Source organism: Rhinolophus ferrumequinum, chromosome 2, assembly GCF_004115265.2.
Source record: "Rhinolophus ferrumequinum isolate MPI-CBG mRhiFer1 chromosome 2, mRhiFer1_v1.p, whole genome shotgun sequence".
Lineage (NCBI taxonomy): Eukaryota > Metazoa > Chordata > Mammalia > Chiroptera > Rhinolophidae > Rhinolophus > Rhinolophus ferrumequinum.
Window position 1 is genome coordinate 98,000,924 of NC_046285.1, and position 124,961 is coordinate 98,125,884.

The 124,961-nt window shown below is 40.4% G+C and overlaps 2 protein-coding genes and 1 pseudogene across 4 annotated transcripts; 2 read left to right on the top strand and 1 right to left on the bottom strand.

Annotated features, from left to right (window-relative positions):
• Window positions 1-37,510: 37,510 nt before the first annotated feature.
• On the top strand, window positions 37,511-46,241 carry LOC117033092 (homeodomain-interacting protein kinase 2-like; annotated as a pseudogene).
• A 4,260-nt stretch (window positions 46,242-50,501) lies between these two features.
• On the top strand, window positions 50,502-58,063 carry SOD1 (superoxide dismutase 1). Its single transcript, XM_033122449.1, has 5 exons — window positions 50,502-50,654; window positions 54,105-54,198; window positions 55,634-55,703; window positions 56,480-56,597; window positions 57,851-58,063. The coding sequence occupies exons 1-5, from the start codon at window positions 50,583-50,585 to the stop codon at window positions 57,956-57,958; spliced, it is 462 nt and encodes a 153-aa protein (XP_032978340.1). The 5' UTR covers window positions 50,502-50,582; the 3' UTR covers window positions 57,959-58,063.
• SCAF4 (SR-related CTD associated factor 4) lies at window positions 57,895-120,962 on the bottom strand. Of its 3 annotated transcripts, none has more exons than XM_033122426.1 (20): window positions 120,512-120,962; window positions 97,466-97,549; window positions 96,525-96,569; window positions 94,868-95,029; window positions 93,692-93,827; window positions 93,203-93,345; window positions 92,404-92,553; window positions 88,157-88,308; window positions 87,696-87,804; window positions 86,191-86,355; window positions 85,603-85,676; window positions 84,493-84,683; window positions 83,568-83,668; window positions 82,753-82,866; window positions 81,813-81,969; window positions 80,465-80,622; window positions 78,466-78,631; window positions 78,292-78,378; window positions 77,941-78,132; window positions 57,895-61,771 (listed from the first exon to the last, which is right to left on the bottom strand). In XM_033122426.1, the coding sequence occupies exons 1-20, from the start codon at window positions 120,539-120,541 to the stop codon at window positions 60,855-60,857; spliced, it is 3,333 nt and encodes a 1,110-aa protein (XP_032978317.1). In that variant the 5' UTR covers window positions 120,542-120,962; the 3' UTR covers window positions 57,895-60,854. The 3 variants fall into 3 exon arrangements, with proteins under 3 accessions (XP_032978317.1, XP_032978309.1, XP_032978326.1); XM_033122418.1 differs by having other exon boundaries at window positions 85,591-85,676; window positions 120,512-120,961; XM_033122435.1 differs by having other exon boundaries at window positions 60,495-61,771; window positions 77,941-78,066; window positions 85,591-85,676.
• Between the last annotated feature and the right edge of the window lie 3,999 nt (window positions 120,963-124,961).

Sequence of the window (124,961 nt, forward strand, 5' to 3'; positions counted from 1 at the left end):
AAGTGGGAAGCTAGAAGAAGTGCTCCAACACCTTAACAGAAAGCAGGTGGCATCATGACAAGGGATGGCTACGGCTGCGGCAGCAAGCTGGATGGTTGCTTCCTGGAGCCTCAATTTGTTAACAGCTGCTAAAAATATCCTCTCTGTGTGATACTTGCAAGTCATGGCAAATACCCAGAGAAATGAGAACGAATGTCTGAAACTCTAGACCTGTGCTACCCAATATGGATAAGCCCTCGCAGGATATTTGGTCCTGTCCACAAGGTCCATAGAGACATTTGGTTCCCACTGGCCCACCTACCTCACCCCATGTGCCATCAATAGCTAGGCTCCCAAGGCAAGAAGGGTTATTATTGGCAATACAGCCACAACACAATGATTGGACCAATAAAACATGATAGTATTTTTTTTAAAAGATTTTATTGGGGAAAGGGAACAGGACTTTATTGGTGAACAGTGTGTACTTCCAGGACTTTTTTCCAAGTCAAGCTGTTGTCCTTTCAATCTTAGTTGTGGAGGGTGCCGTTTAGCTTCAAGTTGTTGTTCTTTCAGTCTTCGTTGTGGAGGGCACAGCTCAGCTCCAGGTCCAGTTGCCGTTTTCTAGTTGCAGGAGGCACAGCCCACCATCCCTTGCAGGAGTCGAACCGGTAACCTTGTGGTTGAGAGGCGCTCCAACCAACTGAGCCTTCCGGGAGCTCAGCGGCAGCTCAGCTCAAGGTGCCGTGTTCAATCTTAGTTGCAGGGGGCGGAGCCCACCATCCCTTGCGGGACTCCAGGAATCGAACTGGCAACCTTGTGGTTGAGAGCCCACTGGCCCATATGGGAATTGAACCGGCAGCCTTCGGAATTAGGAGCACGGAGCTCTAACCACCTGAGCCACCGGGCCGGCCCCATGATAGTATTTTTTATGTATCAATCCTGTAAAACAAAAGTGTAATGATAGGTTATTTGAATTCAGGGATGTTTCCTAAATGTGGGCCTTTTTGACAGGATCAAATATCAAGGACCATTTGGTGGGGACCAAATGTGCGTATGGTTGTTTTCGATAGGACCAAATTTCAACGACCTTTTGGCGTGGACCACATGTCTCTATGGATATTCTGGACAGGAATGTCCGATGACCTGGTCGCCACTGGCCTCATGTGGTCATTGAGCACTTGAAATGTAGCTAGTCTGAATGAAAATGTGCTGTAAAGAAAATGGGGAATAAACTAGATACCTCACCTCATATATCAAAATAAATTCCTGTAAGAAATATAGAAAAACTAAGTAACCTTTGGAACGTCTCAGGATTGCCTCAGAATATGAACAATAGAAGAAAACACAAAAAAATGACAGATCTGACTTTTAAAAACAGGCTTAGCATTTTTCTGGCGGGGGGGAAGGGAGACAAATATTAACATAAAAAGGGAAAGAAATTTTCATGCCAGGTACTCTGCTAGGTACTATTACAAACATTCTCTTTCTTTAAAAAGTTATTATTATTTTTTTAAATTAAAGTTTATTGGGGGTGAAGATTGTTAAAAAAGTTATTTTTATTGAGATATAATTGACATATAACATTGTGTAAATTTAAGGTCTACAACCCATTGATTTGATACATTTATATTATTGCAATATGATTTAACATAAACTAACACCTCCATCACAGCACATAATTTTCTTTTGTTGTGGTGGGAACAATTAAGATTTAGTATCTTAGCAACTGTGAAGTTTATAATACAGCATTGTCTAGAATCACTGTGCTGTGGATTAAATCTCTATGATTTATGTATCTATGAGTTGCAAGTTTGTAAAAAGCTTTTGCTTTTATAAAATTATGGGTGTAAAAAAATTTAAGTCACATAAAAATGGGAAATTATTTTCCATAAAGATTACATATAAAGTATACAAAAAGATAATATTCTAACACCCCAATAATAGAATAAACAATTCCCAGAGGAAATACAAAAGACTGACATGGCTAATAAATATTAAAGAGTTCATTCTTACTAGTAATCAAAGGAAAGCTAATGAAAATCACCATTAAAAGTTAAATTAAAATAAATTTAGGCAAATTTTAAAAACTGTGTATGACAATTCAAGTAAGCGAAGTTTTGTTTTTTGATTAAAGTCATATACAGCTGATGGGAACGTAAAGAGGGGAAAACTTTCTGGAAAGCAACTTGCAAAATACATTACGAGTCTAAAAATGTTCTACTCTTTGACCTAGGAATTCCCCTTCTAAGGAAATTAACAGACCGATTTATGTGCAAGTCTGTCCGTATGTTCACTATTCATAATGACAAAATAACTGAAGCAGCATAAATATGCAAATAAACTAGAATACAATCATGGGGGCTGGTGTGCTGTATGCATAAACCTACCCACTGGATTTCAACGACTTAGTATGAATACAGAATGTACAAAATACAATCATAATTAAATTGATTTTATAAAGTAGTCAATATCTAGGGTTAGATAAATTGGGTTAAATAAAATATATGGAAATGAATTTCCCCTGTCTCTTTTCACCTTTTTAATGTGGCTACTGGAAAAGTTAAAATTACACGTGTAGCTAACACATTTGGATTGGGTTGTACTTCTATTGTATAGCACTGCTTTAGAATGGTGGGAAACCCTTCCAGAGACTTGTCCTAACCCCTCCTCCACCCCACCTCTTCCACCATACCCCAATTTTCCCTCTCACTTCAATCTTTTCCTTTCTCTTTACTTTTTTACCTTCCTCTTTCCTTCTCTACATTTTATACTCTTTCAATAGGAAACTAGCTCACTTCTATCATTAGATGGGAAGAATAATAGCTAACATTTTTTAAAAGGCACACTCAGGGCCAAGTGCTTACTTTCTTTGGTCATATGATCTTCCCAACTATCCTATAAGGTAGATATGACTATTGACACAGAGAGGTTAAGCTATGTGCCCAAGGTCACACAGCTAGTAAGTAGAGAAACTAGGATTCAAACCCCAGGCAGGCTGTCTCCCAAGCCCTTGTACTCTACACTGCATAAGAGAAATGGGAAGCTGGGAAATCTTGACAGAAAGCTCTCTGGAACAATTGTTTGTATTTTCCCCATTTGCACTGCCAGCTAGTCCTGGGGAAATGCTGAAGCTTTAAAACTCATGGCAGGTTCCTAAAATGTATCCATCAGCGTTATGGACTGCACTGTGTCCCCCCCAACATTTATTCATTGAAGTCCTACCCCCCAATGTGACTGTATTTGGAGGTGGGGCCTTTGGGAGGTAATTAGATTTATATGAGCTTATGAGGGTGGAGCCCCCCTGATGGGATCAGTGTTGTTAGAAGAGACACAAGCGAGCTCTCTCTCCACCGTGTGAGGACACAGCAAGAAAGGGGCTGTCTGCACACCAGGAAGAGAGCTCTCACCAAGAACCCAAACAGACGTTCAGCCTCCAGAACTGCGAGAAAATAAACGTCCATTGTTGAAGCCACCCCGTCTATGGCAATTTGTTATGGCAGCCAGAGGAGACTGAGACAACTGGACTCCTGAGTTGGGTACGGCAGCTGTAACAGCCGATCTCGGAGAACTTCTTACACATTAGGAGCTTGTTGAAGAGGCTTTTAGTCTTGGAAGGTGTGAACAAGCAGGGAAGAATCAATAAAAGAGAATGCAGAGATTTCAATGAGCCAAGGGACAAAGGAATGACCCCGCTGGGAAGGAACAGAAATCCTGGGCTGAAAATTGGTGAATAGATGGAGGTTAGAGGCACACTGTACATGATAAAAGATCCTCAGGTTTTAAGGAGGGAAATATGTAAGACGAGTTAACAATAAAACAACCAATATAGGGATGGTTGCAAGTTGGATTCAGAGAAAGAAAATTTTCCTCTTGCCATGGTAGGTTTACCACATCCAAATGTCTTAAGGTGTGGACTCAAACCAGTGTGCTTTCACCAGTGGAAAAGATGATGGTTGATTACCAGGAAAAATATTTACGTACCTACTAACGGGGTAAAGGATTCACTTTTCATATGTTTTATGATGGATTGCAAAGGTATCCCAATAATGAGTCCCCTCAGCCAACTTGTGTACTCATGTGCTTTCCAGAGTGGAGAGACAAAGGTGGGATCAAGGTTAGCCCCATGGCGCGTCCCCGGAGCTCCCTCAGCTATGCCTCAGCCTGTGGCCTGGGACCCCGAAGGGGGCGTGCATGGGAACACCTCTGTCCTTTGTTTCTTGGCAGAAATAAAGTTTGAGAATAAATGGTTTAAAGGATGATAAAAGAGAATCAAGGAGCATCAAAGGAATCATGGCAGATCAGATCATGGTTAGACGGCAACTAGAGGGGAAAAGAGGATAAGCAAAGGGAAGTCAGAGCTTTGGGGATTTGGGTAGCACAGGGCGACAATGTGGACAGAGTGCCTGGAACCCAGGTGGATTGAGTATAGAATAGATATCAGACCTGGCACTTCCAAGCTTATGGTCCATGGAGTCTGTATGGAGTTTTCTCCACATCAACAACCAAACAACAACTGGTTGTCCAATAATTTGTCTCAATGCTGACACTGTCTACCTACAGTTAAAGGGCTGACCTGATTCACCCACAAGTTAAAAGGCCCCTACTTCACCCACAAGGCGTGACCTGATTCACCCACAAGGCGGCCCCTACTTCAGATACCAGCTGCCCACACTTCTGCCTGATCAACTACAAATTTGGGGAGTCCCAGAACCCCTCTCAGGTTTGGTAATTGGCTAGATCGACTCACAGAACTACTTTACTTATGTTTACTGGTTTATTACAAAGGACACAAACGAAAAGCCAGATGAAGAGGTAGGCAGGGCGAGGTCTGGAAGGGCTGAACGCAGGAGCCCCAGCCCTGCGGAGCCGGCTGTACCACCGTCCTGGCACGTGGATGCATTCAGTAACCCAGAAGCTCTTCAGATCTTGTTCAAGATTTTTTAACGAAGCACTTACAACCCTGGAGATCAGGTGACCAAAAGTTATAGCCCCTCTAATTACACACCCTCTGAATTGTCTTTCTGGTGAGGAGCCCCCCTTTCAAAGCTATCTAGACGCCACAACAAGTTACATGCTTAGCATAACAAGGACACTCCTAGCGCTCAGGAAATTCCAAGGGTTTTTGAATGTCTGGAATGGGGACAAAGACCATCTATAGTATTTATTATTTTACCACAGCTGGGAAGACTCAATTTGGGGGGAGGCGCCGCTAGGTGGGCGGAATCATGAGATCCATGACTCCTGCGCGTGCCTGGTGGTTGACGCCGGCTGCGGGGGAACCTCAGCTGCGCTGTCAGCAGGACACTCCACGAGCCTCCGTGTCACCTGGGCTTCCTCACAGCATGGCACGTTCGGAGAGCAAATGTCCCAGGAGAGGAAGTTAGATGGAAACCATCGCCTTTTATAGACACAGAAGTCACATAGTGTCCCTTCTGCCCTTGCTGAAATTCAAGTTCACGTCTTGATGAGAAGAGGGCTAAAGTCTCATTGTAAGAATAACATGTGGAATAGGAAATATTGTTGAGGTCATTTTTGAAAATCCTTCTGCCACAACACCGATTCAAATAGAAGGTAACTCAGACTCAAAGAGGTTCGACAACTCCGTAGTGCACTAAGAAATATATTTGGTCTTGGGCCCCACTTTCAGGCACAGAGACCCTAAATCCCCGGAATGTCCGAAGCAACTGGAGTTTCTTTTGTTATTCATAACAAGCCCCTTTTCGATCATACCAGAGTTTATGGTAATGAGATGACTGAGGTTGTGGATTCCTTGGAATACAGCACTCACCAGAAAGACTAAGTGATCGAGGGTTGGAACTTGCATCCCACCCACTGACCTCCGGGGAGCGGGGAGGGGCTAGAGATTGAGTTCAGTCCCGGGGCCAGTGCACGTACATATGAAACCTGGATTAAAAATTCTGGACACCGAGGCTTGGAAAAGCTTCCAGGTTGAGAACAGGCCTGTCTAATGCGAGGGTGATACACACTGACTCCCAGGGGACAGAGGTTCCTGTGCTCGGGACCCTCCAGGCCGCACCCTGTGTCCCCTCTTCGGGATACCTGAAACTCGTGTGCTGTCTGCAGTCGGGGCAGTCTTGTGAAGGACCTTCCTCTTAACGTGTGGGGTCCGTGCTAACTCTGGGTCATGAGTGTCCGACGTGAACTGCATTGTGGGACACCAGTGGGTGTCAGAGAATTGGTGTTGGATCAGACCAGCTAAGGGCCCAGAAACCGTGCACAGCGACAAGCAGTCCCCAGGTGCTCTTTCCAAATCCTGACCAAGGGAATCTGTGAGCATAATAAAGTGAACACGGTTCTGTGTCACTGATTTTGGGTTGGTTTACTATGCAGTCATAGATAAATGTGGTCCACCTTGAGAGTTGTAAGGACCAGGGGTAACATATAGAAATCACCTAGTTGGGGGCCTGACATACAGAAAATCTCAGAACTGGTAGTGCTTATCTTCACTATTGAAATGTGACAGGAACATAACCAACTCGCTGTACTTTGCTCCCTCCATCTTCTCTGCCCCACGCCCCACTGTCCCCAACACTTCCAGGAAATCTGAGTCACTCTGGTATAGCAAAGACCCTCCCCCACGAACCCTAACCATTTTCTTCTATCTGGAAGCGACGAAGATCTTTCTAGGTGCCAGCACTGGGTCTGAGGCCAGCTCTACATTACATAAGCCCTTTAGCCCACCTGTGCTTATTCTTTTGTATTCTGGAGCCAAGATCCATTGTGGTCCAGGGCTGACCCTTAAAGTGTTCTGCAGGCTCTCTGCCAACCCTGGCCGAGCGGAGTCCTGCACAGTGGGGAAGGCCAGAGGAGGAGTCACCTCAGCCTGTGTGAGGAATGGAAACAGCTTAGCCTCTTTACTTCCTCTCCCCCGAGTTTGCCGCTGGCAGCGGAATCCTGCCACAGAACCATGTCATTCCTGTGTTCTGACATGCCAGGGAGGCAGGGAACAAAGGTGCTCCACCCTCTCTGTGGTGTTATTAGGTAGAGAAAGCCCTACCCACTCCCCCGACCATGTGTCTAGCTAGGTGTGTCTCCTGCCAAGCAACACTCCCACCCCTTTGATGTCTTTTTCTCTCCGGAGTTTTGACACAAATGCAGTAACAAAGGTCCAGAATCCAAGATCAAACAAATGAAAGCAGAGTTCCTAACCACGGAAATGGACTATTGTACTTAGATGCTTTGAGAAGAAGAAAGCCCAGGACTTTCCTCTGTCAATCCTGCTGACGGCCATCGTGGGAAAGTTACCTGCTGCGTGCGATGGCTCGGCAGGTATGTTAGGGCTGGGCTTAGCAAGGAAAACCCAGGCACTGCCCCACATTCTATGATCCACACTGAAATACTGAAAGGTAAACACATTTCTGGACTGGGAACATTGTGTTGCTACACAGTTCAGTCAATTTGCTTTCATGCGCGCCCAAAAGTAGTCAGCACTTGTCACGAGCCAGACACTGAGCTGAACACTCTATCTACACGGAATCCTTTGATCCTCATAACAAGCATATGGGGTAGATACTCTTATGTTTCCCATTCTATGGATGAGTGGATAGAGGCTTAGAGGGCTAATCCAGTGCCATAGAGGCAAAACAAGACAAAGCTGGGATTTCAACCCAGTCTGTCCAATAAAAATGTCTAGCCTCCCAATGACCAGCCTGTAACACACCCTCTTCTATAAATGCCAGGCACCGGCCCTGCTGCTGGGGGTACAGAGAAAAGAAAACCCATTAAACTCCACGGACCCTTATTGAGACCCTATTTTATACTGTGTAAGGTGCTATGGAGATTAAAAACGACTAAGACACAAGAAGGTAGCTCCTTATGTTGTAGAGAAAGGAACAAGAAGTCTTTCTTCTTTTAAGACCACTGTATAAAGTGTCATGAAAAATCTCCACACCCACCATCACAGAGATCTAAGGAAGTCAACTAAAAACCCCTCAGGACTGTCCCTTAGCATGAAAACACTCGGAAGGAACTGGGGAAGGTTGAAGTGTGTCCCACCAAGGGATATGCTGACTCCTAACACACATGGAGGGAAGATGGTGTGAAGAGACGCTGGGAGAAGATGGCCACCTACAAGCCCAGGAAAGATGCATGGAATACATTTTCCCTCGCAGCCCTCAGAGGGAACCAACCCTGCTGACATCTTGATTTTGGACTTACAGCCTCCAGAATTGTGAGACAATACATTTCTGTTCTTTAAACCACACAATTTATGGTACTTTGCTGCAGTGACCTTAGGAAACCAAAACAGATTTCGGCACTGATGCCTGTGAATGTGACCTTATTTGGAAATATGGGCTTTGCTCGTATAATTAAGGTTAAGACGAGCTCATACTGGAGTAGGATTGCTCCTTAATCCAGTATGGCTGATGTCTTTATAAGAAGAGAAGAGACACCGAAAGAGACACACAGAGGGAAGACAGCATGTGACAGTGGAGGAAGAAATTGGAATTACGTAGCTACAATCAAGAAGTGCCAAAGATTTCTGGCACCCACCAGAAGCTATGACAGAGGCATGGGACAAAGTGTCCCTTGAGCCCCCAGAAAAAACCAACTCTGCCAACTGACATCTTGACTTTGTACTTCTGGCCTCCAGAACTGCAGGAGAATAAATTTTTGTCGTGTTAAGCCACACCGTTTGATGTACTCTGTCATGGCAGCCCCAGGAAACAAATACAACTTTCCATTTCAGTGTGGTTCCTGGTTTTGTGGGAGGAAAGTAACCTTTACTTAACCTTGAAATCTGTCAATCTTCCTAGTCTGTTCAAGGACCTCCTAATCTCTCAACTCAGTTTCGGTCCCTCCAGCCCAACTGGGAAAATCTCATCCTTGTCTGCTAGGAGAGTCCCCTCCCTCTCTAGGGTTGTGTCTCCTCCATGCCATTCACACGTATCTCTGTGTCCCCAAGTCCCCAAAATGCACGTTCGGCTTTTGGCTCTCATTTGTTCTCTGCATCCCTCTTGATTAATTAACCTCAGCAAAAGGATTGACTCTGCCCAAGGGAGGGATGGGGAAGGAGTGAAGCTGGAGACATAGGATGAGACCAGACAGTGAGCAGAAAGCAAGTCCTCTGTGCTCTGCTAAGGAGTTTCAGTTTCACGACAGAGGGTAGGCAGCTACTGAAGGCTTTGGAGCAGGAGAGTTCGTTCATTCACACATGCTTACCGAGTGCCTGCTGACTGGATGCTGGATGCTAGGGAAGGGCACTGAGTAGGAACGCTTTCAGGTGGAAGTGACAGGACGCTTGACTGACGGTGACTTAAATCCTAAATACATTTATTATTCATTGAACCTGTAGTCTGGCGCGAGATAGGACACTGATGTCTTCAAGGACCCAGGTGTTTAAAACTCTTCCACTCCACAGTCCTCAACATGGTTGATTTTGAGTCTCATGTGTGTTGCCTCATGATTTTAAAAAGAGACTATGTTGACCAAGATGGGTGTTATATCCCCCAAAATTCATATGTTGAAGTTCTAACTCCTAGTACTTCAGACTGTGAGGGTCTTTGGAGATCGGACCTTTAAAGAGGTAATTAAGGTAAAATGAGGTCATATGGGTGGGTCCTAATCCAATCTTACTGATGTCCTTATAAAAGAAGAGAACACAGACATGCACAGAAATCACGTGAAGGGAAGACCACGTGAGGACACAAGAAGGTGGCCGTCCGCAAGCCAAGGAGTGAGGCCTCAGAAGAGACCAAATCTGCTGACACCGGGATCTTGAATTTCTAACCTCCAAACTGTGAGAAAATACATTTCTGTTGTTTAAGCTGCCCAGCCTGTGGCATTTCGTTATAGTGGCCCTAGCACAGTGACACACCGGGAAGTATGGGGGAAGAACAGTCTTGGAGTGCATGGGAGGGAGTAGCGGGGGCAGGCCTGTGTACATTGGTTCTGGCTCTCCACTCACAGAGTGCTCTCCCCTCCCCATGCAGGCAGGCTCCGCCAGGTCCTCCACATGTCCCCAAATAATGCTGTACCTCTCTTAGAGACCTCAATCTCCCTGGCACCCATATTTCCGGGCAGGTGGATTGCCCACCTCCACTAGACTATGAACTGCTTTTTCTGTTTTGAACATTTCTCATGGTTGTTGTGAAGGGAGAAAGATTTGTTGTCCCTTCTCTCACTGCATGATGCATTACTTTCTTGTGTGGTTGTCATTTTTCATCCTCCACAGCACCTGCACATAGCACCTTATACATGGCAGGACTTTACTAAAGGTCTGTGGTGTTTATCAGAAAAGGAAGTGACTGTGATTTGGGGAACCTAGTCAAGTACAGGCGATGTAGGTTCTCTGCCTGCTTTGCCAGAAAACAGAGGTTCAATCTGTGGGGATCCTGAGTGGCCTGGACTCCTCATGTCCCTGTGCAGTGTATTTATCAGGAGAATGGGATGGGTGAGGAGTGTGTGTGTGTGTGTGTGTGTGTGTGTGTGTGTGTGCGCGCGCGCGTGCCCATGTGTGTTTAATGAGGCTGCGAGCAGGGGATGTGGACAGATGGCTGGCCTGGGGTGGGAGCTGATTTCTCTCCCCTCCTTCTGGGCCCTTGCAGGTTTCCAGGTATGAGACTGGTTAAAATAAGCTGAGAAACATTAAGATGAGGGAAAAAAAAGACATCAAATTTAAACAGTGGGCCTTGAGGCGCCTGAAGAAGAAAAATTGGGAATTCAATGCTCGGCAATATAAAATGAAGAGAACCAGAGATCAGCAAACACTAGGTATAATAAGTGGATTTAAGAGGCTGTTGAAAATCAATTATTCTGATGCTTGTTAAAATGGTAAGGAAGACTTTATTCAAGACTACCACAATAGGAGTCAAGACAATGGAATTAGGGCAGAGAGGTCAGGCTCAACTCTGAAAACACGGACAAGTGGGGTTTAGGGCTTGTGGGGGGAAAGTAACTAAGAGGAGTCTTCATGGGCAGGGGGATTCTTGCCAAACTGGCCTAATGGGATTCTGCTGATGGCAGATCAAGATCTTAAGCATTAAAGGCTGAGAATGACAACTTGACCAGATATCAAAGAGGGATCAGATATCAAGGGTGGGGGCTTCTCTTTCAGATGACCTAGCAGGATTCTTGCTAAAACTAGGGGGTGGGGTTGATGCTTAGTTGAGAAGAGACCTCAGAGGAACCTCACTAAGGTTTGGTCAAGGAGAGACTCTTGTCAAGGCAGCCCCACTCAGAAGCACATAAAACACAGGGTGGGAACTGGAGGGCTAAATATGACCTCAAATGTGAATCTAATCTATGGTATATAATAACTGTAATTATGTCTAACATATTATACATTATTTATGTTTATACATATTACAGGATTTGCAACTATTACTTTTTCTTTTCTCAAAGTAGATTTGATAGATGATTAAGAAACCCTAGACCCAGCTCAGCAAAAACCATATTTAAATATTGAATCTCCTATTTCCTGAAAAGTTAACATTTTTATGACTACTGATGAAATCTCATGACAGTACATCAAAGATTTAGGAGGTTTGGGCCTAAAATTGTCTGCAAGATTTTATAACTGTGATAGTGAAATCAGTCTCATTCACCTTCGAGAAATGATGGAGAAAGAAAGAAGCACTAAAAGATCAGAGTTGGGCAAATTCTGTTCCAATTATACATACAGTTCAGTTCCATTCATAGAATGTTCAACAGTTCAACTATGACTTAGGAACACACAGAAAATTGCTGTAACTACGAAGAAAAGCAGTGGAGTGAATGCCACAAAAGTCAGGGAATTGGCTCCTAGGGGAAAGGAAGGGATTTCTCTTGGGAGAGATGGATAACGGGTTTCTGGGATTCTCCCAACATTCAACTTAGTGATTGTGCTAGTTCCTGGAATGTCTGATTTGTAGTTATTTATCAATTAGAACATATTTATATTTAATGCTATTTTCTGTATGCATGTTATATTACACAATTAAAGGTTTTAAAAATAGTTTGTCTTGATTTTCAAGAAAAAAAAATTTGCAGGAGGCTCTCAGAATTTACACAACAAAATAATCCTTGAAAAAAAAATTCTAGAATAAGTTACTGAGCACTTGGAAAGAAAGTGGTGATACTAGGAGCTAGTACAGGTTCATTTAGAACAAGCTGAGCCGAAAGCATTTGGATTTTGTTTTTGCATAGAGATACCAGATGAGTGGATAGTGGTTTGCAGAAAGCATTCGACACAATCTCTCATGGTTTCTTTGTGCACCAAACAGAAATGTGGGCTGGACCAAAGAAAGTGCGTCTGGAGAACACTGAAGTGGTGGTAGAGTTAAAACATGGCTGTAAATGTTTTGATAACTCTTCCTAGAGAGAAGTGAGGTCTATGCAGAGTTGTGGACTAAATGTTTAACAAATGTCTTTCTGAGGGGAAAAGCCCTTTTTTGTATTTGCCAATTGCTGCAGTGTAAATATTTCCATGATGGCCGATTTCAAAGATGGCTGTGTTTAACAACTGACTTGCAAAATTTTTGAAAATTTTGCTGGCCAATACTGAGCTGGTTTCACTACACTACTGAATCTATGTCTCTTCTTTTGGGTCTAGGCAGGTTTGTGACAGCTTTGATCAAGAGCCCAGTGCAAGTGACCCTCTGTGATTCCAAAAACCAGTCATAAAGGCTGTGCAACTTCCACTCTGATGTTGGAACATTCACGCTGGGCATACCTTCTGGGAACCCCAAGCTGCCATGTAAGAAGTATGACAACCTGAGGGTGCCATGCTGGAAAGGCCATATGTAGACTCTCCCAGCTGAACTCAGCCTTCTAGCTGTCCCCACCAATATGCTGGATATGTAAAGGAAGCTATTTGGGATGCACTGGACAGACCCAGCTACCAAGTGACCCCCATCAATACCACAAGGAACAAAAATACCACACAGCTGAGCCCTGCCCAACTGGCTGCTTCCAAAGTCATGAGACATAATCAAATGTTTGTTTGAAGTCACTAAGTTTTGGGGCAGTTGGTTCTGCAGCACGAGATATCGAAATACTTGCCACGGCCATTTCAACCCCTTTCTCATTTGTCTTTCTCGATGCCAGAGGCCGGAAAGTGGGACACTCTAATTCTAAGCCTTCCTTGCAGCTAGGTGTAGCTATCTAACGCAGTTTTGGTCAGTGAGATCCAGGCAGAAATCTCTGAGGAAGTTTGCTCTTACTGAATTAAAATAGTAAATTCTTAGGAGGATCAAATTCTTTCTGATCTTTGTACTTTGTCATGCTTCATTCTTCTTGTCTGGAATATGGATATGATGGTGTGAGAGTCTGCAGCTATCTTGTCAGGAGGAGAAAGCTAAAGAAGTGGGAAAGGAAGGGAAAAAGGCAGAAGTCCTGGGTTATCTGCCTCTCTGGATCTCTCATTTCATGGAAAATGTAAAATCTTAACTTGCTTAAGCCATTATTTGTTGGGATCGCTGTCACTTACAGCTGGAAGCAGTTCCAATGGACGAATGACTGAGGTCGAATAGCCGAGACCACAGAGGTGTAATCAGGGCAGGTTTCACAGCTGTGTGCAGTCACATAGGGCCCCACACTCAGAAAAGCCCATAAAGATACTTGGTTTAAAGCTCTCTTACCTCTTAAAAGTCTGGATGATTTTTGAACAAGAGGCCCTTTCATTTTGCACTGGACTCCACAATTATGTAGCCAGTCTTGAGTTCAATGAAATCAGTATGATCCCAAATGAAAGGTGTAAATGATCAATAAGCTCCAACCTCAAACTTGGCCACTTAGAAAAGGACATAGAAGACAACGCCAAATTTGTAAACAGCACAAAATTTGATAAACTGTCAATTAGTCAGGTGATAGATTTAATATTTTAAAAGAAATCTAAATTGTCATGAAGCCCAAATCAAGACGATAACATTTAACAAGAGATAAATGAGAAGCCCTGTATTCAGAATTTTCTTTTTAAACATAGAAGGTCAGAGCTACACATCAGGAAGGAACTCTGCTGTAGGGTCAGGGGATCAGGGTTTTGCCATTGTTACTTCTATGCGTCTTAAGGAAACCAGCACCTCTTTGGATCACAATATCTTCATCTGCATGGTAAGGGGTTTAGCTGGGTAATACCAGACCAGTCTAATGATTGGGCTTGGAGATCTTATGCCGTATAGTGATATTTGGTAATAGCATTTCATCTGAGAATGAGCCACGTATATACCTCCTTAGCCTGGAGCTCGTGTGGCACCAGGGGAGCAGGTGAGGATTGGTACCCACTGGCCTTGCCCAGATTTCTTTACCCCTGCCACACACACACACACACACACACACACACATATTTATATAATAAATATTATAGGATGGGTGAGAAAGATAAAGGGAGTACAAAGTACAAATTGGTAATTTCAAAACAGTCACAGGGATGTGAAATTCAGTATGGGGAATATAGTCAATAATACTGTAATAACTGTGTATGGTGTCAGATGAGTACTAGACTTATTGGGGGGATCACTTCATAAAATATATAAATGTCTAACCACTATGCTGTACACCTGAAAGTAATATAAAATAATATTGAATATCAACTATAAATTTAAAACTATAAATATACATAGACACGGGATATAAAGTACAGCATAGGGAATATAGTCAATGGTACTGTAATAGCTATGTATGGTGTCAGATGGGTAGTAGATTTGGGGGGTTATCGCTTTGGGAGGTGTATAAATGTCTAATCACTATGTTGTTTGTACATCTGAAACTAATAATAAAAAAAGTACAGGATTAAAATATATATACGTGAAGATAATGCTTATAAATAAAAATATATACAATGTTTATGAATCATTTGATTTTCATCACATTTTATTATAGTCACCCAGAATATACCACATTATCCAATAATGGTTTCTAAATAATAAACTTCCAATGAGAAAAATTGGTGGAACATTTCCCAAAACATGTTGGTTAGTTATTGAAGAGTAAAACGATAAAACAGAATCTAGGTGCCCCAGGCCTGAACTACTGTTATCAAAATAGGACTTCTCTAATTTCAAGGGTTAAATGAGGTGATCCAAGCAAAGTGCTCAGCACACAGTAAGCACTCAGTAAGTGAGTCCATACAATAACGTATTTATCTTCACCCACTCCTGGCCAAAACCACAAACTAAAATCCTCTTTGGCATCCAAGAGGTGAAATTCAAGGAAACCAAATCAATTAGATGTTGAGGCTGCCCATCTTTGAGGGGAAAGATCATGAACGAGGCCAGAGTGGGAGAGAAGGAAAGGGCTGCAAACTTTGTTTCCATTTCACCTTAATCTATAGCTGACTAGAAAATGGAATTTTCGCAAAATCAACCAACCACGTCACCAAGACAACCATGAGGTGGTGATGCCACCTGCTGGTCACAAAGCAACAATTCTGGGACAACTGAAGCAGGATGGATTCCTTAGTGGGTGAGATAAGGAGAAAACTAATGATGGGTATTTTCCTTGTATTCTTGTACAACCAATCTTTTCCAGCATTTGTGTACTCAGCAGGTAGGTCACCAGTATTAGAAACTGTAATACACAAGGCAATTTCTGATGCCCACAAATGCATAATTTTGCACTTACCTTTATGATAACCAGGGGAAACACAGAAATCTTGTTTTCGCAGCACATTGTGAAAGAAAATGGATTTGAAAGCAAATGGATTTAAGAGTTAGTCACCTGAGTTCTAATCCCAGTTCAGTGGCTTGCTGGATGGTGGTGGGTGAACAACTAACTGCTCTTAGCTTCCTTTCATCTGGTGTAAAAGGGCTATTGATAAGGCCTTCGAATGGGTCTGGCTTCACCCGGGGGTGACGGAGAATGCCTTGATAACTTCCCAAAGGGGGAAACAGTTTCCAGATCCACAGTTTCATTTGTTCTCTTTTCCAAAATTGACCTGCCCAACAACTAGTGTAGATGAAGTGTGAAGCAGGTTCTCAGTCTCCCTGCCCGCTTCAGAATCACTATTCTCCCACTTTACAGAAGGAAAGCATCCCTGTCACCTACCTGAAGTCTTAGCCAAAGTGCACCGTCCCCCAGGAAAGGAATCCCCTGGGACAGCAAAGGAACAGATGACAACATCTGTGCCTGCAATGCGAACGTAAATGACAAATGACTGGGTAACAAGTTCTGATAAATCAGGTTATTTCCCAGGCATTGTTTTAAACAACATTAGAGGAGGAGCTATTGTATTGTCCATCAATAGATCGGTAAAATTAATTTTGATGAAAGATCACGAAATGATTTCTAACATATTATGCTAAAGGAATTCAAAGAAATGAACGACATCGCTGTAACAAGACTGCTTCCAGTCCATGTTCTTTCTGATTTATGTGAAACTTGTTTCTCAGTATATCTTTTTTTTAAAATTTTTAAATTTAACTATAGATTCAAAGATAATTATAGATGCAAAGATAATCCAGAAAGGTCCAATATAGCCTTCATTCACTTTCACCCAATGATTAATCTGTGACCATAGTAAAATATTAACACCAGGAAATTGACATTGATGCAAAGTATGTGGGTACTTCTGTGCCATTTTGTCACGTGTAGATTCACAGAACCACCACTGCAATCAAGGCACAGAATTATTCCATCACCACGAAGATCTTCCTTCTCCGGCTCCTTTGTTGTCGTATCCAACCCTCCCCCCACCATTGCTAACCTCTGGCGACCACTAATTTGTTCTCCGTCTCTATAATTTTGTCATTTTGAGAATGTTATATAAATGGAATTACATAGTATCTGACTTTTGAGATTGGGTTTTTTTGTTGTTTTTTTTTTAGGCATCATAATGCTCTTGAGAGCTGTCCAAACTGTTGCATGAATCATTTTTTTAAAATTGATGAGTAGTTTCTCACAGGGTATATACATCTTTCAAAATGAAAAATGGGGATAGAATTAATGCCAAAGACTGATTTATTCTGGCAGTAAGAAATTTTTATTACCAACAAGATAAACTCATTGTCACCAAAAAATCATCTATCTCATTAAAATAAGTATTTCTAATAAAATTACTTTTTATGTTTAAGGACTGTCAATATTTTTGTTGTTTTAATCAACTGTATACTACTGATGCTGTAATTGTAAATTAATCCAAATTAAAGAAAATTTATACCTATAATCTTATGAGCATAGAAAATTGAAAATATTTAAATTTATATAATTTTGTTGGAAAGAAATGATGGGTGACCAACAAGATCTTCAAGCATATTAGGATAGAATCCTCTAGGGGATGTGGAACAGAAATAGGAGTTGGGGGAGGAAAGGAATTATGCAAAATTTCTGACGGTTAATGAGTTTGTTCACTATTTTGTAAATGTATAATGATGGGTATTGACATCACTGGGGTATTTTGGTTCCACCAGACACATTTAAAAGGGACCTGACAGTCCTGGTGTTGGCGGCGAGGATGTGGCTCAGTGTCTGCGGCGTGAGAGCCACGCAAGAGGCCGGTGGGGCCTTGGGAAAAAGAGAGCAGACTGAAGAGGGGCGGTACTTTCCAGCGCCGACTAGAGAACAACTGGCGCCTTGAAGAAACACCATGAAGACAAGATCACTCATCATAGAAAGGAGACTGAGCATCTGGGAAAAGAAACTGAGTGGCACCAGCAGGCCATCAATGAAGTAAAACAGAATGTTGCTAAAGTGCACACCGTTCCCCATAGAAGGGCTGCATATCATTGCCCACTTCTACCGAGACGTAGTTCTGCTCTCATTAATAGCTACCTGTGCTGCCAACAGATTATAATAAATTGTTATCATTGAAAAAAAAAAAAAGTGACCTGAGAAGTCTGTTTGTTTTTTGTGATAAGAACATGTAACATGAGATCTATCCCCTTCACAAATTTTTGTGTGTACAACATAGAACTGTTAACTATCAGTAAAATGTTGTACGGCAGATTTCTAGAACTTAGTTTTCTTGGAGTGCTGGAACTTTATACCTGAAAAAGTGAGCTGAGAGTTTTATTTGAAAATGTCAATACGAGAGAAATTTCATCCACTGAAAGCACTTAAATGTAGCATGAAAAATGATTTCCAAAAATGGGAAAACTTCAAAAAGCATATGGGGAAACACAGTTTTTCAAAATTCCTCGAGGACATGTACGAACAAAAACATTCGGCCACCACCAGTATCACGTGGTTTGGGCAAAGTGGTTTTGACAATCTATGAGGCAGTGAACGAAACTTGAACAGTGGACTGTTACATAATAGTGTTCCCATACCTGCTCCTTGGCGTCCTGTTAGGAAATTGATCTGTATTAGCCAAGATAATTTCAGTGTGAGCAATCAAAATCTGACTCACACTGGATTAAGCAGAAAAGAGAATTTATTGGCCTAAAAACTAAAAGGCTTGCGTGACTAGATCCATATGCTCAGTGGGTAACTTCAAGAATCCATTTCTCTCCAGATGTTCTGGCTCTATTTCCTCCCCGATGGTTTCACTTAAGGGCAGGCTTTCCCGTGTGTGGTAAGACAGCTGCCAGTGGCCCTGGACTCCCATCCTCCCAACTTAGCAACCCTGGCAGGAAGGAAACTTTTCTTTCCCAATAGGTTCAGTGAAATTACAGGAATCAGGTTTCATTGGCCCGGCTTGGATCATGTGCTCATCCCTGAGCCAATGACAGTGGCCATAAAAATGTAATGCCCTGATTGACTAGATCTGAGTCATGTGCCCACCCCTGAACCTAGGGAAAGAGTCAGCCTCACTCAAACCACAGGAAATGAAAGTGAAGGAGTAGGCGAAGATCAAGAATTCTACCGGAAGACAGAATGGATAATGGATGAGCCAAAGTGACAGAAGGCGTCTATATCATCTGTCTGCAAGAATTCATTGAGTTGTAGGGGTTAGAAAGATATATGTCATGCATCTTGTTCATTAATGTATGTGTTTTGAATGAATTACTATAAAGTGCTTAGAATGGTGTCTAGTACAAAGCAAGTATGTGTTAGTGTCTTAGGGCAGGGCCTGAGAGGGAGGCGTTCTTGTTCTAGGGATTTATGGAGGGGTGGCTCTCAGCGGAAGGGGCATGAGGGAAGCAGGATGGGGCAGGGAGATGGTTAGCTAAGCAAAGGTGCGTTTTCACTGGAGACTAATTTCAGGCTGATCCCACAGGGAGCTCTGGCCAAGGCATGCCACGCCAGAACTGGAATAAATGGCCATTTTAACTACATATAGGGTGATTTGTTTGCAGCAATAAATAATTCATATAGAAACACTATTGATCATGGTTTTATATTAAAAATCAGTTGTACGGTGGCAAAATGACAACACTAATCATGCATGATATCCATTCTTGTTTTTTGTAATTGACATACTTCTTTCACTTTTATTCTTTAGTTGTCTTAGTGCTGAGATACATTTCCAGATATTGAAAACTGGGTACAATTATAAAGACATTTTTCAGTCCAAGATTTTAATTTGAAAATTATAAATATTAGTAGTCTTGCAGTGTTCAGTCTGTGATCAAGAGTGAAGACATTTTTAAGTCTACAGGAATGAAAATTGATTCCACACCTGCTATGAGTAAGGTACTGTGCTATCAAAGGTGAATAAGACGTGTCGTTCTTTTCAGGGAATAGAGTCTAGCAGAAAAGTTAAGACACAGACCCACATTCTGGTGTCTAAAAACCATTTCCAACGAAGAGGAGCCCAGGTTTCTTTGAGAAAGACCAAACTCCAGGTTTTTTGGCAGGGAATGTATGAAATAAGTGACATTTCTGCCACAGAAAACAAGATCAAAGACGAGTGGCGTCCTGTCATAAAAACTCAGGACCAACTTCAAGGGGTTCCCACCGGTCCAAGCTGAGAAAATGAGCATTAAAAACAATGAACAACCTAAATGTCCACTGATGAATGAAGGGAGAAACAAAATGTGGTCTGTAGAAACAATGGATTATTATTATTCAGCCTTAAAAAGGAAGGAAATTCTAACACTTGCGGCAACATGCCTTATGTTAAAGAAATAAGCCAGTCACAAAAAGACAAATACTAGATGATTCTACTTATATGAGATACCCAGAGTAGTCAAATTTATAGAGACAGAAAGAATGGTAGTTGTCAGGGGCTGCAGGAGGGAGAAATGGGGAGTTGTTTAGTGGGTATAGAGTTCGGGATGATGAGAACTCATCATGAGAAAGTTCTGGAGCTAGATGGTGGTGATGGTTACACAACAATATAAACGTGGTATTCCACTGTGTGGACATACTGTAATTCAGTCAAACAATTTCTTACATATGGACGTTTAGGTTGTTTTTATTACAAATTATGCTGTAATAAATAACCATACATATAATTTTTTTGTATTGTTAGATGTAATTCAGGATAGTATGTAAAAGTGATATTTCTAGGTTAAAAGTTAAATGCTATAAAATTTCGTCACCTATCACTCAATGCCCCTCAACCAGGGATGTGTCATTTTGTCTTCCCTCCAGTACGTATGTGAGTTACTTCCTCATAGCCCTGCAAAGACCACATCTTTCTTTAGGTAAGGTTAAATTCTTTTACGACACAATGCCTTTTCCTTGTAATACCTTAAGACAAGCGGGGGTACCTGCTCACCGTCATGGAGGAAGAGCTCAGCCTCTGTACCTAGATAACTGTAATCACGAGTTAGCCCAGCTGGCTAAATAGAGGGACTTGGAAATGGAAGCTGAGCATCACAGAAGGGAGAAGAATGGCGCAGAGGAGGGCATAAGTGACTCTAATGACAGCCAATCTGCGAGAAAAAGTATAATAGATTCTGGTTATGGAGAATTTGCATCAAATGTTTTTCTCTACTCATCAAATGTGGAAGAAAGTGTTAGGTTGAGTCTACTTGTCTCTTGAGTCAGGCCCTGCTGGACTCAGTATCATTCTCTTATTGCATCCAGGGCCCCTAGGTGGTGCCCATTTTCAATGTGGGCAGCAAATAAAAAAAAAAAAAAGGAAGGAAGGAAGAAAGAAAGAAAGAAAAGGGATCTGAAAGATTAACAAACCTCATTCTTCTATCCAATTATTCTTCAGGTAAGGTAATGTTACAATGAAAATTGACCTGCAATTTGTGCAAAAGGTGTAAATTCACCTCTTTGTTTGCTTTTTAATCTTAGCTGTGGGAATGTTGTTGACGTTGGGGAAATATTCCACCCTCAAAAAGGACAATGTTCAATAGGCCCAGCATCCGACTTGGGGGACGGGAGGGGAGGAAGAGAGATTTGGGGCTGAGGGAGCACGGGAAGGAGTGGTGGGGGAGGGGACGCAAGGGGAGCTGGGGTGAGAAGCAGCTTTCTCACAGTGTTTTCTCTACACACACTGTCCTGTCCTAAAGGAGGGCAAGAGACGCTCCTCTTCTCTCTAGTTCCCCAAGCCCATCCCAGCTGTCCTTTTCAAGATTTCCAATCTCTACCATCCTTCCTTGGATAGGAACCTGGGGTCACAGGCAGCTGTTTCATTTCTTCATAATACGGACAAAAGCTAAACAAGCCCCAAACCCAACACTTGAGTTATCAAAGCGCCCTGGGTGGGCACTTATTTTAGACACGAGAGGGAAACAACGAGAAGCCTTATCACTGGTGATTCTGCTCCTTCTTCCCAGCCTCCACCATTTCCCCTGGCCCACCTCACCCCCCTGCCCAAAATACGAGTAGGTTCCTCCCAGGGATATTTTAATTATTCATTAACAAAAATTAATCGAGCATCTATCAAGCACTCGTGGGAGGGATGATAGGGAGACACGGACAATATAAATAAACGAGGAAATTACCAGATGGTAACCACTACCAGGGGGAGTAAAACAGTGTTTGATAGACAATGACAGGGTGGGTGGTTCTCCTGTGGTCAGGAATGGTGTCTTTAAGAAGGTGGCATTGAAATAAAGGCTTGGAAGGCAAGAAAGTGTCAGCAATGTTAATAACTTCTGCGGGGGAAAAAACCTTGACTTGACAAGGAAGCCCTGACTCTCACTAGAAAATGTGGAGTCAACTAAGATGAACTGAAACTGGCTGAGAGGTAGTTTCTATCGCTGTGGAATGAGTGCCAGAAATTAAGAAGTAGAAATTAAGTTCAGTCCAGGAAATTAAGACAGTGACAAGAAAAAAAATTGAGATGGTCTAAAGTAAACGACAGTGGGCCAGAGAGTGAGACAAAGAGACAGGGCAGTTAGCTGGTTAATAGCCGGGGCCAGCTGACAAGAGACTGCTCCCGTTCCGGAATGTATGCTCTTTGAATCAACATCCAGGTGTCAACACCACATCCCGCCTATGCATGAACCTTCAGGACTTTGCCTGTAGCCAATCAAAAGTAGTAAGTATTTCTTCCTTACAGAATCTGCACCTATCACAGAACTACCCTGCTTCATCTTCGCCCACCTCCCTTATCTGCAGCTGAAGTAAATTCCTTCAAAACACTGTACCCTTTTCCTCCCCAAACATCATACATCCTGTCAGCTCCAGGAGGTGGATATGCTTGTCTTCTCCACCCAGCCCTGCTGCTGGGGACTTAGACTCCATGCTCTAGGACCTGGTCCTTTATTATTATTATTATTATTTTGGTCAGCATTTTGCTCAATAAAACCTTTCAGAAAAACTCTAGGCTGTGCAAGTTTTCTGTTTAACAAAAGCTACAGTCCTCACCGTCTGAGGGGACGGCTGGGGAGGGGCGTGGCTGCTCCCCTGAAGCCCACCAGAGCACTTTCAGGGTCTTCCTCCAAGACTTGCTCCTATGCTGACCTACGTCATTTTCAGCATAGTAGAGAGATGACAAGCAGGGACTCTAGCATCAGAGGGACAAAGCTTTGAACTCCAGGGGTGTGACCTTAGGCAAATACTTCAGGAGTTTGAGCCTCGGTTTTATCATCTTAAAAAGGGGTACGATGAACCCTCCCACCCAGGGAGGTCAAGAGGGTTAGATGCAATAGCCATCAAAGGGTCATGCAGCCACCCACGAAGGTTCTTGGGTTGGCCCAGGAGACCTTTCAGTAGGGTAAGCAGGTGGCCCCACCTCTCAGAAAGGAGGAAGGAATGCCTTTACTACCTGGAGGGCTCTTTTCCAGCAAACTCCTTACCGGCAAAGGACAAAAGGCATGATCTCACACTGCTGTTGCAGTACTGGTTACATATGAGCAGCTGGAGCAGCTGCAGAAGGGGAAGTGTAAGGCTACTGAAGGCTGAGATTTAAAAGAATCATCTATAATTGTTTTAAAATAAACCACTTCCCACATTCAACGGGGAAATAGCCAGCATAACAGGCAATGCTGTTACAACAGGTAGCTTGCTACCATCTATGAGCTTCTGGTTTCCTGTGGGTCAACATAAACTCAAAGAAAAGGCGAGACCAGCCATCTTGTTTTGGGAGGCAGGAGACCAGAATTCCCCTCTGGCCAGGGGTTGGGAAGCCTCGGCCAAGTCACTTAACCCTTGCTGCTCGGTGCGGTTGGACGACCAGCAGCACTGGCGTCATTAGGTATTTTGCTAGAAATGCAGAATTTCAGGCCACAGCCCAGATTTACTGAATCAGATGAACCAGATCTCCAGCTTGTTTTTGCAGCTTAAAGTTTGGGAAGCATTGATTTAACATGCTAAGCCTTTCTCTCCTAAATGGGCCAAAGCAGCTTTTGAACAAACTGAATATGAACTATAACTAGCTTTTTAAAAATTAAGAAAAGAAATACATATTCATAAAGAAAAAAAATTAAGCAGAACAGAGAGTGAAAATGAAAAGCAAAGCCCTCTTCCATGCCACAACTCCTGCCCTCCTCTAGCTACTCTCTGTACTCCCGCAAGCTCAGCCTGGCACTGGGTCTTTCTCCCTCTCTAGCAGGCAACCCCCATCCTCTAGGGAGGTTTCTCTTGAAACTCTGTTACTTGCCTTGAGTTTGGAGGTGGGAGTGGAAAACCACCCTTCCCCTCCAAGCCAACCGTGCTCTTTAAAAACAATGCTCACTCTGATCTAGCTGACCAAGATGGGATGATCCAGGACAAAGAATGGGTCTAGCCACATCTTAGCAAGTTATGAGGGGATGTCCTTACACTTCTCCTTGGAGTGTCAGGGACTTATCACATGTCACTTATATTCTTGGTTTAGGGCTTCTGTTGACATACCTAGACAGTTGTCTATTACGGTCTTCCAAGTCTGGAGGGCTATGGATTGACCCCAGAGACCTGATCTTGAAACCGAAGGTCCTTATGACTTTGATTAAATTCAGTTTTAAATCCCAGTTCTTGAAATCATACCCTCTCTCTCTAAATATACCCCTCAGAGACCTAGCCTTTCCCTCAGATAATCAGCAACCCCGGAAACAGAAGAAGACAACAGCCCGGACCTGCCTAATGGTCACATGGCCTGAACCTCTGGCAGGATAAAGATAGTATCTTGACCTAAGTCAGTTTTAATTCCCGAGCCTTAAGGTGGAACAACCCCCTGGCTATTTTCCTATGAGACTGAGCACAGGAATCTAGAAAAGACCTCAAAACTGTCCTCAACACCTGAAGACATGATTCATTACCCTTATCTCACCTCTGACCAATCAGCTCCCAGGATGACACCAAACCCTAACCCACATGGTCTTGTGATTTTGCCCTATAGAATCTGTAACCTACACGCCATCCATGAACCAGGTCTTTGAACACTAGTTCACCTGTGTCTCTGGGCTTGGTGCCATTTCCTAAATACACCTCTTCTTTCTTTGCTGCAAACTCCTGTTAGGTCTCCATTGGCTGTGATGAACGCAGGCAAAGTGAGCCCCTTGAGTTTAGTAATAATCTGTTTCAACAATTATTTCATGATCGACTCTCTCTTCAGTATGAATGTGACATGATCAAAATATGACTTCCCTTCATGTGAGCCATTCTGGCTACTCCAAAGGCAATCTACCAGCACCTTGGGCTTCCATGGATACCCAGTTAGATACTTTCCATCTTTCTCCAGTTTTAAGAGTCTGGGTATCTTGGCCCAGCCTAAAATCTGAGGTTCTCATCTATCACCTCAATTAATAAACAATAAATATTATATGCTCTGCTGACTTCTTTGTAAACTGATTCTAGTACCAATTCCAATGTATGTGGGTGGGTGGATGGTGAGAGGTATTCCCCACACCACTCAACAATTTTTCTGGACACCAGCTACAATTCAACTCATTTCTATCTACCTAGAGAAAGAAAGCATCAGATTCCATAGGTTAAGAGCTCAGTCCACAACACTGGTCCCCAACCCACTTCCAATGCCAGTTGCAAGACCAGTTTATCACCTGAACTTCTGACTGACCAGCTCCCAAAGACCTTCTCCTTGGGTTTAATTATTTTCAAGCAGCTCACAGAACTCAAAGATTTTACTTTCTAGATTACAAGGTATGATCACAAAATACACTGAATGTTTAAATTTTTAAAAAATTTATTACAATGAAAAACACATTGTCATTAATCCCCCTCAAAATACTCCCCCTCGCTTCAAATACACTTATCCCATCATTCTTGCCACTTTCTGAAGCAGTTCTGGAAAGATATTCACGAATTCTTTTGCGAATATCTTTAGTTGTGCTGTCATGGCTGCCTCAAGTCAAAATGTTTACCTTTTGTGGTCATTTTGACTTTGGGGAAGAGTCAGAAGTCGCACGATGCCAGATCCGGTGAATAAGGTGGATGAGGACACACCATAATGTTTTTATTTGACAGAAATTGCCATATACCAGAAGCAATGTGTGACACAGAGCCTTTCCATTGTCACCACAAAATACGGTGAATGCTGCTGCTGAGTGCCATCCAACGGAAAGGCAGGGATTTTCAGTTCAGGAAGTGGCACATTAAATCTTAGTAACAGTGTGTGACAAGTTTCAACTTGTTCAGTGCAGTCAGTCGGGTGTGAGTGACAGTTGAGAAAAGGTGTGTTTTAAAGTGTGCCGTAGTGGCGGGCCTGGTGGCTCACGCGGTTGGCGCTCCATGCTCCTAACGCCAAAGGCTGCAGGTTCGATTCCCACATGGGCCAGTGGGCTCTCAACCACAAGGCTGCCAGTTCGATTCCTTGAATCCTGCAAGGGATGGTGGGCAGTGCCCCCTGCAACTAGCAACGACAACTGGACCTGGAGCTGAGCTGCGCCCTCCACAACTAAGACTGAAAGGACAACAACTTGACTTGGGAAAAAAGTCCTGGAAGTACACACTGTTCCCCAATAAAGTCCTGTTCCCCTTCCCCAATAAAATAAAATAAAAAATAAATAAAGTGTGCCGTAAATTACTCTCCATCATGACAATGCTCCGTGTCACACATTGCTTCTGGTATGGCAATTCCTCTCAAATAAAAACATTACGGTGTGTCCTCATCCACCGTATTCACTGGATCTGGCACCGTGTGACTTCTGGCTCTTCCCCAAAGTCAAAATGATTCAGGACATCGAGGCAGCCACAACAGCGCAACTAAAGACATTCACAAAAGAAGACTTCCAAAAGAACTGCTTCAGAAAGTGGCAAGAATGATGGGATAAGTGTGTTCGAAGTGAGGGGGAGTATTTTAAGGGGGCTTAGTGGCAATGTTCTTTTACTGTAATAATTTTTTTTTAATTTAAACATTCACTGTATTGTTTGATCACACCTTATACCAGTTTATGATAAAGGGATATAACTCAGAAACAACCAGATGGAAGACACCCATAAGCAAGGTCTGGGGAAAGACTGCAGAGCTTCCATGCCCTCTCCAGGTGTGCCACCCTCCCGGCACCTCCACGTGGTCACCAACCTGGAAGTTCTCCAAGCCCCTCCTTTTAGTGTGTTTATGGAGGCTTCATCACATGGGCACGATTGATTACATCACTGCCCACTGGCCACTGATTCAACCTCCAGCCACTCTCCCCTCCCCAGAGGTTAAGGGGGTAGGGCCAGAAGTTCCAACCCTCTAATTGGTTCTCCAGGCAACCAGCCCCCATCCCGAGGTGGATCCAAAAGCCATCTCATTAACATAACAAAAGACACCTTTTCTTCTTCTCTCTGCTCTAATCCCTTAGGAAATTGCAAGGGTTTTAGGAGCTCTGCCAAAAATGAACAAAGACCAAATATGTATCTAATTACAATACCATGCTATGACACAAATATCCTTTCTGTAGGAAAAATGCAGAATTGAAAAACTTAAGTAGCCTGCATTTTGTTTGATGTTTATTCACCAAAATTTATTTAGGGTTTACAGTGTGCCTGGCACTGTGCTAACTCCGGAGGTTTAATGATGAACAAGACAAGCAAGGTCAAAGTTGAAGAACGGCACCCCTATAAGATGGCTTTCAGTTATTTTAAATTCTGGAGAAAAAAACTCTGAGAACTGAAAGCCTTATCTCAGTCTTGTTATAAAAGAGAAACTGATTTAGATGAAAAGTTTTTAGTTTATTTGAGCAAAAACTGAGTTGAATTGGGCGCCATCTAATAGAAGTTTTGAGGATTTGTACAACATGAAAGACTCAGAGGCAGAAGGGAGCAGGAGCAAGGAAGATATACCAGGCAAAACCGTGGGTAGGTTATTGGAAGGGTACTTTCCTTTAGGGGATGGCAGGGGTCTGTCTAGCAGGTTACCTAGCTAGAGCTTATCAAGTGATTCCTGATGGACTGGTTTAAAGTCATTTTCTGGGAGGGCTGAAACTGTAATTAAGTCTCAATTTAGTGATGTGGGCTTAGCACAAGCAACTCCATTTGGGGCCTGTTGTCTTGTTTTTAAGTGTCAACCAGAGGTAAATCTTACATCTTATAAAATTTGGCTCAGTATTTTTAATAGTGAAGGATTTTTAAAACTTTATAATAAAATATATTTTTAAAAGTTAACACAGTACATGAACCTGGTCAATTCAAGTGGCCCAAAAGGGCTTAAAGGTAAAAGCCCCTCCCCTGCTCCGAACACCATCTCCAGCTCCCTCCTCCAGAGGTGGCAGGTGAAGTTTAGGCCTGAGGCCTCGGTGGGGGCTCCTAGCAGCTCTGCTCCCTCCTCAGTCTTATTCCAGACCTTTGGACCAGAGGGCTCTGGCTTGCTAGACAGAGACGTCCCCAACCCCCAGGAAAGGCCTTGAGTTCACATATCTAACCACCCATTTGAAGCTGAGAAGAAAGTCACTCATTCTCAAATGCTTATTGATTACCAGCCACTGATCTAGACACTGGGATACATCAGCGAGCAAAACAGACAAAAGTCTGTGTACTCAGTGACATACCCCACTCACTGACATACTTTCAAACATACCTCAGGAAAGCTTACATTCTAACATGGGAAGACAGAGTGGAAAATACAGCATGACAAATAAATTACAGCAATTAGCAACTCTTCCTTCTTGGAGGTGGAGAGCGGGGACGGGGTGGGCAGATGACTGCCTGGTGTGAGAACCAGAGCAAAAACACCCACCCTCCGCACTATTCTTAACTGCAAACTAAACAGCTTCACATTGGGGAGCACAAGTCCCTCCTTCCTTAGTCATCTACAATGCAAGGGATTTGTGGCCACCATTTATACCTCTTCTGTGAACCAAGGATCCCTAAATGATGGTCCACTATGCTTTTCTTCAACAACAACAAAAATAAGACAGACCTCACAAAGCAGGAATCCAGTGACTTACCAATTTCTCATCTTCAAGCAGTGCTCTACACTTCCAGGTCTAGACAAGGAACCATTTCTGATTGCCAGTTAAGACTTCTTGTGGCCTGTGAGAGATGGAGACCAGGAGGAAAGGCGAGTACGGTTCAGTGACAGGGGCCACTCTCCTGAGGGTGCCCTTGTGCTGGGAATTACCTGGTGTGAACAAGGCCAAAGCAACCCTTGTCACCTTTCACACTACTCATTTCTTTCTAATTGTGGCACAATCTGCACAACGTAACATTTGTTAATCGCGTTGAGTAGCAAGGGGTAAGTGACTTGGCCGAGGCTTGACCCAACCCCAAGACCAGAATTCTGGTCTCCTGCCTCCCAAAACAAGATGGCTGGTCTCGCCTTTTCTTTGAGTATATGTTGACCCACAGGAAACCAGAAGCTCATAGATGGTAGCAAGCTACCTGTTGTAACAGCATTGCCTGTTATGCTGGCTATTTCCACATTGAATGTGGGGAAGTGGTTTATTTTAAAACAATTATAGATGATTCGTTTAAATCTCAGCCTTCAATAGCCTTACACTTCCCCTTCAGCAGCTGCTCCAGCTGCTCGTATGTAACCAGTACTGCAACAGCAGTGTGAGATCATGCCTTTTGTCCTTTGCCGGTAAGGAGTTTGCTGGAAAAGAGCCCTCCAGGTAGTAACGGCATTCCGTCGTAACCATTTTTAAGTGTCCAGTTCAGTGGCATTAAGCACATTCACACTGTTGTGCAGCCATCATCACCATCTGTCTCCAGAACTTGTTCCATCTTGCAGAACCGAAACTCTGTACCCACTAAACAACGCCACGTCCCATCCTCCCCTCCGTCACTGTCAACCACTACTCTGTTGTCTGTCTCTCTGGATTAGATTGCTCTTAGGTCCCCCACATACGTGGAATCATCCAGTCCTTTTGTGTCTGGCTCATTTCACTTAGCATAATTTCCTCAAGGTTCACATGTAGCATGTGTGAGGATTTCCTTCCTTTTTAAGGCTGAATAATATTCTATTATATGTCGACCACGTTTTTCTCCACTCGTCTGTCCGTGGACACTTGGGTGGCTTTCACCTTTTGGCTGTTGTGGACAATACTGCTATAAACACGGTGTATGTACAAATATCTGATCACAGCCTGCTTTCAGCTCTTTTGTGTATATACCCAGAAGTGGAGTTGCCTTCCTCACTTTTCTTAATTACAAACTAAATGACACTAAGTTGGGAACAGAAAGTCAGGAGGGACAGGCAGGTTGCTGGATGTTTACCACCAGTTTGATAACCCAGGTGAAGCCCTCTCGTTTATAAAGAGAGAAAGAGATTTTCACCTTCTCACGAATTCATATAAAGCCCCACTCACTGACATACTCTCAAACATACCTCACTTCCGGTGCAACTGTTTACACTCTGTGTGTGCACGCATGTGTGCCCAGAAATTGCACTTAACCATGGACACATAATCTTATTAGGTGCTTTCCATACTCACATCACAGCTGCTTCATAGAATTTCAACACTGAGAAGCTAATACCCTTTCATGGTAGATATATTTACTTTCACACAATCTCTTGGCTGAGGTTTATATGAAAGATCAAGTTCTGTGCATGTGAGAGAAGAAGGGGGAAAAAAAGGTGACCTAAAAAAAAAAAATAAGCACTTAAAGTATCTCAAATAGATTAAAATAAAAAATAGGCAGTAGCTCAAAAGGGAATAGGAAACAACTAATAATTCATAGACTTACAGAGTGAAGAAACACATGGAAGTGTGCTCCCCTGCATGGACAAAGAAATGGAAATCAAAAACGAGATTTTATTTTTCAGCTCTCGGATTGGTAAAGAGATTGGTATTATGAAGATTGGGTGAAGCTATAGGGAAACAGACACTAAGGGGAGGAATGGAAATAAATGCAACCTTTTTGAAGCACAATTCAGCAAAAACTTATGACTCAGCTTGTACAGTTCTAGGAATTTGTATTTTAGAGGCGTTTCATAAGTCCATAAGAAAACATTTCAGCATCGGTTCTAATAGCAAATAACTGAAAAACATTTATATGTCCATCCATAGGTTGAATTTCGTCCCCCTAGAAGGTAAGTTCAAGTCTTAACCCTCAGTACCTGTGAAGGTGAACTTATTTGGAAATGGGATCTTCGCTGATGTAATTAAGTTATATATGTAATATAGTTAAGGTGAGGTCATACTGTATTAGGGTGGATCCTAAATCCAATAACGAGTGTCCTTATTAGGAGAGAACACACAGATGTACACACAGGAAGAAGGCCACGTGGCCACGGAGGCAGAGATTGGAGTGATGCAGCCACAAGCCAAGGAAAGCCTAGGGCCACCAGACGACAGAGGAGACAAGAAAAGGTTCTCCTCTAGAGCCTTCGGAAGGATCACAACTCTGTTGACATCTTGATTTTGGACATCTGTCCTCCAGAGCTGTGAGAAAATAAATTTCTGTTGTTTTAACCCATCCAGTTTGTTATAATTTGTTATGACAGCCCTAGAAAATGAATACAACAAGGACTGTTTCAATAAATAATGGTACCATACACATGACTAGGGATGGGTGCAAGACCCTCAATCTATTCCTTATTATGTTTTGGGTTTTGAACTATGTTCCTTTTACAAAAATAAAATAAAATTTAAACAATAAATAAAGTATCATTCTATTTCTTTCCCTATTACTTAATTGTTTGGGTTTTATTTATTGTACTTTAAAGCCAAAATAATAGAGGACAATTTATATTGATTCTTTTTCAGAAAATTTTGAATTGGAAAGATCTTAAGAGATTGCCTGCTGTGGTAGGCAGAATAATGGCGCCCAATAGTGTCCACATGAACAGAACCTGTGAATATGTTGGGCAGAGGGGAGGTAAGTTGCAGATGGAATTTAGGTTGCTAATCAGTTGACCTTAAAACAAAGAGATGATTCTGGATGAGTTGGATCAATGTAATCTCAAGGATCTTTAAAAGTGGAGAGGAAAGCAGAAAAGTCAGCATCAGAGTGATGCAATGTTGAGAAAGACTCAACTGGCCATTTCTGGCTTTGGCTTTGAAGATGGAAGAAGTGGCTATGAGCCAAAGAACACAGGCAGCCTCTAAATATTAGGAAAGGCAAGTAACGGATTCACCTCAAGAGCCTCCAGAAAGGTGAGGTCATACTGTATTAGGGTGGATCCTAAATCCAATAACGAGTGTCCTTATTAGGAGAGAACACACAGATGTACACACAGGAAGAAGGCCACGTGGCCATGGAGGCAGAGATTGGAGTGATGCAGCCACACATCAAGATGCAGACACAAATCAAGGTGTCAACAGAGTTGTGATCCTTCCGAAGGCTCTAGAGGAGAACCTTTTCTTGTCTCCTCTGTCGTCTGGTGGCCCTAGGCTTTCTTGGCTTGTGGCTGCATCACTCCAATCTCTGCCTCCATGGCCACGTGGCCTTCTTCCTGTGTGTACATCTGTGTGTTCTCTCAACATAAGGACACTCGTTATTGGATTTAGGATCCACCCTAATACAGTATGACCTCACTTTAACTATATTACATATATAACTTAATTACATCAGCGAAGATCCCATTTCCAAGATCTGCCGACACCTTGATTTTAGCCCAGTGTGACCCCCCATCAGACTTTTGACCTCCAGGAATATAAGAGAATAAATGTGTGTTATTTAAAACCACTACATTTGTGGTCATTTGTTATAGCAGCAATAGGAAATTCATACATCTTTGTTAACACCTCATTTTGCAGAGGAAGAACCTGAGATGCAAGAACACCAAAGAATCAACCCTCGACCCCAGACCTCCTGGTTCAAAAGGGTGTTTTCACTGTAAAATGTGCACACAAGTAATAAACGAGAGGATAAACATCCTTTCACCTCAAATATATTTTGCCATGAGCAAACCTCCCTGGAACATTTAAAAAGTAATTTGCTCTTTGAAAAATTAAGCTTATGAACATTTCTGGGACATTTTGCATCTTAAAAACAAAAATAAACAATAAGGACATGCCAAACCAACTTACTAAGAACCATTTTTTCACCCAGCTCAACTGTGTTGACCTGTCTTCCTTGGTAAAACTGGACTAGATTTCCACTTCAAACCAGTTCAGAGTTTTTATTCCCATGCAAATAAAGAGCTTCACAAGAAGAAAAACACATCATGCCATTCCATGTACAGTTAATGCATATGTAATGGGATTGCTATAAATTTAAATATCCGTTCACTGCCAAGAGTAATAAAAAGATCACTCCTAGAATTAATGTGATTCTGAACTCCATTCTATAAGGCACCAAAAGGTTAACTGAAAGCACATGTTGTAAGAAAATTGTAAAGGGGAAAAAGGAGTCCTGGTCAAGTGTCATATGAAGAAAAATTATTGTTATTTTTAGTAATAGAAAACCAACATACCCTAGGAAATTTAGGTACTTAATGTGTGTTTTGTTTGAATCATGGGACTTATCGTGGTGATCACACCACAAGCTATGTAAATGTAGAATCACTATGTTGTACACCTGAAACTAACATAATATTGCATGTCGACTACACTTTAAACAAGGCACATGGAAGTCATGATGTTTAGTTAATTTAATTATATTTAATATGCAAATTTAGAATAATCAAGTCAGAACAATGAAAGACGTCCTTTTAGATTTTAAAACAAATTCCTTGGTGTGGTTGAAAGAGCGCTGGCCTGGAATTCAGAAAATCTGGGTGAAAGTCTGGGTTTTGCCATTTCTAGGCTGTGATCACCTCCCTGAGTCTTACTTCCCAGTTTACAAAATGGGGATCATGATACCTGCCTGCCCTCTTAACAGGTGCTTGTGTACAAACTGAGATAAGGAGTGTGAAAGCGACTCACTGACCAGGCATCCTGGTTTGCCTAAGGCAGCCCCATCTACTCTTGTGGTCTTGGCATTATTAATAGCCATCCATTTAACCATCCAAGATGTCCCAGCTTAGACAACAAATTATAGTCATCCCATCTTAGAAGATAATAGTTTGAAAACCTTTTGTTGAGAGAAAAGAATTTTCTAAGTTCCTTTAGCATCCACTAACAAATGAAGAGTCAAGCCTTGTAAAAAAGATTATAGAATTTTACTTTAAATCAGGGGTAGCAAGAAATCAGGGTACCAGGTAGGCCAGTGGTTCTTCAAATGTGGTTAGCAGACCACCAGCAGCAGCATCTCCTGGGAACCCGTTAGAAATGCACATTCTCAGGTCCCACCCCAGAACTGCTGAATTAGGAACTCAGGGCTGGGGCCACATCATCTGTGCTTTAATGGACCTTCCAGGGGATTCTGATGCAGCTGAAGTTGAGATCCTCTGAGGTGGGTAAAGTAAAACTGCTTTTCTTCAGTATTGTGGGAAGAGAGGGAAAAGGAAAGAACTGCAGAGAAAACAAGTAGTACCAGTCACACAGGTCCTCATTTCCTCTGTCTCTGTGAGTTCTGAGTGGTGAGGTAAACACACTTAGATGGAATGAAATGGAAGATCTTGAGAATTTGGGGAGCGCTAGTAGCACACACGCAAAGATGGGCAGAAGAGGAACAAAGTCTAGGAGGGGCTCCATGTGATGACATTTCAATATGGTGGCCTGTGCCTATCATCTAGGGTACCCTGAAGTTCCTGTGGGCCTCAGTGTTGGGATATGAAAAGGCCGACTTGACTGGTGGACTAGCAGAAGCCTGGGGGAAGTACAAAGAGGTGGGAACGCGGTGACAAGAAGCCAATGGTCCGAAACACAGACAACAGTGGTGGCACCAGTCACACTGCAGCGGTCACCAGTCCAGAACCAGACTGGACCAGCTGCTCTGCAGCAGAAACCAACAAGGAGCGTGATGATGCTACACAGACAGGAAGTGCCCTCGTCCACTGCCACCTTAACTCTGCCAACATGCCCAGAGTCCACTCCGGGACAGCAGGAAAGGGAAGAACTTAGCATTTACCAGTGAGACATAAAACTGTCCACCATCTGAGGAAGAGGGTCTGGAGAAGAACTGTGGGGCTTGGGAAAATTAACAACGTCCTCTGGGAAGTGTCTGGCATTTATGATAACATAATTGAGCAATTTTCTCAGAGACGTTGATGAGACTCAGAGCTACTGTGGGCAGTTAGATTTACCTGCACTGTCCCACTAGGAATCACCTGAATTGCTGGTCACTGGCTGGTGCTGAACCAGCAATCTTTTGTTCAGCACCCGCTGAACAGCTCTTTTGTTAACCTGACAGCTCTTGTTTTGAACCTAACGTTCATAATTTTATCTAGTCACCTTTACCTCTATCAAAAGTTTCTACTAAAAGGGAATGTAACAGGCTTTATTAGATTCCTTCTTCTCCTGCAGCAAATTTAAAATAAAACTTTGTGTGCTCATAATGAATTCAAATCTGAGAAAGTTGTTTTAACACCTAAAAGAGACTGAGTTAACCTAAGTCAGGGGTTTTCAAAGCGTGGTTCCTGGACGAGCAGCATTAGTATTACCTGCGAACTCATTAAAATCGAAGTTCTCTGGCTACAGCCCAGGTCTAATGAATCAGAAACACGGGGGAAGGAAGCAGACTTCTAGCTATGGCCAAGTGAAAAGGTCAGCAAATCCTTTCCACAGAGCAACTGGACAAAACCAACAACAACCACCAATTCAGGGCTCTGGAAATCGACCAAAGGCATTCGACAATCTCAGAAGTGTTTATTCTTAAAAAACTGCTGACCTTTGGGTAAGAACAGTGGATGTGCGAGGCATTCCAGCCTGGGACTGTTTCCATCGCTTCCCGCCCAGTGGGTGTGGAGGTTCTACCAGGGCACGACAGGCCATGAGGACTGACAGGTATGCTGCTGTGGTCTGAAGGGGCTCATTGATTTGCTGTAGTGGGTGATGTCCATGTCCAGGGGCATTGTCAATAAAAGTAATGACAGCCCTGCCTTTCAAAAAATACTATAGAAAGCCCTTCAGACTGAAAAGAAGTGACATCAATTTAAATGCACAGGAAGAAATGAAAAGCACTGGAAATGTGTGGGTTAATGCAAAAGACTCTCTAATTGTATTTTTCTCATTTCTTCTCTTAAATTCTTTAAAAAAGACATAAGACTGTGTAAAGTAATTATAACACCGTATTGTTGGATTGATACCACATATAAATGTAATACATATAACAATAATAATACAAAAGAGAGGGGGAGAGAATTGAGCTATATTGGAGCAACATCTCTACATCTTACTAGAATTAAATTAGTATTAATCTCAACTAGATTTTGATAAGTTAAGATGTAATCTGTAGAAGGATGTTTCATAATGATAAGAGTCACTATAGTATCAGCAACATATAACAATTATAAAAATATATTCATCTAATACAGAGCCTCAAAAATAGGAAACTAATAGATTAAAAGGAAACATAGACAATACAACAATAATAGCTGGAGACTTCAATATCCCATAATTGATAGAAGATCTAGACAGAAACTTAGCAAGGATATAGAGAAAGTAAAACAAAACAAACAAACAAAAAAAACACTAGCAACCTATGCAACCTAGTTGACACATGTAGAATGTTTCACCAAACAACTGCAGACTACACATTCATTTCAAGTGCAGATTTCTTCAGAACAGATCAAATGCTATACCACAAAATAAGTCTCAATACATTTAAAAGGAATGTAATCATACAAAGTGTATTCTTTTAATTTACCATGGAATTAAATTAGGAATTAACAACAGAAGGAAATTTGGGAAATCCCCAAATATTTGGAAGTTAAGCACTACACTTCAAAGTAACCCATGGGTCAAAAAAGAAATCATGAAAGAAAGTAGAGAATATTTCTAACTAAATTAAAATGAAAATGCTATATATGGGTTATGGATACAGCTAATGCAATGCTTAGATGGAAATTTTACAGTTTTAAATATAAGGAAATACTATAAACTCTATACCAACAAATTAGACATTTTCAGTGAAAGGGACAAATTCCTTGAAAGACATAAATTACTAAACTGATTCAAGAAGAAATAAAAAATCTCAATAGACTTCTAAAAAGAAATTGAATTAGTAATTAACAATCTTTCCAGAAAGAAAAGCCGAAGTCTAGAAGTCATCACTGGTGAATTCTATCAAATCTTTAAAGACAAATAACACTCATCCTTCATAAACTTTTTCAGAAAGTAGAGGAGGAAGGAATGCTTCTCCACTCATTCAATAAGAGTAATATTATCCTGACGCCAAATAAAAACATCATGAGAAAGTAAAATTACAGAACAATATACTCTGTTCAAATGGGATTTATCACAGGAATGCAAGGTTGGTTAAACATCTGAAATTCTATCAATGAAATACACTATATAAATAGAACAAAGGACAAAAAACATGATCATCTCAATAGATGCAGAAACAGAATTTGACAAAACCTAACACCCTTTCATGTCAAAAACTCTCAACAAACTAGGAATAGATGGGAACTTCCTCAATCTGGATAAAGGTTATCTGTGAAATACCTACAGCTAACAACATACTTAATGGTAAAAGACTGAATGCTTACCCCAGCTACTGGGAACAATGCAAGGATGTCAACTTTACCCCTTATATTCAACATGGCACTGGAGATTCCAACCAGTGTTATGAGGCCAAAAAGTGGGGAAACACTTGAACAGACATTTCATCAAAGAAGATACACACGACACACAGTCATGCTGAGCTGAGCTCTGGCCAGGGGCAGCTGCGTGCTGCCAGCCCTGGCTCCCACCTGACAGCAGACCCAATCCAGGACCTCGGCCACTGCACCTGCTGGGCCACCCCCGAGTCCCCATGCAATGCCACGGCCCCAGCTAGGGAACCTGGTCCACAGCCCCTTCCCCTGGCATTGGTGGTTGATGTGGGTGCTGGCAGCTGTGGCTGCATGGAGTGGAGACAGAGGTTCAAGATGGCAGATTCCAGCTGAGGCTGGGGGGCCAAGCTGGCCCCCACGTTGCCTTTTCTGTTGCCATAAATTGCAGACACCTCAGCCCCAATGGGCCCTGTGTATGAAGGTATGGCTTCATTTGTGCAAGTTTTCTCTCCTCACACCCTCAGTCAAATGCCTTCTGTAGTGGAAAGAAACTGAAAGTGGAGCCGAGTTCCAGCTGGGACTTGACTGCATATGGCCCCCACAGCAGTGTATAGCCAGAGAAAGAACACGCCACCTGCTCAGCCAGCCACCACAGTCATCAGCATCTCCTTTCCCATCCGAAACCCAAGCTTACCTTACACGCACACCATCATCTACCCAGGAAGCACCGGGCACATAGTCGTCACCTCACAAGTAGAATTTCTGACTCTGGGCAAGTCCTCGGCAGACCACGTAACCTAATGAGTCGAAGCACTACGAGCTTTCTTGATACCGACCAAAAATGGGGACTCAAGCGTAACAGGGAGCATATTGAGAACATAAGCGGTGTCCAGATCATCAATGAGTATCCATCCAAGAATACTGCAAGGGGGGCCAATGTAGCCACTGCCACCACATCAACTGCCACCTCCAAAAACAGTGGTTCCCACAGCGAAGTGATCATCAGCTGGTCCAGCATGAGGGACTGTGCTCCTTGACCAACACGTGTTAAGAGTTCTCGGGCCGAGAGACGTTTGGGCAACTGTTCAATTGCTAGAAACGGGGCACCAATGAGATCGTGGCCATCAAGATCCTGAAGAACCACCCGTCATATGCTCAGCAAGGTCAGATTGAACCCGCCTGAGCACAAACAGTGCTGACACCTATAACTTTGTCCAGGCCTCTGAGCGCTTCCAGCACAAAAATCACACATGCCTGGTCTTTGTTTGAGATGCTGGAGCAGAACCTCTATGACTTCCTGAAGCAGAACAAGTGCAGCCCCTTGCCCTTCAAGTACATTTGCCTAGTCCTCCAGCAGGTAGCCACAGCCTGATGAAGACCCAGAGCCTGGGTCTTATCCATGCTGACTTCAAACCAGAAAACATCATGGTGGTGGAACCATCCAGATAACCATACAGAGTAAAGGTCATCAGCTTTGGTTCAGCCAGCCACGTGTCCAAGGCTGTGTGTTCCACCTACTTGCAGTACAGATATTACAGGGCCCCAGAGATCACCTTTGGTTCACCACTTTGTGAGACAATTGAAATGTGGTCCCTGGGCTGTGTCACTGCAGAGCTGTTCCTGGGCTGGCTGCTACATTCAGGAGCTTCCAAATATGATCAGATTTGGTATATTTGACAATCGTGGGCTTTGCCAGCTAAATATTTAAGCACAGGGACAAAGACAACTAGGTTTTTCAGCCATAACACAGATTCGCTGCATCCTTGTGGAGCCTGAAGACACCAGATGACCACAAAAGCAAACATGGGGATTAAGTCAAAAGAAGCAAGAAAGTACATTTTCAGTTGTTTAGATGGTATGGCCCAGGTGAACATGACAACAGATTTGGAAGGAAGTGACACATTGGTAGGAAAGGCAGACAGGTGAGAGTTCATTGAACTGTTAAAGAAGATGCAGACCATATATGCCAGTCAGAGAATCACTCTGCTAGAAACCGTGAACCACCCTGCTGTCACACTTACTTGATTGTCCCCATAGCTCACATGTCAAATCATGTTTCTAGAACATGGAGATTTGCAAGCGCCTGGTGAATATGACACTGCCAACCCAAGCAAAACCCCTTTATCACCTACATGGCCCCCAGCTTGTCCACCAACCTGCTGATGACCTTCAAAAACCAGCTGAACACTGTACATAACCAGCCTTCGGCGGCATCCATTGCTGCAGTGGCCCAGCGGGGCATGTGCCGGGCCTGACCTCTGCTAGCAAGCTCTTACCATGTGTGCGCCTGACTTCCAAGGGTTGCAGGCCTCTCCCTCTAAGCATGCTGGCTATTCCGAGCGAATGGAAAATGCAGTTCCTGTCCTCACTCAAGCCCCAGGAGCTCAGCCTCTTCAGATCCAACCAGGTCGGCTTGCCCAGGTGGGACCCAGCAGATCCTGCTTCCCCGCTGTGTGGCAGCAGCTGACTGGAGTGGCCACTCACACGTCGGTGCAGCATGCAGCTGTGATTCCTGAGACCACGGCAGTCACCCAACAGTTGGCGGGCTGGAGGAACACGGACGCTCACGTCAGCCATTGCAATCCCATCAGGCAGCAGCCTGCGCTACTGACCCGTCATGTGAGCCTTCCAGACTCTCAGCCCTTAAACGTGGGCGTGGCCAACCAGCACCACCTCCTCCCGCAAGAGTAAGCAGCGCCAGTCCTCTGCGAGGAACGTCTCCACCTGTGAGGTGTCCTCTTCTCAGCCCATCGGCCGCCAGCGCTGCGAGCGCATCAAGGACAACCAGCCACCCGCTGTGCCCTGGTGCACAGCAGGACAATCAGCTCTCATGTGTCTTTTGGAGCAAAAATTAATATAAGACCCGGTCTTGTTTTACTATCATATAAGACCGAGTCTTATCTAACATAGTATAAGACCCGGTCTTATATTCATTTTTGCTCCAAAAGACGCATGAGAGCTGATTGTCCGGCTAGGTCTTACTTTCGGGGAAACACAGTAGGTCATGTGCGGCTGGGGCGATGTGACAGGGCCTCGAGCACCACCAGGGAGTCGCAGAAGCAGATGGTGGTCATTCCCAACACCTCCAGCCCCGCAGGCCGCATCCTTACCATCAGCAGCAGCGATACGGACCAGGGGGAACAGAAGCCGGCCCCCACCAGCACTGTCCCCAGCAGAGGAAAATCGTCCTCAGCTGTGCCACAGTCCATGACTCTCCCTAGTCTGACTCCCGCAGCATCGCCAGCGCCTACTCCGTGCAGCACCACGCCGGTCACAACGCCGACCTTTGACACCAAGGTGAGCCTGGAGTATCACTGCGCTGGGCATCCCTGAACCATCGTCGTGCCGCCCCGGAAGTGTCAGTGGAACGAGACAACCTGGTCGCGCGGCCCACACCAGTCACCACTCTTCTTCCCATTAGTCCGAGTCCTCCAGCAACGTAACCTCCTCCAGCGGTCACGCTTCAGGGAGCTCATGTGGAGCCAGGGCCTCCTGGAAGCGGGGGCCAGAACCACATTTCCAGCAGCAGCAGCAGCAGCCTCTCGGCCTCAGCCAGGCTCCGCGGCACATCACCGACCCCGAAGGCAGCACACCTACGTCACTCTCACGATGGCGCCCCCCCCCCCCGCCCCCCACAGCCGCAGCGCCGGCACTGTGCACCTCGACCTGGCAGCTGCTGCCACCCACCTTCCCAGCCAGCCCGGCCCCACCTGTACACCTACACAGGCGCCCGGGCCCACTTGGTGGCCTCTCAAAGCTCAGTGCTCCACCCCACACAGCACACTGCCTACCCAGCTAGCACCGTCCTTCACGTCCTGTGAGCATGGAACCCTAGGTCCTGGCCTCGTTCACCCTCCACCCCAATCGGTATCAGCCACCAGACCTACATGAGCACCTCTCCAGCTGCCACTGTCTATACTGTATACCCACTGAGCTGCACCAAAGTCAACCAGTACCCTTACATACCCTCACTGGAAGCGGAGGAGAGAGAAGGGAGGATGGCTGAGGGGAGGAGGGAAGGAGGAGGGGCCTCCATGGGAAATGGGCTGTTTTATACTGAAGGTGCTGCACAGAAACCCTGGAAGGGGGGGCGGGGAGGAAACACAAATGAAACTTGAACTAGGAAGTAGGAGGACTTAGAGCACAGAAGAGAACATTTTTATTTATTTTTTTTATTATTATTTTTTTTAATTTTATTGGGGAAGGGGAACAGGACTTTATTGGGAACAGTGTGTACTTCCAGGACTTTTCCAAGTCAAGTTGTTGTCCTTTCAGTCTTAGTTCAGCTTCAAGCCATCTGGGAGCTCAGCGGCAGCTCAGCTCAAGGTGCCGTGTTCAATCTTAGTTGCAGGGGGCGGAGCCCACCATCCCTTGCGGGACTCGAGGAATCGAACTGGCAACCTTGTGGCTGAGAGCCCACTGGCCCATGTGGGAATCGAACCGGCAGCCTTCGGAGTTAGGAGCATGGACCTCTAACCGCCTGAGCCACCGGGCCGGCCGGAGAACATTTTTAAAAGGTAGGGATTCAGGAGGGGGGAATCTGTGTTTTTTATTTTTAAAAAGAAAAATGAGGGGGCCAGCCCGTTGGCTCAGGAGGTTGGAGCTCCGTGCTCCTAACTCCAAAGGCTGCCGGTTGGAATCCCACGTGGGTCAGTGGGCTCTCACCTACAAGGTTGCCAGTTCGATTCCTGGACTCCTCCTGCAAGGGATGGTGAGCTAAGCCAAGCCAAACCCTCCCCCGCTTCCCCCCCCCCCCCAATTGGACCTGGAGCTGAACTCCGCCCTCCACAACTAAGATTGAAAGGACAACAACTTAACTTGGAAAAAGTCCTGGAAGTACACACTGTTCCCCAATAAAGTCTTGTTAAAAAAAGAAAGAAAAATGAAAAAGAAAGAAAGAGAATGCCAGTAACAAAGCACAGAGCTCAGGAACCCATTCTGCAACAAACTAGCAAGGAGAAGAGAGACACCCAAAACTCCAGAACTGGGGGTAGGGAGGGGCAGTGGCAGTTTTTCAAAAATAATTTTATCTATGATCTTTTCAAAGATTATTTTCATATGGCAGCAAGTGATATTTAAGAATTTGCTGTCAGGAGACACTTGATAGGGAGGGAACTCCAATAGATTTTTAATTATTGAACATAAGAATTGAGGATTTTTCTACAACTCTAAAGGGTCAACAGCCCTCTAGAAGTTCAGGCAGTGGCCTGAGGAGGCTACCTGGGGGTTGATCTGGGGTCAGCAAAGCCCGGTTCTAGCTCACTGGTCACAACTGATCGGGGGCGGGAGGTGTCCAGGCTGAAAGAAGACCTCTTGGGAAAGGGCGCATTTTCTCTCTCTGAGCACACTGGATAAATCCCTAAGTAATGTTATTCCTCAAATAGCATTAAGCATGTGTGATGTGTGTTGCAAAAAAGAAAAGAAAAAGAAGAAATACAAATAGCTAATAAACAAATGAAAAGATGCTCAAAATCATTAGTCATTAGGGAAATGCAAATTAAAACCACAATGAAATAACACTACACACTCACTAGAATTGCTGTCATAAAAAAACAATACCAAGTGTTGGCAAGTATAAGGAGAAAGTAGAACCTTCATATGTTGCTGACGGGACTGTAAAATGATATAGGCACTTTGAAAAACCATTTGGCAATTTTTTTAGAAAGTCTAAAGTTTAAAAAGTAAACCGAAGAGAAATGAAACTGTATGTCCACACAGACATGTGTATCAAGGTTCTTGGCACCATTATTCATAATATTCCAAAACTGGAAATAATCCTGTCTTTGTTTGCTACAGCTACTGTATCAAAGTACTACAAACCAAGGGGGCTAAATAACAGAAATGGATTGTCTCTCAGTTTTGGTGGCTAGAAGTCTGAGATGAAGGTGTCGGCAGGGCTGGTTCTGTTCCAGGCCTCTCTCCTAGCTTCTGGTGATTGCTGGCAATCTTTGGTGTTCCTTGGCTTGTAGAAGCATCACCCTGATTTCTTTCTTCACTGTCACCATGGTGTTCTCCCTGTATGCATATCCATGTCAAAGTTCTGTTTATAAGGACACTAACCATGTTGGATTAGGGGTCCATCCTCCTCCAGTATAGCCGTATCTTAACCAATTACATCTACAAAACCCTATTTCCAAACAAGGTCACCCTCTGCAGTACTAGGGGTTAGGACTTCAACATATGAATTTTGGAGGGGACACAACTCAACCCATAACAAATCCAAATGTCCATCAACCTTAGAGTGGAAAAACTATTTGTAGTCTATCCATGCAATGGAATACTACTGAGATGTAAAACGGAACAAACTACTGATACACCCTACAACATAGATTAAGCTCTAACACTTTATGCTAAATGAAGGAAGCCAGATGCAAAAGTTACTATTGTATGATTGCATTTATAAGAAATGTGCAGAAAAGGCAAATGTATAGAGAAAAAAGCTGGTCAGTGGTTGCCTAGTGCTAGGGATGGGAGAAGGGATTAAGCAAAAACCAACATGAGGAAAATAGTTAGACTGATAGAAATGTTCTAAAACTGCATTTGGTAGTGGTTGCCAACGACATAAACTTACTAAAAAGAATCACGTAAGTGTTCACTTATAACGGGTGAATTTTTTTGTACTTTTTTTTTTTACTTTATTGGGGAACAGTGTGTCCTTCCAGGACTTTTTTCCAACTCAAGTTGTTGTCCTTTCAATCTTAGTTGTGGAGGGTGCCATTCAGCTTCCAGTTGTTGTCCTTTCAGTCTTAGTTGCATGGGCCGCTGCCCACCATCCTTTGAGGGAGTGGAACCAGCAACCTTGTGGTTGAGAGCCCGCGCTCTAACCAACTGAGCCATCCAGGAGGCAGCTCAGCTCAAGGTGCCGTGTTCAATCTTAGTTGCAGGGGGCGAAGCCCACCATCCCTTGCGGTACTCGAGGAGTTGAACCGGCAACCTTGTGGTTGAGAGCCCACTGGCCCATGTGGGAATCGAACCGGCAGCCTTTGGAGTTAGGAGCATGGAGCTCTAACCACCTGAGCTACTGGGCCGGCCCACAACAGGTGAATTTTTCAATGGTAAATCATGTATTAGTAAAGCTGGTTTTTCTTTTTTAGAAAAAAAATACTTCTGGGGGTGGGGACCAAAAAAATACTTCTGGGGGGGGCAATCTGTGTTTTAACAAGCCTTCCAGCTGATTCTAGTGTACACTAAAGGTGTAAATCACTCCTCTATAGAGACTTTTTAAACCAGATGAACTTGACATGATATCATTGGCACATCTAAGTTTCACATGATTCCTACCCACCCAGAGTGGTAGAGAATTATAAAAACAATTATAATCCCCTAAAGGGAATAAAAGACTACATTTTCTTTACAAATCGGAATAGCATGTGTGTTAACTCTGATACAGAGCCCAGACTTAGAAGTTCAGACCCTGAGGTTCAGACCCATGTCCAAGTGGACACTCCCAGCTTGACACTTCGAGGTTCCTCAGGCACCCCAGATGCACCCTGTCCTGAATTAAGCTCTTTATCCCTCAACTTACTTTCCTTGGTAAATGGGGTCACCAGCCACCCAGTCTCGCAAGCCCGAAACCTGGGAGCTGCCTTTGCTTCCCCACCCTCTCTCCCTGCACTCTAGTTACTCACTGATGCTCAAGGTTCCATGTCCATTATCTCTCTCCCCCATTTTTTCCAGTAATGGCTTTAGGCCAGGACCTTATCACATCTGGCAAATGGTCTCTCTGCCTTTAGTCTCAGCCCACGCCATTCAATCCACCCACTCAAATATCCTAGGGATCATTCTTATATATGAACATAATTACGCCATTCCCTCCTCATTCCTCTTTGGTGGCTTATCATCGCTATCAGTTAGAAATTGCTTTTGATCGCATGTAACAGAAACCTGGTTATGCTTGTTTAATCAAATAAGGAAGATTATTAAATACACAGCTAACTCCCAATTATAGTTTGCAAACTTCTAATCCCAGATTGTTCACTTCTGTTTACTAACAATATAATTTCTACACTTTTCCCTTTCCACCTTTCAAAAATGCCTCAGATACTTCATGATTCTGTGGTATAAATTTTTTATAGGGTTTCTTTATTGGTAACAGCTTTTGTGATTTTTTTTCTTTGTTGTGTGTGTGATTCACTAACATGAAATTGCAGGTAGGACTAGTTTATACGACGTTCAACTGTTTCTAATTTGTTTCCTAGTTACTAGTGTATTTGTTTCATAGCATTACAAAAACCTCTCTTTTTATACTTTGCTTCTTATGGATTTCTCCAAGTTCTGATATTTTTCTACAATTAATATAAAATACAGAGGGTGCCCAAAAATGTATACACATTTTAAGAAAGAAAAACTGTATTAAAATTGTAATAATATATACCGATAACAAAAGATGAATAGAAGTCACGTTTGACTTCTGCAATTACAAGAGGTGCTCAAAGTGGTTACCATCAGCGTGCGGACACTTCTGATTACGGCAAACTACTGCTTGAGCAATGCTGACCAAAGTGTCAACTTGTATACATTTTTTTGGCAACCCTGGTATGTTTTCCATAAGCAAAGGCCTTGGTGATAATCCCTTTGTGATGTGTGATGTGAAGGAAATCAATATAAAACTACGTATGTTCTGAGAATGATGAAGGTATAAAGGGGAAATCACTTTGGGTCACAGAAGAAAAAATGATTTAGGGAAAGAGAAAGATGAGATAAAGGAGAAAAGAGAAGAAGGAGTCCTAAGAAAGGAAGCAGAAAAGAATAGCAGTGCGAGACTGCATTTCTGGTCTTCCTTCTTGCTCACCTCTTACCACAGAAGTCCCCAAGCTTCAATGTTCATTGTCAGGAATGCTGAAGGACAGGCTATAAAAGCTCTGTAGTCATCTGCCCAGGCCTGATCTGAGGCACCTCGCCCTCCTCCTCATTCCTGACAAAATCAGACGGTTTCTCTGAGTTATAGTTACTGTGCCACTCCAGGGACAGGGGACTTGTTCTCATTCTATGCCACCTTCCTACACAGAACTCAGAGAAATCCAACAATTCCAAACTTGAACTTGCTTTTCAGGTTTTTGTGAAGCAATATTTGTTAAGGTAGGAGGATAGGTTATATTTTATTTAGCTGTGCTATTTTGATTTACATTTAAATGTTTAGCATATGGTGTGAGGGCTTCCATTTGTGTTCTTGCCCTAGTCTTGTAAAGGTTAGGGCCAGCCTATTCATTTAGACCTTGTGATTCCGTAATTGAAAGGTTTTGGGGTGCTCCTACCCGATAATCTACTCACAGAGTTTATGTGTTTCAAACTGGGGTGTGACCAGCGGACTCAGGTAATTTGGAAAAGGTCACTGTTGTACCAGGCCAATTGCATTGAGAGTCATTATCTCCAAGAAGTCAAAAGGATCCTAAAGTAGCTTAGGTTGTCTTGAGCCTGGGAATATCTCTGTCTCTCTCTCTGTCTCTCTCTGTCTCTCTCTGTCTCTCTCTGTCTGTCTCTCTGTCTCTCTCTCTCTCTCACACACGAATATTATTCAGCCATAAGAAAAAAAAAAAAAGGAAATCTTACCTGTTGTGACAACATGGATGGACCCTGAGGGCATTACGTTAAGGGAAATAAGTACGACAAAGACATACACGTATGATATCACTTACATGTGGAATCTGGAAAAAAAGAGAGAGAGAATTTATAGTTACAGAGAACAAATTGGTGGTTGTCAGAGGTGTTGGGTGGGAAGTGGGGGGTAGGATGGGGGTACGTAAAAAACAAACAAAAAAAAGAATAAATTCTGTCGACAAAAGAACATTCAGCCTATAGAAAAAGTCTTGTAAGAGTTTAATTTGAGCCAAATTTTGAGGACATGCCCGGAAGCAATATCTCAATGGATTGAGAAAATGCTCCAGAGAAGGGCAGTTTGACAGCTTATTTTAGACATTAAAATCAAAAGAGAAGATGTACGGAGGGTTACAAAAAATCCATCGGTAGTAGAATAAGCAGGTAGGAGAAACGCGGGGAAATCTCTGGGGTTGGATAAAAAGCAAAATGCAGAAACATGCTTCTTCTACATGGTGGGCACAGGATATCAATAATTAACATTAAAGCACATAGAGACAGACGGTTTTGGGAAACAAGATAACAATGAGGGGTTCTATGATCTCATGCTCTGGTGGCGACAGTTGTGCATCTGAGGGGTCTGGAAAAGAAAATTACTCTGACATTTCAAAGGCATATTATGCTAGGTGCACAAAGACAGGCTCCCTTTCCGTAAAGATTGACCTTTGTCAAGGGAGCTGCCATCCTAAGATGTGACTACCCACCACAACCCGCTCTAGTTAGGAATTTTTATGTTCAGACCATCCTGTGTTTGAGTTTGTAAGGCCTACCGTGCACGCCACCCACCCACCCAGCTTGTCAGGTTTAGCATGTGCCCCCTTTTTGTTCACAATTCATTAACCTTGCTCTAGAAGGATGGGTAAAGTTTTTGGCTCCACAGATTCTTTCCCCCTTTGGGAATGTGACCTGAGGAGGGACAGAACAGGGCTCTCTAAATGGTGAGGCCCAGGGCCAGGGACCCCCTTGCCCAGGTGTGAGGGCATCACTAGGAATGAACCTCAGGGGTCCTCTAATCCTGCATGACACAAGCCCCTCCTTGCACCCAAACAAGGGGGCTGCCTGGGTCTCACCTGAATATCCTTAAAGAGGAGCAACTTCCTGGCCCAGGGCAGCTCTTTGCATGTGGGCTGCCTCTGGGCAAGAATTCATCATGAACTGAAATCTGATTCTACCTTCCTGAAATCTAAAGAAACTTTGGCCTTGGGCAAAGGCCCTTTGGCTGGCATTGCATATTGATGCAACAATCTAGCATGTGTCCGTTCTCTGGAAAATACTAGTGAGTACAACACTAAGCAAAATCACAAATAGGTACATTTTCAAGAGGGTGATAAAAAACGTGGATTGTATATCTCTGACAGAGGGTGCCTTAGATTCCAAGGGAAGGAGAAGAAGGAAAGAAGGAAGGAAGAAGAGAAAGGAAGAAAGAAAGAAAAAGAAAAGAAGAAAAAGAAAGTGTAGCCTGAACAGCAGCCCTTTGTCCTTTTTTCACTCTGGCCTTGGATTAGCCTCAGTATTTCGCCATCCGCACAGCTCAGTCCTCTCCACTGAGCATTAGAGGGAAATGTGGATTGTGTTGAGTTCTCAGGGAGATGGGGAAGGTTTCAATTCCACAAAGCAAGTGGAACAAATCCCCAGCAGAGAGAACTCTTCTTCCTAAAGTCTGTCCCTGGTCCATGTCTGCTGGTCTCCACATTTCTTTTTAGGACACTTTCCCCTTTTCCTCTTTTGAGTCAAGTAGCTCCAGCTCTTGTCCCCAACTTGCTTATTTCACTGGGCATGAAAAACACCTGCAAGTCAGAGATTCTCAAAGTGAGATCCCAGACCTGGAAACAAGTTAGGAATGTAAATTCTGGGTTCCCACCCCAAACCTACTGAGTAAGAAACATGGCAACCTGAGGCTTAACAAGCCCTCTAAGAGTGTCTAATGCATTTTCCAGATTAAATTGTGCAGTGTCTAATGCACTTCCAGAAACAGTTCAGCCACCTTTGTTATTTAGGCACACCCTGTGGGCACAGCAGATGAAGATTCTTCTCCCCTTTCATGCTCCCTCTCCCTTCAAGGTTTATCAAACTATTCTTCCAACAAAAGTGTGTGTGTGTGTGTGTATGTGTGTGTGTGTGTATTCTCATTGTAAACCATATTGTTGCAGACAAATGCATAGTTCTCTGTAAAAAAATTCTAAGGGGAGAACATTAGTAAAAGTTTGATTCACAATTCCCCAAAGGTATCCATAGTATTCTGCATATCTTTCTAGAGATTTCTAAGCACACAAGTAAATGTATATTTATACTTAAAAAAAAAAAAACCCATAAAGTAGTTCGCTCATTTCTTAATATGTTTTTGGAATATCTTTCTGAAAGAAGTAATGTTCTGGTGTATGGAGGTGTCAACCAGAGTAAATGAAATCAGGCTTTGGCTAGAAATCAATGCTAAAGACTTTTTCAAGGGTCCTATGGCTTGCAAACAGAAAACACAACTACTATGTTTCCCTGAAAATAAGATCTAGCTGGACCATCAGCTGTAATGCGTCTTTTTGGAGCAAAAATTAATATAAGACCTGGTCTTATTTTAATATAATATAAGACCAGGGCTTATATAATGTAGTATAAGACCAGGTCTATAATATAATATAATAATATAATATAATATAATATAATATAATATAATATAAAGACCGGGTCTTACATTAATTTTTGCTCTAAAAGACACATTAGAGCTGATGGTCCGGCTAGGTCTTATTTTCGGGAAAACAGGAAAGGCAGCACCCAGAGTGTTCTGGAGAAGAAAGAAACGCTGAGGGTTCTTATAGTAAAAAGTACATTCTTGAGAAGAATCAGTCCTGCATTCTCAGCCTCTGGATTGGTCCAAGATGATAATCCTATATATGACTGCTAGTCTGGATACTGGATGCCAAGTGGTCTGGATATGTGAACATTGTCTCCTTAGTCCTTCAGGGGGTAACCAGAGGGTTATCTGGAGGTCTGATATACTTACCCACGCATTGAGCAGGACTGGAAAGTTAGCAGTTTAAATTCCCAGGCTACTAGTTAAAAGAACAACAGAATCAAGTCCTCATGCCTCAACCTACTTGATGTTAGTAACTTAGCAGCTTCACTACAGTGACTGCATTTTATTTCTTCGCTCTATTCCTCAGAGGTATCATAAATTATTTACCCATCCTACCTTTCTCCTTGACTGTTGCGGCAGTAGAGTTAGACAAAAAGAGAGATGTGTAGAAGTAAGTCAGCTGACATTTTGATGTTTTTACCTGTGGCCTTCCTTGTCAAACAGGAAAAATTTGAAAAGAATACGGAGTTATGGTAACCAAATAAGTAACTCTATGTGCTGAGAACCAAGGAAACTGCAAGGAAGAAAATGTGAGGCCAGGGATTGAGACGTTTTGCTTTTACACACCCTCAGAGACCCCCACACCAAGACAATTAAAACAATAAAAACTACAAAATCACCCAGCTCCATGCGTCCCCATTTCTGAATAACAAATCAGAAAACGTTATGACCAAAGTCAGTTATTACTAATTTCCAGACGTTTCCAGACAAAGTGACTTCAGATCTCCAAGGCGTGCCACGTATACCTCATTTTCCCAGGGTCGCGTACAGCAATCCACGATTACAATCTTTGGAAGAAAAAGGTTGTTTTTTTCCACAGCTCCAGGTTTCTGGGCGTTTTACAGCCACAGGAAGGAGGGAGCCTGAGGAGCGAAGGACTAAGTTCCGAACGCAACCCTTTGCTTTGGCCCCGCCCCCCATAGGCCCTCCGTTGGGGAGGACAGTGCACGCGGGCGGCGATTGGTTCTGGGCCGGGGGGAGGGCGGGGCGCGGAGGTCTATAAAAATTCCGCAGCGCAGGTCTCTGCGTCGGCGTTTCCTGCAGAGTCTGCGGTTGCCGTTGGATCGCAGGCGAGAGCGTCACCCGCGAGTCATGGCGACCAAGGCTGTGTGCGTGCTGAAGGGCGACGGCCCGGTGCAGGGCACCATCCACTTCGAGGAGAAGGCAAGGGCCGGGGCAGAGGCCGACGGCGAGAGCGTGCCGCGCACCTGTGCTCGGGAGCGGGTGGCAGGCCGGGCCTCGGGCCGCCCTCGCCACGCCCCCGCCGCGCCCGGCCCGCTAGTCCGCGCAGCACGGGGCCTTTGCCCTGCGGCTGTGCTGCGCCTCCGCGCAGCTACTCGCTCGCGGCCGCGGAGCGCTGAGTCACGGGGTGAGCCCGGCAGCAGCGCCGTGCGTGGCGAGGCTGCCGCGGGCCTGGGTGCAGGGCGGGGTGCAGGGCGGGCCGCCCCTGGGGTGCCAACAACCGTGGGCCCGGGAGGGAGGAGAGAAAGCGAGGGAGGAAGATTAGCCGCCCTCAGGGCCTCGGCTACCGCCGCGGCGTCTGTAGGCCAGAGCGGAGAACTTGACGCTTTTGAAAAGGCTTTGGCCCGTTTTTGCGGGGTCATTTTCTGGGTCTTGAGGATCCTGCTCTTCACAGTTGCGCAGTCCAATACTCGGCCCGCCCGTGAGATAGGGTGGCGGTTGCGCCGGGCCGCTGTTTTCGCATCCGTTACCCCTTTAGGGCTTCATATCCGACTTGAGCTCTCTCGTTCGTGGGTTTGCAAACTATGGCGCACGGGCCTCATCCTTTCAGGACCGGAGTTTGTCCAGCCCTGGAGCTAAGTGTTTCTTAGGTGTTTGTTTTGAATATGTTTATGTTTAAAGGGTCGTGAAAACCAAGACTATGCAACAGAATCCGTTTGTGACCCTTTGCAGAAAAGTTTGCTGACGCTTACTCTGGGTCACGGCCAGGCTCCAAGGGCAAAGAAGATGGCCCTAGATAAAGCTCCAAAAGCCAGAGAGATCTAACCAACTCCCTTGTCGGGGGAAGTTTCCAGAGCAGCGATTTTTAACCGTGGGTGCAAAGTAGGCTCATTTGGGGAGCTTTTAAAAAATACAGATACCAGGGCCCAACTCCAGACCAATTATATCAGAATCTGTCAGGTTGCAATCTGAGCGTTGCAATTTTAAAGTTTCCAAAGTTCTAATGTGCATCCAAGATGGAGAATTAACTGTTGGTGGATGGGGTTGGGAGTTGGAAGTTAGACCGGAGTGTTTCTGTTGCATGGAATTTGTCACTTAACTCGTGGAGCATTTGTTTAACCAAATTCTCTGGGAAGTGACTTTGAAATTGCTCTTATCAATAGGCCTGTTACTGAGATGGTAGAAAACAAACTTTGGAACAGGTCTTGTAAAGTATACAGAAATACTCATTAGTGATATTGCACACGTGTTGTAAGGAAGTTGCTTGTGATAAGACTGTCCCCCAAATCTTAGTAAGGGTACCAACTGGTGGAAATTGTTTATGTTGTACTTGGTTTATTATTCGGAGAGATTATTTAATGTATGAGTGAGATTTAGTCTCTAAAGTGGTTTACAGAAAGGTGAGGACAGGAAACGTAATCTAGATAAGTGGTCCATCTATGAAGTTTACACAAAGGAGAACTTACATTTGAGCTTCATTTTTTCCTTTAAGTGGCTTCCAAATTTTCTGGAAAAGGCCCTTTGCGTTTTATTAAGTTTTATTGTTTTTGTTTGCCAGATTTTGTTTTGTCCCTCTCTCCTCCCCACATAATTCACCGATACTAGAGAGTCTAAGAAGCCTCTGAGGTCTCTTCCTCTGGCCACTGAGAAATGGCTCCTGGTGTTACATTCAGAAACCAAGCTGTGCATCCATACAGAACTGCGGTTCCCGGAGTTTTTCCATATTCCCTGAGCAGCTTACATGTCTCCCTCTTAAGTTCCAAACTTCACTTTGGTAGTGCTAATTGTACCGGATAAAGACCCTTGGATAGTTAAGCATTACAGCTCTACAGATATGCAGATGTATTAAATTGGCAATGAACTGTATTTGTTTGGCCTATTGAGTGTTTAAAAATTTGGATTATTTTCCAGTTTTTTTAAATTAGAAAATTTCACCTGTAAGTCCAAATTCCTAGTTTCTCTTGGTGATTTTGGAGACCTGCACATACCAAGCCTTCATTAGCCCAGGACAGCACTATGCTGGACCAGGTTATGTCTGCTTTGCTTCCCTGACCTGTTTTACATGTTCCCAGGAAGCTTACTGTTGAACTAACATGTGCTCTATGCATTACCATTAAATGGAGGTGTGGAACAACCTGCCCTGTTTGTCTCTGTGCTTTGGATAACAGCCTGTTTTGGAGGATAACATTCACATTTGAGTTTTTCCAAAATTAACGGTTGTACTCAGAAGAATCATAGTATATCTGTTTTCAAAAAGAAAAGCAAAAAAAGGCAGGAGTTGCCACACTACTTGATTTTGCAGTGCTATTTACAATGGAAAGTCAGTCTTCAAGGCTAACACCTCTTGCAACTGTGGGCCCTGACTGTTTAAAAGTACAGACAGCATTGTGTGTGTTGCTGTGTGGTGTGGATGCTTGTGTGTATTTTTAGTTCCTAAGATCCCCCTGTGCCTGTAACAGTAATTGCCTCGACTTATGTGTGTAGCCTTGCAACAAACACCATTACCATCACCATTGCCCGTATGGCGATACTTCTGTTACTTTTACCTGCTTTCGTGTTGTCCTTTCTTTTTAGTCTCAGTAGTTAGAGCACAAAGGTTATTGAGGTTTCAATCCCTAAAAAGACTTCAGAAAAAGTATGTCTGGTTAGATTAGATTTGATTATTCTATGCCAGGAGCAGTGGGATAGAACATTTTCTGGCTATGTATCAAAAATACCAATGCTGGAATTATAATGTACACTGAAATATATATGAACTTGTATACCGTTACACACACACACATACCCATAGGGATCCAAGGGTAGGCAGTTGGACATTTCCCATTTCCCGGTGTGTGTGTGTGTGTGTGTCTCTCTCTCTCTCTCTCTCTCTCTCTCTCTCTCTCTCTCTCTCTCTCTCTCTCGCTTTCTCTCACTCTCTCTCTCACTTTCTCTCACTCTCTCTCAAATCTCTGGTTTGCTATATGGAAAAGTGTCTGCATGAAGAAAGCAAGGTGCTAAAAAGTATGACGTGCTAACATCTGGGTTCAAAAGTTTGATGTGTATACATGTACTCACTATGTGCAAATATAACCTATTCAAAAGTATTTACAAAATAAAGAATTGACTTATATTCATTGTAGGTGAGTCAGACTCGACCATTGAAGTGCTGACTGCGCGCCACTCCGCCAGGTGCTTTTTGTGTGCCGTTTGATTTCATCTTGCTGCCTGGCCACAGGGCCCGAGTGTTAGAACAAGGTTACCAGCTCTAGTTAAGCAGCTGCTGAAAGTTCCCAGCTAGGAAGTGGTGGGCCTGGAATTTGGACGTGGGTTGTTCGACTCCCAAGTCCGTGGTCTTTCCACTCTCCTGTGAGTGTTAAAGATAATTCAACTGTTTTCTTTGTTTAGAGGCTCTTGCTCTCTCAAACATGTTGCACTTTTCTCTGAATGCAGGGGAACGGGCTGGTCTTGGTTTCGGGATCCATCAGAGGATTGACTGAAGGTGATCACGGGTTCCACGTCCATCAGTTTGGAGATAATACTCAAGGTGGGTGTGCTGGTGTAGGGACCCACTGTGCTTCACCGAGCAAGCTAAGCGCCTGAACATGAAAACCCCTCAACGTTAAAAAACTCAAGTTAATATGGCTATTAAGGTTAACCTTAGGGAGATCAGCCACAAAACTAGGTTTTTACTTTTAAGTGTGGAAAGGAAGGGGTGGAGGGCAGGAGTTGATGTTTTTTAATTGTGATTGTGGCTTGATTATTATATAAGTGTCTCAAGTGTTTTTTTAAGAAAAATGAAAACTTCAGCTACTTTCTTACCTTCCCTGTGATCCCAGGTGTTTGTGAGCTGGGATTGGGGTGGGTGCTGGAAGCACAGGGTCTGCACGGAGGCGCGTTGCCCTATGTGAGGAGCGCCACACCTCCCGCTCGAGACAAACTAAGATACAAACTAGAGTGTAAACTATTGGTGCTTTGGATTCACTTTCATTTTCTCTGGGATTAGAAGCAAGTTAACAAAAGTTTATGGGTTAAAAATGCATTCAATGATCTTTTGGCATATTTGAGTAATCTGACCTTAGTGTTTAGACTTTTTATGGTGAGAACTTGATTCATTTCACTGGAACTTGTTTTTAATGTTGCATAATTTGGTTCCTACAAATAGTGATTTAATGACCACATTGATTCATTTTCAACAGTTACAAAATTTCTCCAGCTGCTTCTTGGTTTTACTGCCTCTGCTTTGAGAGGCCATTGCTCTGTGGCTTTGACTTACTGCGCTGCTCCCTGTAACTTGCTGTGTGCTCCCGGGAGTGCTGAGCGTGGGGATGGGAGGGCAGGGAGAAGGTGTACACAATGGAAACTTGCCAACCAACTGAAGGAAGGACAAGGCCGTTTCTTGAAAAAACTCCTGCATTGTTGTGGTTGTGTTCTGTGGGAATGGCCGTCCTTGGATCGCAGGAGTGCCACTGTTACAGAATACGATCTGAGTGCTGCCCCCTGGAGTTGTCCCAGGCGACGGCCTTGGCCCTTGGATGAAGGCGCCATTTCCTTGCCTGCGGCGCACACCACGTAGAGGCCTAGACGGGAGAGCTGCTTGCTGGTGAGATAAGTTGCCGGGGAGATAAGTGTTTCGTAGTTACGGTGTTCTACCTTCTTAGGGTCCTAAGCAGGGTCATAAGCATGGGATTTTCACAGATGAACCATTGAAGGTCAAGTCTCGGCCCTCTTATTTTACAAGGCAGTGAAGAAACCAAAGCCCAGAGAATGGCATTAACTTGACCAGTGGCACCGTCTTTAGCACTTGTCTCTATTCCCTGCCCATTTTGTTTCCACTAACGTGTTGCTTCCTGTTTTGATTAACCTAGAAGTCATGATGTACATCAGTACTTTCTCCATTTGAGGTTTTAGCAATGACCCGTTTCTTTTTAGAATTTGAGAATTTTGATTCATAATTTAACTACCCTTTTCTTGGTAACTAGGCTGTATCAGTGCAGGTCCTCACTTTAATCCTCTGTCCAAAACACATGGTGGGCCAAAGGACCAGGAGAGGTGAGTGACAAACTGCTTAACACTTAATAATGGAAATGGCTTTTTGGGGTCACTGTAGGTGTACTGCTTGCAAATTGTGTGCTAAAATAATTGAGTGGTCTTCCCCGTGAACCCCCTGCCCCCAAATGCTAGAATGGCTTCCTACCTGGGCTAAGGAATTGACAAATGGGGACACTTAAAACAATTTGGTTTTATAGCATTTATTGAATATAGAATACAAGTGCCAAAGGGAACTAATACAGGAAATGTCATGAATAACAGTACTGCCAACCTCTAGCAAAAGAAACCATCATTGTGAAACATAGAAGTTTTGTAGGTAAAAATTTGAAAATTCGGTGAGACTCCATATGTATGTATTTGATTTCTGAGAGCCTTTCAGGAAAATACTAAGTTTAAGGACAAGGATTAATTTATTTTTATAACAGTGGCCAAGGGGCATATTTCTTAGCCATGCCAAGAATTAACAGGAAGAACTCAGTAACTGAGAGTTGTACCCTTTAGTATTTTATCTCTGAAATTAGAGGTGCACCCCCATCCCATGACTCCTTCCAGAGCATTATTTGTTTAAAGAGCTGTGCATCTGAACTAATTACTTTTTAAATTTGTATGTTTGCAAAATTTTGTCAGTCTGGAAAAAGTGGGTTCTGTTTGATATATACTATATCCACATCTTAGCCCATCCTGCTACATCTTGACTGTTAATTTTTTGGTTCTCGAACTATTCTGATGTTAAATGGAAATCAGTCCTGACGCCTCTGATGCTATGTTAATGTCAGGCATGTTGGAGACCTGGGCAACGTGACCGCTGGCAAAGATGGTGTGGCCCACGTATCCATTGAAGATTCCGTGATCGCACTCTCGGGGGCCCATTCCATCATTGGCCGCACAATGGTGGTAAGTTGCATATACTAAGGACATGCATCAGATTTCTTCTAATACAGTCGTGTATCTTTTCATGACTTCATGATTATTCATCCTGGTTTCTGAGGATCCACATAAATTGTACCTTTAGTTCAGATTAGAAAAAACAATTCTTCTATGGGGATTATAGTGAAGATGAGTTAATTATCTAGGTTAGTTGACACCGTCTGCAGTGGTAAGCTGCAGTGGTAAAGCAGATTACATCATTCGACCATATTAGATCTGCATTGCAGAAACAGTAGTCATTATCTAGTTTTAGAACAGCCAGATTTTCTTGCCACGACTGGGTTTCCGTCTTGTAGTTATGCGGAACATTTTGTTAAGCCTAAATCTTGGATGGACCTCAGTATTACTGTTCCTTCAGGGCTGTAGGTTATCATCACTTGTTTAACATGTGGGAAGCGATTGCCTCCAGTCACCCTTGGGAGCTGCCATCTGCTTTATGCAAAACACCGAGTAGTATAAACTCCTACCCCAGAGGACAGTTAATTCAGTAGTCAACGTCCTTTCAGTTCACCCTTTATCCTGAGAATTGTCTTCAGCCATAGTTAAGCAGAAAAATCATGTATAAATGTTTGATGAGCAAAATTTACAGTACTATTTTTAAATAGTTCAAGATATTTTTAGCATTACCTCTTATCTGTATGCTATAGTCATTAAGCACGATTTTGATAGTGTTTTTTTTTTTGGGGGGGTTCACTTTCCTTTTTTTTTCCCCCCAAGTAATTTATACTGTAAAAGAATGACTACTGTGGGGCAGCTCAGTTGGTTAGAGCGCGAGCTCTTAACAACAAGGTTGCTGGCTCGATCCCCACATGGGCCAGTGAGCTGTGCCCTCTACAACTAGATTGAAACTACTACTTGGAGCTGATGGGTCCTGGAGAAACACACTTAAAAAAAAAAAATGATGACTGTAACGGAGGTTACTAAAATTTCTCATAGAGGATTAAGACCAGCATGTGGTGGACTGTAACAGTTGTTTAGTATTTCATTTAGAGATAACAACTCTTACCTAGTGTTTAAAGGTAATTTTTATCTTTGCATCAAGAAAAAGCTTTTAGTAGTTTCTACTTTTTACTGTTAGATTAGATATAAGCATATTTCCCTACTAGGATTATTTTAACATTTTTTAATATTAAGCAGTTCTTAGAAATCTTTTGGGTATTGTTGGGAAGAGATGGTAATTACTTGGTAGTTCTAAGTTATGTTCTTAAAATTTTTTCAAGGTCCATGAAAAAGCAGATGACTTGGGCAAAGGTGGAAATGATGAAAGTAAAAAGACGGGAAATGCTGGAAGTCGTTTGGCTTGTGGTGTAATTGGGATCGCCCAATAAACATTCCCTAGGACGAGGTCTGAGTCCTAGTAACTCCTCTGTTACCTTGCTAGTTGTAGAAGTTTAACCTGATAAACATTAAACACTGTAACCTTAAAAGTGTAATTTGTGTCTTTTTTTAAATTGTTTTAAGTACCTACAATGAGAACTGATTTACGATCAGTTGGAAGATTTGTACTTTATAAAACTCATATTCAATTAAAATGTGTTTCAATGACCTTTGTATTTTGCCAGACTTAATCTCATACAGGTATTAAACTTAATTGTCTACATTTGTTCAGTTCTCATTCAAACCTGCAATAAACAAATACCCGAGATGGCACTGTATTTTGAGCCTAGTAAGGTATCCAAATTAGAATCTAAATTAGCTGATACTCATACATATAGTTTGAATGGAACAGATTTAGTAATAGGTTGACAGGCATTAATTATTTCTTAGCATTCTCTTTTAGAAGTTTTATATGAGATAATCAAAATGTTTAAATTTTCAGCAGCTGGTCTTTTAGCTAAGAATAACTTGAACTTTAATCTTGGACAGAGGCTATCCTTTGTCAGCTTTAGGGAAATTAAGGTGGTTTCCCTACTTTAGCCACTTAGCATTTGATTCAAAAAGTACATAGGTTTCTTTTAAAATGTAGATGTTATGATTTAAATCAAGAACCCTTTGATAACTTTTAGTGAAATTGTGAATGGGCAGTTATGTGTAGTCTGTTAGCTGAGAATAATTTCCCCACCTCTCAAAATGGCACATATTCCACTTTTGTAGACCTGTGAACGTTTAGTTTATAGTAAAAGTAGAAGTTGGCACAATCTACTTCCAGAATAAGCCCTTTAAAGAAATACAGTAGATAGCACTGTAAGCTAGAACCAACGAAATGTTTGTGGGTACTGGCTGTTGTAAGAATTGACCCATCCAATTAATGAATTCAAGTCTGTTTCTCTTAATGTAAGTACTTAAGTACCTATTCAAAAATGCTTTTAAATAAAATGTTAATCTAACTCAGGGTTGACTGTGGATTACAGGTTTCTATTAATTGAAAATTGTAAAATATTTCTGGTAGCAAAACCAGAAATAAGCTGCAGTTCTGACTGACCATAAGTATGACGTACTTTATCAAATGTACATCGTTTAGGAGAGGAGAAACTAATTTGGAGGACAAATTGTGGTTTCAAAGTTCAAGGTGAGAAAACAGTATGCTCACAGTAAGTGGTTCAAACCGCTGTCAAGTAGAGAAAAACAAACAGTATTTAATAAGACTTCACTAATAGAGAATCTTACATATATGGGATAAAACTCAAAACAGGGACTCCCTTGGGACCTTTAAGGCAAGTGGAACTGCTACACCTTTTAGTACTTCGGGGGTTTTGTCACGTGCAAAAAGGTGGTCTTAATACTTTCAACTGGAAATACAGGCTGCAAATCCTTGAAATCTGAACACTAAGTAATCAGATGTTTCCTTCTTTCCAAAAGCAGTTTGTTAGGACTTTTAATCTTTTCGGTGGGCCGACAAAACTACGGACACATTTTGTCCTTCACGTCTGCAGATAGGAAACGGGATTCTCTCTCATTTTCTAAAGGCAGGAACACAAGAACATTGCCCTAGATACAGTCTCCCCATTGACGATCTTGCCACAGAGTACTCTTAATATCTGAAAACCGAATAAAGCAGCTTCGCCCAAGGATGAGGGCAAAGAAAATGTTAACTGCTCAGCACACTGAAAGTAGGACAGCTGAAAAATGTAACTTAAGAAAAACGTTTCAACAAGGCCATGAATACTGGAATCTTGTACCTGGCGGTCTTTCCTCTGCCCTGGGTGAGCAGTTTGACAGAACTGCTCTTCTGTACCACACCTAGGCTTCACTTGACTTTCGATATCTTCATGTAAAGGTCCTTGGATAACCTACAACTATTTTTCCTAGTTAATTTTAAGCAAAGAGATGAAGCACTTCATAGGTGGCAAAAAGTCCAGTCTACTTCTGCCCAGCAGGGGAGTTTAAAAAAGTAGTCAAGAAAGGCAACAGGCAAGGCTTATAAGTAACAATAGGTTGCATTTAAGTCCTTAAACATATAAAATAAGACAAAAAGCTTTTATGTTGTAAATGTTAATCTTGATTTCCCTCACCCTTTTGAAAAATTTAATAGGATGGTAAGAAAAACACCCAACCTTCTAAGTAATACCCAGGCAATCAGGTAATTTATAGTACAATGGGTAATGCTGGGATCCAATTTTTCCCCCAGCAAAATTTCTCTTTACAAATTAATTAGGGCAACAATTACCACAAAGCCAATGGCTAAAAAAACTTGATCGAATTGCAAAGCTAACATTAAAACCACTTTTACCTTATGATTGAAACGCTAAAAATCAAAAAGTTCATTTCATTACAAATGAAAGTGTTTCCAAACTACATAAAGAAGTCTATTTCCACCAAATAAGTCTAATTTAGACTCCAACACAGTAGTAACAGCTCAAACTTTGATGGTGAACAATCTTTTTCCACCTTAATGCAGTGTACGAAGAATAGCACACATTAAAGTTTGTTACGAAAATAGAGTTTATTAAAAACATCCCTATTGTTTTGAGGAGCTTTCACCGTTACCTTGTCTTAAATTAAAAAAAAAAAAATAGAGAGCACTTCTAATTACGATTTGTAAACTTTTTAAAGTCAAAACTTTTAAAAAGTTACAGCAAAAAGGGTAATATTTATTCATATTTTCAGTATTTTTTGTTATTTTGTGGCTATTTTTAAATAGAAGGGAAGCAATCAAATTGCTTACAGTTCCCCACAAACTACCGCGGGGCTGATATAGCAGGAGCAAGTATAATACAGCATCTGTACACCTCCAGCGCTACACTCCAGGAAGTGTCACTGTCACATTTTAATAAATTCCAGTCTCTAACGAGGAGCCTCTGCTGCTGAGCCAGAATCCTTTTCGGGTTCAACGGATGAGGTAGCCTCAGCAGGCAACTCTTCAGAAGGTTTTACGGCTGCAGACTCAGACTCCCCCTTATCAAGTTCTGAAACAGTGTCTACATTTCCCACTTGGCTAATGGAAGATTCGAGGGTCTTGTTACCACCTGCCCTGTCTGTCACCTCAGGCTTTTCCTTTCCTCGGTTTTCTTCCTTCTCTCTACGAGGCTCTCTATCTCTAGAATCTCTCTCTCTGTCTCGGTGCCCCCCAGAACGTCTATTTCTCTCTTCCAAGTCTCTGTGTCTGTCCCGGTCAGGACTCCTCCTTCCCCACTCTCTCCTTTCACGGTTACTATTATCTCTATCATCATTTCGGTTTCCATACCGTTCCCGGTCATTTTCCACCCGATTTCCAAAAGATCTTCTTCCGAACCTTTCTTGGTCTCGACCTGAATTGAACTGCTGCCTGTTATCATTTCTAAACAGTTGTGGTTGTTGCTGAGTTGGTGGCGGCTGCTGAGTTGGCGGCGGCTGCTGGGTTGGCGGTGGCTGCTGCTGTGGTTGCTGCTGCCTTCCATCTCTGTCTTCAGGACCCCCGGGGCCTGGTCCCGGGCCCCCAAGCCCTGGCATTCCACCAGGCCTAACAAAGGGGCCGTGCGGTGGAAAGGGACCTTTCATTCCATGAGGGGGAGGCATTCCAAAGCCCCCTGGTCCTGGTGGTGGACCTCTGTGCATCATATGTGGGGGCATGGGACGAGGTGGCATCAGAGGAAATCGCTGTAAGTGAGGTGGAGGCATTCCTGGAGGGCGCTGGAGTGGGATCAGGCCAGGTCGGGCACCAAGAAGACCAGTGGATGGTGCCTGGAGCCCAATTACAGGACCAGGTGCAACTCCTTGAGTACCTAAAAGGCAATAAAAGCAAACATGTAAATACAGTAACAAAAGATGGTATTGTATTTCCAACAGTTTTCTGTGGAGCTTAAAATGAAATTCAACCCAGAATCTTCAAAATTTTGTATTGTTTGCCAGTCTACCAGTCATAAACTCAATGTGAAGACCCCGTAACAAGACGGCATGCAGTCTTAAAAATATATATAAAAATACATATTAGTAATATACTGTATACATTAGTATCTAAGATAGGTAGAGGTCAAAATAAGCTGGAAAAGGAAATTATAATTACCAATTTTTGGAAAGAGTATGTCAAAATCTCCTAGTCCCTCCATTCGTGGCTGTTTCACCACTCAAAATATGTCAAACATGAGAAACGCAAGGCGCTAGGTCCTAATGAGATACAGGACTGAACTGATGACAATTTCAGGCATATTCTGAAGAAAATTTTACACTGGAAGTCTTAATTTGACTTACTACTAGAAAAAACTGACCAGAACATTCGGTAAAGAGGGGGTGTCTTAGATTCAGTGTCATTAAAATGCCTTAAGTAGTTCTGCAGTAAGCATTACACAAGCACTAAAGCTTATAAAATGAAATTCCGTGCAGACGCAGAGTTTATTTCCACAGGTCCCTTTTCAAAGTACAGTGTAACGTGTGACTTGCTAGGCTGAAATGCCTGCTGAAATAATGCTGACCGCTCAGCCATTCGTTCACCTTCTGCTCACTCTTCCAAAGCTGGCAAGATTGATCAAGTTGGTGCTGCTGAAAGTCAAAACACCTTACTGGTTTTAGTTGCCACTTATATGAGGGTGTGCTCGTGCTTCAGTGTAAGAATTATAGATTCAACAATCCATCATTTATGATGACTTGGGAACGAAGGAAGGATTTCTGTTTTGGTTCACCCCTTAAGTAACAGGCATTTTTGTATCTCAATTTATTTCTCTACAAATGTAAACACCACAGGGCAAGACTATGACCAACAGGAGTTAACTCTAATAATAGAAAATGTTCCAGATATTGTTAGAATGTGCTATGTGCCCACATACCACAGAAAAGTCTTTAAGTTATGGGTTATGACTATCAAGAGGCAATGGTCTAAGAGAAATGCTTCTGTGACACCAATAGAAAAATGACCCAAGAGCAAACCCAGTATTTTAATAATTTTTTCCCTCAACATCATGTTAATTTGTGTTTACATCTTGAATCACTTCCTCCCATTCACTTTAGCAAACATTTAACAAGTCCTGCGTGCACCTAGATTTTCTGTATAAACAATTAACACTAATGTGACACACAAGAATTTCTGGGTCAGTTTTTGCCCCTCACAACATGTGGTCCAGTACTGTTCTGTCAGACTTAAGCACTAATTACAGTGGACCTGAAAACATTATGTATACTAGTTTATGACTCTTAACATGAACCCTCACAAGCTTTGGTATTTACTTAAAATACCTTCTAAATGCTTAAAGAGAAATATATTATGTTTGGTGAAATACAGTCTTACACAGGCGTGACCTTGGACGTGTGCCTCAGAAATGTGATAACACCTACCTTTTGTTGAAATTAAATGGCATAAAACACACAGGAGCTCAGAGCCTGGCACACAGTTAAATGCTGACATTATTACTCCACACATCTCTGCTGACAGGTGATAAATAGCCTACCACTAAATATCTGACTGCAAAAACAAACCCAACATTTTTCATTTCCAACCGTTCAGATCCTATCCACCCCTTGTGGTCCCCCAATACCCACCACGGTTTCAAGTCAAGCACTTTTGTAGTTGGGGATAACGTGAATCCACTGAGCTTCCACATGTCAGGCCTGAAGTTGAGAAATGCTCATTCCACAGTGAAAAGTCAGAAAACATGAAATGGGTGAAGGAGGCGAAGACCCTGCTCCTTCAGACTCTTCGGACTCCTTAGGAAAACTCCAGGCAATGGACATACAGAGAACCACCTCCTATACCATAGCTCACGGGGAAGTCAAATTCAGAACATTCTTCAATCGCCTAGTGAATATTTGAGTATATACCATACAGAGGGACAACAGAAGCTCCTCAGACCTAAGGTATGTCCCTGTTCTCCTTTTTTAAAGGAATTGCATAGTCTCAACATTTGTGGACTAATTCAAAACAAGCGATGTAAAATGTTATGTACCCAGCTACGGCCAAATTAATAGACGCATCACATATAGAGGCACCTAATCAAACTTGACTTTCCCACCAGCTTTTATTCAAGGACTAAAAAGAACAATGTTCAGTGTTACAGAGGTCAGTGTGGCACATTTGAGTATCTGTCCACAGGATCAAGGAGCCAATGGCAAAATTTTAAATTACACTGGAAAAATGGGGAAGGGGTTCAAAGCATCTGAATTAAGATCAGGTGAGTCTTTTAAGAGGAAACAGTGACTCTTATAGGGAAATGGGAAAAATCCTATTCCTGATTTCCCCAAGATGGCCAGCTTCCTCAACTAACAGCCTGACAGTGGCCAACTCACCCTTGTATAGAAGAGAGAAACGGGGGGATGATTCTTTATACAATATAAACCTGTCTCTAGGAACACGTCGCTTAAGTCCTTTATAATATGGTCTGAGGGTGCATACAGATATACAGATTGATTTAACAGGGTTAACATTTACAGTCATCATATATTTAAACCACCTATATAAAGCACATTTTTAATAAAGAAAAAGCATTGCTTAATTCTTTTATTCTATACATGTGGCTATTTGTATTATTTGCTTAAAATGTTACCCTTTCAAATCCCTTCCCTCATTTGTGAATAGGTGGACTTCCTTTTAACCCTCCATGGACCAATAAAATGTAGATTCCCAATAGAATATTTCCATAGTCCCAAATGTTGGTCTTCACACCATAGAAATGCTGAAACCGGATGATTTTTTGTTGTTGCAGTGAACATGTATGGCTTTTATAGTAAGTGATACTTAATTTAAAATGTATCAGGTGGCATAAGCCCTTGGTAGGCATGCTAGCTGAATTTCACTTTATTTCTCTTAGGAAAGCTGCCATTATGCATACACCAATGGAATAAAGAGTGAGTTACCCAGGTGTAAAGGGCATTCAAAGCAGTTCCTCATTTTATCTGGAAGTATGATGTGAACTACCAGTAACGAGTTTGCTTGAGTTACAAATTAAATTCATTCACACATATACTGAGTACTTGAGCTTTACGTTTATATCAACTCATTTAATGTGCTGGGGATATAAAGAAAACACAGTACTTTCCCTTCAAATAGCACATAGCCTAGTGAAATGGACAAGTGTCAACTGCTGTGGGTGGCACAAGCTAGCATGGTGGCAAAGGTGGAACTGATCAAGTTGGTGTGTACACCTCTGAGTGGGAGTTCCAGGGGATGTCTGAATTGGGTACCAAAGGGAACAATATACAAGGCCAATATGAGTAAGGAAAACATCATTGATCAAGAGATCAGCACCTTTTGAAAAGGCTTAGAAGGTGAAGCAGCAAAGAGTTATTCTGAGGCCTGCAATAGAATAGAATGTCTTTTGAGGAAAACCAAGAGAGCAGAAACTACAGGACATTTATTGAAGCATCAAGAATCTGTGTAAATACAAATTACTGAAAAGAAAAAAAAAGAAAAAAAAAGAGGCTTATGAGGCTGAATAGGTGGACCAGGGCATTTCAGGTCTTATGTCATGAGAAGAATTTCGACTTTGACCTAAAGTGATGGGGAAACACCTGAGGACTTTTTAGCAGGGGTGATCCTATGTTCATTTTTGAAAGATCCTTCTAGCAAGTAGAATACAGGAAAGCATGGGGGAGGGATGACACTGGAGAGTAGGTAAGCTCTTATTCCAGGAATATAAGGGACAGATGACTGAACTGAAACAAAGCTGCTAGAGATGAGGAAGAGATTTAAGACATTCAGTGGGCAGAATTTAAGAGCTGGAGGAACACAGCTCTGCTTTGAATGACTGATGGAAGCATCAATACAACGCAGGAATTTAGGAAGAAAAGCCTTTTGGGGGAAACAGATGACAAATTTCATATGGAGATACTAAGAGTTGGAGGGATCTGGGTTACATTGGGGGGAAATGTGCTGAAGAAATTACCACATGCATACCTAGAGCTCAGAAGAGAAGAGTCCTGATGCTACCCAGAATATTGGTAAAACAGAAAAGGAAAGAGTTCAGACCTGGGGAAATACCGCATTCGATAGAAGACTCAAATTTCTAATATAGCAAGATTTTAAGGCGGACAAAAAAGTTACAGCCTGAAATGTCTGTATTCAAATTCAAGAAGTTTAAGAAATACACTGAAGTTTAACTCAAAATAACCTAGACTTAACTGTGGATATTTCCTATGATGAGCCAGAAAATATTTCACAATTAAAAACTAAAAGTCAAGCTAGAAGGGGAGGTGCCATTGCTATCTATAGCAAAGATGTTCAGAATAACACAGAATAAAGAACAGGTATGTTACAGGGCTAAAGGGTGGGGAGGGAGGGGCCGGTTGGTAACACGGTTTGTGGCCAATGTGGACTTTGAAATCTCAGGGAACGTAAGTGAGGGATACAAGAGGTACATAATAAATGGGATCTCTAAAGAAAACAGGATTTGCTGTGTGAATAAAGGGGAGGAGGAGATAGGAGCAGAAAGGGTGGCAGGAACATCCAAAATGAGTAGTTAGAAAAAGCAAGGTAGCTCTACTACTTCTCCGCCAATGATCTTGTCTTCCATTCTACCACGGCCTCTAGAAGTCCCGGTCCTTCCATTACAATTGATAACTTCCGAATTTTCAAGTACCCCATTCTCTGACCCCCTTCCCAAAACAATCTTCAAACCCACGAGAGTCACCCCCCAATGCCCTTCATGTTTTTACTTCCCTCCTTACCTGCCTCGGAGCCCATGGTTCTCCCTCACCATAGTTGCTGGAAGAACCTCAGCTTTGGTTTTATACGCAGCTCTTCTATCCGACCCGCTCTGGAACATGGCTGGGGATTGGCCCACCAACAGGCCCACTGGCCTCATTTTACATTTATAACTACCACCACAAGTGCTCCCTTAATTTTGCCCAGCAATCCTCATTTCCTAGTCCACTCACATCCTCACATCTTTAAAAACTTATTTCCTATGTTCACATTTTCCCTTAATCTTCTGTCTACTCTGAGCTGATGTTTTATTACAAGTTTAGTGAGATAAAATTCACAGAGTCTACGATTCACTCATGTAAAATTCGCAATTCAATGGTTTTTACGTCCATTCAAAGTTGGGAAACCATCACAATGAACTTTAGAACATCTTCATCACCTCAACAGAAACCCTGTATCCATTTGCTGCAATACCCTCCCACCCCCAGGCAACTGCATCTTTTATGTCCCAATGGAGCTGCCTATTCTGGACGTTTTATAGGAATGGAATCATGTGATCCTTTGTGACTGGCTTCTTTCACTTAGCCTACCTTTCCAAGGTTCATCCATGTTGTAGCATGTGTCAGCAACTGGCACACCTCATTTTATTGCACTTCACTTTACTGTGCTTTGAAGATACTGCCTTTTTGTCTTTTTTTGAACAAATCAAAAGTTTGTGGCAACCCTGTGATCAGGTCTACTGGTGTCATTTTCCCAACAGCATTTGCTCACTTTGTGTCTGTCGCCTTTTGGTAATTCTTGCAGTATTTTAAACTTCTTTATTGTTATGGTGATCTGTGATCTCTGATGCTGCTGTTTTAATTGTTTTGGGGCACCACGAACTGCACCCATATGAGATGAACATAATCCATAAATGTTGTATTATGACTGCTCCACCAACCTGCCGTTCGCCCCTCTCTCTCCCTCCCTCTCCTCGGGCCTCCCTATTCACTGAGACACAATAATATTGAAATTCAGCCAATTAATAACCCTACAATGGCCTTTAAGTATTCAACTGAAAGGAAAAAGTCACACATCTCTCAATTTAAATAAAAAGCGAGGAATGGTTAAGCTTAGTGAGGAAAGCATGTCAAAAGCCGAGAAAGGACGAAAGCTAGGCCTCTTGAACCAGTTAGCCAAGTTGTGACTGCACAAATGTTCTTGAAGGAAATTAAGAGCTACTCCTGTGAACACACAAATAAGAATGTGAAACAGCCTTATTGCTCATATGAAGGTCTTAGTGGTCTGGATAGAAGATGAAACCAGGCACAATATTGCCTCGAGCCAAAGCTGAACCCAGAGCAAGGCCCTAACTCCCTCCAATTCATGAAGGCTGAGAGGTGAGGAAGCTGCAGAAGTGTGCAATTGGAGAGGCTGGTTCATGAAGTTTAAGGAAAGAAGCATCTCCATCACATAAAAGTGCGAGGTGAAGCAGCAAATGCTGATGATGTAGAAGCTGCAGCAAATTATGCAAATCTAGACAATTCACGAAGGTGGCTGCACTAAACCACAGATTTTCAATGTAGACGTAACAGCCTTCTGTTGGAAGAAGATGCCATCTGGGACTTCCATAGTGAGAGAGAAGTCAATGCCTGGCTTCAAAGCTTCAAACGACAGGCGGACTCTCCTGTTATGGGCTAACGCAGCTGGTGACTTTAAGCTGAGGCTAACGGTCACTTACCATTCAAAAAATCCTAAGGCTCTAAGAATTATGTTAAATCTACTTTGCCTGTGCTCTATAAATTGAACAACAAAGCCTGGAAGACAGCACATCTGTTTACAACATAGTTTACTGAGTATTTTAAGGCCACTGCAGTAATGTACAGAAATATTCCTTTCAAAATATCACTGCTCGATGACAATGCACCAATGAAATGAATGTTTTCATGCCTGTTATCACAACATCCATTCTGCAGCCCATGCATGATGGCATAATTTTAACTTTCAAATCTTATTTTTAAGAAATACATTTTGTAAGGTGATAGCTGCCATAGATAGTGATTTCTCTAATGGATCTGGGCAAAGTAAATAGAAAACCTCTGGAAAGCACCCACCATTCTAGATGCCATTAAGAACCCTCATAGTTCATGGGAAGAAGGTCAAAATATCAACATTAACAGGAGTTGAGAAGTTGACTCCAGCTCTTATGGATGAATTTGAGGGACTGAAGACTTCCGTGGAGGAGGGTCACTGCAGATGTGGTAGAAATAGCAAGAGAACTAGAAGTGGAGCCTGAAGATGTGACTGAATTGCTGCAATTTCATGACAAAACATTAACAGTGAGGAGTTGCTTCTTATAAATGAGCAAAGAAAGTGGTTTCTTGAGATGGAACCTATCCTGGTGAAGATACTGTGAAGGTTGTTGAAATGACAACTAAGGACTTAGAATATTGCTTAAACTTAGTTGATAAAGCGGCAGCAGGGTTTGAGAGGACTGACTCCTATACTGAAATAAGTTCTGCTGTGGGCAAAATGCTACAAACAGCATCACGTGCTACAGAGAAATCGTCTGTGAAAGAGTCAACTGATGCAGCAAATTTCATTGTTATCTTAAGAAATTACCACAGCCACCCCAATCTTCAGCAACCACGACCCTGATCAGTCAGCAGCCATCAACATGGAGGCAAGACCCTTCACCAGCGGAAAGATTAGGATTCACTGAAGGCTCAGATGAGGATTAGCATTTTTTTTAGCAATAAAGTGGTTTTCACTTATGTACATTGTTTTTTTAGACATGATGCCATTGCATCCTTAATAGAATCCAGTATAGTGTAAACATAACTTTTATATGCACTGGGAAACCAAAAAATTCGTTAGTCAATTTATTGCGATACTTGCTTTATTGCAGTGAGTGGTCTGGAACCAAACTCGCAATATCTCCAAGGTATGCCTGTACTTCATTTTTTTATTACCAAGCAATAGTCCGTTACATGAATAAACCACATTTTATTTATCCTATTTGGTTTATCATTAAGAAAAAAAATAAAGGCCTGTAGAGAAAGACTTTCACCTACCTACCTACCTACCACCAAACCTACCAATTTACCTGTACCTGTATCCATATTACTCTTTTCATTTGTGAAGATGTGTTCTAAGGGCTAAGCCCTTTATTTAAACCTTCATCAAAATCCCTCATAAGGCTATCAACCTAGCAAATCTTCCTTGCACCCAAAATTTCTCCTCTATTGGATTTTCTAGTAATAAAAATGCTGTAGTTTCGTCTATCTTTTAGAAACAAAAAAATAAACTCCCTTTGCATCTCCTTTCAATTATCACCCCATTTTACTATTCCCGTATGTTAACAAATCTCAAAGAGATGTCTAAAATCATTGTATCCATTTCATCATCTCTCATTCTCTCCTGACCCCACATACTTGGGCTTTTGGACCCATCATTCCAACGAAACCACATTTTATAAGGTCATCCAGAAGCCTTCATTTCACTAAATCCAGCTGACAAGTCTCAGCACTCTTCCTTAACCCATGAAAGGCATCCCATGGTCCATCTCGCCCTCCTTCCTAGCAACTCTCTCTACGTGGCTTCCAAAATACCTCCCAATCCTTTTGTCTCTTAGCCTACTGATCGCACCTTCTTGGTTTCCTTTGCTAGATAGGGCAGTGTAGCACAGTAGTTTAAAAAGCACAGGCATTGGAGTAAGGGTACGTCAAATCCTAGCTCCGCCACTTGTAGTTGTGACCTCGGGCAGGTTACTTCATCTTTTTGCATTTTGGTTTCCCCGTCTATAAAATGGGGATAACTGTACTTACCCCATAGGGCTGTAAGGCCTAAATGATTGATCTATATAAACTCCTTGGAAGGGTCCCAGGCATACGGAACTATGTATACCTTAGTTCTTGGTATATTTTCACCCGAGGAATGTTGAAGTATTTATTCCTGGGTTCATCTCTCTCACTATTTCTCTATTTACATTCCCTCTTAGGTAACCTCACAGGGTTTGCTGATGACATCAGAATTTCCAGCTCCAGACTTTCAACAGTTGTTTACTTAACATGTGCATCTGAATATCAAAGTTAAAACACCCAACATTTCAACTTGATATCCTCCCCACAAACCCACTCTTCCTCGGTATGTGCTCGTCTCAGGAATGGCAATTACGTTGTACAAATTGCTCGGGTCAAAGAGTTAAGTCATTTTGACTCCTTTCTCACACCCCATTTTTAAGTTATAAGGCAATTCTGAAGGCTCAATCTTCAAACTAAATTCAGAATCCAACACTTATTACACACCCCAATGCAAGCTATTAGCTTTCATCTCGTCTACTGCAATGGCACCCAAACTGGTCTCTTCTTTCCCCAGTTCCTAGTCTATTCTCTAACAGCCATAGTCATCAAAAAACGTAAACTGTATTATAACCCCGTTCAAAACCCTACAACACTTCCCATTGCACTTGACAACCTTCTCTGAACTTGTCGCCTGCACTCCCTTCCCTTATTCACCCTGCTCCGACACACTAGCCCACTGTGGTTCTTCAAGCAAGCCAAGTTTGTGCTCAATCCAGCCCCCTCGTTCTGCTGTCTGAAATGTCTTTCCTGTGTTTACATGGCTTTCTTCTAGTATTTCTCTCCGCATCATCTCCATACCCTCCCTGGACACCCTAATTAAAATAGCACATCCCACGTGACACTCCTCCAACCCCTTAATTGTTCTCTGCTTTACTCTCTTCATAAAAATAGCGCCATGTAAAATTATTAATTTATTCATATAAGTCCCTACTAGAATATGAGCTCCAGGAAGACAGGCTTTGTCTTGTTCATTCCGGTATCTCTCGTTTCCAGAAGAAGGCCTGGTACACAGTAGGTCCCGAATAAACAAACACATGCTGAACGTATGAATGAATGGTGGTGGCAGAGGTGATTACCAAACTCCTCGATGAGAAGATACCTCTCAGGGGGCAAGAGCAGAGGCCACAAGGTCCAGGCGCCCCCCTCAGGGCGGCAAGTCTCTTTCCACTGTAAATCTAAGACCTGAAATTTATTTTAAGAAAGGCTGCAATTTTCTTTCACGATCTACTTTTCTGTTCATAGCTGCAGTTCTACCTTTTTTAATTTGATCCCAATAGAATGTCACTGTGGCATTTTGCATGAAATGAAATCAAAATTTTCTCACAAGGAAAAAGGTGCACCAACCACTCTTATGTCTCACCAATGTCCAGAGGCCCCTAGGCGTGTATAGTCTGACAATTAAGTTCGCAAACTCATCCTAGAAAAAGTGCTACAGACTGCATTGCTATCACTACGGTCACCCTCGAAGTACTGCCCTTGGGAAGCTATGCACTGATGCCAGAGCCTAGTCCACCCTTCAAAGCAATTTTGGAACTCTTTTTCTGGAATAGCCATCAGAGCTGCCATCGTATTACCCTTGATGTCCTGAATGTCATCAAAATGTCTTCCTGTCAGTATTTCCTTTATCTTCGGGTAAAGAAAGTCACTGGGGGCCAGATCAGGTGAGTAGGGAGGGTGTTCCAATACATTGATTTGTTTACTGGCTAAAACTCCCTCACAGACAGTGCCACGTGAGCTGGTGCTTTGTCATGATGCAACAGCCATGAATTGTTGGCGAAAAGTTCAGGTCATCTAACTTTCTCGTGCAGCCTTTTCAGCACTTCCAAATAGTAAACTTGGTTAAATGTTTGTCCAGTTGGTACAAATTCATAATGAATAATCCCTCTGATATCAAAAAAGTTTAGCAACATCATTGCAACAAGTTCACGAACTTAATTGTCAGATCTCATGTATATATAGTCACCAAAAGTGGTTTTTTATTCCAGACCTTCAGAAAATTGAAATAACAGTAAAACCAATATAAGTACTTCTTTTGCCTAGTTTTACCAATTAATAACATAGGGCATAATTATTTTGAAAACACTCCCAGGCGACTCTTGTAGTAGGAACCACACTGGGAGCAGGAGAGAATGGAAGAATAAGGAGCTAGTTTTCACAGAATGAGAGAAAGCACATTTTTAGATTACATTTTAAGATTATTTTAAAAACTGTGCTTAGAATGTGAGATTAAGACAAATTTGAATTTTCAACAACATATAATGCAGGTATACTGACATGTGTATCTATTTTTAGCATAGGTTATGTTGTTTTGATAAAATCTAATACATGAGGACCAGAATTTCAAATGAAGAGAAACCAGAGACTATTATCACTTTAAAATGACTCGTTTTTTTGCAAAATAACGTACAATAGATTTGGTCATTTCTCTATAGTTCATTTATAGACACTTTTCAGAATTTCAGTTTGTATACTAATTGCTATTTTACTATAATTGGCAAAGTAAAACAGCTATGACTTAGATTTAAGAGTTGCACTATCAGAATCAAGAAGTTTGAAATATACAATTAACCTATCACTGAATGAGATTATCTGTAGGGAATTTTATTTTCAATGTCAGCTGGAAAAAAATCTTACCTGAAATTGTTCACAGTAGTATCTGTCTACCAAAATGAACCTAGCGCCCAGTTTCTGCCCCTCCCACATTCCTCAAGCCCCAAAAAGACATCTGTCAGAGATTTAAACTTAAGAGACTCTTTAGGCTGGAATTCTGCAGCCCAGGAAGCGCGGGCTGGGCTGGAGGGCGGTGGAGGCAATGTGATAAGCAGCTTTCAGGTTTTTGTGCACGACCTTCCCCATGTTTTGTCTGAAATGCTTCTTTACCTTCAGAGAAAATATAGTGTATGCATGCATAAATTCAGGTCCAAGGCAAACATTGTTGTGGACTGTTATTAATTATCTACTGAACAACCTGTATATTAAGTTGAAGGCACTGTGATGAGCATTTGGGAACCATTTCTACTACACAACACTAGTGGAGTAACAATCCAATACTTAGAGTACCAAATTCAAATATTTTCAAGCTTTCAAAAGAAGAACACTTTGATAGGATAAACAGTAAACAGGCTTTTCAGGTAGCAAATCAAATACCTGGCAGATACCTCCAGCTTATAATTTAATATAACCAAATATAGTAAAGTTCACAATAAAAAAATATATTAAAAATGAGATGTTATCATTAAAAAACTACTTTCTAGGATTTTCTTCGGGTTTCCTTTGAATGTTATTCACATTAGTAGATTGGTGCTCTAATGTTCTAATTTAAATATTGTTAAAAATTACTAAAGATAAAAAAAAATCAAAATTCTGGGCAGAGAAATACAGAGCTAAGTAAAATGACCACAGATCAAATATTAATTTTAAAGTAATTACAGAAATTGATGGTAAAATTATTCATCTTCTCGGCGGTTTTAAGGATCATAAAACTACTGCATACAAGTAAGCGCACCTGTTGAAGTTTAATAATTCAAAAACCAATTCTGCTCACATGATTGCTTAAGGTGTCCCGATCTGGGACCATCATCTCAGATGCCCACTGAGGCCATGCAGGGATGTATGAACACCAAGCCTGAAGGACAGCTAGCAATTCAGGCCGCAGGCCACCAATTTGTGAATTTTGCTTTAAGTAGGAAGCAGTCTTACAAATACTCAATTCTTATTTATAAATTTCACCATCATCTATAGCAGTGTGACAAAACTGGGCAGATTCTCTGCATATTAATAATTAAATGTATTTGGCAAAGAATGAGGCTTTAATTTTCCACAAAAGGAATGAATCCAACTTAGAGTAATTTTTTCTTGAAAAGATATTTTGGATATACTGGTAACACAATAGAGATATGTAACACAAACAAACATTTTTTGTGTATTTTTTTATTGTTTGGAATACCAAAGTAACCCAAATTTCACATTTACAATGAACTTTTTAATAAAAATATGCTGTACATCAATATTAGAGATACATGTCATACAGAAGTTTTTGAAAAGTAAACATATATACTTATACAGTAAAGAGAATGAACTAAATTGCTGTCATATTTAATATTCCTCTCTAAATGATCAAATTTGTAGACTGTTACCGTTAGCTACTGTAAAACCACCACTGTTCTACTTAGCTATAATGGAATGTGAGGTACTAAGAACACACTTCTTTAAAATCAAGTGGCAATTATTGTGCATGAAGTAATTTTATACTTTCAGATTATCAGTTACTGAAAGAATCAGAACTTCTAAAAGATGGAGATTCAGTTCTCCACAATTCTGGAAGTGTGGGCTACCTTAGCCCAACACCAGAAACATGTAGTCATGATTCCCAAACTAACACCCACACTGAAGTCCGATCATCAGAAAATTATTTAAACCAAACAGTCCTTAAAGCACCCTAATCTCCTCCCACCAGTACAATCAGGCCTCACTACAGACTTTTGGGAGATCCATCAACATTTGTTTGGCCCCTTTAAAAATATTATTGCCATTATTTCAGAAATTAAGATCTGAAAACTCAGGTAAGTCTCAATGACACATTCACCTGCCACTGTAAGAAAACTATTTGAGTATCATTAATGGGAAGAATAGATGTCATGTTGTGCTATCTAAATGAAACACCACTATGGCCAACACATACATTTTCTCAGTAAGCCAACTGATGGAATTCAGTATGTGCAAACTTACGATCTGGTCTAACCTACCAAGAAAAGATCTGAGGCAACTATGCCACGATACATTTTTTTCCTACAAAGTTGCTTCCTCTGTCTGCCAAAACGTGTAAGTTTAGAACAAACAGCTACAGTCTAGTTTTAGAACTGCAAAATATAAACATTCCTCTCCAGGTATTCTATCGTCTGTGACGTTCCTTACCTGTAATACGTACCCACCACTCACTGACAGCCTAGCCCGTGGCAGGCCCCACGCGGGTTGTTAATTATATACGTTAGCCCATTGAAGCATCACGACACCCTGGTATATCATTATTTTATTTCCCTTTTTTACAGATGAAGAAACTGAAGTTTAGTATCATGCTTAGCTTACTTCTAGGTTTAAAGTTTTCCGGTATAGCACATCATTCCCTTTTATGATCATAAAAGAAAACATTAGAGCACCAAGAGAAAACTTGCAAGCATTGTACTTCTAGGGTTCCATTACTTGGTTGACAGCGACAGTACCCTTCACTTGACTACTGATCCTACTGACGCTGTTGATTAGTACATGCCTGTATCAAAAGCATGGAATTGTGAGATGAGCCCTTTGGATAAATCTTCCATTATTTGCATACATTACATTAAAAAGTCTCATTTCTCTAAATGGTCAAAATTCATGGGATATTCTTTTCAAGATTTCTAATTGAAGGAACAAGGACGGCATTCCTATTCTCATGACTGGAACTGCATTTTAGTTAAAAGTGCTCATTTTAACAAGTTTTCGTTTTTACGTTATGTCAAATGTTAACCTTTCCAGATTTGGAACAGCCTTCAATTTCTAAATTTTGTTTTAAAAGTTACAATGTTCCTCAGAGGTGAAGTATAAACAGCCATGCATTGAAATACCAGCCATCCATCCATTTAACTCGTGTAACAAATGCCCCTCTCTCATGAAGATTTCTTTCGGGGGGTTGTTGGAGATGGGGGATGAACATCCAAACAGGCACGTGAGGTAACATTAAATGCTAACAAATTTTTCTAGCAGTGCTTAGCCTTACTATTTTTCAAGCTCATCAACTTTTGATCTGTGTTTTAGTTTGTATCACATGCTAGATGTAGAGTTTAAACTATACATTTCAGTAGTGATAAGAAATAAAGAGCAGAGACTTCAAGATCTAAATGTTAAATCAGAGGCAGGCTACTGATTCTTCAAAGTTGTTTGAAAGTAGTGGTTATTAAACTCTTGAAGATATGAAATCTTCTCACTTGTTCAATGAATTTACTAAGCCCGGAAAAAAGCACAAACGCACACAATTTTGTAAATAGTCTCAGATAGCCTAATATCTGTGGACGCTAGACTAGAAAATTTCTTATCAACCAGAATTAATCAGGAGTGTGGGGTGAAGGAAAAGAGTTGACCAGAAAATTCTATCCAAATCAGATTCTGTGATTCTTGTGCAATCACCTTATTACAAATATGAAACAAACAAACAAACAAAACAAAACATAACTGAGAGCCAAAGATGTTAAAGTTTCCCGGCTGCTAGTCCAATGTTCCATCTACTATATGATTTCCATTAGGGCACAGGCCTCTTAAGCAACCTTCTTATTAAACAGATTATTTTCCATCATTATGATGACTACTGCTACATTACTTGTGACAAATTTTAACCCCAAATCCTCTTTTATCACAACCCAGTTTGTTAAGGGAAATACAAATCAAGTTTATTGTCAGCCTAAACTCTGTCGTGGAAAGGGCAGAAGACAGCATGCCATTTAAAAACAAATTGATTTTTATTATAAATGTAGTACATGCACAAAGTAAAACTTTCCAACAGTACCGAAAGGTGTAGGTGAAAAATAAAAGTCCTGCATCACAAACCAATGTCCCATACTCCTACATCTCACAGGTAACCAATGTGTTCTTTCCTAAAAAATCTGATTATGAAAGCAAGCGTGTACACACATATACCTCTGAAAAAGACAATGGACTCACAGGACTTAATACCAAGAACGAATTAACTACGCATTAGGAGAATCAAGTGTTAATTATACTTGATAATACCACTGCCAGTACAACAATTTATTAATTTAAAAGATGGTCAGTATAACAAGTATGTATTAATTTATAATTCAAGCAAGCAAGGGTAAGGCCTCTTGATTATTAAAGTTGTAAACAATCTAAATGACACTTCTCTTAATCACAGTAGTAAAGTCGTGGGTCGAGCACAACAGATAAATTCTAGCAGGAGAAAACTGAGGGGTCAGTGGGGAAAGTGGGGAAGCATTACCTCAGGCTGTGCAACTGGCACGCGGATAATGAAGTCATTTTATTGCAATGTATCGAGGATCATTTCTTTGCTAGCCCACAGAGAATGCTACCAAAGTCCAGCAGTTTTAGATGCATAAAAATTGGTCCAGAGAGGAAAAAAATACTATGTCAAAGAAATGTTCTCTCTTATAAAGCTGGGACATCTGGGGTTATGTCAGTCATGGACTCTGTGCCAATTCCTTTTCACAGAGACAAATCACTTTTCCATATCAAATTAATATGTGCAAACCCAACTGTTATTCAGGTCAAACAAACATGATTTCATCATGGAGGTTGTCTCTTGGGCTATTCTTGGTAAAAACCAAGAGCGCATATTTGATTTAAGAGGGAGACCTTCCTCAAAGAAAAATATCAGTCTCAGAACATTTTACCAAAATTAGCGTTGTTTAAAAAAAAAAAAAAAAAAACCTAATTTGAGCAGAGGGGAAAAAACTAATGATAAAAAAAGTTAACTTACCAAGAAGTGAAACAGGCTGGGTTACAGGAGGGGTGGGCAGATTCGTGGGTGCAGCAGGTGGCACAGCAGAGCCATACATTTTCACACTGTCACCAGACTCGGCGTTTCCTCTAGCCCCAGACACCACTGTTGGAATGGGATTTCCAATAGATAAGTCTTTTGTAGTGTCTTCATTTATACCAGCGATAGTAGCTAAGGAATATAATTACATCAACATGTGAAGCTGAATAATTAGTATCTCCCCGGCCAACATTCTCTCGCCATACTATAGACTCTGTTACTACTAGTCCATTTGCCCTCCTACTCCCGACTCCCAGAGGACAACTGAACACAAAGGAAAAACATGCTTACAGTTTGGGATGCTTATTGGTGGTGTGTGAGGAGGAGGAATGGATACTGGTGGAGTGATAGGAGGTGGGGGTCCAGGAGGAAGAAAACCTAGAATAACAAAAAGAATGTCAACTGACACTGTATCATTTTATTGCACACTCTAAAAAGAATGTCCTCTCAAACAACTTAGTGTACCTGGTGGTAAATGCATTGGGTTGAATCCTGGACGCAAAAATGGTGGAGGAGGAGGGGGGGGAGGAACACCAGGACCAAAGCCCGGCGGAGGGATTCCCAGAGGAGGTGTGAAGGCGGGTGGCTGGAGAGCACCGACGACAGGAGGCCCTGGCTGATGTGGTGGGACCTGCAAAGAAGAAAAATGCTTACAGAAGCCACATAGCTAGTCACCCCGCTACCCATACAGTGAGTAGGGATGAAGAAAGTATCATGTTGAAAAAATACATGTTTCTAAATTTGTGCTGATATTGTAAGTAAAATAGAAAATAGGTGTATGTACCCACCCCAAATGATAGATATCAAAGTTGTGCTCTCTACTTTATGACAGCAAACTCACATTGTATTACACCAGTATCTCTTGGTGTTCTGACAGGATATGATATGTTTTAAAAAAAATGTTCCATGTTCAATTTGAGAAATACAACTCTAAGAAAAGCTGACAATTTTCACAGTGATTAAGATCACAGGTCCTAAGGTCAACCTGCCTGGCCACCCTGTCAACTGGCTTTGTGACTGTGAGCAGCAGGCTCATGCTCTCTAGACCTCGGTTTAATTCATTTATAAAATAGTTAAGTGCCAACCTCACATAATTACGGGGATTAAAGAGTTAATAGATGTTAGTGCCCAGCACTTAATAAACACCCAATAAATATTAGCTATTGTTTGGGAAAAAAAAGTATGATCAATTTTAACATACTAGGCAGGTTTTTTTAAATGAATGCTGACATACATTTAATCTTATTTAAAACCTATACTGGGGGCAGGGGGGTGGTAGTTGAGGGTAAAGGGGAACAAATATATGGTGATGGAAGGAGAACTGACTCTGGGTGGTGAACACAATGGGATTTATAGATGCTGTAATACAGAATTGTATACCTGAAATCTATGTAACTTTACTAACAAATGTCACCCTAATAAACTTGAATTAAAAGAACAAAACAAAAAAACCCCCTTATACTGGGAGGGCATATTCAAAAAGGTCAACTGAAAATGGCAATTTAGGGAGTTCATTTATAAAATATCACAGCTAAATATGTAACAAAGCATATGATTTTCTTCTTACATTAAGAAAATCAAGTGTGTATCACTTTTGTGATAGATTTATCAGATCAGATTTAATGTTAGAAACTGAGGAAAGAAGGTATTGAAAGACAAGAAAAGTCTAGTAAAAAAACCAAAAGAAAGAAAATTCTAGTAGATCACATATAAAACTAAGTCAAGTATTTATAATTTTAACCAAAAGGTTTTCATGGTTCAGCTCTTATCATGTTAACAGGAAACCTGCTGAGTAGTTAACACATATTATTTCATTTAATCCTCAAAACAACTGTGACATAAAATACCAGAGCCAAAGCCAGGAAAGGGAATTTGCACATTTACAGACAGGAAACGAGGCTTAGAGGTCAGGTGACTTGCTCAAAGTCATACCACTGAGTATAAACAACAGGGTCTGGGATTCATACCCTGCTCTGCCAGAATCTAGATTCTCTCTTCTGAAGTTATTACGACAGCTAAGACTCTATATAAGAATAAACCTTCACGTTAAATGGCATTTAATTTAGTCAACAGCTCTCAATCCTCCATTTAAAAAAATTCATGATAGAACGACCAAAATGAGAGCTTTAGAAACTCTCTGTCCTCCCAAATCGCTGGTCAATGGGTATAAATCCAAGCTCCCTCAGAACAAAGATCCGATAAGGAAACAAGACGAGAATAGGCAGAATAGAAGAAACTCTAACAGGGGTACATTTCAAGTATGAACCATTGTAACGGGAGACACTCAATAATCTAGAAAGATGTAAGGCAATATGAATATATTCTGGTTTTACTAACATTATTTAAAAATGTGTTAAAAAGTTTATAAACAATAATGCACATTTATATACTCATGTCTGTGATAAGATTTAGACAGATCTTTCAGACACTTAAAATTTGTTTAAATAATGCTCCAAATTCTTACCTGTGGAGGTGGTACTGTTATAGGTGCGGGAACAGGAATAGGAGGGACAGGCACAGGTAAAGGTTTAGGTATGGGTGATACTGGTTCTGTGTGTGAGGTTTCTGCCCCTCCATTTTGAGCAACTTCGTTTTCATGCTTCTTGGGAATTCCTTTCCACTCTGAAAGTTAAAGAAATTTAACAATAAAAGTTTACCATTTTTAGTTTGTGACTTTAAATCTAGAAATAATTTTTAAAATTTTGATTATATAAAAACCTGCAATCTGATTATTAAAGAAATGCCTATACTAAATCTTATAAATATTTGTTAAATTAACAAATAACAATGGCAAACATACAAAAAAAGTGCATACCATGTGCCGGGCACAGTTCTAAACATTTTATATATACTAATTGAATTCTCATAATCACCTATAACTAGTTCCTATTATTATTAGTATTCCCATTTTATAAACACGGACAATAAAGACAATCTGCCCAAACTCACGTACTTAGTAAGCGGCAGACATGGGACTCAACCCAGAGAGATACATCTGGCTCTAGAGTCTACGTTCCGAACCACAAGTGTCTTGTTTGGACAAAAGACATGGGAGGGAGGAGCAGACTCCCTTTTATCATGGACCAGAGCCTTCCAGAATGCCTGGCACCCAGCAGGCCCTTAATACCTGTTTGCCTGAAGAGAGACCAAGCTCTATCTGTAAGTGAAGACATCGTGCATTGTGGAGGGAGGAAGCGGGCATGGCATTGTTTCACCTCCCATGGGCTCTCAAACCACCACTCCTGCTTAAAGGTTCCTTTAATTGTTTGCTCTACTTGCCATGCCACCCTGTACTCCTCCCTTGCCAGACTATTACCAATCTCAGGTCAAGTCCACACATGCAGCCCTTTCCCCCACTGCAACCTCACTGTCAATCTGGCATTTTTAATATTCATGAGCACAAATAATTGCACCTCCTCGTCTTACACATTTGCTTTTGGTTGCTTCTCTGGACATTTAGACATTTTCAAAGAAGTTATTATGAAGCACTAGATTAAAACACAGTATCAACAATGTGTTTCTCATTTGATCTGTCAGGTTTTCACTGAAAAATTCCATTTAAGATTTGCTTAATACTGCAATTAATAGTTAACCCCACAATTAGCAATTATTTTATTTGCATCTCTCCCGCTTAATATAAGTTGCATAACAGCAAAGACCACATTTATCTTATTCACCATTTTCTCAGTTTATAATGGAGAGATTGGTAAACAGTGGGTACTTGAAAAATCTCCAAATGCAAAGAACAAATATTGTTATATGCACTATCAAGAAAATAGATGAATTTTCAAAGACATTAAACACTGCATTACCTGGATTAAGTGTATCACTGTCCAACATTCCTCCTTCACAAAAACTCTCCAGTTCTTCAGGCTTGACTTTGTCCCACGGAATATAAGTAACACCAAGTTCTACATCCCAATACTGCTTATAATCTGCCTTTATTCCTTTGTTTAAGGCCCAGGCAATCTATTGCATCATTAATTAAAATATAAAAAGGAAGGGAGAATGTCGTAAGTTCTGAGAGTTCACTGCTCCCCACCATTCTAATCACTGAGACTCGGAGGCCAGGGTGCAGCCTGGCCTAGCTACCCACCCCCAAATCCTACCTGGCGCTAGGAAACTGGTTACCCTTTTATCCCTCTTTGTCCTAGGAAATTGACTGGCATCACATCATCTCCCTACCCACTCCTGCAACCACCCACTGAGCCAGCATAAAAGTTAGAGAAAAGGAAAAAGTTTATCATAAAAAGTGCAAACTTCCATGCACAACACAGCCTAATCGGGACCACTTTCAAAAGTCTTGGGTACCTCAGAATTATTCAGCATTAGACAAAATCCTTTTGCAGCACAATCCTAGAACCGTGTTATGACATTGAAGAAACACTGACTGTGGCCCCTCAGGAGAAGAACACCCATGTATCTATATCTTTTCTATCTTTGCTGAATATTTTTCATAGTTAATTCTAAGATGAGAGGACAAACTTTAAAATGTAGAAAAATCCCAAAATTTTGAAATGACAAAATATTTTACTCACTGACATTTTATTTAACGCACTAATCATTTAAATACCTTGATGAACTATTCTATCTACATTTTTTTAAACAAAGAAAATTCTACTACAAATCTAACATTTAAAATTTTATGTTAACTTTTAGCAGATAACCTCTTTTTAAAAAGATGCATATGAAATGCTTCAGTGTCCAAAATTCCAGTTTAAAAAAAATGAATTGTAAGGCATAAAAGTGTACCTTTATGGATTTCTGGTTCACTTTATAGTTCCCTCGGCTCAGTTTCTGCAGGGCACGATAAGCATCTTGCCTATGAACCATAACAATATAGGCACAACCTCTGGGAGGAATCATCTGCTCAAAAACATTTTAATATTATAAAATAAGGTAACAAAATCAAACAGCAACAAGATATAATACTACTGTGTTTCCCCAAAAATAAGACCGGGTCTTCTATCCTATCTCCCTGAAAATAAGACCAAGTCTTATATTAATTTTTGCTCCAAAAGACATATTAGGGTGTATTTTCAGGGGATGTCTTATTTTTTCATGTACAACAATCTACATTTATTCAAATACAGTCATGTCATCTTCTGGAACATTGTCATAACGTACTAAATGTGTCCGTCTGGCTGACGATCTTAACTGGGGCTTATTTTCAGAGTAGGTCTTATTTTCAGGGAAACACGGTAAGTAACCAGTACCAACAACCCTAAATAACGCCCTCCCCAACCAAGTCAGTGTTCCATCACCTGAGATTAAATGAATTTGTAAATTGGCAATTCAAGGTTGGTCTCAACTGCCAATTATTAATGAGCCTACAGTTCCCCAAGCTTTGTTATATAAAAACTTCCCTAGAAAAACATTTTAAATTAAACTTGGTTATCAAAGAAATGTGGTTAAATGCAGAAAATGCTACACACGGACTCACAACACCTAAACTCTAGTCATATCTACAAACCTGGGCAAATTTTGACTTAGGTCTCAAGTCCCTAATTTTGTAAAATGATAATCACATCTGTCCACTGTCATTAAATCATTTAATGAACACTCACATTAATTGATTCAATTGGACCAAACTCTTCTAAGAGACCGGCAACATCCTGCTGAGTAGTCCTTTTGTCCAGCTGTCCCACCCAGAGTGTAGTACTACAAACTTAAAATAAAATCATCATATACATACACATTTGATAATGAACAGTACTATAATTTACATGAAAAAATTGTAGAAAATATGCCTAAGTGACATTATGATACCTCAAGTTTAAGTAGTGATTCCACATACATTTAAGAAATCCCAGAAAACTGTGGTAGTACCTCCAGAAATGAAACCAGGATAGGGAATATGCGTAAAAGATGGGGAAAAAAACTGGCCTTTTTGGGGCCAGCTCTAATACTTGATCCCAACTCTCCTGATCACCAACCAATTCAGTGCTTTTGTTTTTTGCTCATTATACGTAGCTGTCCTTTTCCAACTGTTAAGTGTATATGGTTTTTCTCTTACGTTGTGCCCTAGGTAATAAGCCTTCCAGAAGTCTCATATATGCCCTAGTCACAGAAATTAAAATTTCAATAATAGCTATGGACTTATAGCACACCTTATAAACTTTCTAAACACAACATGATATTCAGGAAATAATCTCTCTAGTCTGTGTAATGTAGTCTGTAAATTGTTAATCTTTATAAAAGAAGGTATTAGTTACTATGGGGGAAAAACCCCCTTTCATTGTATACAGGAGAGCTAGTTAATGACTATATTTCACACATTAAATTTAAAACACACTATTATTCAATACTGTTACTCTGTTTCACTTCTTATTGCTGCTTTACAGCTGGCTTAACATAGAAAAGCAATCCAAGGGTATACACCAAACAAATAAGACGTGATAAAGCAGTATTTTGCTAAAAGTTATAAAACATTTTAAACCCATGACATGAAAAAAACTAATGTAGAAAGTTTGAATGTAAAGGCTAATTTACCACTCGCAGTTTCTGATTTGATTGGAGGAAGGCCCTTTTGTCGGCGTTCTCTTTCTTTTTCTCGATCCCGTCTTTCTTGGGATCGAGATCTAGGAGAGTGCCGACGTCTATCTCTGGACCGAGATCTAGAACGTCGATGACGAGACCTCCGAGATCTGGAACCAGATCGAGAGCGCCTTCTTTTTGGTGACCTAAGGTTTTCAAGAGGAGGGAGAATGGATAGTACATGAAAAATTTTTTTTAAATGTAAGCATGTATTAATCAGAAAAAAATACAAGTAGGTAATTTAATGTTTGGATATGTAAGAATTTGATAGCAGGGAATTCATTCTAAAGATTAATGTATTCAAAGTTAGAAAGCATGCACATATTTTAAATGAGATAAAGAAGGTTGCCAGCTCACAAAAGTACCTCCCATCTTTGATACCTCTGGTCCTATACTAAATTACACCTTTGCAGTGTCAGATGCTAAGTGTCACCATTGAGATACACTGCAACTACTGTTCTCTCTCTTCTCAGTAAAGTCTTCTGTTCTGCAGCAATTAAAATTGTAATCTGATTATTGTATTGATCATCTTTCCACTTTGCTGTCTGATAAACTTGTACAGAAATTTTGATTATTATAACAATTATTAGTACTGTGTTTCCCCAAAAATAAGACCTAGCCAGACAATCAACTCTAATGCATCTTTTGGAGCAAAATTTAATATAAGACCTGGTCTTATTTGACTATAATATAAGACCGGGTCTTATATGATATATGATATGATATAATACCGGGACTTATATTAATTTTTGCTCCAAAAGACGCATTATAGCTGATTGTCTGGCTAGGTCTTATTTTTGGGGAAACACAGTATATAATTCTTATAATTTCATGTATGTCTACCTGTATGTAGCCATTAGAGCAACTCAAAGGGAAAAAATGTGGGTAAGATGACCTTAGAATTTTTTGAAAATTAATACTGCCCCCAATCCACACACAGACATACCAAGTGTTATTTTATTAACACTGCATATCTGAAAACAATCCAACTTGACTTTAATCTCTATGTCTCCGAAGACATATAGGATTGGAATACCATTTTCCATAAATTACCTGGATGCTGACCTAGATCGCGACTTTCTGTTGTCAGACATATGCCGCTTAACTTCTTGAATACAAGGTTGTTCTACTTCCATTTCCTTTAAAAAAAAAAACAAACCACCACCAATCATTACATGAGAAAAGTGGAAATTATAAATAGTGTCAAGAGGACAAAATCTAAAACCCACTAAACTACAAATCTCTTTACCTGAAACAGTTCTTTTGGTTACTTGAGACTGAATTACTTGTTTAATAATGACTGGCCTTCAGTGGGAAAAAATTTTTGTATATGGTTTACAAGATTAGAAGTACTCCACTTCTGGAAATTGCTTCATATAGGTTATCTACTGTTTTAATAAACCATCACTTAAAATGGTGAAACAGGCATTAGCTAAGCATTCTATACTGCCTCAATCCTTAAGAACCTTATGAAATCGACAGTATTATGTCCATTTCCCAGATGAAAAACAGGAACAAAGAGGATTAATATGTGCTCAAGGTAACAGTCTGTCTTCATTTTTCAAAAATAAAGATAACGAGCAAATAGGCAGGAATCTGCACTCAAGTCAAGGCAACCAGTATAATAATTAACCATCGAGAATGATGTTTTACCTGATGTGCCTTCTGCGTAAGTGGTTCATTTTGTGCCGGAAAAGCAGCTTGGAAAGGCTGCTGTACGGCTGGAGTTGGAGGAATCACAGACTGAGCCATGGGAGGAAAAGGAGGTGTAGGAAGAAGGCCAAATCCTGGCATCTGTCCATTAGGAGGAAGTGGAACCTTTTGTTTTTAAAGAAAAGTGTGCAAGCAGATTTTAGGTAATAGCTACCAAAAATAATTAGAAAAACTCTTACCTTATATAAAACTAAAATATTTTCAATAAGTTTTGATCAAGAAAAAACTACAATGACATGCAACAATGAACAATTTCCACAGATAATCTTCATCCAAAGAATTGTTAAATATCCAAGTATATAGGTTACAAATCTTGTAACTCATTTTAAAATTATGAATACACAGGTTGGGTTTTATGATTTATAACTTCACTTATATGAGAGCTATGCGGCAGACTGAACTTAAAGTTAGAGTTACTCTATTGCAAATTGTCTCTCTTCAACTTTAAAGGCAATTAAGGCTTTTGGGAGAAAGAGTGGCTAAAAGCATCGACTTCTAGGTTCACTTTTTAAAAATTTACTCTAAGGGGACTTTCAAGTAACATATCTACTTTTAGGATTTCAAAATATAATAATGACAACGACCTGACATATTTCCGCATGTGCTATTCCAATGCCAGTACAATTAAAAGTATAATTATGTCGCAAGAGTAGTCTTTCTAAATTATTTATAAACTTTCAGTAATTGTTAAACATTTAGAAGTAAGTTCATAGGTTTTCTTCATATTTTAAACCAACTTATAAAATACTTTTCAAACTTCATCAACAAGTCACTAAAATCACAATATCAATTTCTTATTACCAAATGTACAGAATGGACTGAAAATGATATGGAAAAGAAAATGAATATAGCTTAAACACATTTCTTAGAACCCTTTCTAAACTAAGGCTATAAAGTATGATTTCCCAAGGCTGGTGGTACAACAGAATCACTACACAATTAAAAAAATACTCTAGATTGATTGTAGCACTGGGTTTGTATTGTTTTAAATGCCCCTTCCCGCCCCCATTAACTTTGATGCATTGTCAAGTTTAGGAAACTCTGAATTAGAGGATTTACTAAAATAAATCCAATGAACAAATCTCTACTAACTTCCTGCAATTTGCCTGTGTGCTATGCTCCTTTCACTACAGATTTCAAACTACAGTCCCGAATGTTGAGAGCTGAAAGACCGCTAAAGCATCTAATCACACAACATTTACCAAAGGGGATCTTTGCAAAGGAAAGAGCTATAGAACTAAACAGGCCAGTTCCCTAAAATAGAGCCATAATTTCTAATATTTAGCATCCTTGTTTTAATTAAAGCAAAAAGCAACTCAAATCATTATGTACTCAACAGCTTTCAATCGCACAGTTAAATAATAGTGGTCTGTGAAAAGCAACCCATATGCTCTAATGACTATCTTCAGTTACTAAAACTCAGCTGTAAGAACAATGTTCTGTACCTGATGGTGCACTGGCTCCTGCTGTATGGCCATCATTCGAGGTTGAAACTGATCCATATTTTGATGCTGGGTATATGCTGGTTGCTGCATGCCATCTCCAGGAAATCCACTACAGAAAGATGAGCAAGCCTTTTACCCATTCAAAACACATGAAATTCTCAACCACACTTATACTACAGAAGCACAAAGAATGTTGTTCAGGAGTCATTAATAACCAACGTTACTGAATCATATATTTGCCTGTATAGTAACTTATACACTCAGCATTATTCCAAAAATAAAAGGCATTTTCTTATTGTGAATTTCATGGGATCCCCTTCTAATTTGGGAGAAAACCCAAAATATCACAACTTAAAAAAACGACTCTATGAAATACGGACTTTGTCACTAAATGTTCCTTACACTGTGCCTTACAAAGATTACCAACTCTATATCCAGGGAGGAATCAGATAGAAACTTACAAGGGTGCCTGCGGAGGAGAGGTGGCAGGGGCGACCGCAGCGGGCACAGGAGCAGCAACAGCAGTGGCAGCTGTGGTGGCAGCGGCATCTTCTTTCTTGGATTCTTCCACAGCTTCTGGCTCATCGTCATAATCAAATCTGTCAAGTAGCTTCTAGAATAGGTATGTCAATATTCCATTTTAAAATTTCGACTGTGATTCAGTGCACAAAACTTTATAAGAACAACAGATGTTCATATTATCATCTGGAATCCCACCATGCTATCACGTACAAACCTCATTTGGAAAAGACAATTTTTTGTTCTGCTTTTCTTCCCCAATTATAAATGTAGCGTTTTTTTTTCTATTTTCTATATGCTTACTTTATTATTAATTTAGCAATATAAATATTTTACTAAAATAGCCATGTGCCTAGACTAAAAACTTTTGGAAGTTTGCACACATGATAATGTGTGTACATTTTATTGTCTTACCAATCACCATTAAGTGCCTATAGAAAAATGTCCACGTGCTGCTTGCTCAAGAATATACTAATATAAAAAGGAAAAAGAGAATGGCACAGACAGGGCCATAAGTAAGTCTCACTAACTGTGTATACTAGCTTCTTTCTTAAAACTTCACAGCTCACGTTCAGATTACCAGAAACTTTCATTAAAAAATAAAAAAGAATCAGGACACTTCACAAGATCACATATCTAGAAGAAGAACCATTTAAAAATACAACTCCATTTATTGAGAAAGGAAGGAAGGAAAGTAGCACAATGAAATCTACTACTATGTTCTGGCAGATTACATACACTAGTTCATCATCACACGAAGCATGCGATGTAGATATATTTTCTTCTTTCTACGGACAAGAAAACTAAGGCTTAGGTCATTAAGAAATATAACCAAGACTGTGCAGTCAGTGAATGGCAGAACTGGAATGTGGACACTGGTCTTTTCAACCTCAAAGCCATCAATCAGTCTCAGGTATCCAACAAGCAATCTTCTTTCAAGCTGTGTCCATTCTGCTCATGGATTTCAAACCTCAAATTCCTAAATGTGGTGTTCTGTGATAGTTCTGCCTAGAAATTCTGGCTCTATCTTACTAGACAGCAGATTTCTAAATTATAAAGGGAAATCCCCGTTTTGGACAATATTTGTGTTTCTTTCTATGCAATTCTAGGACATGTGTAAAAGTTATTATAACTGAACAATCTAATATGGCCCAGGCACCTGTTTTACACACATTAGTTTATTTAACCATCACAGCGATAAAGTATAGGTACTGCCATCTCTATTTTGCAAAGGTGTACACTGAATATTTAAGTAACTCAAAATACAGTGACAGGAGCCAAAATTAAAACTCGGGTCTAAACTGTCTACAAAAAACCAAAACCTGTGATCTTTGCAGTTTATCTTACATGTGATATGTCCTTTAAAGTTTTACTATTTATATCTAATGCTTTGGAAAATGACTAAATATCTAAGAATAAATGAAACAAGAAATGTACAAGACATAAAAAAAGAGATTATAATAAATGGAGATTCTGTATAAAAAGCTACCAGTACTTCTTCAATTAACCTATAAGTTCATAAATTCAAAAATTTATGCTGAAGTTCACTTGGAAAAATATGCTGTGATGGTTAACTTTATGTGTCAATTTAGCTAGGTTATGGTGCCCAGTTCTTTGGTCAAATATAAACCTAGATGTTGCTGTGAAGACATTTAAAAAATGTGATTAACATTTAAATGAGTAGACTTTGAATAAAGAAATATCCTCCCATAATGTGAGTGGGCCCCAACCAATAAGTTGAAGGTTTTAAGAGCAAGAACTTAAAAATCATGACTATCCCTTTCCTTCCTGTTTCTGTGCGAACGTGTGTGTGTGTGTGTGTGTGTGTGTGTGTGTATTTAAAACTGGTTCTGTTTATCTGAAGAACCTTAATACATAGCCGAAGAAAATTTGGGAGGGGAAGGAGGAGGACAACACCTAGAAATAAAATATAGTATATAAGCTTTAAGTACTTAAATTGGTATTGCAGAAATAAACAAATATATTATTAGTGTCTAGAAAAAGACATAGAAATAAATGGGAATTTTGTGTATGACAAAAATAGGGAGAAATGGTTATTTGCAAACACATAAAGATTTAACTATCTTGGACCATATTCTAAAGTAGGTTCCAGAAGAATTAAAGAGACAAACAAAAAACAAAAATATAAAACTACTAGAACATAGAATTTAAAAATTCTGGGGAGGTGTGGAGGTTCCTCAAAAAATTAAGAATAGAATTACCATATGACCCAGCAATCCCTCTCCTGGGTATCTAGTCTGAGAACATTTATCCATAAAGACATGTGTGCTCCAATGTTCATTGCAGCTTTATTTACGGTGGCCAAGACATGGAAACAAACAAAATGTCCTTCGATAGATGAATGGATAAAGAAGTTGTGGTATATATACACAATGCAATACTATTCGGTGGTAAGAAAAGATGAAATAGGACCATTTGTGACAATATGGCTGGATCTTGAGATTATAATGTTAAGTGACATAAGTCATACAGAAAAAGTAGAGAACCATATGATTTCACTGATGTGTGGTATATAAAACTAAAAACAACAAAAGAACAAGACAAATAAAGAAACAAAAACTCACAGACACAGACAATAGTTTGGTGATTACCAGAGGGTGAGGGGGGCTCTAGAAGAGGGTAAATGGGGTCTAATATATGGTGATGGAAAGAGAACTGACTTTGGGTGATGAACACACAATGTGAGATATAATGTATTATAGAATTGTATGCCTGAAATCTCTGTAACTTAACTAACAAATGTCACCCCAATAAACTTTAATTAAAAAAAAAAAATTCTGGGGAGAGGTCTCCTAATCACAACACAAAATAGAAAACTAATAAACAAAACCACAATATGTAAGAACTTATGTTCACATGTGCATGGAAATAGGTCTGAAAAGACATACACAAATCTGTTCAAAGCAGAGTGAAATTGCTTCTTTTTACTTTAGAACTTTGTTATTTGTATTTTTGCCCTTATGCATGTGCTTTTTTTGTACTCCAAAATTTTATCCAACATTCCTTAATCAGCAGTCATTCATAAATCACGAAGATATGACAACCAATATTTACAGCATGGATTCTTAATTTGGACTAGCTGCAGTAATTATATCTTATAATTAGAATGCTGGAAAGAATAAGAAATTGTAGAGATGATTAAAACAAAAAGATATCATTTAGTTCTAGAACTTTCAAAACTTTTGTGTTTTTTTGAGTGAAACCTGGAAAATGAAATACAATTTTATATAGCCATAAACCTAATAACTAGAAAAGACATAAAACAGGTAAGAGTGGAGTTGTTTGGGTTAACATTTCAACAAGCAGCTCTGAGCTGTGCATATTCAGCACATCTGTATCCTTAGTGGCAGCCCCTTAAACAAGCCATTGCCTAACAGAGCAGTTGGAAGACACTGAACCAACCCACACCCTCACAGTACAAATATGTTAACTAAAGTTTAACAGCAAAAAATGAGAAGTAATTTAAATGTCTTTCATTATGGGAATGGCTAAACTGTGATGTGTCCACAAAAGGAATACGTCCAAGAAACACTCAGTAAAAACATAGATCTAAATCTATTAACCTTAACAACCACAACAATAACAAGATAAGAGGATTAAGATCAAAACAAACAAGATACAAACTGTGTGTGTGTGTGTGTGTGTGTGTGTGTGTGTGTGTGTGTGTGTATGTATATATATGACCACATAAAGAAAAGCATAGATCCACAGGAAATTAATTCTGAAAAGATGTACAGCAATAGTAGCTGTACAGTTATAGTAGCTATCTCCAAATATGGGGGTTAATGGTGAATATTCTCCTGTTTACTTTTTTTTTTTTAATTTATTGGGGTGACAATTGTTAGTAAAATCACATAGATTTCAGGTGTATAGTTCTGTATTACATCATCTATAAATCCCATTGTGTGTTCACCACCCAGAGTCAGTTCTCCTTCCATCACCATATATTTGTACTTTTCCTTTATATTTTTTTACTGAAAATTTTTGCAATGAGTATGTTACATTTATAACCAGAAAAAAAATAATCAATGTTTTGATGTTGAGGGAGGAAATCCCTCAAGTCACAAAACAACAAATAAACAATGCACAGTGAGGCTAGAGAAGAGCTAACTTCCACACCCAGATGAGTGACATAAACAGTGTGGTGGGTTATGTGAGAGAAGCGTACCTTGTCAAATGTAGTTTTTTGTTCAGGTGGTTGTGTCGGAGCTGCCTTTAACTGCGCGGTGATAGCCTGAACCTGAGCCATCACAGCATTATCTACAGCAGGAGACTGTGGTTTTGGAGGCTGTTGAAAAGTCTGCAGGATCTGCTGAAGCTTAAAGAACGGGAAAACTGATAAACCACATAACAAAGTACAAGCATTGTATCAAGATATTTTACAAAAAAAACAAAAAACAAACAAACAAACTAACTAACAAAACCTCAAAGGTGACTCAAAATAGCATACAGGCAGAGTAAACTAGAAAAAAGAATCAACATTTTTGTAATGGTTAAGTCTGTTGTGAATAAACATATCAGGGATACAATGTGTATCACTTAAAGTTAAAAATGTATGTTGACAACCTCAATGGTAAGAAACTACTAATGGTCACAAAGAAGAGAAAATACACCAAATAGTAAGTAAGGTAAATGTACGTTTTCTAGAAAAATGTGAAAAATCATCTCCAATCCAAATAATTTTGAAATCAGTTAGAAAAGCTAGAATTGTAAGCAACAACAGTGGCCACTTAGCTCTGAAGTTCCCTACAAAGGGGTATTGCTAATTCTTAGTGTGTTGCTCCCTTGTTTTTCACCTGTCCACATTTTCCCGTTATCCCTATGCCATTACCTTTCTCGTCAGGCTTTTCTAGTTGAAAAGTAGAACTATTTCCTCTCTTGAATGTGCTCACTAATTAGGAACAGAAAATAAGAACTGACAATAATACCGAACTGCAAACAATTTAATCTTTGAATAAGTAGTTTACCTGTTGACCTTGAGTTGACTGAAACAGCTGGGCCACAGCAGCAAAAGCATCAGAGCTGGGCAACTGTGGTACAGTTGGTACAGAATTTGTAGTGGCTTGTGGGGGCGGTTCAGAAGAAACTTTAACTGGAGGTGGAGGTGAACCTAAAAAAAGAAAAGGTCACTAAGGCCTAAGAAACCTTTAACTTATGAATTTTCCTTTTTAAATTCCACTAAGCTTCTTTACTAAAATAACATTCCATTCCATTTAACACATAGTAAAAATACATTGTGATATTAGAGTCTATACTATAACAAGTGCTGGGAGGGCATTTTTGATTAGAAATAAGAATTATGTAAAAAACAAAACACCATACCTTCCTTCCATGATATAAACTTAAGTTTCCTTTTTATGGAAAAATTCCAACAATTTAAATAAGACTCCAAACTTTTTATGTACAAAATAATTATACCATCTTCTAAGCTCACAGACACACTTGACCATACATACCTTCATTATTAGTAACATTTTCTGCTACTGGGGCAGCATTACTGGTTCCTGCTGCCATGTCCAAAAGAGGTTGAATAATTTCAATTTTGAATACTCCATTTTTTTGCCAAAGGTTCAGCACACGAACTATTTTACTCTGTCATGTGTGAGAAAACATGAATACAAAACAAATATTTGTGTAAGTTATTATACCGCTTACAAAATAAAACAGGAAATAAATCTCATCAGAATCACAACCTGGTTAAATTAATCAACATTTCTTTAGTAGTGTAATCTACAGTAAGAAACAGAGAAAGGAAAAAAAAGAAACATAACCTAGAGAATCAAATATACTGTAATAATATAAAAATGCATTTGAAGTTTTCATTATATTTGATTTATGGTTACAAAGAAACCCATCACTGACAAAAACAAACAAGTTATACAAGTGAAGAAGAATTTCTTTAGGTTGATTGTTGACTGTTAAAATATTTAAGAAACTGGCAAGTAATTGATAGATATGTTGTTTTGTGGACCAGTAAATATGAAGGAGATCCAGGTAAGATGTGTTATTTATGTTACAACTCTTATCTCCTACTCAAGGAATGATCTTCCTTGTCTCGCGTATGTTTTTCTCACAACAACACTTCTCCAACAATATAAACACAGAATCCACAACACTCAAATTTATATGCTGTTTATTGTAAATGTCTCCATTCTTCACTATTCTGAGTAGGTTTACCAGTGTATTTATCCCATTTATTGGAGTCTATGTATAGTAAAACCAGCTATATACATGAAGAATTAAATGCTGCAGTCTGATTGATAATGAATACCACTTATGCTCTTGCATCTCTCTATGCTAGGTAAAGCCATCAATTACTGGTCCCTTCCTTCTAGAATAAGCAACCATATGAGATGCCTTTCTCTACTACCGAATTTCTTTATCACTCAACTTTTCCACAGTGTCTTCCTTAAAGCTGGTGCTCCTTTCGTATTTCAACAGTACATTCCTGAAGGACTTTATAAGATAAATACATGACTATTACAGAAAAAACTGGGTTTTGTTTCAAGTTCACAGAGATTATCTTTTTAGTAATACTTCAGGCTTCAAATATCTAAAATACACTTAAGTAGATTCAAATAAATATAGGAATAAAAACAAGAACACAACTTTTAAAAAATTATTAGGTCTACCTTATCTTCAGATGGACAAAGATACAAATACTGGAATGTGGCGGTTATGTTTTTAGAGAATCTTGGCCCAAAAACATCTTTATCAGTTCCAAACTGATGACGAGACTGTCGCACTATTGAGTCGATTACATATAATCCCGGAACCTTATATTCTGGTTTACACTACAAAGATAAAGGTGTAAAGTCGGTACAAGAAAAGCAGAATCACAATTTGACACTCATTAATCTCACTTTTATGAAACTCTGTATACCCAGTGACTGTTTCTGTTGAGAACCTACTTCAATGTTTAGCTCTTACTGGATTGCTTGTCAAATGTCCCATAGCTCTATACAGAACTACCATTCTCTTGACATTCATACCTCCAGTATTTCACTTTTCCTCAATCCCTGTATCTCCCCCACTCACAATTTCCCAGAATCAATATTACTTTACCAATCCCTAAGCCACTTCCATACAAATCCACTTCTTTATAATAGTTTCTACTCCAATTCATCCTGCTCAAAAAATTAATTTTTACCTTTTAAAATTATGAAAAAGGTAATTTTAACAGCATATCAATTTTAATTCTGTTATAGTACCAGAGAAACAAAACAAAAAGGAGAGTTCATTTTTGGCTTAAGAAATTGGTAAGGTAAAAAGAATATGGAAACACATATCTCATTACATTTTGGTGGTATAACCTTTATGAAGGATGATTTAGCAATAAAAGCAAAGACTTATTTGATTCAACAATTCTACATCTAGAAATTTATCCTAAGAAAAACAATTATGACACATCTAATTTTTTTCCATAGGCCAGCCACTGTGGAATGTCCAACAATAGGGAACTGAACTGGCTGAGGAAATTGTGGAAACAATCATGGGATGGAATACTCCGCGATGTTTATGATAAATACAGTGGAAAAGCATGTTATCAATCCACATGTCTCCATTTTTCCTTTTATAAATGTAAATAATAAAAATGAGTAGATCCAAATGTAAATATTTGTAGTGATGTGGAGTGGAGGCATGCAGGTGAATTAATTTTTCCATTTTACTTTAATTTCCTACTATAAAAACATCGATGACCAGTTAGAGCTGGTGAAGCTCTAACTCCCATCTCTCAGCGGGTCTTCCAAGGCCATGGATCAGAAACATCTGCACACACACTTGTTAGTATGTACTACATGGCACAACTCTGGATTGGCGGAGACAACAAAGATGTCTAAGTCTCCGTTCTCAGTCCTCTACTGAGACAGATACGTGGCAATCACACAGCTATAAACAACATATTACTACTGCAGAACTGAAAATGGTTTAATTATGATTGGTGCCGGGAAAACTTTACAAAGTGATTTCAGTGGAAATACTCCAAGATGAATTAAATGCCAACCGAGCAGACAGGGCAGAGGGCAGAGGAGGCACATCAGGCTCAGGAAAGAGTCTTGCCCAGTAGATAAGAAACTGTTAAGTGCCTCTTCATAGTAAGTGCTCCATCAATAGTATTGCTATAAATTTTTGTTTCCTTAAAACAAACCCCTAGAGATTAAAAAGAACTTCTAGGGACAACTTTTTTGTATAGTGGCTTTACAAGCAAGCATCCAAACTACAATTTAGAAAGTAAATTACAAATACTGAACACAACTAAAATGAGGTAATAATAAAATGGACAGTTACCTTTTTGATGAACTTTTCTACTATTTGAACTACATGCTTATAAAGCTGAAAAAGAATTTAAAGAAAATTATTGTCCAGTTTGCATATTCCTGCACTTCCTATAATGTAATTAGAAACTACTTAAAACCTTGAAACTTGCACAATTTGAATAATTCTCAATACTGAATGAACCACGAGAAATAATCTATACTCAACAACTGAAAAAACCGTAACAAATCAGAAAAATGAACTAAAACAAAAACTATAAGCCCCCCTCAAATAGGTCTTTTTCTTAGATTTTTAATCAATAAACATTCATAAAGCAGTACATCAGGCAACTTTATGAGAGGGAAAGGAACAATGGAACTGGAACTAAATCATGCAGTTTCTAAGTGAGTCACTTTTATTTAGGTTTGATCTTCGATAAGAAATTTAATTTCATGGAGCCGGAGTTTATTTTTTTTTCAATATAAATGAACCTAATATTCAGCTGATTTATGACAAAGATTAAGTTAAATAAAGAAAAAAACCTGCCACTCAACTCTCTGCTTCTGGGAATTGCAAATTTTTTAGCACCACACACACAAAATGTAATTACGTGAATAATGGATGTGTTAATTAGCTTGATTGTGGCAATCATTTCACAACGTACACGAGTATCAAATCATGTTCTACTACATACTATTAAATATATACGATTTTTATTTGTTAATTATACCTCAATAAAGCTGGAAAAAATATACAGGGAAAATACTAATAACAAAAAAGGGGGGGAAACTCGTTTTTGAAATAATGTTACAATGCAAATGCACCATACTGTAGTATCATGTACCTTCAGCAAAAGCTGATTAGTGTTCTTTGGTTCAGGCCTGAACTAATTCACAAGATGAATTCTCATGTTTAATAACATTTTCAAAATCTCAAAAACATTTTCAAATTAAATATATTTACTCCCCTCTTACCTTAATGGCTTTAATAGCAGCTTTTGTGATGAGAATCATCTTGGCTCGAGAGATGGGAGGCTTCATATCCATAAGTGAAAAGAGCTTAAAAAACAAGCAAGAAAAAAATAAAGTTTTTAATTAAGGGTACAATTAGAGGTCAATTCTCCAGTTCTACAAAGATACCGTATTTCTCCAAAAACAAGACATATTAATTTGGGGTCTTATATTAATTTTTGCTCCAAAAGACGCATTAGGGCTTATTTTCAGGGGATGTCTTATTTTTTCATGTACAGCAATCTACATTTATTCAAATACAGTCATGTCATCTTCTTCTGGAACATTGTCATAACTCCCCAAACCCCGAATTCCAGTTTGAATTTCTTGTGACTCCATTTCCTGTAGAACCATTGGCCCCAATCTCTCATGTCCAGCAATAGAGCTCTCCTTAAATGAGCACTTCTTGTCCACGTAGCCTGCTTGTAGTGCATTGGCAACACAGCTGTCAGTGATTTTATCCCATGAATTCTTCACCCAAGTCACGACCTCTTGCAGGTTAGGCTTCACAAAGTTTCCACACTGATTCTATTTTCAATGTAGTCATTGATTTCCATGTGCAAATGGTCCTCGAATGGCTTGTTTAATGCAACATCAAGAGTCTGGAGATAGGCAGTCATTCCTGCAGGAATCATTATTTGATCTATTCTCTCTGCAAGGAAGTTCTTCATGTCTTTAGCGCAGTGAGTGCTGGCGGAATCCCCGACTAACAGACCTCTTTGGCCACCTCGCAAAACAAGTGGCAGCGTTAAATCAATCCACTTCCTTATAACTGCTTGTGTGCACCAGGTTTTTTTGGTCTCAAGAACATAAATGCCTGAAACATGTTCAACCTTATCTTTCTAGCCCTTTGTGATGATTAGAGGTGGGGCTTTCTTTCCATCCAGATGAATTGCCAAAATACAGGTAACATGTGCACTTCGGCAACCAGCGGAGGGAATGTAGATTGACGAGGCACCCCTCTGATCCATTGTCGTTTGAGATCCTTGGCTCATCAACACTGCAGTCTCATCCACAGCAATCATGTTGGAGAGTTGGTATTTAGAAAAGTCGATGCCATCAACAAGGGGCTTGAATGCAAGTGCACGTTTAATAACTTCAGTATCTTCCAGCTTGAACAGTGTTGTCGAACTTAGATACAGTTCACATGGCTGAAGGAAGCCATCCAGCCAGTGTTGTGAAGCTCTGAATTCTTCTGGGGATATTTCTAACTGTGGTGCCACTGCAAGGGCAAATGCTTGAATATCAGCCCTGCGCACAACCAAAGCCTTTGCTCTCCTGTCAGCAGTCCATTCACAGATGATGTCTTCCAGCTCAGGATATAATGGTTGCTGACCTGATCCACACTTGCGCTTCTTAGCATTTCCCTCGTCCACCTGTTGACTGAGGCATCGTACTCTGCTCACCATTTTCGAACCATTCAGAGATCCAACTTTTTCTCTTTGCAGAAAGCTGTAAGATTCTTGCCCCGGGAGTCCTTCACGATACCTTTCTTGTACTCGACAAAATAGTTCTTTCTTTTTGCACTCATTTTGTCTGGGGGTCAAAATGTTATCCCCTTTAAATCAAGTGTTAACTGAAGACTTACAAGACAGGAGTGGCAACAAAAATGATGACAGTTAAGAATGATGGTCCACACAAAAGCGACGAAAAATTGCAGACACCAAAATTCAGAAAACATTTATTTCACACAAGTACATTAAGTACGTCCATTACAACACACGACGTATTGAATTATGAAGATTCATATTAGACACAACCATGTCCGTTCATTATCAAGTGTGCACGTTATTCATGCGTTGTGTCTGTATTCTGATTGGTCATTCGGCAATAAGTCTCAAGTTCATATGTTTACATAGGCATTTTACCTCTCCTCCAAAGGCGCCCACTTGGGTATTTACAAATACTTAATTATAATTTGTATTATCATTTATTTTAAGTATTAATGTCAATAACATTATTTATTTATATTTAATTATTTTATAATTCAATGCGTCCGTCTTTCTGACGATCTTAACTGGGGCTTATTTTTAGGGTAAGGTTTATGAGCATCCTGAAAAATCATGCTAGCGCTTATTTTCTGGTTATGTTTTATTTTCAGGGAAATACAATATTTGCAATCTATTAACTAAGAATAACAAACTTTTGGAACTAAGTTTAAAAATGTGGCTAGTAAAGGAAAATCAAGAGTTTTCCTATATACCTGCACTGCCATTTAGAAAATACAATGGGAAAAGATCATTTTAAATAAATAGCAAAAAAGAGAAAAGTAAAAACATTAAGAAATTTATAAAACCTGTAACAAAAAAATTAAAAAACTTTATTGAAAAACTCAAAAATGATTCGAATGGAAACAAATTTTCCTGGACTGAAAGTGGCAATAGAGTAACTCAATATTTAATGTAATTTTAATCCAAACCTCACTAAGATTTTGGAAAATTGAAATAATTCTAAGGTTTATTTGGAGAAACACGTATATTAAATCAAACAAGAAATTTAAAATGTCATTATAAAGCTGAATTCACAATTTCTTGATTTAGTCAGGAATAAAAATAACACATTTGACAAATCACACAACAGTAAATCCAACAATCAGGAGCTCCCGTGAGAGTTTAAATCCAACCAAGATATAATGAGAGCCCACAGAGGGTTATAAGGATAAAATCCTGACATCAAGAAGCTTATGTCTAGCTTCTTAAATTCTTGTTTCTGTTTTGTTTAATCACAGGCACATACTCACCTGGGACTTCTAAAAGGATATTTCAAAATACGTTTCAGGGCTTCCTGAGCATAACCAACCTTACATGAATCATGTTTCTATTTCTTGCCAATTAATGTTAATATTTCAAATATGGAATCCCTAAGACATGGACCCTTTATTAGACTACTAGTAAGAGGCCAGCCTGATGAACAAGTCTCTCTTCCCAGAGTATAGAGTAAATAGCCCTGCTTGGAAACATATCCTAAAAATTCAGAGAATTTTCACAGCTTTCTAAAACTACAGATACAATAGGACTATAGATAACAATAATTTTAGAAGTATGGAATATCAGTATGATTTTTATGATCAATATAAACACAGAGAAAAGTAGAATTTTTCTATAAATAATATTAAGATATAGAAAATAGGAGAAACAAAGATATTAACACAGGAATTAATTTTTTAAAAAGAGACTCTCTAAATAAATAAGGTCATGATTCTTTTTCATTTACCAATGTAATAAAATTATCCTTGAGAATAAATGCTAATCGTTGAAAAACAATTAGCAAGGAGATAGTAATCTTTGAAATTATATAAACCAATGAGAAACTATGAAACCATTTAAAATAGTTCAACTGAAATACAAATTCAAAAAATATCAAAACTGCATGAAATACACAACATACATTTGTAAAGAGTATATATACTCTGACCATTTTTGAGTTATAAAATTTATTAAGGCAGTCGTTTATTGCTATTGTTCTATTTCCTTTTCTGTTCCTTAAAGCAGAGAAAAAGGGTGGAAAAAAGTTTATATAGGGATCTTAAGGATGAGCAACAGTGAGAATTGATTCTCTGGCCATTAAAAGCTTAGAATACCCTATTCTAATGAACCCTAAGCCAGAGCTAATATTCATTTAATGTTCCAAAAAAGCACTTCTTATTTCAGCAGTAAGCAACTTGCCATGTATTAAAAATACCCAGCTACAAGACAGACCAGACCAGTGTACCTTTTGATGAAACACTCCAAATAGTCCATATATTTAAATTATAATTTACTATGAAAATTAAAATAAATCATACCACACAGCAGTATAACCATCATTCAGGCAAAAGACCAGCAAGAGAAACTTCAAGTGCTATCATCCAAAACAACTACATCCCATAAAGAAAAGACGACTTTGAAAGAAAGAAGGGAACCAACATTTGAGTGCCTGCTACATATAAGAATTGGGTTTGGTGGTGTGTTATTCAATAACATTGACAACAAACATAGATTCCGTTACATCTGTTTTGGGTGATAATCAGGGAATGGGGTCAACTAAAATCTGTTGATCTGAAAGCTCAAAATCCCTCCCAGCATATTCATACTATACAATGTTGCTTACTGACTCGTACATGCAGAGACCATTGACTATGCTGGGGAACACAGACAAAATATCAACCAGGCACCTGTGCCTGTCTATATATTATATTGATTCAGGGATAATAATAAAACATATTGAATTTAATTGGGGATGCCTGCTGAATACATAGGCAGAGACTTCAGGCAGAGACTAGAATATGAATCTTGAACACAGAAGAGCGATCCAGGCTAGAAACTGAAAGTCACAGAAACAAGAAGCCATGAGGATGGGTGAGAAGGAACTTCTATTAAGAAGGGAGCCAAGAACGTATACCTAGCAAGGGTATATACCAAAAATTCCAATGTGGTATAGAGTAGGGCGCTGCACAAATGAACACCAAGACCAATTCCAGAAATCAAAAACATTTGTCAAGGTCAAATGCTATGAGGATACAAACCAACCTTGTTCATTTAGTCTGACAACTGGGTGGCTGAACCAATGCTAGTTTTTGAAAGTGATGCCCGAGTCCAATTGGTTAAGCAATCAATGGCAGGTGAGGAAGAAATGCAGTACTGGATCATTTTTCATTCATTCAACAAATATCTGAGAGCTTAGTGAGCTTCTTAGTAAGGAAGCTCAGTGTTCGGCACATAAAGTGGAGACAGTCAGCTTTCAATGCTTTACAGGTGACCATCATTAAAATATCTCTTGTTAGCATTATAAGGCTTCCATTGTGTTTAAGTTTTTTAGATGCCCTTTACTTTCCTTTACCGATGCCTCTCTTAAAACTTAAACATATAAATATGCATTTGATATAATTTATGAAGAAAAACAATACAGGCCGATATTGAGGTTTCAAAACTGGAGGTTTAAAAAATTACCTTTTAAAAGCTCAGTAAATGTTACTAACATTTCACTGATTTTTTTCAAGGCACAAATTCATTAAACAGGTCCCCTGAAATTTAGATCAATGCCTTCATTAGATAGAGACCCAAATTATTATGCTGAAATTGGTACACTTTACAGGAACTATATACAGACACTACTTGTTTGGATAGAAAAACTAATAGCCATCACAGTGAGGTAGATATTATAATTTCATTTTTACAGATGAGAACACTAATGCACAGAAGTTCAAGAATCTTCTCTAAGTCATAAAGCTAATTAATAGTAAACTCAATCTGTGGGCTATCATCTCCCAAAGTTCAAATCCTTTCTAATAAGTACCTAACAATAAGGAATTTAATTAATACTGCAATACATTAGCATGAGGAATAGTACACAGACATTAAAGATGATAAAGACAATACAGTCAAGTAAAAAACAAACATGCACATAGACGCAAATGAGAATACTAAAATATATTTGTTATGAGGGACTGGACCCAAAGATTTCTTAGTAACAAAAAAAAGTGACACAGAGGCAAACTGGTATGTCCAGCCAAGCAACAAATTTAGAGAAAATGTACTGATTCCTTACCTGAAGCTAGAGCAAGGTGGCAATTGAATAATTTTAAATGAAAAGAGTTCACTGTCATGGTGACCTTTGTTGGCTGAGGAAATCTCCTGAAAGTATACAACCTTGTGATGATCTAAGACTTAGACTATAGTTACTGAATTTTCTAAAACAAATTTCTGTTAAGAGTAACAATCAGAACACAGGTTCATTCAATCACCTGGGAAATCCTGACTCTACCACTCGCTATGAAAAACTGTTCTTTCATCTGTAAAATGAGCGTACTAGTCCCTATTTATTTAGGGAAGTTTAAGAATTCAAAGAACACATATAAAAGCACTTAATGCAGCACCTCACACAGAGTAAGTACACAACAGATATCAACTGTTACTCCTACTATTACTACACATAATTTTGTTGAAAAAAGGAAGAATCCTGGCGATAATCCTGGAGTATTTTTCAAACTGTGGGTTGAGATACATTAGATTATAAAAAAGGAGCTTAATGGATATGACAGAACCTTTTAGTGGAATAGAGTAAAAAAAATACGTAACAATTCTGTACACAGTAAGGGTAAGTACTATTTGGTGTAACTTCTCACTTCTGTGTGTGGTTAAGTATATGCACAAGCACCTGAGTCTCAATGTAAAATTTTAATTCTTACTGTGGAGGTCATGGTAAAAAAACATGAAAGGCAATAACTGAGAAAATTTCTTTTGTCTTGGAAATGAGGAAAATAAAACGCAGACTAACTGCTGGTCACCTTTCAATAATGTGTAGTCCTCAAACCATTAATACATTTCTATGGATAAACTGTGGGGAAAAAAGCAACATTGCCAAGTCAGAAAAAATTTTTTCATATTTTTCAATGAAGTTTAAATACACATAGTAGTATATACAGAGTAGAAACAGGGGTAATGGTAATTCAGTCTCCAGCTATTTCTGACCAACACCTCAGCCAACAAACCTTAAGGAGAAAACCTACTAGCTTTATATATAAAGGCTGAAAACTATATAAAACATTATTATTCCAATAAACTACTAATGAAAAAAACAGACATGGAGCAAACATAGACCTGGTTTTGAAACGGGGTCCAGCCATGAGGATGATTCTGGGCAAATGACTTCAGCTCTGTAAGCCCCAGTGTCTTCGTGTTACTATCACCTACTGCACAGGTAACAGTGAGAACTCAATTAGTTTTTGCACATGGAATGACTAGTGTATCACCTACACCAGGCGAGTGCTCAATAAACATCATTAGGTGCAGCACTCAACTTACAATTACAGCCTGTATCACAATTAATGGCATCCATCCATGAAAACAAATGTGTCAAAGCAACCCAAGAAAACCATGCAATTTTCGTATACAGAATAATAGCAGCAGTAGGCCCCTAAAGGTAAAGACCACCTTTGAAGGCATTAAGTATAGTAGTAAAAACATACTTGCCAGCAACTGATATGAGTTTGACTTTTTGCTGTCACTAGCTGAGTGACTATGAGAAAATCTAAATACGAACACGGTCCTGCTGCATGACATATAGAAGGCGTCACACAAAGTATTCTTAAAATTATGAAGAATCATTCATCATGATCCCTTATACCAATAAAAAGTTTCAAGAGAAGATAAGGCATGAAAATCTTTCACCTGTGACACCTGTAGAATTCAGTGTTTGGGGTTCGTCAAAGTAATATGATAGTCTGCTATTTACTAATCGTATAAACTCTGACAAGGTTAAACTTTCTAAACTTCAATCATTTTTTAAATCTGAAAAGGGGAATTAATAGGACTCACTTTACACCACAAGGCTGTTAGGATTAAATGAGATAATGTACATAAATCTCTTAGCCCAGTATAGCTGACATGAAAGTGGCTCAGTAAATGGAGCTACACAGTGCACTGGCAATCTTTACACACATACGGTTCAATTTTTGTTGTTGTTATGGCTTACCATATCTTTTCTATATTACGTCTACTATCCAAATGCTGCATTTAGAAATCTTCCTTATAGAGAAAATGTACGGTATCAAAGACTTGTAAAGCTACATAGCATCTTAGTACCGACTCTAATACACCAAATGCGTCACCACTTTTACAGTATCCCTGGCAGATTCCAGAACTCCTAACGAATCCGATGCAATGATTACAGCAGTCTCCTCTGTACTGACCTCAACTCTCCCTTCTGATACCTTCCCTCTCCTATTCCAGATCTGCCTCTGGAACACAGAACAATGTGATCTCTCTCGTATGATAAAATATTTAAAGATAACTAAGCATGTTTCCCTCTCACTTAACACCTTCAACTATTTGCCAAACAATGCTTTCTAGATCTGACTATCCTGGCTAATTACTTTTTAGTATGATATTGGACAGGGTCCAGATGTATTCCTGTGTTAATGGAATCTAGTGGATCGTCTTTTGTGTTGGTGTCCTATTTCTAGAGTAACACATTACAACAAACTTACTAGCTTAAAACAACAGAAATTTATTACCTTACAGTTTTGGAGGTCAGACTCTCACTAGTCTAAAAGTCAAGGTGTTGGCAGGGTTGCATTCCTTTTGAAGGCTCTAAAATCCATTTGCCCTTTTCAGCTTCTAAAGGGTGCCTACATTCCTTTGGCTCAGGGCTTCTTCCTCTATCTTCAGAGCCAGCAGTGTAGCATCCATCATCTTTCCTCCCTGACCTCTGTTTCCGTTGTCCTATCACCTTCTCGGACTCTCCTGCCTCTCTTAATGTAACCCTTTGAATCACATTGGGCTCATCTGGATAATGTAGGATAATTAATCCATCTCAAGATTCTTAATCACATCTTTTCACATGTAAGGTGACATATTCACAGGTTCCAGGATTCAAAACATGGACATGGGGGGCAGGGGGGTGCGGCAGCATTATTTGTTTTAAAACAGTACTTAATTCACTGCTAATTTACAGTTATAATAGAATGTTTTCATTGGAATCTGTATCAAAAACTAGATCTTCATGTTGACTTTATGTTGGCTTCTGACAGTCTTTTCAGTCGACGTAGGTAGTCCGAAAATCATTTTCTGCTATTTGATGCAGCAGCGAGTCCAATACGCTTGTAACTTTTACAAACCTGCTTCATATGCCTTCCACCAGATCAATGATTTTTTGAAAATTAAAAGGAACAGAATCTACTTGTAGGATGACCTTATCTGATATTCCTTGGACACTGCCAGTCAGCTAAAATTCACTTAACAGTATACTCTCATCCTGCCTATTTTTTCCTAATGTATTCATGATGAAATCATGACAAATATCTTTCTGAAATATTTGGTTTATAGTCCTTACTAGACAACACATATTTTACAAAAGAAAAGTTTAATTTGGTCTGTTATAAATTGTAAATGAAACTGTTCTAGCTCCTAGTGACTAGAAATTTCTAGAAACTCATAAAAGAAACTAACAGAACTGGCAGAGATAAAAGTTACTGGCATCAAGCTTACGATTTCTGGACTATAACTTTTCCTATTTTTTGAAATTAAGCTGTCAAAGCAATGAACAGAATTAAAAATTAAGCTATCAAAGCAATGAACAGAATTAAAGGAATATGTACTAAATAATTTTTTAAAATCTTTTAAATCCCTCAAACATGATTTCCTTTCAGAATTTCTTTCAAGAGATACTTACCTCTAATCTTTTCCCCTTAAACTTTTAAAAATTTGCTTTCCTTAAATGAATTTTACAATGAATTATATTGATTATATCCAGTATTCTCTTAACTATTATGACCTCCAAGATGATAAATTTTGCCTTAAGCTCCTGTTACTAATATTTAATTACAAAGTTTAATTTAAACAAAAATATGAACACTTCCAAAAAGAAATATGTACCCTCAGAGTGACAGGCTGGTACTCAAATCTCCCAATAGATGCAGATATCAAAGCATTTAATTCTAGTCTTTCCTCCTCTTTTGTTCATTTGACTCAATATATTAGACACACTGGCTTCAGTTAAGTCCAACATAACTTTACTGTTTATTGGTAACATATAAACACTTTATAAAAGTACACATTAAATTTTTTAAACAAAAGATAATTAGGAAAAAACTTAAGTCATTTTTTCTGCAAAGATACTTTGCCCATCTAATTACAACCTGAAGACAAATCCATAAAATAGTTACTGCTAGAACAATTAGGTAATCTGTATTGTCCCTTCTTACCTGGTATTTCATTTTATGTTATTTACCTAAGGTCTGTTTGAACTAATACTTTTTTTTTAATTAAAAATTTATTGGGGTGACAATGGTTAATAACATTATATAAGTTTCAAGTGTACAATTCTATAATACCTCATCTGTATGTTCCATTGTGTGCTTACCACCCAAAGTCTAGTCTCTTTCCATCACCATGTATTTGACCTCCTTTACCCTCTTCATCCTCCCCTTACCCCCTTTTCCCATCTGGTAACCACCATACTGTTGTCTGTGTCTGGGTTTGTTTTGATAAAGATGTGGTACATATATACAATGGAATACTGCTCAGCCATAAGAAAAGATGAAATACTGCCATTTGTGACAACATGCATGGATACTGAGTATCATGCTAAGCAAAGTCAGATGGAGAAAGACAAGAACCATATGATTTCACTCATATGTGGGATATAAAATGGAAAGCAACAATCAAGCTAAAACTTTCTTAATGCTGGGAATTTAAGTGATGAGGGATTCAGGGTGGGGGCCACAAGCCAACCACATTAAGTAAGTACCACTATGCCATTCTACCTGAAAGCATAATATTGTATGTACAAACAGTAAGAGATACAGTGAAATTGAAAAATGTACAGGAGTAACTCAATTAACAAAGAAAACCCCAATAGCTAATTAATAAACAAAGAAGTTCAATAATCAAATAAATGCAATTAGTCAAAGAAGTACATATTAAAATAATGAGATCTAACTCAATTATTGAGTGTAAATTAGCAAAAAGCAAAGAGGACGAACACTCTGCTGATGAGACATAATGGAGAGTTTTAATTTCAGAGGGAAATTTAAAGCTCTATATCAAGAACTAAAGAAAATGTCCAGATCTTTTAAACCAACAATTTCATTTCTAGAAATTTATTTCTAAACACAAGTGGAGGAGGCAAAAAAGACTGAAATACTCATGGTAGTTGGTGAGATATTTTCTTTATTTTCTAATTTAAATTCACCTAATTTGCATTAATTTTGAAATGAAAAAATTAAAATTCATGTATTTAAAAATAAAAAACTTTAATTTGTGTCTGAGACACAAAAATGCATTTCCCTAGCTTTGATTATAAATATAATAAACATACAGAATCATCATTATCAGATAAGACACAACCTGTCCATGGAGTAAACCTTGTTTTTGAAGTTAACAGTTTAAATCAATGGCTTATGAATCTTTAATATGTAAAACTTTTCAAAATTACTAAAACAAAATTTAAAAAATAAATTTAAAAATTTTCCCCTTTAAATCTTTAACAGAAGCCCTTATGGATATAAACCCCAAAACTGAGAAATTACTGTCTGAAATAAATTTTTGTTGACATCTGTGCATTAAAGAAAACATCTCTTTAATTAATGATACATAATTTATTCCCATGTAAATTCTATTTACTTTCCCTAGAGTCAAATCCTTTGAAACCCAAATGTTTAACCAATTTTCCACTTGTTTAGAGAAAGGGTATAGAGACAAGACATTAATATGAAATATTCCTAAGATGGAGCAAATTTACAAAGCTTCTTACAAAATACACACATAGTACAAATACAGTTAATACTAAATTGAAACCACTTTTGATTTATATTTCTATGTGCATTAAGAAAACAGAATACAGTAATATAGCAAACAGTAGTTAAAACTTCACTTGCATTATTTCCCACTTTTTAATTCTATCAGCAAGCCCTAATTCTGTTACCATTTGCTGCTGGCATAACTAATTTTCTAAGTAGTTACTTTCTGATGACTTACTTATAAAGTCTGCCTAATTTATTCTTCATTTAAGACTAACTGCTATAATTTCCAAGGGTCTACTCTTCATTCAAACTTTTCACTTAGAACCAAGGCTGCCTCCCTCAGCAGAGCTTTAATGTGTTCAGTTCAAGCTTATCACAACAGGTCATTTTCTATTCCTCACCTCCATTTTGGTTCACTGAACTGCAATCAATCCTCAACTCCTTCCTTTTCACTTGCTTAAGAAATAGGCCAAATGTTGTATCCATGCCATTGCTCTACTTTACTAGCACAGATGCCAGGTTTCAAAATCACTTTTACTGTGCCTCACTACTACACTTTGTGTACACCAAAGTTGTCTATAAAACATTTTTGTGAATTAAGTATTTCTTCGTAGACTTCAACGGAAGAAATAAAAATTGGTTTCAGGATATAAAATCATTTGATTAGAAGAAAAAAATTATCCCATACTTTATGTATTTTATTTATACCCCAGTTATTTCCACAAAGTTGTAATGACTGGATCTATACACAATCATGGGACTAAAATTGAAAATGTTAGCATTTATAAAATCCCCAATAAATTAAAAAGTTTAATTGTGATTATGAATTAGTATAAGAAATATAAATGCCTAAAAGCCTATCTTAAGGTTTAAACACTGTATCTACTGCATTACTGTGGATGACTTAAAAACTTACCAAACTTCCTTGTTCTTAAACTTTGACAAATCCTTCCAAGTATACATTATAGCCATGTTTCAAATGTACAAAAGTTGTTTAGTGAAAACCCTCTCACTTTATAAAGGATACAGCAGACAAAGAACAGCTGCTTAAAAATTTCAGAGCAGCCATATGGGGCTGTGGACTGGGCTCAGATAAATCTCAGAACCACTGTTTCTACACTGTGTGACCTTAGACAATTCACATTTCCTTTCCGGTTTCCTTATCTTTAAAACGGAAAGAACGAAAAGACATACGAGGTCGGACAATTAGGTTTGCAAACTTTTTGCAACGATGTTGCTAACCTTTTTTGATATCAGAGGGATTATTCATTATGAATTTGCACCAGCTAGACAAACAGTTAACCAACTATTTGGAAGTGCTGAAAAGGCTGCATGAAAAAGTTAGACGACCTAAGCTTTTCGCCAACAATTCATGGCTCTTGCATCACGACAATGCACCAGCTCACACGGCACTGTCTGTGAGGGAATTTTTAGCCAGTAAACAAATAACTGTATTGGAACACCCTTCTCTACTCACCTGATCCGGGCCCCAGTGACTTTTTTCTTTACCAGGAAGATTGAAATATTGAAAAGAAGACATTTTGATGACATTTAGGACATCAAGGGTAATACGACAACAGCTCTGATGGCCATTCCAGAAAAAAGAGTTCCAAAATTGCTTTGAGAGGTAGACTAGGCACTGGCGTCAGTGCATAGCTTCCCAAGGGCAGTATTTCGAGGGTGACAGTAGTGATATTCAGCAATGAGGTATGTAGCACTTTTTCTAGGAAGAGTCTGTGAACTTAATTGTCAGACCTCGAACACCTAACCCATTAGCTGGCATCTGGTTGGTATATAATAAGCAAATGCAGGATTCCTTTCCTGTCCTTCCCTTGAACTGTCCCCAATGGATCTTAAAATAGCATGTAAAAACTAAAGATATCCTTTGAACAAACTTAGGATTCAGGATCAACAAAATAATTTACAGTGTCACACTGAGTAGCTACTAGATATTGTTTTAACCTGATAGAAAATCAGATCAAGCAACAAAATGAAAATGGTATGTTAAAAACTAATGGTTTTGTACTTTTCTTTAAACAGCTTTGAGATGTAGTTCATATATCATGAAACTCACTCCTTTCAAGTGTACAATTCAGTGGTTTTTAGTATATTGAGTTGTGCAACCATCAACATTAATTTTAGAATATTTTTTATCATCCCCCAAAGAAATTCCATACCCATTAGGAGTCATGCCCCATTCTCCCCTGCCCCAACCAATCATCTACTTTCTGTCTCTAGGGATTTTCCTATTTTGGACATTTCATATATTTTTTAAAAACCTAACTTTATAAAATATGCATTTACATTTATTAAACAAGGTAAAGGCCTTCATAAAAATTTGAACTTATCTCCAACTGAACCCCAAATTTCACTGTCCTATCTAAAGTGATTTATCATTCAGCATCTCTTAATTAAAGTGAACTACATGATGTATAGCCATTGAAGTTTAAAGAGTATTTTCTCTGTTTCCTAAAGGCTTAAAAGGCGTATTACTGTAAATTCCCATATTGTGTTTCCTTTAAGCAGGATATTATAATTCTACTCCAGCTAAAATTCAGCTGACAAAGTCAAGAGGAGGAAATAAAGTGGAATACTCATGATAAAGTACATAAAGACATATTAGGGACATGTGGAGGGAGATTTACAGACTATAGGTTTGGTCAACTATTGCTCTCGAAGGTAACAGCATACTTAAAGGGACAATGGGAGAAGCCCACCACAGGCAGGCAATAAGTGGATGAATTCTCTCCAAAGACTCTAAAAACAACAATAAAACTGAGAATCATTTCACTACCACTAAGCACTGGTAATTCTAATAACTTCAAGGATGTAAAATACTCCTTCCCCCTAAAACTTTCTGTTGACTGGGACTCTAAGTTTTAAATTACATTATTGTGATTACTGTTAAGTTTTAACAATATGTAGGTATCAAATCTATACATTTTTATTATGTATTCTTTAATAAGGACTCTATTCTAAGTACAAGTTCAATTAGGAAACCCTCCAGTTACGTGGTCAATGCCCCAAACACGCAGATTCACTACCCCTGTTCATTTGGAGAATCACTACAAAGAAGATAGTCAGCACTCTCCTCAAGCTCAGTTCGTCTCCCCAATCCTGTGGTTCATACATATGTATGTACATACGTACAGTCCTGTGTTTAAACAGTACATTCTTTCCTGAAATATCTTTTTTTTTCTGGTATAAACCTTGACACACAGCCGAAATCAGCTTGACACAAAGGTATAGTGGAAGACACAGCTTCAAGATCCATGAACAAAAATGAAAGAGAATGCCATTACTATGCAACAAAATTTAAGGATGCGGACATTTACACACAACTTCAAAAGTGTTTACCAAGTACAACAGAACCCATACTGAATGTGTGGGGGAAAAGATTTCAGTGAATTTTTTTTGACTGATGAGACATTTGAAAGTCACGCAATCAATGCTGGAAAAGACATGGATAGTATCATGAATTCTACAATGTATTGTGAAGTGGGCTTTTAAAAAATTTCTGCCAGAAGTAACCTATGTTTAAGACTTTCCATATATTTGTATATCTGCTGCTTCAGGTACAACTTTATGTAATTAAAATTAAGTGTTCTTCAATCAATTAGGGGTGAAGGTAAGATTGATAAATCTGGCTATAACTGTCTACTGAACACGAATTGTGAAGATCAACTTTGACAGTCGTTGACAAATGAGAAGTTCAGCTTGAAAAAAACTGGACTATTATTATTCATTATTGTGACAGACCAGTATGTAGATAACTTTTTCTACTTATCCCCAAAAAGCACTAATGCAATTTAAAAATATTAATCAGTTACCTTTTTTTTTCACTGTAATATTTATTTTACTTGTAACTTCAAGTTTCTTTCCTGGCTGATTTCATGATTTTCTGAAAACAATTTTGCGGTAGAAAGGTGTTGAGGAAAAAAAAAAAAACAAACAGGGGCGGACAGGTGGCTCAGTTGCTTAGACCGTGGGCTCTGGGCAACGGGGCTGCCGGTTCCATTCCCACATGGGCCCGTGAGCTGCACCCTCCACAACTAGAATGAAGTCAATGAGGTGCCACTCAGCTCTCAGGTAGCCAGATGGCTGTTGGTTGGAGCGCGTCGTCTCAACTACAGGGTTGCCTGTTGGACTCCCACAAGGGATGGTGGGCTGTGCCCCCTGCAACTAACAGCAGCAACTGGACCTGGAGCTGAACTACGCTCTCCACAACTAAGATTGAAAGGACAACAACTTGACTTGGAAAAGTCCCGGAAGTACACACTATTCCCCAATAAAGTCCTGTTCCCCTTCCCCAATAAAATCTTGAAAAAGAAAAAGTTCTGCTCCAGAGCACTGCTCTATGGTTTCTTCCAACTAGGATTACAGACCCACATGGATTTATGCCAAAAATCACCAATTAGCCACACAAATTATAACTTTCAAGAGGTACTTGGATAGCCCTCCAATTTTCACTGAGCCATAGAGGCCATCTTTTATTTTTCTCCCTGTCAATACCGTGGTCTCTAATTCTTAACTCCACTCCGGAGTTATATGGATTTCTTGCTGAATTCACGGCTAATCTGTCCAATGCTTCACTGGAATATCAAGGTTTCTATATATGCCTTCACAAGCACCAATAAAAATATCTATAAAGAAATGAAATAATAAATAAGCCATGCAAATATTGAACAGGATGAAGACAGCCAGGATATAATAAATTATAATATTGTTTGTGAAATCTTCTAGTTCTTGGGAAAAAAAAAATCGTAACAGCACACTACTATTAATTACACTTACTATTAACAGAAATGTAGACATGTCTCTTCTAGTCTAAGCTCACAACAGATCTTGGTACGGTCTAATCCTAATGTAAATTTAACAACTAGCAATTCTATCTTTCCTGTGGCTCCACAGGAACAGAACAGTATTATTAATCAACCAATGTTACCAAAAATTTGAGCTGTTAATAGGTAAGCTGCTTATTCCATATACCTGAGAACATAGTATAGCTTGTTTCAGCCCATCATGAATGTTTTATGTTGTTGCTCTAAAGTATGTAAAAAAAAACCCCAAAAACAAAGGATTCAGCATATTATCTCAACAAATGTTATAATACTAAAAGTTCATCATTTATGTAACAACATTTTTCCTACCATGTTATCAAGGTGTATTTAAAATGAGTTGAATGTATGCAGTTATGTATAGAAAAGTTACCTGGAATGCTGAAGTAAATTATATTCACTTGTGCTCCACGGTAGAGGAGAACCACCTACAATTTTCACCTGGTAAAAAACAACAATAACAACACAAACACACACACACACACACCCACCCACCCACTACCATTTTGTCAACTTTCTATTAGGTAGTTTTAGCTCCTGAATTCTACAAGATTTTATAAGCCAACCTTTCCAGTATTTCAATTTTTCTCTGAATCAGTTCCTTATCATGTGCCCATGTAATTTTTTCTGAAACAAAATACTTACCAAAATGATAGGCCTGGGAGTGGGATATTTTCAATAAGAACATCAGTGACATATATACAGAAAGCTCTGAAGAGTCAGCTTTACTCCACTCACCATAAAGCCAGACCTCTACTATTGTCAGAGATAAGCAATTCTGTAAGAGTCCAGAAAGCGTAGGGGAATAAAACTGTAACTTTTAATATCCAAAACTCCTTCTGATAACAGCTTAACATGGTCAAATGAGGCAAAAGTAATCTCCAATTTTACTTCAACTGTTGCCCTGGTCTTCTACATTTCTTTCACACACAGTGTAAGAACCTTGTTTCAATTTTGTCCATTTCTTTAGATAGACCTCTCAGAGAAGAAAGGAATGATCAAAACAACCAAAATTAACATCACAGATTAAAAAAAATAAGGTATCCTGAGTATTATGATCTAAACTGTAGAAGACAATCACACCTAACAATCAACAGGTAAAATATACACTAGTCCATACAGAACGATTTCTACTGGGAATAGGCAAGCTCCCCACTGAGATGTGGAACTCAACTCTTCCCTCAGGACATGGTGGCCCAAGACAGACAGCTCAAGTGGACGAGTGTACCAGCATCAATTCATACATCAAGTATTCACACAGCTTAACTTCTGTCTGATTTTAAAGATAAAAACGAATGTAATAAAAGTACTCATATTTTCTTCCTACGCTTCAAAGTAGCATCATATGTACACCACCTCAGCACTGTAGTTTTCAAAAAGCAGTCCAAGGATCTCTGAGTTCCTTTCAGTGGTCTGTGAGGTAAAAACTGTTTTCATATTAATACTAAGACATTTCTTGCTCTTTTCATTTCTTTGCTTTCTCACAATTGTACAGCAGTTATCCAGAGGTTATCTGATGTGTGATTGCAAGAGACTGAAGAAGTAGGTATGAGAATCCAAATTTTATTAAACCAAAGTTTAAATGAGATTTACAAAATATAAAACAATGCCATTCTTGTCACTAACTTTTTTTTTCTTTTAAAAGATTTTTTTATTGGGGAAGGGGACCAGGACTTTATTGGGGAACAGTGTGTACTTCCAGAACTTTTTTCCAAGTCAAGATGTTGTCCTTTCAGTCTTAGTTGTGGAGGGCACAGCTCAGCTCCAGGTCCAGTTGCTGTTGCTAGTTGCAGGGGGCACAGCCCACCATCCCTTGGATGGGAGTCGAACCGGCAACCTTGTGGTTGAGAGGATGCGCTCCAACCAACTGAGCCTTCCGGGAGCTCAGCGGCAGCTCAGCTCAAGGTGCCGTGTTCAATCTTAGTTGCAGGGGGCGCAGCCCACCATCCCTTGCGGGACTCGAGGAATTGAACTGGCAACCTTGTGGTTGAGAACCCACTGGCCCATGTGGGAATCGAACCGGCAGCCTTCCGAGTTAGGAGCGTGGAGCTGTAACTGCCTGAGCCACCGGGCCGGCCCCGTCACTAACTTTTTTTGTTTTGAAAACATTTTTCATTAAAAATATTATTTATGTTAACATATAATAGATTTGCGGTTATTTTTAATACATTTCTCAGCTTAAATTTCTAATACGGTAAATATCAGTATAGATGCAAAAGCTTTCTGTGGTCCTTAACTTTTAAGAGTTTAAAGGAGTCAAAATCCAAAGTTGAGAACAGCTGTCCCAGAGAAACTCTTTACATAGGGAGACATGTTTGAGAAAGTTCACTGCAGTGTTAGTCAGCAAAAAAACAACTTATATGTTCATCAACTGGTGATCCAGATTAGAAAAAATATGGTTTATTCAAATGATGGCATATTACATGGCAGTTAGAAAGAACTACATCTTAAAATATAGTATTAATAGTATCAATGTTTGAGAAAAAAAAAGTGCAGAATATGTACAATACACTACTCATGTATATCAAAACACAGATTATGTATTATTTACAGACCAGAGATCGATACTAAATCCATTATTTGGCCCTGACATGGGGCAGGGGACGGAAGGGAAGAAAGGAGGACTTTAATTTATATTTTGTTTTTAAGTTAAAAACACTTAAAATAGTAACAACTGTCAATTGTATTTTCTCTGCACATTTTTTGTACTTTAAACATCTTAAAATCATAGATGCTGTAAAAAGAAAAAGTAGGGGGGGGAAGATATACTCTTTTGGATTTAGAGAAAATTGATTAAAGGCTAAAATAGCAACCAACGGATTTTTAAAAATCCAATCTATAACCTTTATTCATTCAACAAATTTACCAAATACCAAACTCTTCATGTTAAGGAATGTATAAACATAGCAGAACTCAATCAAGTAGCTATAATGATCACTGATTTTTTTTCATTCATATTTTCATCTTTCACAACACTTACCACAGTGTCTTGCCATAAAAATCCTCTTAAATGGGTGTTTTTAATATCTTCCTTTCCACATCATAGAAATTGACCTGTTTTTATCCGTGTTTCCAATCTTACCCCTTCCTCTTATCCACAATTTTGCTCTAAGTCAGGGGTGTCCAAACTTTTTTCAACGGTTTTCACCAAGGGCCATATGCGGTAAAATACACAAACAGCCGGGCCACTCACTCGAGGTGAAGGACGTATTGCCTCACCTGGTTTATTTAAGTAAACTAAATATATTTTTGGAATTTGCTGCGGGCCAATTAAAAATGGATCGCAGGCCACAGTTGGCCCGCGGGCCGCAGTTTGGACACCCCTGCTCTAAGTTAACCAACCCCTCTTGTTGCTTTAAACTATCCTTGTCTATACTTCCCCTCCCCCAACATGCTCAAACTTCTCACATTTAATAGAGACCAGGGCTTGAATACCACCGACCAAGGCTAAGACCTAATATGTACTATATAAACATACGAAAGGCCTAGTAGCAGTGCCTAGGACATTGTTAATTGCTCTTCCTTCCCTTCATCCTCAAGCAACTTTTCCCTAGAATCCCTCACAACCAAACTTCTAAAAAAGACCACTCTACATTTGCTACCTCGCATTTTATCTCCCTCATCACCACTCAACCTTAAACTTCAGATCCCATTACCCTCAAAAATTTTGGCTACCTTTTTCTTAACCTGTGACAACTCTCCTGATATCACACAAAGTATCATCTTCAGGCAGCAATTACAATGGAAAGATCTGAATTCAAATCACAGCTCCGCCATTCTAGCAGCATGCCCTTGGAAGAAGTATTATTTAACTTCTTTGAAAACCAGTTTCCTCACCTATAAATGGTATCTAGGTAAGGTTGTAGGAATATTAAATTAGATATGTATATATAAACTGCCTGCCACGCCATAGATGCTTATTAAATATTAATTCCTTTTCTCTCCCCCTCTCAAATTTCTTCATAGCACATCTAAGAGTGACTCCTGGATGTCTCCCTCTATCTTTTGGTTGCTTCCAAGTTTTAGTCCCAGATACCCAACTGCTTGCCAAAAATTTCCACATGACTGTTTCACTCAAACTCAAACTCATGCTGTTCAAAAACCAAACATATTTTCCCCTCCACTAAATATGCTTTTGAGACTGCCTGACTTGTGTGAACGGCATCACCACTCTCAGCACCTAGAATGTCAGGGCAAAAGGTGCTTATAATTCTGAGATGCCACGGTCCATGGATGCCTCTGGCCTACACCCTTCCCTTCCTCTTCATTCCCACTACAGACATGCCAAGTTCAGATTCTACTTCTCTCTCCTTCCTCAATCACCAACCCGCCATTCTTCCCCACATCTCTGCCTTCTACAATACATACGACAAATCAAGCAGTATTTTGATTGTATCACCCCACGACATAAAACCTTTAGCTTATTCAGTCTAAAAATGGAACTCTAACACATTAGGCGCAAAACTTGTCATGCCCCAAACTACTTAACCATCCTTACTTGCCAGTAGCCTCTAGAGTCGAACTACTGTTCCCGTATTTCTCAGCACAGTTACCTTTTAATCTGTTTCCTACACGTTCTGAAATCCCGAAACTGCTACCTTCTTCCCTTCCCAAGTCTTCACTGATCCCCCATGGTCATCCCATGTTACTTTATAAGGGTCCCAATGGAAGCTGTTCTAACACATATTGAAGTTATTTGTCTAACTTCAATTTGTGTCCTCTATTAGCCTGGACTCCTATGGGGCAGAGGTCCTCGGTAGTGCCACTGTATTCAGGACATGGTTTTGCAGCTGAGTGGGCACTAAAAAGTTTGTAAAATGAAGATATGGGAGATTTAAGGTTAGAAAGAACTAATAAATAACATTTAACAAATGGGGAGAAATAACTGAGAAGCACTCAAATCAAGCAGGCAAAAGATGGATTTTAAAGTCAGACTAATTTCTTCAGAAGACACTGTGCTTCAAAGGAGAGTTGCAATTAGCAACATATACCTAACATAGAGCAATTTGCAATTCATAAAGTAAGACCAGGAACGGAAATGAAAATTATTTGAGAAAAATGAGAAATAACAAAAAATTCTCATTTTGTACATTTAAAAAGTTTACAATGCCATTTCCCCTTTTCAAAGAGTCAATATCATTCCTAACTTTTATTTTTCCAAGTAAATACTACGATCACACTTTTCCAGAATTAACAAAAGATTCTTTACTTAATAATATAATTAGTGTCAACTTCCGTAATGCCTGAATGAGAATTAAATACTTCTGATCTTAATACACAAAATCCCTTTGTTCACTAAAAATTGCCATAAAAATATCCAGTTTTTATCTTGGGAAAGAAATGTACTCATAATCTTAAAGAAAATTGTTGTACTATTTGTATAAATTCTTATTCATTCAATAAGTACTTGCCAAGCACCTGCTATGGTGGGGGAAGGAGGGAAAGAACATTAAGAATCTCCCATTTGGCCCTCATGGAGCCAACATTCCAGTGAATTGTACCTTCAGAACCCTAAAATCTTTGAAGCACTATCACAAATTCCCTGGCCATCAAAAATTAGGAAATATTATTTCGTTATTTTGAAAACCATCACTACTGAACCTTGCAAGACACTGTCCAACACCAGTTGCAACTACTGCAGTTAAGACATTTTATGTACCCATCAATTGAAGACAAATCATTTTTAGATTACTTTGTAAGACAATAAACAGTCTTAACCACAGTTTTCCTGGAGGGTCCCATTATCATGGCACTGCAAATCGAAAGTTATTACACTACAACAACAACAAGAAAGTTATTACACTATAATTTTGTTACAAGTCTATCAAGTGAGTCTACAAAATCTCATTGTGAGACGTAGCAAGTTTTTAACTCGCATTAAAACATCCAGAACTACTACATCTGTTTTTTTAAATATTGGGTTTATTTGTAGTATTTGAAAAATGAAGATAATCCAACGCAATGCATGACAAGTTTCCATTTGTAACTGCATTTTAAATCATCAATGGTCAGACCCCCCCCCCCACCGCCCCATCCATTCTGATGAATAGGACGTGTGGACTCTACGCCGCACCTGGAATGACTTGAGGTAAAACTAGAGAGCTTTAATGTGGCAGGCAGCTTTGTTCCCGGTTTGGGGAGGTTTTTACGTATAAATGCTCCGGTAGAACCGAGCTGAGCGTTAACTACCGCGGAAGCGGTGAGAGCGTGGGGGACTGGAGGCCAAAGCCGGCTTTCTAGCGGACTAAGGCGGAGCAAATGCTCTTCTCTCCCATTCAACTTTTTAGGTGTCACGTTGGGCCTCAGAACCCAAAAGAGTGTTGTGTTCACGACTCGAAATGATAAAGAGCCACCCCCTCTCCGTTTATTAACCCCATTTCCGAAGTGTGTGAACCCTGGGGGAGGGGATAAACACCCTCTCCAACTCCTCCCCGACCCGGGATCAGAGTCCAGCCGCCGCCGCGCCGCGGCCTGAGCAACAGGAGAGCTGAGGCCGCAGATCCGGCAGCCCGGCGACCCGCAGATGCTCCCGCTCCCCCGCCCCCAATCCACACGCCCGCCCGCGCTTCTTTCTTAGTCCCTTGCGGACTCCCCGGCAAGCCGAAGCCAATAACGGGGCTGGAAGCAGAGAGCGTGAGCGCCCGGAGCCGAAAGGGGGCAAAGTTAGAGGAACCGGCGCGGACACGGGCTGGGGGAGGCCGGAAGGGGGCGAGGGGGGCAGACCGAGGTCGCCGCCTGGGGGTGAGCAGTGGGGGAGGGGTGTGGGGTCGGCTCCCGCGGCCGCCGCGACCTCTCCCGGGCCTCAGGCCGCTCCGCGCAGGCCCCGTCGCTCCGGAACCGGAGCAGGAAGCGTCCCCACCCCGACCAAAGCTTTAAACCTACGGCGGCGGGAGAAACGGCGCCTCGGCTCCCACGGCAGGCCGGGCTCCCCCTGCCCCGAGCACCCCTCACCTCCTGGTTGAAGGCGTTGACGGCGTCCATGTTCGCGTTGCGGCGGCGGCTGCTCCGGGCCCGCCGGTCACATAGACCTCGCGCCGCGGCTGAGCGGGGCCGGGAAACCGGCCGGGGCTGAGGCAGGCGACGAGCGGCGAAGCTAGAGGTCGGGCAGAAAGGGGCTGAGACGAGGCGGCGAGGCGGGCGGCTGAGGCAGGGGCAGAGGCGGAGGGGTGGCGGGCCCCCTTTCAGTCCCGTTCGGAGGATGAGGAAAAAGAGGCGGCGGCGGCGCTGGACTCCAACATGTCCGTTTGGTGGTGGCGGCTGCGCTCTGGGTCTCGCTGACACGGCCCCCAGCGCCCTCACGCACTGGCCCACACTGGCCCGGCCGGTGAGCGGGCGGGCCTCTCTCTCTCCCTCTCGCCAGCGGGATGGCGGCAGCGGCCCGAGTCCTCGCCGCGCGGGGCACCCTGGGACGGCTCGGGCCTCCCAGCGCTTCCTGTGCCCGGCTCCCGCCCCGTCCCGCCCCGCCCGCGCTGGCCCCGCCCCCGTCCCGCCCCGCGCCCCGCGCCCGGCGCGCCGGGTAGCTGGCGCTGGCGCGTGACGCCGGGACGCCAGGCGCTTTCCCGCTCGCGGCGGCCGCGCGCGCGCGGGGGAGAAGGCCTATCGGCGAGGTTGGGTCGGGTTAGGGCTGCGGTAGAGCAGGAGCTACCAGGGCCGGGAGGCTGGCAGGGAGATGGTCCGCGCGCACGCGCGCCCCTGCTGGATGCGGCGCTCCCCGGTGCGTTTTTGTGTGCCATTCTGCCCATTGCAGGCCCTGCACCCGACCCGGTCGGTCGGGCACGGAGCCGCTGGCTCTATGCTGCCTGGAACAAAGGGCACAGGATTTAACCTCAGCGGGTTGTGCGTGCTTTTGCAGGCTCCCGTGCAGCCTCTGCGGATGCAGCCTTGTGTCTTGTGATTGCGCGAGATGAAGCACTAAGAAGGACACAGGCACTGGGTCTCCATGCAGGCCTAAAGCAACCCCTGTTCCTTGGAACAGCCTTGTACCGCGGGGAGAAGTGGATTCGCTAAACCGTGATATGGATTACCCAAACCACCTTGGTTCCTTTTTGGTGATTAACACTGCCCTGATTCACTTCCCCTGAGTATGTACCTACCGTCTTCTGGGCGCCGTGCTAGGTTTTGGGGACATAGAAATAAAAGGCACACTTTCTGCCTTCAGACAACTCAGTATAGTGGGTAGGACAGGCAACTCATTAGATGATTACTAAAGCATGATAACTCTAAGGACAGAGACCCCAGGGGAACAAAACAGAAATATATCCGACTACAAGTCCAGTCAGGCTCGGAGGAAGTGGCATCTGAGGTACATCTGGAAGGAGAAGCAGCGATTGGCGAAGACAGGCCAGCCTGACTGAGCTTGATGGGTACTGTGACATCAACTTCTCCCAAGGAGGACCAGCTGGACCTGAGGGAGTGAGGTGGACTGAGAGAGAGTGATAGACCAGGGCCTGAAGAATCTGTGCCTTTCCAAGGAGTTTGGATTTGGTCCCCAAGGCAGTGGGGAGCCATTGAAAGATTGTAGGGTGGTGTCATGCAATGTGCTGTTTCAGAAAAAAAAGATGTAGAATAACAAGAGTGGGGTCAGGGAAAGAATAGCCCTAGTCCCAGGGGATGCTGAGGGCTTAAGGCGCTGGAGTGGAGAAGGAGAGACAAGGTCAGATATTTAAGAAGTGGAACAGACAGGCTGGGACAGCGACTGAGGTTAAGGAGGAGAGAGATGTCAAGGAAGATGGTCAAGGTTCTGGCTTGATCGATGTGGGTGGTTGGTTGGGTTTATAAGTCAATTTAGGAAATACATAGGGAGGAAGGAATGCGTTTGAGTGAAGGCAGAATAATGGTTAACACTTGTAAATTGTTTACATGTGCCGGGGTCTATCCAACATGCTATTCTGTTATTTAATCTCCACGACAGGCTTCTGTATGAGGTGTCTATTAGTAATACCCCTGTGTTATACTTGCGGAAGTGAGGCCCCATTCAGGTAACTAAAATGAATTAGATTATTTCCTTCTGGGGCCTATGGAGTTTGAGCTGCCCCTGGGGCACATAAGTGAAGAAGTCTATGAGGCAGTTGGATAAACACGTGGAGTCAGGAGAGATGGCTGAGAAGAGGTAGAGATCTGGGAGTCATTAGTGCACAGCTGGTGTGGGAGGAGCTGAAACAGACAGGGAAGTGAGACTGAGATCGCAGGTAGGTAAGGGATAAGAAGTTGGAGTAAGAAGAGGAAGATACAGGGCACGCGAGAAGCAGTCCTCCGGTACCGTGCTGAATGTAGAAGTTAGCAAGACAAGGATGGGAACGTTGCAAAGTACCTTGGTAGTATCTAGGACCTCAGCAGAAACATTGGCAGGAGTGGCGAGGGCAGAAGCCAAACTGATTTGCACTCAGAGGGGAAGGCAACAGGAGATATTTTACAGAAACTTGGCTGTGAAGGCAAGTTGTGAAGGCACCAGGAAAGCTGCAGGACGAAGGGAGAATGTGCTTGTTTCTTTTAAGACTAGAGAAATATACTCTTACCAAAGGAACAAACGAAATAGATCCAAATATTCTTTTCAGACCTACCCATCATCTACTTCATAATGACTTCATATCACTACCTTTTTATCAAGTTTTCAAAACCCATTTTGTTTCTGTAAGAGTTGTCATCCGTAGGACCACCAACATTGCATTAGAAAATGCAGTTCTTAGTGGATCAATCCCTTGGCTTTTCTGAATATCCACTGTCCGCTGGATAAATACTGTCCAAGATTCCCACACCATGTTTCTGGCCTATTGCCAGGGCACAACCCACGTTTTGTCATTCCCTGGACATATCTGGGAATTGACACATGTTGGTCTTTGCTCTCAAGCAAAATTGCTCTCTGTTCTTCCGTGTATGCAGACCCATGTAGCAGCTAGCTGATGTTTAGACATCACCTCCTTTCAATTAATCATTTATCCAGCACCTACTTTGTGCAAGACACTGTGCTGAAAAGCTTCCCAGCCAAACTCAACATCTATCAGATGCTTCCATGCATACGGTAGCATGTCTTACCTTGTGTTGCTATTACCTGACAAAAAAAGTCTGCAGTACTCCACCATGCTCTGCCCCCACCTTCCTCTACCTCTTTCCGTGAACAGTGGCAGAACTTAAAAGTGGGTGCACAAGGCCTAATGGGATCCTTCTCCCTCAATTCATATAAGCAATCTTCTTTTCTCCTGTGAGTCAGGGAAATGGATTTGGCTAAGGAAGGTCGAAATCTTGAACTGGGATGGGAAAGAGGCTTGTGGGGAAGGTCGCGAGTTCAGCTTTGGACAGTTTGCATTTGGGACTCAATGCATTATAGCTGCTGGTCTCTATAATGGCTGTTGAATTGAGTGAATGATGGGCCAAAGAAGAACATTTTCTGTGCACCATACTATTGAGATTTGAAGACAAAAAACAAGATTTGGCTTCTAAGACCCTTGTGTTTGAGGTAAATAGATTTTGGATGTTCTGTTCTGGATAAAGTTGTTTGGTTTTTATTTTGATAGTGTGTTTCTCTGAAAATAAGACATAACCGGAAAATAAGCCCTAGTATGATTTTTCAGGAGGACATCCCCTGAACATAAGCCCTAATGCATCTTTTGGAGCAAAAATTAATATAAGACCGGTCTTATTTTCGGGGAAACACACTCGTGTTTGGGAGTTCTTTTAAACAAGTTGGGGAATATGTGTTATCTTTGGGTGCTTTGGGAGCATTTTTTACCATTTTTCTGTTCAGAATATGGCAGCACCTCTATCTGCTCCAAGACATCTGGCAGCCATTTGCATAGCTACTGCTGGACTTCCATCTCTATCACTCCAGGCAGACAAATCAAATACTCCAAGAGGAAATTTTTAGCAAATGACATAAAGTCATGCGAACTGTCCTTTGTGAGTAGACCTTGAAGCAGCAGGAATGCGACCTGTCAAAAAGATAGCCGGAGGATCATAAGTACATGTGACTGAGAAAAATCAGCAAGACATTTTATCCACTTGCAAACTTATTTTCTCTCAAGGAACATAGATTTAAACAGATTCATGGGTTCATAATGTGGGTGTGGAAACAGTTCTGAAAAGCCATTCCAAATAAACTCGTGTGTTTATTATTTTTCTTTTTTTTTTAAAGATTTTTATTAAAAATATAGGTAGTATACAATATTATATTAGTTTCAGGTGTACACAATAGTTATTCAATATTTATATTCCTAAAGAAGTGATCACCATGATACATCCAGCAACCATCTAACACCGTACCATGCTATCACAATATTATGGACTGTAGTCCCCATGCTCTACATTACATCCCCATGACCTATTTGTTTCATACCTGAAAATTTGGACCTCTTATTCCCCTTCTCCTTTCCCCCCTTTTTAAATTTATCAATTACAGTTGACATTC

Coding starts and splice junctions, on each gene's coding strand:
- SOD1 (XM_033122449.1), top strand. CDS start 50,583: ATGGCGACCAAGGCTGTGTGCGTGCTGAAGGGCGACGGCCCGGTGCAG. Junction 50,655..54,104: donor CCATCCACTTCGAGGAGAAG/GCAAGGGCCGGG, acceptor CTCTGAATGCAG/GGGAACGGGCTGGTCTTGGT. Junction 56,598..57,850: donor TCATTGGCCGCACAATGGTG/GTAAGTTGCATA, acceptor AATTTTTTCAAG/GTCCATGAAAAAGCAGATGA.
- SCAF4 (XM_033122418.1), bottom strand. CDS start 120,541: ATGGACGCCGTCAACGCCTTCAACCAGGAG. Junction 95,030..96,524: donor TAGAAAAGTTCATCAAAAAG/GTAACTGTCCAT, acceptor TTATCTTTGTAG/TGTAAACCAGAATATAAGGT. Junction 61,772..77,940: donor CCAGCCTGTTTCACTTCTTG/GTAAGTTAACTT, acceptor ATTGCCTTTTAG/GTACTCAAGGAGTTGCACCT.